Source organism: Micrasema longulum, unplaced genomic scaffold (assembly GCF_059751315.1).
Source record: "Micrasema longulum isolate JH-2025_06_02 unplaced genomic scaffold, ASM5975131v1 h1tg000072l, whole genome shotgun sequence".
Lineage (NCBI taxonomy): Eukaryota > Metazoa > Arthropoda > Insecta > Trichoptera > Brachycentridae > Micrasema > Micrasema longulum.
Window position 1 is genome coordinate 252730 of NW_028277279.1, and position 123215 is coordinate 375944.

Consider the following 123215-nt stretch of genomic DNA (forward strand, 5'->3'; position numbering starts at 1 on the left):
AATGTTTTAAATGTTTTACTTGTTTTACTGTTTATATTATGATACATCGCCTCTGTTACTCCAAAAAATTTTATAATTAACTGTTTATTCATTTGTAATTTTCTGCATACCTATGCTATAATTTTTTGCTTAATTTCCCTATTTTATTTCTTCATTTTCTGCTGATTTTATGTATCTATATTTTCTTTACTTGTCTACTTCACTTAGTATTATTTATTATTATAATTATTTATCATCAAAGCATACATTGTTTTATTTATTTAGTTATACTTTTACATTGTTTGTGTTCTTTTTTTCATACAGAATAATGCCCCCTTACTGAGGTGTCCCGTGCCAAGGGAAACATTTTACAAAATGTGAAACGTGCCTAAGATTAGCTATTTAACATAATAATAACAATAAAAAAACGTAATTAATTCAATTAACCTAATTATAATTAACATAATAAACAATAAAAAAAACAAAAATATTCATAAAAAACATAACCAATTTATCCAGACCAATTTTAAAAAAATCATTAACAGTGCATACATTTTACCTATTTGGCTTGATCCACTCATCGATCCGTGCGCAACCCACCTCCACTATCCATTTCTTAATATCAGATCATCTGAACAATTTTTAAAATGTCACAGCCACATCGACTGACGTAATTAACCTCTATGAATGCATGAAGAGATGTCTGAATGGATGAAGAATGAAAAGAGTTTGTATGAATTTAAAAAGAGATGTTATGTTTACTGCAGGACTATGTAAATAGATATGTTATTAATATAAGTGTAAATATTATTTTATATACTTATAGGGAAATATCACATACTTTGAATACCAATAAAAATATATGAAATGGATAAAGAATAATTAATTGTATTTTCAAAATCAATATGGATATTGCGGAGAAATGTTTTCATACATAAATGTAAAAAAGAAATTTAATGAAAATGCGTTGCTAGAAAAACGCGACGTGTTTGGTATTGGTTGTTGTGACGTCAAGATTTGTGAAAATGTTCTGAACAAATTTCAATGACCAGACAAATAAACACGAATCGTAACGTATTAGGGGCGTGGTCAATAGAACGACCGTTTTTGCGGGAATTCAAAATTACAAATAAAAAATATTTTTTATGCCACCAATAATTGGCAAAAAAAAATATTTTTTACAGGAAAGTATTTCATAGATCTTAGTTACTTTTTAAGTGTTTTAAAAATGTGATACTTCCCTTTTCTAATGTAAACTAACTTATGAAATAAGTAGATAATGATTAATTAATTTATTTTATTAGCTAAACAAACAGTATGTACACAAATATTGCCAATTTCTTTGTATATTAGTGTAAGAAACCCATGCACACACCAAAAAAATTGTTTACACTTAATACAATAATTCAAATTATGCTCAATATAATAAATGTTAAAGAAACGAAATGAAAAAATATGTATTTTATAATAAAGTTTAATATCTGCTTCTTTCAAAATTTCTATAATTTTTACCTAAATTTACATACATTGTCACAAAAAATATCAGTCTCGTTAAATATATTGTTATATTGGTCGCATATTCTAGGTATTGTAGATTGTTTTAAATAGTTTGTTGACGCGTTTTCTGTGTAAAACAGAAGTTTTGTCGTGTCGGTCTTAATGGCACACGGAATGGAAGTCTTTCAAGTAGGTTAGGAGAATCAATTTTATTATTTATTAATTTGGATAAAAATAGCTGGTGTAACATTATTCTTCGATTTTTAAGAGAGTTTATTCCATGGTACTGGATACTAATAGTAACTCAATAACGCAATATATAATAAAATTCAACGATATTATTCCCTTCACAATTCGACGTATTTTAAATATTTTTCTGGCTTATTTTTTCAACGCCCAACCCTGGATTAATTAATTTTCCGAGTGGTAACCCCCGAGAGTAAAGGGGCGGAGTCGCGGCGCATGTTTTGGCGGGAAATATCCGCGTGGGCTCTCCGTTTCCCGCGCGTTCCCACGCACTACGAGTACCCCCACCACATGTGTAGACCATTGCTTAAAGGACTTGCCCGCTGAACAATAATGCATTGTGGTAAATTAATCAGTGCACTCTGAAAGTATTTTATTAACCTGATGCGCCATCGCCATTCCTCTCTGGGGGATTCCCAACAGAATAAGAAATGATGATTATATTTATATTTCAACAGCGATGGATAATATTTTTGACAATGTAATGTGTAAGAAAAGGCATTAACTGGGCCAATGACTTGTCATTGGTTGTTGTATATGAAAAAATAAAATATAATTATTTATTATTTTATAAACATAAACGGCAAATCTGCTTTTTACAAACATTTATAATATTAACATATTTGGCTTAATATTTTTTTTTTTAAACATGAATTTTCTTATACCCAAGATTTATAAAAAAAAATAATCTAAAAATTATAAAAGATTTATATTTTAAAAATTGACCTAAAAATTATACAGCGTATTCAGTAGAAAGTTTAAATAAAAAAACATTCTACAGTAAAACAACAAATTATTACTATCAACAAATTACAACAGGGATGGAGAATACATTAAAGAAGGGAGTATGGAAGTCTAGGCATATACAAGGCTTATGACCTGTAATTGGCTGGTTTAAGTGGCCTTTTTACACACTGTGTAAAATTCACCATTTTGGCTACGTTATTTCTTAAATTTTTCCATTTGTTGATTTTAGTGAAGTTAAAGAGCTGAAACCTTTGTTGTTGTAAATGATTCATCTGACTGAATTATTCCACATACGAGGCAACGCAACAGTGTGTAAAGTGGCCACTTAAACCAGCTAATGACAGGTCATAAGCCCTGTAACTGCCTAGACTTGTTCCCTTCTTTAATGTTTTCTCCATCCCTGTTGTAATTTGTTAATCTAAATGACTCTCGAGGGGGTAAAATCCAGTATTTTGTCTACAAACGTTTGGAAAAACTCAAACATTTTTATTACTGTTATTATTATTACGTAGAAAACGCAGTTACGTCATCAAGCGAAAGCGATACGGTTGGCTGGGCCATGTACTGCGGATGCCTCCTAAGAGCCTTAACCACGCTTGCCTACTTTACAAGGCATCAGGTTCTCGACGTCCTGGACGTCCACTGCTGACTGTTTATCGGCAGTTTATGTCAGAACTTCGGGACGAGAACCTGGCTTGGCAAAGGAGTTGGTAGCCGATAGAGATGCATGTAGGCTCTTTGTAGATACTATTTGCTCTAACTAGAGAGCGGACATGGAATGATGATGATGATTATTATATATTTCAGATCAGCTCATTTGCCAACTATGCAAGAGATCTTGGGTTCGATTCCCGACATGGTTGATGAAATGTTTATTTAAAAAGGGTTTTTTTTCATAGTCCCTGGGACTGGCACGAGAAGCGTAAGACTGATCATCTTACCTTTTTGTAATAAAAAAAAACCAAGATGCGATGCGATGCGATTAGTGTACCAATGCAATGCCCTATGCACTATTAATTGCGGAAAGGGAATGATGATAATGAATTCATAATAATTCATGTCCAGTCATGATTATCTTTAGTACCCGCGACTTTGGCATTATTTGTACATGTCCAGCCGATCTCAATCTGGGGTGGTATTCTAGGTAGAGATTTTTTTTTAAATATATGTAAGTAAAAAAACGTAGTACTTTACATAATTGGTACACATATTATTTATATGTTTATGTATTTCATTGCTTTATATTTGTTTTATTATATGTTATACTATATTATTCATGTTTAAGTAACATGTATTCTTGGCAAATATATATACTTCATATTTGTATAATAACGATTTTTAATTTCTTACATTTGATTAGTTAGGCATTTATAATTAAGTAGTTTTAGTTTTTCTTTTTCATGTTATTGTTTTATTAGTATAGGACTACTTATGCTCTAAAGATAGAAAATTTCCATCTTAGAACAGGCTGTGCCATGTTAGATGGAGACTATCATAAACAGAGAACACTCCGTTTTCATTTTACATTAATTGGTTTGTATAGATTCCCTGTTATTAAATATGTTTACTTTTTTTGCAATAAATTTATAAATAAAAATAAATTAAACAAATTAAAAAAATAAAAATATTCTGAATCTTCTCACAGGGGTTCATTTGCGGATTTTATTTTTTTGCATGTGACTACACATCGCTTCATAAATGGTCACACTGAAGGTTTAATATCAAATTACGTAAAAACTGTATAAAAAACGAATACAGTTTGGTCAATTCAACCTCATTAAGTATTTTGGGTAAAGCTCAAGGTCGCATTAATGTTTTAAATGTAAATCATCATGTTTGGTTTCAATTGTTTGTAAATTTTTTTCACAATTTAACATTTTATCATCAGTGTAGCCATATATGAAGCAAAAATGCAAAACAAGCCACAAATTAACCACTCTCTACGTGTGGTTTTTAAGGTGAAGAAATGGACTCTTTCGATTGATATTTGCCGTAATATAAAATTTTCGCATTTTTACTAATTCCACATTGACAATAAACGACTCTTGGCTTTGGGTAAATGTTTGAACTAGACAACAATCATTTTGTTGAGCGCAGCGTACAAAATTTCAATAATATTTTGAAATGTTTAGGTACTATGAAAAATTAATGGAAGAGGCAGAACCATTAAACCAAATTCGTAAGCCGCTTAAGTAGGAATTTAAATGGAAAGATTACAACCATTCTTCCATTCCTTACTTGTAATATTCCTACATCAAAGATATCTAAAGAGATATGTCGCATAATACCCAAAAATATCATACGGATGTTTTGTGAATGCTCTTGTATAGAATTCTATTGGAAAGGGGAATCCCCACACGGTGACCTTCCTCGGGGAGTGGGTAAATACGTATTCATATGAGGGTGAAATATTATTCGAAGAATAATCCAAATATTTTTCGTTATAAAAAAATGTAGCTAAGAGCTGAATTGTAAAACAGTCAAACTTTGCTCTACGAGTTTATTCCTTATTTTATGTTGTTAAGTTTCACAAGTGGGGGAGCAGATTATAATACCGTGCAGCGGCCAATTCCGTACAGCAGTTTTAAGTTCGAGGAAACCAAGTTACATATTTATTTACTTATCAATATACACGGCACGTAGTGTGTAGAAATAAACTTTTCAAATAATATACAGTAGACATATTATAACACAATGGGTTCATTCAGTGAACACGCTAACATATTGTGTAAAAAATAAATCATTAAAAGGCGTATAAAATTTTTAAAGAAGGATTTTTTTTTTGTTTTAATATTTTTTTTTTAAAATAAGGACAGGTAGGTTTATCATTAATCATAGATACATTGAACAAAAAAATATATTACAAAATATAATAATACTAAGTTGAAAAAATGATTTTTTTAAAAGTTAAAAATAAGAATCCGAAAAACATATAATATATATTTATAAAAACATACAAAAACTCGAAGAAAAGGTAAAGAGACAGCGAATATATATTTTCAAATATATTAATCGTCGTACATAACTATAGCTCGACAAATGTAAGTTACCGTTCACCATTTTCGAAATAATTGAAAAGAGTTGATATATATAAACTATACCTACTTTATGTAAACTATAAATATCAGCTACATCAAAATAGTTTTTGCCAAGTACATGGAGTCGATTTGGAATAACACTATACGAATATACCGTTCGCGAGTTGTTGCAACTAAACAGAGGTACTCAACGAGTCATTCGTCCAGGTACCTTGAAGTTAATGAGTGCTAATAGATTTGAGCAGTCCCATTTAAAGTTGACAATCCTTAATAAATTCAATAAATTTATCATTATTCTTCTCTCAGTTGGTTTTAACATGTTTAAGGAATTTAATAGGAAGTCAAAGTAAATAAATTAATAATTACACATGCATGTATCTGTCATATTCGTTCGTTTAGTACTTGCTGTAACAACATTTTAACATCAGAAAACAAGCTGTAAGTACATATCTTTACAAAATTCGGTAGTGAGGATATCGAAATTAATTTTGTAAGCATATTTAGCAAAATATTCAAAGGCGTGGTCGTTCTTGGTTTTGTCACTATAAACTGTATCTCTGTAATCAATTCATAAGTGTATTTTGATAAATAAAAATGTTATGGACGATGTAACACTTAGTTGCGTATGTTTTTGTAACTATAGAACGTTGAAGTTTTTGGTTGATTCAGTAAACAGTATGGTATGAACCGCCATATATATTACACCAAGCTAACGCCACTTGACCTCAATGCTCTTTTTGTCAAAGTTTTCCTCAGAATTGCCAATGTGGAGAAAAAACATAAAGTTAAGATAAGATAATGTGAGTAATATGCTAAGAATTTGGTAAGAACAAAAAATTATGGCAAAGATGTATCATGCGGAAAGTGGACATATGCTTCTGAGACCTTTTGCGAATAATTATTTGTGTAAATTTTCCGAATTGATGTACCTATATTAAAACTAAAATATAGGTTTGAATGATAAATTCATTTTATCGTTTGTAAAAACACGTTTTTAGTACTTTTGTTGATTGTTTGAAGAATACAAAAAAATAGACGAACAATGTAAGGAATTACACGCAAATTTCGGGTAATTCCTTACATCCTACTTTTTCAAATTCTCATTTTTTTTGGGTTCTGTGGAAGTCGCATATATAAAAGCTTTGAACATATAAAGCCTAACTAAATTACCGGTAAATTGGTGCATAAAAGTTAGCCTTGTAAAAAATATATTCCAATAAAATGATGTTTAAAGTTAGATGTACGGCATTACCTTCTACTCCCCTAATGTATAAAACATTGGTTTAAGAATCTCAACTTGTCAAGTTTCGACATTGATTTTATCAATTAAAAGGAGTGTCGGAAGGCCAAAAAAAAAGATGAATCGACGACATTGAGCAGATAGCTGGTAGTGCCTAGGCATCTAAATGCGGAGGGGTCATGACAGAGACGAGTGGAAGGACTTAGAAGAGGCCTTTATCCAGCAGTTGAGAGATAAAAGCATTTTATTTTTCATATATACAAAATAATGCAAGCAAGCAATTTTTTTTAATTTGAGTAAAATGGCTTAAATGTCTGCAGAGCCAATTCTACCATATGAACATGAACATGAACGTGAACGTGAACGTTAACTTGAACGTGAACATGAACGTGAACATGAACGTGAACATGAACGTGAACATGAACGTGAACATGAACGTGAACATGAACGTGAACATGAACATGAACATGAACATGAACATGAACATGAACATGAACATGAACATGAACATGAACATGAACATGAACATGAACATGAACATGAACATGAACGTGAACATGAACGTGGACATGAACATGAACATGAACATGAACATGAACATGAACATGAACATGAACATGAACATGAACATAAACAGTTTATATTTGCAGCACTTATGGTGGTCTTAGCATATCCCGCTATCGTTCGAACAACGGTGAATGGATCCACCCTGCAGTGGCTTTGAGAATTGCGTTATTGGAGCTTTTCAGGCGTTCCCATAGGCTCCAGGCTCTTTGGCGAAGTAGGGCAGCGATGATGTTTACCCGTCTAGTTTTAAATGTAAAATGAGAACGTTCAGTGTTAATAGAATATTAAACTAAGCCAAATATTTTATTAATATTATTTTATTTGTTTTTATTTTATTTTTGTAAGATATTATCAGCGCTCAAGTTCTCTTCCGCTTCTTCCCGGTCAGCTCTGCCGATTGATCCGCTGACGTACCGTAATCCGGAAATCTTTTACAACTATCTTATCATTGGTTGATTCATATGAACTAGTGATGTCGTTCAAAGTAGTTCGTTTTTATTAAAATATTTTTAAATTTTTTTCGTACATTTTCAAGAAACTAAATTGTTATATTTTTCAGTTTTGAAAGAGCCCTTCGGTCGTATATATGTAAAAATCAAACAAACATTTTGCGTTTTGTTATTTCCTTAAATTATAAAGTTAAAATATGTAACATGGTAGGAAGTAGGAAGCACTCGAGTAAGTAGCGCCAGTTTTTATATGGAGACTAAATCTCTTCACATTACATGTTCGGGATTTCTCTTCATACAAATACCTAAATCCGGAACATACAGCCGACAGAAATGACGCACAAAGCAAAAAAAATACTGTTTCAATTTCCAATAGTTTTTTTCCAAAAAAATACATATAGAAGACAATAGAAGAAGACACATTTGTGAATCAATTTTTCTCATTTTTTTGCACCACAACAGGCCAGGAGGCCCAATTACAGTGGCGAATTACAGCACAGAAATTCGTTCATTTCATTAAAAAAAAAATAGAAACATTACTATTTATTTTGTCTTTATGTATTTGAAACAAACAATTCTTTACATATAACAATTTTTTTTCTAAAACCTTAATTTTTTTTAAATAATTGAACAGTGGGAAAAGTAGACGGATTTTTAAAATTGCTTTTATAATTTATTTTTGTATTTTTTCGAATTTTTTTTGAAAGCATCACCCCATCCGATTATTCCGTACTGTAGTATGGATTGGGGTAGTGCAAAGTAAATTGATTTTAATTTTTTGATGGTCAATATATAAATTTACATCTAAACAAATAAATAAACCACCGTCTCTAAATGGATTTTGGGCACAGTCTTTTAAAAGTTGAAAAAATTAAATACACCGGGTTGCATCCGTGCTCTTCGTTTTATCGTTCGTTGAATCTGTAGGCAGTCGGCTGCCGAGCGATGGAAAAATCCAGCAATCCCCTGATAGTTATTTGATATGATTTATTCATACGGAGACAAAATACTTGTATTATGTTCCCGGGTATTTGATGGAGGATGTGAAAAGTAATCGTACGGAGAAAGGGTGCTTTGGAAGTATGTAAGCGCCACGTACACAAATATTGGCCACGTTTTACACTAAGCATAGCATCATGTCATACGGACGCCGCACTAACACATTCGGAAAAATGCCTGTAATGCTGAACGTTTATAATTGATATTAATTGCTGATGTACAGGTCAAGCGCGTGCGGTAAATATTACCAGTGGGATGCTGACAACAAATAATCATGTTCTTTCTTTTAATAGGTATGATAATTGATATAGGTAGACATCTAATTAAAATCAATATTGCAAAAATCACTTTTGTAAAGTGCGCTTGAGGTACTACATTACGAATATGGTGCATAATAAGTTTACCGTATTAATAATAATTGATTTTTGGTCTTCTATAAATAAACGAAGCACAGCGACAGGCGGTGAAGCTGTAAACATTAGGACAGTACCAAAAACTTGAGATGTACTTAGCCCTCTCAGTACCAGAGCAAAAAACAAAAAAATTTTGCTCTTATAAATTCTATAATTTTTTAAAATATTTTTTTAAACTTGCATATTTTAAAAAAAAACATGTACTTCAAAAATGACAATTGGAGCTCAGGGGGTGTAAAAAAAGATACAGAGTACAAACAAACAAACAAACCATCACGCCGTTTCCCCGTAAGGGTAGGCAGAGAGGATAGTACACCACAACACTCTATCTTTGCATACAGATCTCGCTTCCTCTACATTCATACATCTTCTCATGCACGCGCGCCGATTATTCCGACTTTTGACATGTCCATCTTCAAGTATTTGTTGGATTTGGTCGTGCCATGTCTTTTTCGGTCTTCCTCTATTTCTGCATCCATCAACATTCGCATAGTAAATATTCTTAGCCGTTCTTTCGCTGTCCATTCGTTCTTCACGGCCAAACCAGCGCAGAGCTCCTTTCTTGATGTTGTCGATAATGCTTGTCCTCAGCCTTACAGAATGTACGGATCTCAACATTTGTGCATCTATCGTACATAGTTTTACCACACATTCGCCTGAGAGATCGCATTTCGACATCATTCAGCCTATTTTCATCCCTGTTTTTCCAAGTCCATACTTCGCTCCCATACATCAGGGACGGGACCAGGACTCCGTTGCGAACTGTGAATTTTGCCTCTTGTGACAAACATTTATTTTCCAAGGTCGATTTAAGTTAAGGCATATATTACAGTTTAATAATTTTTATTTAAAAAAATGTAAAAAAACGTACAACATAATATTTTTTTTTTTATATTTAATTTTCTTCATCATCATCATTCCCTTCCCGCACCTAATAGTGCATAGCCCACTGGCCCACCTATCGCAGGGTATCTTGATCACTTTTGTTACATAAAGGTAAGATGATCGGCCATACGCTTCAGGTACCAATCCAGGTACTATGAAATATGGCTAGTCAATTAACAAATAAAAAAACCACTGAACTTACTCATTCAGTATGTATGTAAATATATATTAATTAAGTAAATTGATCTGTGAGAATATATATATATATATATATATAGTTGGATAATTTATAAAGCGCCATTTTTGTGAAAATCACCTCAAGGGCGCTGTACAGTTAATAAATATCCCAGTACGTCTTGCAGCTACAGAGCGCATGGACGGTTGGGATTCTAGTTCCTCGTTTTCAATTACGATCAATAAAAAATTATAACAGATAGGAGCTAGATTACAGGACGTCTTGCAGCTACAGAGCGCATAGACAGTTAGAAATTTAGCCCCCATTTACAAATTTTAAAAATTGACAAAAATTTAAAAAAATTTAGTGTATTAAATAATAATAATAATATGAATAATAAAAAGGAATAAGATTACAACACGTCTTGCAGCTACTAAGCGTATAGACGATTAGAATTCTAGACCCCGTTTACAAAATTTAGGTATTTTAAAGTTGATATATGAAAGCTAGATAATCAATCATCGTGCAGCTACAAAACGCATGGATGAGAGGAATTCCAGCAAAGTTAAAACAATATCAATAAATTTGTAAAAAATAGAGCATAGTAGTAAAAAGGTTAAGTGTTCCTGCCAAGAAGTAACCAATAAAAAACTAAATAAATCAAACACTGTTTCAACTCCATGGTTAACAAAGGGAGATAGATGTCCGAAGAGAAGCTTTTGTAGACAGTAGGTAGATACCGTCACCATGTGGCCCACTGGTTGCTTGATAATTTCTGGAAACGCATGTGTGTAGTTATTGGGGGATTATGCCTATTGTTCCAACGACTTGGTGTCCATTTTGGTCCGTATTATTTCATTTTATGAGACGCAACATTCCTGTTCAAATTCACTTTTTTACATGAATATTACACAAACGCGTGTATGAGCGGTTTGATTTATCATTTTGTATATTATTAGAAGGCAGATATTTGAAATATTATGTATTTATCAATAAATGTCAGTTCACTTTTAGTGAGAAGTATTATTAGTAAATTAATACCATACATTAAATAAAAGAATGTTTAAATCAAAAAGTAGTATAAATTATTGGAGCCAGGATAATATAAAAATCTAGTCCATAGGCTCCTATCAAAGGCAGTTTCCTAGTATGTGTTCGAGTGCAGTACATTCCTTGATTTCATTATTCCCTTTCCGCACCTAATGGTGCATACAGAAGGTAAGATGATCAGTCTTACGCTCCAGGTACCAATCCAGGTACTATGAAATAGCTTAGTCTTTTTTTTTTTTTTTTTATTTTTTTTTTTATTTTGTTTATTAAGAAAAACAACAGCAATACAAAGAAATATACACAACATAATAAAAAAAACATAAAATAAAGCCAAATCAGTTTTCCACATAAATACAATTATAAAAATCCAGTTCAGTTAAATATAATTTATAGAAGTGCATGTGTGCGAGTTTTTTTTTGTGTGTGAGGATGCGTGTGTAAAAAAGTGGAGTGTCTAAAAACATATTTTTAAATAAACATTTCATTTTAACCCTGTCGGAAATCGAACCCAAACCTCTTGCATGGTAGGCAAACGCGCTGACCACTACACCACGAGGCTGATGAACACTCAACAACTGGACAACATCATTATACTTACGGAGGATTTTTTACTTTAATGAAATGAACAGAAGAAATCAAAAGAATGAAATAAGTCAAAAATTATATTTAAAATTTATTCCAACAGAGAGGGAAATTTTTTGAGAAGGAGATATGGAAGTCTAGGCATTTACAGGGCTTATGATCCGTCATTGGCTGGTTTAAGTGGCCACTTTACACACTGTGTAACATTCACCATTCTGCCCATGTTTGAACATCCACATTTCCTCAAATCTTCCATCTGTTGACTTTTTTGACAGATCATAAGCCCTGTAAATGCCTAGACTTCCATATCCCCTTCTCAAAAATTTTCCCTTTCTGTTGGAATAAATTTAAATATGAACAACTCCCTAGGCAGGAAATCCAGCCAGTCTGCAAGCATTTGGACATAATCAAACATTGTTGAATTACTAGCTGGTAAAAGAAGAAGTATAAAAATTGGAAAATTGTTTTCAGGCGTTGCCTAGTCGGTGATTTGGTTCAGCCGGATGAATCTCACCCACGTGATAAAGGTTTCAGCTCTTTTACTTCACAAAAGTCAACAGATAGAAGATTTGAGGAAATGTGGATGTTCAAACATGGGCAGAATGGTTAATGTCACACAGTGTGTAAAGTGGCCACTTAAACCAGCCAATGACAGGTCATAAGCCCTGTAAATGCCTAGACTTCCATATCCCCTTCTCAAAAATTTTCCCTTTCTGTTGGAATAAATTTAAATATGAACAACTCCCTAGGGAGGAAATCCAGCCAGTCTGTAAGCATTTGGACATAATCAAACATTGTCAAAAATTATATTCTTTTTTTTTTATGAAACAATCACTGATACATTTTTTTGTTATTCGTATTTTAGATTGAAAATATTTACTAATATTTTTTTTTAAAAACGCATTATTGTAAGACGTCACTCCCCATTATTTACAGAAGAATTGTTTTTTCTTTAAAGTAATGGGAAACGTTAATATAAATATATATAAATACTTGTATCGCATTGTAATAGTACGTATATTTTTTCTGAATAAAAAGACTTAAAAAAATCGTAATAATAAAATACGTTACTAAACAGTTAATAATATATAATAGAAAAAAAAGACGAGTAAAACTTTTATCCACAAATTTAGAATATCCAGTGACCGGTTTCATCGCTTTCGCGACATCTTCGAGACTGGTATCTAGATTAAGAAATTAAATTATTTTTGTCTTAATTTAATTTACTTTCATATAGTGTTGAATTATTTATTACCTCCGTTTTGTATAAATATATTGATTTTTTTAATGATAATACCAGTCTCAAAGATGTCGCGAAAGCGATGAAACCGGTGACTGGATATTCCAAATTTGTGGATTAAAGTATCACTCGTCCGTATTTTATTTCTATAATAAATTACAATGAACTTCCATCAAGAATTTTAACTTGCGTTTTTCGGTTTTGTGAATAATATTAATTATAATAAAGCAAATATAATTTTAATAAGAGAAGCCCAAAACATAAGTACTGTGCAGGCATTGAGCCGATATTTTTTCTCAGTTCGAATTCCGTACAACATAATACATGAACATCTGTATTAAAATTTGCTCGCTTCTGATTGGCAGGCCCGCTGTCACTGTGTCTGCGCACCAGGCGACCGCAATCCGCTTATTGTGCGGCGACACATTAAAATCGCATAAATAATGCAAGAAGGGAATCCCACCCTTGCCGTTCTCAATCCTCCCACTAAGGGATGGGGGTAGGATGGCCCATAAAGCCTAAACGTTTCCCCAGACTTCATATTGGTACGCGCTTTACCCTCGATGGGTTTTGCAAAGTGATTTACAGTGCCTGCTTAAAAGAAGTACACTGTAATTTGTATTTTTTTTAATACTTTATAAGCAAAAATATAGGCTGTGTACATTTACGTAAGTATTAAAAGGATTTCTCTGTCGTAGGTACAAAAAACCTTTTTTTCTCAAAAACCGAGTTACAGGCGTCGCGTCGTGGCTTAGTCGGTTAAACGGCCTACTGTAAAATTGATGTCGCGAGTTCTATATACGGTCTTATCCAATTACCACAGTTACATGAAGAAACATATATACATGACAGGTCATAAGCCCTGTGGATGCCTAGATTTCTATATTCCCTTCTGTAAAATGTTCTTCATATCTGTTGTAATATGTTAATATAAACAGCTCCCTAGGGAGTTGAATCCAGTCCTTGTAAAAAGAAGTATTACAATTGAAAAATATTTTCAGGCGTTGTTTAGTATGTAGGTGAAATAATTCAATCAAATGAATCTCACCTGCAACAATAAAGGTTTCAGCTCTTTGATTTCACAAACGTCAACAGATAGAAGAGCCGAAGGAATTTAGATTCTTTTAGAGAATTTAGATTGTTCAAATATAGGCAAAATGGTAAATCAACAATATTTTGAGTTTGTCCAAATTATTGTAGACAAGGACTGGATTCAACTCCCTGGGGAGCTGTTTATATTAACATATTACAACAGAGATGAAGAACATTTAAGAGAAGGTAATATAGAAGTCTAGGCATCTACAGGGCTTATGACCTGTCAATGGCTGGTTTAAGTGGCCACTTTACACACTGTGTAACATTCGCCATTCTGCCCATATTTAAACATCTATATTCCTTCAATTCTTTCATCTGTTGATGTTTGTGAAGTTAAAGAACTGAAACCTTTATTTATGCGCAGAATGGGCATGAATTTATGGGCAGAATGGTGAATGTTATACAGTGTGCAAAGTGACCACTTAAACCAGCCATTGACAGGTTATAAGCCCGGTATATGCCTAGACTTATAAGGTACCTTCTCTTAAATGTTCTTCATCTCTGTTGTAATATGTTAATAAAATGGTGAATGTTACACAGCGTGTAAACTGGCCCCTTGAACCAGCCAATGACAGATCATAAGCTCTGAGGATGCCTAGAATTCTATATTACCTTCTGTAAAGTGTTCTTCATGTCTGTTGTAATATGTTAATATATACACGAAACTTAACAAAGAGAACATAAAACTATTTAGCAAAGACAAACAAGGGCAATAAAATAATGGTATATAATATATTTATAAACACGATAAACATATAAGACTTCGAGCTTAAACATGCCAATCCATCTTCATCCCACATTATTTTAGTGGCGAAGAGATCTACGAAAAGCCGGAAGATCTATCCCAAAGAATTCCAAGTCGTCTGATGAATTGACTAATCTATACATTCTGGACATTGGGGCATAAAAGCAAAAGTTGCTCTTAGAAAATTTAATAAATCACCGATTTTGACTTCTGGTGCCATGGTTGGGAACATGAAAAGAAATTAATTGCAGCAGAGATGGGACATCACTTATAGCAGCAAGTATTTTGGATATGCATATAATGCATAATAAAATCTTTTTAGTAAATTGGGTTGTACTTGTATTTAAAAATATGAATGAACTTTTCCCTCTTTCCAATTGTTCCGAGAAGCTAAACTTTTAGACCTAAGACAAATATATTGTTTTCAATGTTTAAAATATATTTAAGAACCAAAATTTATTTGCAAGTAATTCAAATAGATCAAGTCAAAGAAGGAATCGTGTGTTAGAAATACCACATTGTAAAACGAGGCTCGCACAGAGTTATGCATATTTTATAGGCCCAAAAATTATTTTTTTACTGATAATATTTCATTGATTACAAACATTCAAAATTTTCCTTCTTTTAAAAAACATGCACTATCCTGGATTCAAACTAAAGATATGAACTCTTTTTTTCTATGATTTATTTTGTTGCCCTTTTAGGAAGGAATATTTTTGTGTTTTTTTTAAATATTTTTTATTTCCTTTTTTAATTACTGTAAAAAAAATGCCACATATTATTTTACATTTTCTTTCTTATGTTACACAAAAATTAGAACTGTCCATTATTTATTATAGGAACAAAAATTCATTAACATTTTCTTGTATACCCACGAACAGGCCATGCCTTTGTAGGGTTTTTTGTTTACTATTAATGTGTATTTCATTGCTATGTAATTATGCTTTATTTTTTTAATACTCTGTTTTATCACTTATGTTTATTGTAAAAAAACAAAAAAAAAATTAAAAAAACCATATATTTGTTCTGTTAGAGAATCTTTGTTTATGCAAATGTCCTTTCTTGAAAGTACCCAATTGAACAGGTTTGATAACCGGTTTCTGAGACGCGTATTGACCCTTTTTGCATACTGAATTCAAGGTTCTTGTGCAGGCTTTGCAAATAAATTAAAAGGTTTCTCGTTGACCTCCAAAGAAGTCATTTGTAGAATCTTCGGTAAGAACGAGAAGTATTATCAGCTTTGTAAACTTACACTTTTGAATGACAAAAAAAAAAATTAGTAATACTGCCTCAGGGCATACATTATAATTAGGCCGTTTTGATAATGTGGTACAGCGTAAATAAATTTCCATACCTGTCTTCTTTTCTCTCACCAAATTCAATCCTGTCCCTTTCGCACCTACATACATGAAGTTTTTATTTTTTTATTTAAATCTTAAAGTAGGGCACACATATCATACATATTGTTATGTGTGTTCTAATAATAACATTACAAATATATTTAATTTATAAATTGTTTATCACATATGTCTTGACCATTATTTTAAATTTTGATATGTTTTTTTCTTCATAAATATTTTTTTCCATTTCGTAATACTTTTTAATTGCTTTAAATAAAATTGAATTTTGTGACTTTGCCTTTTTCCTAAATGGAAGTCTAATTTTGTTCTTTTCTCTAGTATTGTGATCGTGTTCATGCTGGTCCCGATCAATTTTTTTCCAAAATTCTGTTTTTTTATTAGAGTTTATAATTTTATGAACAAATATCATTGTATTGTAAAATATTCTTTGTTTATATGTTAATAATTTCATTTCATTTACCATCGACTTTACCCTCGTATATCTGTTTTTTTTCAAAATGATTCTAAATGCTTTATTTTGTAATACAGTTAGTTTATCTATGTTTTCTTTGTTTGATAAAAATAAAATGCTACTACAGTAGTTAATGTGTGGTTCAATAATTGCTTTGTAAATAGTTTTGCAGGAGTCCTTATCAATAAATCTTCTGATCCTTCCCAAAATTGATATTTTTTTGCAATCTTATTTATTACCATCTTAGCGTTTTGATGAAATGTAAGTTTTGAATCCAACATTACACCTAAATAGGAAACCAAATTGAACAGTTGTTACCAAATGTTATTAAATATTTGTATATTACACTTACCAACTTTTCTAAGTCTACCGGTTTCAAGACGTACCCATCTCTTCGTCAGAACACCAATTCAACCAATAGCAATATTAATAAATTATAAAGAAAACAAAGTATTAAAATATATTTTGTCCCGATAAAATTTTCATTAATAGTTTGTCATCGAGTGCTCAGACATTAGTTATAAGTAATAATCAAATGAAAAGAGTACAGACATACATTGAACACTCTTGGAGCCAAAAAAGAGGAATTTCTGCGAGAGAAAGTCATACGTATTTTTTATATTAAATAATTCAAATTACAGGAAAATCTCGTACGAGCATTCTGCTGGGATCTCCTCTTGTAACCGCATGATCAGAAATGTATCAATGGTTCTTTTTTTTAAATTGTCAAATGTCCAGTACCGTCATAAATGTAAACAATGTTTTAGATGGGCAGACTTACCAACACTTAAATAATACATTCTGTTTATTAAAGTTTTTAGCCTAAAACTGTTAATTTTTTAAAATATTTAATTATGTACCTACCGGCTTTCATGTAATATTTTATTTTTAATAATGTATATCTTTAAAGCATAATGTAAAGTAATACTTTTAATAAACAATTTATTAAACATACATTTTAACTTTTGTAGTGAAACACTGGAATTGTAATTTTATACCTGTCATGCAAAAACACTCTAGGCGTACAAAATAAATAAAAATTGAAATTAATAAATAAATAAAAAAATTCGTCTATGGAACTGTCAAAATGGACGGATTTTATTAAATCAGCTTCTTAAATTGTTAAAACGTTCATCGCTTATACGGAAATGTAGATATTTTTTTATTATTTGAAGTGAAAACCAAATGTGCTATTTCTGTATATTATTCAAATCCCTTTGTTCTTGTGACTGCCTCTGTATCATTGTCTTTTTTTTAGTAGCCTTTTCAAAAGCATACAAAAATTCCGTTTATTTTCTACGAAAGTTATGAGTGACACGTACGTGAGCCTGAAAACTATATACCTCTATGTCGTGTCGACACTTGGTAATATTTTAGAAACTATGTTAAATTGTTTTAATATAGATCCACAATGCCCCGAGGAATCAAACCCTGGACCTTAAGCATAGTAGGCGAACACGCCAACCATCATACTACGCGGCTAACTTTACTCCATCCGATTTCCTTTTTTCCGGGATTTTATCTGAGAGTAGCTATCGATTCTAAAACATTCTTCCAGGATTCTGGTTCTTTAACATTTTTTTATTTTATTATTTATTTTATTTAGTTCTATGATTAACATAGTCTAATATATATTTACAACACAATATTTATATCTATACTTATTCTAACATTATTTATCACTATTATACACTTAATATCCTAATTTATAATATGCACTGTTTCATATGTACATTTTTATTAATTATATTCACTATTTACACTGTATATTACCTAATATTTTTCACATATGTACTTTTTACATTTCATTTTAAATATATTTACATTTATTTCATTTTTTATGCTTTCTGGCATTTCCTCAAATAATTGTATTCCCTTGTATATAAGGCAGTTCTGGGACATTGCTTTTGATTTCTTTTCCAGTTTTATATTTTTAGATCTTCTTGTTGCATAGTTATGAAAGAACTCATTATTTTTCAGTTTATTTTGAAAATATCTCGGAACTATTCCTTTAATAATTTTGTTTATTTCATTAGCAACATTGAATTTGATTCTTTGATCAATTGTCATGATATCTAGAAGTTGAATCATTTTCTTGACTTTTGTTCGTCTCCCACATCTTAATATTATCCTCATTGCTTTGTTTTGTATTATTTGGAGTCTCTTTAGATTAAAATTCATTCAAAGCACTGTAGTCCTTATCCGCCAGGACACAGAAAAGTTTAGTTTAGTTTTATATATTTTCTATATTTGTATATTGAAATATTTTATAATTCAATTACATTCAACTATTCAACAATAAGCCCTAGGAAAAAAATAATAGGGGGAAATTTTTTTTTATCCGATTTAGAGGGAGTATTATTCTAGATCTAATAAATACGTTCCAGGGACTATTACGCCAAATATGAATGCGATAAATTCCTAAGAAGATAAGTATGTGTAATCGCATTACGTTCTTCATTATTCGGAAATATCGAAGATCAATATAATTTTCCACTCGATTTCATCCCCTCCCTTCGCCATTCCTCCTCCACCCCCCACTACTGCCCCAAAGATATTACAACCCGGATGAAGACATCGCTTGGGGATTAAAATACGATTTATTTCAGCTAACAAATATTTTTATGCGTGATTTAAAATTTTCCCTTCTTAAAGAGACATTTTGCTCGAACATTTATTCGTTTTAATTTCATGTTATTGGAAATTGGATATAAAAATGGTTTCTTACGCGCAGTAAAAATTAGACCATTTTATTCTACGGCGAAGTTTCTCGAAAACGATTACTCATTATTAATTTCATTCCATTTATTCATGCTATAGTTGTCATTTATATTTTTTAACGTGAAAGTAAGATAATCCGTCATATGCTTTAGGTGCCCGTCCTGAGACTGTGAAATATTATTGTGTAAAATCTAATTTTAAAATCAATATTTCATGTCAACTGTCGACCACGTCGGAAAATTAACCTTAGATCACTTGCAAAAATCTAATTTTTTTTTTTCTGATCTCTTAGATATTATGTCATTGTTAAAATGCAATAAACTTTAAATATATTTAAAACTAGCGGACCCGTCAGACGTTGTCCTGCCCGAACGTTGGCCAGCTATTAGCTTGGAAAAATACTTTTCATTGATAAGTAGGTACCTAGGTACTTGTTTGTGATTAAAGTCCAAACCTAAAATTAGTGTATATTCAAATATTGAATTTAAGTAGGTACCTAGGTACTTGTTCATGGTTGAATTCCAAAACAAAAAACAAATATCTTTTCCAATATGGCTTTCTTTTTGCAAACGTCGAATTCCGGTCTTCTCACCAACAGAGGAGTGTACTTAACAGAGATAATGTAGAACTATAACTAGTTGCAGAAATACGATTTTGAAAAATGCATTGAATTTGATATTATTTTAGTATTACCAAAAATAAGTAAAAAGAAGCAAATGGGTATAAATTATAAGGAAATTAAGGAAAAAGTCTGATTGAGATCCACAAAAAACAAATGCTGTTTGTAAACATTTAAAAACAAACTTTTTTTATACACACAAAACCGACATCTTTCCATTTTTTTGTAAATGCATTCTCCTCCAATGCAACTCTGGTAGATCGATGAATGAAAAATTTATGTTTTTTAATTTGGTAATGTATCCAAAATAAAACAAGTTTATTGGATTATAATTCTACTTTATTTTTTATAAAATATACAAGTGGTATATTGTGACGCGTTTCATCTTGTTAGGACATTTTCAAACAAACTAACTTAAATATTTACAAAGTTTCCTTATATACTAAAAATAATATCCACAAACATAAAATAGCAATTATTTTTAGTATATAAGGAAACTTTGTAAATATTTAAGTTAGTTTGTTTGAAAATGTCCTAACAAGACGAAACGCGTCACAATATACCCTTTGTATATTTTATAAAAAATAAAGTAGAATTATAATCCAATAAACTTGTTTTATTTTGGATACATTACCAAATTAAATACGGAATTCTACCAATTGTCTGCATACACAATAAATATGAAACATTTATGCTTCATTACTTCTTTTTTACTTATTAGATTGAAGATTTAAATATCTACAAACACGCACAGCGCAAAGATCTATATTTCTCTGAAAACCGCACGTAAATCGGTTAAGTCGTCTGAGTAGTTGAGTGACATCACACGTACAGAGGAGCTATATATATAAATAGCATATTTCGAATATAGTGCAAGGGTGAAAGAGTCATTTTATTTAGTAGATTGGCTGTACGTGCAAAGCGTTTTATTGTTTTTATTATTTAGGTATTTTTAAAATTTCCGTTTAACATTTTCAATCCTTTCAATGTATATTACGTATAATGGGCTCCACACAACAGATGCAAACTCTTTACTTCAAGTAATTGCATACAAAAGTGTTGTATAGAGTCTACAAAGTACTTGTTTTTTTAAATGGTTTGGAAATTCTTAAAATGAAGCACAGCATTTGGTAAGCTTTTTCAACGATAGAATTTATGTGAGACCCAAACAGCAATCTACTATCAAAAATAACTCTTAAAATAAAATAGTTCTACCCGTTTCCTCCTCATATTTGTCATTTTTTCCCAATAAGTATTTTAATACAGTTTTCCCCACGAAGGGATAATATTGTAGAGCGTATAGTGGCCGATGGGACGCAACTCTCGGGAGATTCCAATTTTCCCGTAATGGAAAAATGCCGGCAACTTCGAGACGCAATTCCCGGCTACTCTGACAAGTCGTACCTTCGAGGGCTTCACAAAATGGAGGACGAAGCATTTCAGAAACCTCCTGAAACCCATTTTACTGAAGTATTAGCGTCACATTTCACAACAGTAAAATGTGGCCGACCGTTCCGCTAAAATAGCAAAACCTTTTAATTTTAGCATCAATATTTTGTCTATGTCCAAATATTTGCTACTGGCACGGCTGGATTTCACTTCCTAGGCAGTTTTTAAGATTGAAATTTGTTGCAACAGAGAGGGAAAACATTTTTGAGAAGGGAATATGGAAGTCTAAGCATGTACCTGTCGTTGGTGGGTTAACTGGTCACCTGACACACTGTACAGTTATCTCCCCTATAACGTCGAGATAGATACCACGTTATCGGGGGGAACGTAATAGGGGGGACTTGACTTGCGCGGGATGACGTAATCTTTCTGGAACTTGCGAGCAGGGTAGTTCAACATGAAAGTTTAACATTTTTTTTTTGTAAATAAGTATTATCTACATTGAGAGATAATGCGTATGACATCTACCGCGCGAACGTTAGACCGGGTCCGGATGCCTTAGTGTAATGTATAAAGTAAAAAGTATGTATTTGCCTTACGTACTTGATAGTAAGTAAGGGTGACCACACCCCAAAACTGTCATAGTGCAGCACTAGGGTCATAATTTTCTTCGTAAAAAATATGCAATATTTTATATCACAGTTTACGACCACTTTAAGAAGTGGATACTTAGTTGGTGCTAGTTAGCATTAATAATAATAGTGATGGAGATGAAATATTTGTCAAAAAATGGCACTTACTGTTAATAAATTATAGAACACATGTTTACATGTCAAGTTTTAATAAAAAAAAGTGTGCATCGATTTACTTAATCATAATTTATTCCAAGTAGAACATATTTACTTGGTGTATCATGTTAATATCCCTGGGGCAGAGCAGCAATGTGCCAATGAGTCATCAATGTTAGTTCCACTGAACGTGTCTATCAAGGTCAAGGGACACAAACCTACTACGTTATACGGGGGACCACCGTTATAGGAAAAACATCTGCTAACGTTATAGGAAAAATCCTTATACGAGTGTACGTTATAGGGGGTTTACTAACATCCACATTTTCCATCTGTTGATTTTTGTGGAGCAGAAACCTTTATTGATGTGAGTGAGATTCATCTGGCCGATTTATTTATTTCGCTACGCCTGAAAATACTTTTCAATTATTATACTTCTTATTATACTATTTTGTTAAATCGGCATCAGTTAGTTGGCCACTCAAACCAAGAAATGACGGAACATGACCCCTGTATCAAATAAAAATATGTATGTTCAAACATAGGCAAAACCAAATAATTCCAAATAAAACCCAAAAGGCAACTTTTTAGACCCCTTTCATTTCTATTTTAATATGCATATCTCTGTGTTAGCCTCGTTTTACAATGTGGTATTTCTCTAAGATTTCTTCCTAGACTCGATCTATTTGAATTACTAGTAAATAAATTTTATGTCAGAAATATGTTTGTATTTTAAATGAAAATAATGAAGATTTTTTTGTTAAATCATGAATTTAGTCAATTGATATCAAAAAGACCGATGACAGGAAACAACCAAAATGATAAAGTGTATTTTACAATGTACAAAATACATTTGATTTGCCAATCGATCAGAACGTGCATATGACGTTCCATATTATTATCTTATCCGAGACCAGACAGCCACAATAACAAAATGACCACTGAGATAATAAAAATACAAAACCATATCCGGTCTCGGAGGCCATTTTCTATTCATCTTTCGTTTTACATTATAGGTGACTTTTGAAAAATCAGAAGTACGAGTACATCCCTTTGTGACGTATTTTATTCACGATCTTTTCAATTTAATATCCGGTCATTTAATGCAAGTCTCGTGATGCTTGGTTTTATGTAGTTGTCATAAAACTTGCCTTAATTTATGTATGAGTAGAATAAATATTTTTTTCTCGTATGTTGTAAGGACTTTAAATTTATTAAAGTCATTAAAATTTCAAATTAAATTTGGTTAGTGACATTTACTTTATTTAATACTTAATAGGCCTGGGCATAGTGGTAAAATAAGGATGGGAATTACTTTATCGTCATCATCATAATCTCGAAAGCCCTGGGTGGGCTTTAGCTGAGTCCAGGAGTCTCCTCCACTCTTGCCGGTCTGCTGCCCTTCCTCTCCAGTTCCTCACTGCCAACGTTGTCGTGTCTGCACTGATGCAGTCCATCCATCGCATCTTAGGCCTTCCTTGTCTTCATCGTCCTTGTGTCACAGATAGAGTTAGGCGTAACTTTATACCAGGTTTATAAGTAAGACTCATTCTCTATAAACTAAATTAATACTTTGTACACATCAAAAAAATGTTTTTTTTTTCTTGTTCCGGTTATTTATTGCTTTTTTTAAATTTATTTTTTTATTTATTTTTTTGTTTTTTTACAATAAGCACAAGTGATAAAACATAGTATTCAAAAAATAAGGCATAATTATATAACAATCAAATACGTATTAATAGTAAACAAAAAAATCCTACTAAGTCATGGCCTGCTCGTGGGTATACAAGAAAATGTTAATGAATTTTTTCTCCTATAATAAATAATGGACAGTTATAATTTTTGAGTAATATGTTGAGAGATATTTTTTTATGAGAAAGAAAATGTAAAATTTCTTTAAAAAATTATATGGCATTTTTTTAATACTCGTAGTAATTAAAAAAGGAAATAAAAAATATTTTTAAAAAAAACACAAACACACTTTGTTTAAAATATTACAACAGAGATGAAGAACATTTAAGAGAAGGTAATATGGAAGTCTAGGCATCTACAGGGCTTATGACCTGTCAATGGCTGGTTTAAGTGGCCACTTTACACACTGTGTAACATTCACCATTCTGCCTATATTTGAATATCCATATTTCTTCAATTCTTTCATCTGTTGATGTTTGTGAAGTTAAAGAGCTGAAACCTTTATTTATGCGGGTGAGATTCATCTAATTGAATTATTTCACCTGCATACTAGGCAACGCCTGAAAATATTATTTTTTCAATTTCTATACTTCTTCATGGACCAGGTAATTTATCAACAATATTTTGAGTTTGTCTAAATTTTTGTAGACAAGGACTGGATTCAACTCCCTGGGGAGCTGTTTATATTAAAATATTACAACAGAGATGAAGAACATTTAAGAGAGTAAATCTTAGTAAACACTTTGTTTACTAAGATTTTTTCCAGTATCCATTTATAAAAATTTAGATTCCGTTCCTATGTTTGTGGCCGCAAATCTCGGAAAGTAATAAATGGATTGACTCAATTTTTTTACAAAACATTGCATTTTAGCAGGAAAGTGCTTCTATATACTTTTTGTTTGGAAGGTATAACGGAAACAGAACATTCTGTGCGTTTTAAATTGACTCATAATTTGTAAAAATTAACAAGTACCTACTGAATGACAGTTCTACACAGTGCCATTTTATCAATTTTAGTCAAACTTACAATTTTCTTTCCTTATACAAAAATCGGTAAATGTATAGTTGCTAGACTATTTTTATTTACTCCTCTAATAATTAATATCAGACAAAGCCACAGCAAAGCCTGACCAGGTTTAGCACCGGGCATATCTTCCCACAATGACCCAATTTTTTTATTAGTTCCTCGGCCATATTGTGCGCACGTTTTCTCGCAGTTAAACCTCTCAGCTCTCACTATTTTATTAATAAATGCATACCTACGTTGAACAGGCGCCGTGGCGCAGTTGGTTAGACGGCGCCGTGGTGCAGTTGGTTAGAAGGACAAAGTGTGAAACTGGCGTCGCGGGTTCGATTCCCGTCAGTTGCAAGAAAAAAATTAAAGAAAGATTTTTTTTCTCAATTGGTCTGGGTGTTGTGGTATATTTTTCATTACCTACTTCCAAATCCTCTATTCCACCTGTTGACAAGCCTCAAAATAGAGGATAAGCGAGTTATTCTTTTTTTTTTTAAACATAACAAATTCTAGTAAAGACAAAGAAATACAAAAAATATTTGCAAGAGAAACATAACATTACATATAAAAAAATATATAAACAAAACGAAGAAAAAAAATCAGTGTAAAAATATCTCATGCATTATTCGTAAACGCACCCCCAGAAGCCGTACGAATGCATGTCAGAATTCACCCATTAATAGGGCAATTCTATAGCTTGCTGAATACGGCTTCTGCAGGTAATATGAATCTATTTTTCTGTACATATCGGCATTTTAGCAGCTATCTGCTTTCTATTCAATAACTTTTTACTTATATAAAGACTGTAAAGTCGGCATTACGTGATGGCTTAAACAACCCGAAAAGTAATGCAGACTACAATAAGGGTCTATGAAATAATTTCTACTAAAAAAAAAGTTGTATTTATTCGTAGCATAAAAATATTTTTTAATAGTATTATTTTTAATTCCCGCGAAAATGGCACATTGGATTGGCTACGCCCTTAATACGTCACGATTCAGTTAAATTTTGAACTTTGTTCGTGACAGTATAAAATTAAATGGAACATCGTCACGAATATTGACGTCACAACTGTCAAGGACAAACATACTGCGTTTATGCAAAGACATATTTTTTAACAATTGAATTTTAAAAAATATGTATGGAAACATTTTTCCACAATATTCATATTGGTTTTGAAAACACAATAATTTTTCTTAATCCATTTCAGATGTTTTTATCGGTATTTGTACTATGTGATATTTCCCTGTTGTCAAATAAATTAAATAAATAATCACCTTTTGTATTTTTATATAAATAATGATAATATTTAGTCATTATTTACAATCTCTTTAATCCGATAATCTGACATGAACTTGTAGGTAATTCATAAATAAATTATTATAGTACAATACATCGTTATTTTAATCTCATCTGAAATAATTTCCCAGTAGAATGTCAGACATTTTCTATAGAGGTTTATTATTTCCTTTTGGCCTGCGATAATCTCCGGACCATCATTCGTTCCCCGTCCTCCTTTCCTCTGTCATCACCTCAAAAGGCTTTTCCTCTATCCCAACAAAGGAATCGACAGCATAACAAAAGCTAGCCACATCGCTTATTTTATCCGCGCCACATCTGAAACGTCCTACCTCCTGAAAGTACTCGAATAAAAAATAAACCTTCCGCCCTGGCAACACACGGGCCACCATTTTGTTCAACTTCCGGCGTTTTAGTTTTGAAACGCTTCGTTCTTCGTTCGATTTATATTCTTATAGGATTTGCCGGACTTAAATAGTTCGACCTGTGTCAGATAATCAGTCAACGCATCGCCATGTTGGCTTTGTTGCTGGAAATATCTGGAATTATAGATGGGGGGATTACGGTGGGTCTTATGTCTGCGTCTGTGTCAATATTTTATTAGGTAAATAATTATTTTATCCCCGTTAAAGCTAATTCTCCCCATACACTTACCAAAGTATGTAATTATGTCAGTAAATGTTGTCACCTACCTTGAATGAGATGTGGAATTATTAATTATGGATTATCGTGGACTTTTCACGTGTTCTGAATACCTTTACACAATACTTTACTTTATTTTTTATTACAACTTCTGTAGATCCCGATTTTGTTAAGATACATAAGCAAATACGAACTTTAAAATGTATCCTTTATTAGCCCTTTAAAATTTTGACGCCATGTAAGGCTCAGATTCGCAAAGGGATATTGTGATAAGAAAAATGTTTATTTAATTTCACAATACCCATTAAATTAAAAGTTTATTATTCTTTATTAGGTATGTGTCCGGGCGGATCAAAAATCTGTTTTTTTTTTCTCTTGAAGCTTTGTTTTGTAATATGGTATTTTTTTTACCTCGTGGTGTAATAGTCAGCGCGTTTGCCTACCATGCAAGAGGTCTCGGGTTCGATTCCCGACACGCTTAATATGAAATATTCATTTGAAGGGTGTTTTTACACTAGAATATCTCATAGTCCCTGGACTGGTACTTGAAGCGTAATACTAATCATCTTACCTTCATGTAACAAAAATAATCAAGATACTCTGCCATTGGTATACCAATGCAGAGCCCTATGCACCATTAGGTGCGGAAAGGTAATGAAGATGATAAATTTGTTTCAAATTTGTCGTGGTTTGGTTCCTTCGGTTCTTCCCAAAATTGAAAATGTTTTTTTCGTTAAAATATTCCAATGTACATTTACCATATAGTATGGAAAATTTTATGTTTAATGATATTTAGATATAAGCAAAGTTAGTATTAGGACATTTAAATACGAGACTTATCCAGAAAGTATAAATAATCCAGCATAATAATCCCCCAGTGAGGTCACATTATTTTTATTATTAATTATAGTTTGTAAGCGAAAAATATGAATAAATAAATAAATAAAGTAAATAAATAAATCAATTTTAGTATTTAAAAAGAATACAGTACATTATTTATATTTATATATATATATTACTTATTTTTTCACGTAGTTGATTTCCTGTTCTATGCAGGTTGTAATTCGTGGCACAAGCTTTTTGATGCCCTCCTCAAAGAACTCTCCCGCCATCTCCTTCGTCCTCTTTCTTTACCTCCTCATAGGTTAGAATTTTTTCCCATCCACGTGAGTCTTCAGAAAGATGAAAAGATGAAAATCTGAAGGCGCTAAGTCAGGGGAGTATGCAGAGTGGTTCAAAATGTCCAAACGAGTTCAAACGCGCCTTGGTGGCGTTAGCCGTGTGCGGGCGGGCGTTGTCGTGCAACAAACACACTCCATTTGTCAACATTCCCCTCCGTTTGTTTTGAATCGCTCTTTTGAGTTTTTGTATGATCTCACAGTATTGTGCCGCAGTAATCGTCTCCCCAAATCAATCAAAATTATCTCTTTTTGGTCCCAAAACACGGATGCCATGATTTTTTTGACGAAATTGAGGTTTTGAATTTTTTGGCCGATGGAAACTAGTATGCCACCACTGTGATGACTGTTTATTTGTCTCATGGGTGTAATGAGCCACCCACGTATCAGTCACAATGGAGCTCAGAAAATCCTCACTTTCCAATGCAAATTTCCTTCCGTGAGAAGGAACCTTATGACAGCGCGCACCTTGGCGGGATTTTTTATTGACATCTTTCACAGAAACGAACACAACAAGGCAATGGTACTAACGAGGGTCACCGGTGCTCTTTGTGTTCAGGAGACCCCCCCCTACCAATCAGTCTTGCCAACTTTTGGAAAATAAATCTCACTGCACGAGAGCCAAACAGTACTCTTATTATATCAGGTTGTGGTCCCGTGGCTAGTGTCTCGGACTCACGGACCAAAGGTCTGTCGTTCGAATCCCACGCTACCCCAACTTGATTCCATTTTCTAATAGTGAGTTATTTACAACTCGTTGAGAATGGCCTTCAAAATTAAATATTTGGGTAAATCATAAGAACGCAAATATTTATTTTAAAATAAAAAAATAAAATTAAAAAATTCTGGATATGCCTCGTGTTATAATATTTGTACTATTTTTAGACCAAAAAAAAACGTTTGCGCAAAAAAAAGTCTGAAATAGAACCAGAGTTTTGGAAAAGTGTTTTCGACTAGATGGCTGCTCTCAGGTTAAAACTCTGAAAAACAAATCGAATGGGATAAGTCTGCCAAGTATTGTAGTGGTTGGCGCCTTCGCCTATCAATATTGAGGTGCTAACTTCGATTCCTGGAGGGTCGACATGAAATATTTGTTTATAAGGTGGTATTGTTTCATTGTCCTGGCACCTGGGGTGCTATTTCAAATCTTCTCTTCCCCCTAGAGAGTGATTAGTTTGGGGATTTAAATTTTTTCATACGTTTACACTTTGCTTTATATCTGGCCACACTGATGATTAAACGTCAAATAAATATGAACACGTGAAATCAAACATGACGATTTTTATTTATAACATTATTGCGACCTTAAGCATTACTCAAAACATTTTATTTTACAAAATATATATGCAGTTCATTTATTGGACCATAAATAACTTACGGAGACAAATAGTTTGTACCTAATTAAACGCCGCCCTCCGAAATTCCCCCTATATTGATACACTGAAGCAGGAATGTTTGGAATTTCCCGGGATGGCGGGACTCTATTAGTTCGACGGCCACTTTATTGCGGAATGTTCCACATTAGCTCATATTACCCTGGGTGTTCCAATTGGTCGGTTCATGCCACAAATTGCTTCATTATTAACCGTGTGAACGCTTCACGCTACCCGATATTTTTTTGGCAAATACCTATCTGTTTACAGGGCGACCAATCAATACATAGACGCACCCTAAGCCCTCAAAAATGATGACACTTAACTGGTGCCACAACGCTTAGTGATGCCCAACGCGTTTTTAGTCGTTCTTCGACTGCCAGCCAGGTGTGACGTTTAGAATTGAAACCAAAATACCTGTCATGAAAGCGTGTAAAAACCTCTCGGATAAACTAAAAGATTATCAAACTATTATTACAAAGGTAAATATGTAAGGATCTGTGCGAGGGTGTGTGTATGTGGGTATCGTGTAAATCAAATTTTAAAATAAAAATAACTGCACATATAAATAGTGTGACGAGAGATTTTTTTGAAAAATATATTTAAATCAAAAAACGTAGTAATTTATTATTTATATAGGTACACATATTATTTATATTTTTATGTATTTCATTGCTTTATATTTGTTTTATTATATATTATACATAATTATTTATGTTTTAAGTAACCTGTATTCTTGGCACATATATATAAATTTTATATTTGTATAATAACGGTTTTTAATTTCTTACATTTGATTAGCTAGGCATTTATAATTAAGTAGTTTTAGTTTTTCTTTTTTATGTTATTGTTTTATTAGTATAGGACTACTTATACTCTAAAGATAGAAAATCTCAAATAAAAATATTATTTTTGGTAAATGTCAAAATACGCCTAGCGGCGCAGTTACGAAGCTTTTTTTCTTTACAGGGATGCACTGATAGGAATACATTAAAAAAATATAATTTATGTGACTTATTACGTGAAATACTATTTTTGTTTCCCCAAAATCAGGTGAAAAGAAATAAGTGCGTCGATATTATAAGTAATTTAATCAACGAATCTTATTGGAATCCTCCAAAAAAGAATGTTGATTGTAAATATTAAAATACAAACTTTTTTACTTTCCAAAAATGGGTATCATTAAATTTTTGGTTATGCAAGTATATATATACCATGCTCGTTAATGCATGCTCGTTAAATGAAATCCTGGGGTGGTATTCTGAATCTTCTCTACCTCCTAGAGCAGCGTTTCTTAATCTTGGGTCGCGGCAAATCCCAAAAAAGTGACAAAATATAGAATTTTAAAATATTTTTAATATCGAATATTTTTAATTTTGATCAATAGGTAAATCGATGTTACATCACTAATTTTATCTCATTAGGTACTAGCATAAAATATAGAGCATAATATTGTAATACTGGTTTGTGTGATTTCAATAAAGTCGTAAAGAAAAAAAAAGTTTTTCAATTCAAATTTAATAACAAATTACAACAGGGATGGAGAATACCTTATATAAGGGAATATGGAAGTCTAGGCATTTACAAGGCTTATGACCTGTCATTGGCTGGTTTAAGTAGCCACTTTACACACTGTGTAACATTCACCATTTTGCCTATGTTTGAACATCCATATTTCTTGAATTCTTCCATTTGTTGATTTTAGTAAAGTTTTTACTTCTCTTAGTTTTTACAGCTCTTTTGAGCTGAAACCTTTATTATTGTGAAGAAATTCATCTGACTGAATTATTTCACATACTAGGCAACGCCTGAAAATATTTTTTTAATTTTTAAACTTCTTCTTGGACCAGTTGGTTTCATTACAATATTTGAGTTTGTCCAAATGTTCGTAGACAAAAGGCTGGATTTCATCCCCTCGGGAGTCATCAAGATTAACAAATTACAGCAGGGATGGAGGATACCTTAAATAAGGGAATATGGAAGTCTAAGCATTTGCAGGGCTTATGACTTGTCATTGGCTGGTTTAAGTGGCCACCTAGCCCTGTAAATGCCTAGACTTCCATATTCCCTTCCCTTATTTAAGGTATTCTCCATCCCTGTTCTAATTTGTTAATCTTAATGACTCCCCAGGGGGTGAAGTCCAGCCTTTTGTCTACGAACATTTGGACAAACTCAAATATTGTTCTAATTTATTGACTTTTTACAATCTATAATTACTTCAATGATTTTAGTGTCGCTGGAAAATAAGATAAAACATTCAGGGTCGCGGACTTCAAATTTATTTGCATTTAGGGTCGCCAGTCAAAAAAGTTAAGAACCGCTGTCCTAGAGAGTGATTAATTTACGAATTTTTATTTTTTGCATGCGTTTACACTTTGATTCATATCTGGCCTCACTGGTGGTACGTCAAATAAATATTTACACGTGAAATCAAACATGATGATTTTCATTTAAAACATTATTGCGACCTTAACTATTACGCAAAATACTTAATTAGGTTGAATTGACCAAACCGTATTCGTTTTTTTTAACAGTTTTATACAACATTTGACGTGTAGCCATTATATGAAGGAAAGCGTCGTTGTATTAAAAAAAATCCCCAAATTAACCACTCTCTAGGACCTAGGTGGTAAAGAAGATTCAGATTACACTACTGGCATAAAAAACTCAGTAACAATGGGAACGTTTTCACGTCAATACTTTAAAAAATATTTTACACTGTAGGGCGCGTCTTTCTATTAATTATTATTATTTATTTATTATTTATTATTTGTAAATTTATTGCAAAAAAAATAAACATACTTAATAACAGGTAATCTATATAAAACCAATTAATGTAAAATGAAAACGGGGTGTTCTCTGTTTATGATAATCTCCATCTAACATGGCACCGCCTGTTCTAAGATGGAGATTATTTATCTTTAGAGCGTAAGTAGTCCTATACTAATAAAACAATAACATAAAAAAGAAAAACTAAAACTACTTTATTATAAATGCCTATCTAATCAAATGTAAGAAATTAAAAATCATTATTATACAAATATAAAGTATATATGTGTGCCAAGAATACATGTTACTTAAACATAAATAATAAAGTATAATATATAATAAAACAAATATAAAGCAATAAAATACATAACAATATAAATAATATGTGTACCAATTATATAAAGTACTACGTTTATTGATTTACATATATTTTTCAAAAAATCTCTCGCTACACGATTTATATGTGCAGTTATTTTTATTTTAAAATTTGTTTTACATTTTGAGTCTTTTATATTTGGCAATAAATCATTTAATATTTGAAAATCATGTATAATTGATCGAAGATGTCAGATGTTCATACTAAGCCAATAGTTGACATTATTTTTCCTCTACCCCGTTTTCTATGCCATTTTCGATAGTTTCCCCGGCATAAGTTCTGACAAAAGTATTGTCATCTATAATCTTGTACTTGTAGTTTCTATATATGTAGAGATTAACTTTCGTCTGCATTGTGCTCATTCGGATGTCGCAAAAAACCTTTGGTACAGGCTTCACACCTGACTCCTGTGCCATGGATAGGAAATATGAAGCCTAAAACAAAAAAAAGGGAAACAGTTAACAATTTATGCTTTAATAATTTATTTATTTATTTTACAGAAACAAACAGTCGACAGTGATATCATAACATAAAAAAACGGTTTAAAGACAGACCAGCGAAGTTTCTAAATAAAAATCATACATGAGGGTACTATTTGCAAACCCGGCAAAATCCATATTTCTTTATTTTGGGCAAATCACAAAAAACTAAACTTAACCCCGACTTTTTTTAAACTTATTTTTTTTATTAAAATCAGTAAATAGTTTATACGTAAATAGTGACGACATAAGCATGATTATGTCAAGAAACAGTGGTGAAATAATAAATTTAATTTTTTTAATTCCAACTTTACAATACTCAAGAAGAGGTTGCCATGTTTGCAACAAATCCGATAATTACAAATAAAGCCGTATTTTTAACTGACAATGTTATAAGTCTTTTTATTTTGAATAAGTTTCAATTAATGTATCACTTTTTTTAGATTTAGGGTTTTGCCGGGTTTGCAAGTAGTACCATCACATATTAAATTGTGGTAAAACAAAACGGTGTATTTGTATGAGAGTAAGTGTAGAGGTGTGTTTGTGTGTATTTGTGTGGGAGTAAGTGTGCAGGTGTGTGTAAGCGTGAGCTTCTTTAAATAGCAAGTGGGAGCGTATCGCATGCAGAAAGAATGAGTTTAATTTATTTTTAAAATAAATAAGGGGCAGGTTAAATATATCAATAGATGAAAAAAATCATTGTATTATAGTTTGAGAAAGAACGATAGAGGAAAGAGTGTTGTGCATAGTTAGTGCTACCGACTGGCAGATGGAATAAATACTTATTTATTGTCCCACAAAATGGGACATTAAGGTGATTTTAAACGAAAATATGAAACTAATTTTTCGTAGATGGCGCTTTTATAATTGTTTATTCAAAAATTTAATTTTTACGTTTATTTTCAATGGAAATTTCACAAAACTTGGTTTGCAAAAACTTTACACTATAATGATTAAAACAATTACCATAACAATATCATTTCGGTCCTTTTCACAAAATGGTGTACAAAACAAATAATAAGATAAGTTTTTTTTCAGATATTTTTTTTATGGGAGCTGCGTAATTTTTGACCTTGCTTAAGATATATGAGGTTTATATTTCAGCAAGTGGATTTTTCTGCAATTATATTACTTAAAATTAAGCTAATAATGTTGAGAACGGGAAGGTTATTCTAGAGTGGAATCCAATCAGGAACTTCTCAGCATTTGAAACCACTGAAAACTCTTCAGGAGAAGCCGGCCTGTTGACAGTCCCGAGTCTACAGTCCGATCAATGGAAAAAAAAGCGATCAGAAATTGTTTTTAAAGCAAGCAATGGTTGGTTTGATCGGTTTTGATAACAATCAAACTTGCATTGCTTTAAAATAAAATTAAAATCAGCTGAAAAATATCTGAAAGAGTTCCGTGAAAAATACCCCGTTGATCGCGAAATTTTGCTAATCGCGGCCATGTCCAGAACGCATCCCCCGCGATCAAAGGGAGTTACCGGTACTGGGCATTATAATCTCAACAGTTGTACATTAAGTTAGGAGCATTAACAAGTTTTTAAAGTGGACGAATTAGACATGTCACAGTGTAATTTTTCCTTTCAATTTCATGAGCGTTGTAGCAGCACGACGTGTTGTTATCTAGCTCTTATCTTTTACCAAATTATATCGTAATTGTTAACGAAGAACTATAATGACAACCACACATGCGCTCAGTAGCTACAAGACGTTTTGAGATACTTATTGTACAGTGGCCTTGATTATATTTTCTGTCCCAAGGACCACGAGTTCTTTTGCTTTGGCCACCCGGGATCCATAAATCACCCCCATGTCAAGAAACAATAACTCCGACGCTTCTCAATTTGTAAAGTCAGTGTCTGTCAACCCGCGTGATCTTCGATAGTGAATTTCAGTCATTTTCTTTTGCCTGTACGGTGTCTTATGTATGAACTGAATTTATAATTATATTTAAAATACAACTAAATGTGTAATAGGTTTAATTTTTAAAATGATTTAATATGAAATACCGTTAAAGACTTAAGACTACCGTTTAGTATTCATTTTAGAGCTCGCATTTAATTTTTTTTTTATTATAATCGAAAGTGTCAATAGAATGGAAGTTTGAATTATAGGTACTATCTAGCGATGCGTACAAGTGGAGAGTTCTGTACATAGTTTGTATGAACAGATGGTACATGAAATAAGCAGTTTGATGTGTGACGAGTACGGTAGCCAGGAGTGTAAAGGGCTAATTTTGAACAGAGTTAGGCTATCTAGACGTACCGTGAATCTTTCTTGAAAAACTCCCCGTCAATCTCAGTAAATTATATGCATTATAAGAAGGTATGTATAAAATTTATACCAGTTTACCTTGTCTCTAGTATTATGTCAATTTTAATTTTAAAAGATTTATGATAATGTACCATTTGTATCAACCGCCTTTGGTAAAAAGCAATACAATGTAATTTCTCCAAAAATATTTAATGATTTATTGCCAAATATAAAATACTCAAAATATAGAACAAATTTTAAAATAAAAATAACTGCACGTATAAATAGTGTAGCGAGAGATTTTTTTGAAAAATATATGTAAATCAATAAACGTAGTACTTTATATAATTGGTACACATATTATTTATATTTTTAATAATAAAACAAATATAAAGCAATGAAATGTTTAAGTAACATGTATTCTTGGCACATATATATACTTTATATTTGTATAATAACTGTTTTTAATTTATTACATTTGATTAGCTAGGCATTTATAAATAAGTGGTTTTAGTTTTTCTTTTTTATGTTATTGTTTTATTAGTATAGGACTACTTATGATCTAAAGATAGAAAATCTCCATTTTGGAACAGGCTGTGCCATGTTAGATGGAGACTATATTAAACAGAGAACACTCCGTTTTCATTTTACATTAATTGGTTTATATAGATTCCCAGTTATTAAGTATGTATATTATTTTTTTGCAATAAATAAATAAAAATGTCTCTTTTAAGAATTTGAAATTGAACACACAAATACGATATTTTTAAAGATTATTATTTTGAAATTATAAAATTTGTATATACCTCGTGTTCCGCTAGCAAATGGGTGTCTTGTTTTTTCCTTCCTATTCTTTTTCTATCTTCATAAGCTTTTGTGACGGCATCCATCATTCCATCCTTGGAGGGTAATTTAAAATCTCCTTTAATAACAGCAACCGTGTATCTGGCCTGAAACCATGTCAAAATGCATACAAATCATTTCCAAAATCAAAAGAATATTTTAATAAGTGTAATCTCAAGAGATCTGCGTTATGTGCAAACAATTTATTCATACATACGCAAGTCCAAACTCCATAGGAAAAATACCTTTTTTTAGTTAAGACAAAACAGAAACAAATACAACGATTTGGAAAATAATAAAATTATAAATTACAACATATTAATATTTTTTTAAAAAAACTAAAAAAAAAGTATTTGATTAACATGAAATAACCGCTTCGCTAATTTAAATCAGTGCAATATCATTAAGGTTTTATCTTTTACAGCTTAATACACTTTACCAAAATATTTCAAATGTGTCTCTCAACAAGGTCATATAAGTTTTAAGCAAAAGAGCATCTTCTCTTTCGAACTAGAGATGGGCGTTTTGGTTATTTAAAAGGAGTAGCAGTTACAGTTATCGTTTCACAAATAAATCTGTTTCGTGAATCGGTTTCTAAATAACAGTTAAGAGAAGAGTGATAAAATCTGATTAAAGCAACAGTTTCAAACAAAGAAATTAAACTGTTACTTTTTACGAAAAACTAGTCACATGATATGTTAATCTAACTGTTTTAAAATAGTATGGGCATAACCCATGGACACTCTTCCTCCCAGGATCGCACTTTTTGCTTCGCTGCTCGAGGAGCCGCGGTCGTAAGCATAGAATGAATATTTTCTTCTTGAATATTTTCTTCTTGGGGAAGGTAGCTTCAGGGTGTGCCACGGTTGGTTTTGCTCGAGCCGTTTAAACTGTTAAATTAAAAAACAGTTTAATTTATGGATGAATACCCTGGTTTTTTTTTATTAAAGTAACAGTTTAATTTTTTTGCGAAACGGTTTCAGCTGTTTCAGAAGAATAACAGATTAATTTGTTTTTACCACCTGTATTTTATTAATAATTATGTTCTAAATGAAAATCATTATGTTTGATTTCACGTGTTCACATTTATTTGACGTCTTATCATTAGTGTTGCCAGGTATGAAGAAAAGTGTAAACGCATGCAAACAATTAAAATCCCCTAATTAATTAATCTCAGGGGGTAGAGAAGTTTCAGAATATCACCCCAGATAAGAAGTCGAAAGAGTAGCTAAGCTTAAATGGTAATTTGCGGGACATATTTATATGATTTATTATTCTTATTAAAAATAATGAAATCGATAATTGACAGCCCTGCTCTGCTTGAACTAATTCAAATTCGAATACCTAGTAGGTGCACTAGAAGTGAGGAATTATTTTTTTGCAACAATTCGCGAACCAACTTTGAAATGTACTCTCCTATACCCAGTACCCAGGATACATAGGTATGGAAATGAATTAGAACAAATATTCGATATCTTCAATACATGAATTAAAACTAAATATATTATTAAATTTAACTTTGTTTCCTAGAATACGTAATTTTTTATTACTTTATTTAACATGTTAGACATAATTTTAAATTTTACATTGGTGGATTCATTGCCAAATGGCAACTTCTTCCAACCAACTGATGATGATGATTTCACTAAATAGAGGTATTATTATTTAGTAATTTAACTTTTTTTATTTTTGTTTTATTGCTCAAAAAACTTTTATTTTTTAAGTACTAATGTTGTATTATTTTTTTTTATTATTATTATCTAGTTATTCTCAACTTTACTGTGTTATATTTATATTTAGTACGTAAGATTTTCTCATGGTTATTGCTATCTTTATTTAGAAATGTTATTTTATTTTATTTATTTTTATTTTATTTTTATTTTTCTTTCTGTTGACGCCCATGGGGCTTTTACATTATACATACTATATAATAAGAAAAAGTTACACATTAAACATAATTAACATTTTTTCAAATATAAAAATTTTTAAAAAAAAATATTATTAAAATTTAAAAATAAAGTTACATAGTTAACATATTACACTATTAAGACATAATACATACATTATATTATGTTTATAATATAAGGCATAACAGGATTCAAATAAAACATAATTATATTTATTTATTTTTTTTTTACACCGGTAAACTAAACTTTAAAGTGAAGTTATTTAAAATGTTGAAAACTGAAAAGGGTTTTATAAACTAAAAATATAAAACATAACACGGGCCAACTTTTAAGCATACATAAATACGATCGAGGATTTATTAACTAGACTCAGTCGCGTCGGTCGCCTGTAGTACTTTGGTCTTGAATATGCTCAATGAGTAACGAAATATATCAACATCGCCATATTCATTATGTTTCTTTTTAACTTTTTGTATTATATGTTTACTAAATTGTTTAGTTTTAAAGATTCTATTATTTCATACTATGTACTACATGATTATTGTGCACTGCTGTGATTATTTCTGTAAATTATTATTTTTTAGTAAAAAGTTTTTTGACCGTTGATGTACAAATAAATAAATAAATATTGCCAGATTAAAAGACCAAAATGGACTAAAAGGGTAGTTGAGTTGAGACCTCCTTAAGACAAAAAAGGTCAAGGAAGACCCCCACATGATGGTCAGATGATATAAAGAGAATTGCTGGTGACTGGATACTGAAAGCGCAAGACAGGGACGTATGAAGAAGTATAGGCGAGGCTTATGTTCAGCAGTGGGCAAAAATGGCTGGGTAAATGGCTAGTGTATCCAGAGCAAAATACGGGAAGAAAAGTCAGACCACTTTCCTTTTCATCATCAGCATTCCCTTTCCGCTATATCTCGATCAATTTTGTTACATGAAGGTATAAGGTGATCAGTCTTACGCTTCAGGTACCAGTCGGGGGACTATGAAATATTTTAGTGTGAAAATACCTTTTTGAATAAATATTTCATATCAACCATGTCGGGAATCGAACCCGAGACCTCTTGCATGGTAAGCAAACGCGCTGACCATTGCACCACGAGGCCGACGCGTTTCCTCTTACGTATGCAGGTTTACTCCATAAAGTCTACTGGAGGTTAGGTGAAGAGATACAATGCAAAAAAATCATCATTTCAATCATCATTCAAATTTCGACAGGCGCCGTGGCGCAGTTGGTTAGACGGCTATCTGTGAAACTGGGGTCGCTGGTTCGATTCCCGCAAGTTGCAAGAAAAAAATCCAAGAAAGATTTTTTTCTCAATTGGTCTGGGTTTTGTGGTGTATTTTTCATTACCTCCATCCATACCCCTTCTATCCCACCTGCTAACAAGCCTTAAAATAGAGGCTTAGCGGGTTATTCCTTTAAAAAAAATATATATAAATATATATATAACTTACTGTCGGCGTCGTATGATTCGAAAGTATTGTTAGGTATAAAAGTAACAAGTTCATATAATTAACATATTACAACAGAGATGAAGAACATTTAAGAGAAGGTAATATAGAAGTCTAGGCATCTACAGGGCTTATGACCTGTCAATGGCTGATTTAAGTGGCCACTTTATACACTGTGTAACATTCACCATTCTGTCCATATTTGAACATCTATATTCCTTCAATTCTTTCATCTGTCGATGTTTGTGAAGTTATGAGCTGAAACCTTTATTTATGCGGGTGAGATTCATCTAATTGAATTATTTCACCTACATACTAGGCAACGCCTGAAAATGTTATTTTTTTCAATTTTTTTAATTCTTCGTGGACCAAGTGGATTTATCAACAATATTTTGAGTTTGTCCAATTTTTTGTATACAAGGACTGTTTATATTAACATATTACAACAGAGATGAAGAACATTTAAGGGAAGGTTCATGTAACTTTTATAAAGATTGCCTGTAACAACATCAATAAAAAATAAAAAACAAATATGATTTGAAACGCAATAACATTTGTATCGCTTTACCTATTTCATTTTTAAGTTTACGCATTCATAGTTTATCCTGAATTGGACCTAAAACTGCATGTTAAAGAATTGAATAATAAAGAAATAGTTGGGGCCTTTCTTGTAAAACCAACATTAAAAAAATTCAATCTTTACAAACCTGGGCTCTTAAATTTATAAACAGATCACCTAGCATTGATAAGGAAGAGGTACCCAAACTTTTTAAAAAGCAAGGGTGCCTGTCTGTAAATGGTATTCTATGGCTCAATTTTGTTACTAGATACCGATTTGATAGTAACTACCAAAAAGGGCATTTACATTCACATAATACAAGGCTAGCACAACGTGAACGCTTGTCAGGTTTGTAAACAAGTATGGCCAAAGAACACTTCATTATATAATTACAAACATTTTTAATAAGATTCTTAAGATGATTTTAAAAGAAAATGTTGACAAAGCTTTTAAGAAAAAATAATTAAATGGTTAATGTGTAACAAAGCTTTTTTTATTGATTATCATTTAATGTCATCTATTTTAATTTTTATAAATAAATTTTGTGTAAAAATTAGGTATGTTCTTAATAATGTTTATATTAATTTTTGAATTTATAAAATTTCTTAAACGTTTCTCTTTGTAAAGGAAAAATAAGAAACCTGCTGACAAGCCGGTTTCGCGGTTTAGTGGGTTTCATTATTTTTCCTTTTATATTTTCGATTTCATGTTTTTACCTTCTTTAATAAAAATATTTTTTTTTAAAAAAGCTTTAAATGGCTCCCCTGCACAATCAGGTAATACCTGTTTACCCGAATGCCACAGAATTATTTGCTTCAATATTTATTTTTTACCTGCATGTCCATCAGTGGAACTGCACAGCACAGTTGGGGTACTCCGATAAAGAACATTGTAGGGTGTGCAACATTAACAACATGTCGATAAAGAAAGTCGATATGAGTCCTGTGCACAACTAGACCGCAGGAATTGTCCAGGAAAGGACAATAGTAGGCGTACCCTGGAAGATAAAATGTTTATTTATTTTAGCTGTTTATATTCATTCGACTTTAAACACCCCTATTTTATTTTATTTTATATTATTTTATTTTATTTTATTTTATTTTATTTTATTTTATTTTATTTTATTTTATTTTATTTTATTTTATTTTATTTTATTTTATTTTATTTTATTTTATTTTATTTTATTTTATTTTATTTTATTTTATTTTATTTTATTTTATTTTATTTTATTTTATTTTATTTTATTTTATTTTATTTTATTTTATTTTATTTTATTTTATTTTATTTTGTTTTATTTTGTTTTATTTTGTTTTATTTTATTTTATTTTATTTTATTTTATTTTATTTTATTTTATTTTATTTTATTTTATTTTATTTTATTTTATTTTATTTTATTTTATTTTATTTTATTTTATTTTATTTTATTTTATTTTATTTTATTTTATTTTATTTTATTTTATTTTATTTTATTTTATTTTATTTTATTTTATTTTATTTTATTTTATTTTATTTTATTTTATTTTATTTTATTTTATTTTATTTTATTTTATTTTATTTTATTTTATTTTATTTTATTTTATTTTATTTTATTTTATTTTATTTTATTTTATTTTATTTTATTTTATTTTATTTTATTTTATTTTATTTTATTTTATTAGGGAAATCAACAGTTCTACATACATATTTTTAGTAAACAAACAGATATAGTGTATAAACTCAGAACTAATAACAGATTTCCACATAGTATACAAAGTTAGTAAAGAAAATATATTACATATCAAATAAATACATACAATGTATAAATATCAAAATGTTATTTTCATGTACTCAATAATCAAAGATTTTTAAAATAATAATTTTAAGAACATTAAGTTACTGTAAATTGGGCGGGATAAGGACAAAAATGCTTGAAGAGAGGATAAGGAGGGGAGGGGAGATGTACATATTTATTATTATAATAGACATTATATATATTAGTAGACACTAAGTTACATAATACATTTTTAGTGTAAATTTTTAATCTGACAAAGTGATGTTTGTGTAATCTATATTTTTAAATTTTGTATTGTACATTGAAAAAGTCCTACGAAAAAAAGCATTTTTAACATACGATGTTTTACTTATTGGTACATGAAACAGGTGGTACCGTCTACCGTCTACAAATCCTGGCTGGCACATGTATTGTTATTAAACCAAGCAGCTCTGTACAGTCAACCATTCCTGTCATAATTTTGTAAAGCAGTAGTTGGTCCGCACACACTCTGCGGTATTGTAGAGAAATGATTCCATGGAAGGTGGAGGCAGTGAGAGTAGGTACATAAGAAATACCTATGATTTGTTTTAAAAAATAATGAGACTACAGTTATGTATTAATATGTTGTAGTGAGTGTAATCCAGTGATACCATTTTTAGTGAAAAAGTAATACTTAAATTTTGATAAACATAATTCAAAACTATTCAAATTCATCACATATTTATTGTCCAAATTGCGAATATGAAGCCTAATATAACCTAGCCTAGCGCAATCCACGCAACAATAATTCTACGTTTGAGCGCCGGTAACAACATTAAAATTGTAGTACTACTCGAACATCAATCTTAACAAATATTTTATCAAGCGATCTGTGCCAGCGTCTCACGACCGCCAGCTTCACCAGTCAGGTTCCAGCACACGTCAAGCCTCATCATCATCAGGTTAGTGGAGTTGCGCAACTTTCCTTCCCCAACAATACAGGCCACTCTAAATTTTCCTCTTCCTAGGACGAGGTATTCTTCACACCTCGTCCAATCCTCAACAATACTGATATCAATAAGCTTTGAAATATCTAAACTATTTGAGATACTGATGTAATAACTTATATTTACATATAAGTTATTAATTTAAAAAATACTAAGAAAAATACTTAGAAATAAATAGGATAAAAAATAATAGCGATAGAATTTTAATAAATCAACAGATAGAATTTAAAAACTCACCCTTATTAGCCCCCTTAGTTAGACCCTGTACATTGTAATAAAACAATAAATATATTTTAGATAATAGAATATTTTCTTAAAGTACACCGCCGCCAACACATGTTTCAATAATTTGTCTCACTCTGTTCCATTGCAATATTGCGTATTGTATCTTTTTCAACTTATTTTTAAATGTACCTACACTTAAGATAATATTTAGTTTTATATAAATTACCCTTACACTGTATAATATTCACCAGTCTGAAGATGCCCATTAGAGGGTGAAAGCGCTAATTGGTCAAAATAAATAAGTGGAAGTGTACCAAGTATTTTTTTAAATTAATAACTTAACGTAATTACATCATTACAATAGAATTCCATCAAGAATTGGCAATAAATAATTTAAATGAAATATTTGAGATACATTTAAAAAACAAATCGTACACCTCTTATTTATACACTATTTGCGACTCGGATATAAAGAAAACTCTTTTGGCATCCCATTATTTTATAGGCCCCAGAGGACATTATTAAAATGTATTAACATGAGTAAAATGAGAGAGTGTCTACTCGATATATGTGAATAGTTGCTTTTGTGTAAAAAATTTAATTTTTCATAATTTTTCTTGTATTTAAAAAAATATCATTATTTTTTTTTTTTTACATACATGTATATTCTGACCTTTCCGGCTGTTAATTATATATGTTAATTGTTTGTATAAATGTAGATAGTATTATATAAGTTAGTATTAATACAGGGTGTTCTTTAAACCCTCTCACATCCGAAACCACGATGATCAGTATGAGCAAGAAGACATATTGGCACATTAAAATAAATTTTGAGAACGACTAAAGTCTTAAAAAATACAATATAGAAAAAAACAAATGGTTGCTTACTTCTGCATGGGAGAAACGGGGATGGGGAGGGGGGAGTCTGATACACCGTCAACCGCACGGCCGCGCTCCCCTCGCTTCTCCCCTGCAGAAGTAAGCGACCATTTGTTTTTTTTAAATATTTTATTTTTAAAAAGTTTTTCGTTTTAAATATGCGTCTTCTTGCTCATACTGATCATCGTGGTTTCGGATGTGTCAGGGTTTAAAAAACACCCTGTATAATCTTCACCAACAAGCTACAGCAAGTGGCTTGGTGGATCTTAGTTTTAGTAAAAATATGAAAATTGATATGTTAAAACTGTAAAAATGTATAAATATATTAATATTTATTTTTTTTGTAAAAAAAACACTGCAACATTTCACGGTGCCTAGACTGCTTTCTGAAGCATAAGACTGATCACCTTACTGTAACGCATAGTCGAGACATAGTGTATGTACTTTTCCAATACAGTACCCTTTACACCATTTAGTGCGGATCAGGGCTTGACGATGATGATACGAGCAATATTTTTTTAAAAGCAGTTCACAATACCTGTGCAGTATAAGACCTCGTCAATGTCTTCCAAGGTATCGTCCGAGAATATGACCGAAGTGGCCGTCAGCTCTTTGATGTCGGGTCTCTGCTCAAAGTGTTTAGGATATGGAGACGGGAACTTGGGACTATGATGCGCCATGTACAGCTTCTTGCAGCATCTGGCCACGTCGATGGAGATATCCTGCGCTGATGGACCAGCACCGACTATCAGGACAGTCTTGTCTTTATAGTACTCCGGCTTCCTGTAGTCGTGGCTATGCACTTGCCCTCCTGGAATGATTATTGTATCATAATTATTGGCTAATTCCTAACTAGGATGATGCCAGGTTTCGAATATGTTGATGCCAGGTTCTCGTCTTGTAAAATATTCTTCTGGGAATATAATGGATTTATGGATGTTTTTGAAACAATCGAAATAACGTGAAAAGGTTTTTTTTTTGCACCACAACAGGCCAGGAGACCCAATTACAGTGGTGAATTATATCACGGAACTCCCAGGCTTGAGAAAAATCACATTTGATTTATATTTTTTTGTGTTCTCACCGGGAATCGAGCCCGGAACCTTCCATGCGTGAGTCAAGCGTCTTGACCACTACACCACGGAGGCCGCCGGTTTATATTGGAGTTGCTTTATTATTTAAGTTGCTTATAGTATACAAGGTTTATATTTCAAAAAGTGGATTTTTCTGCAATTAAATATCTTAAAATTTATCTAAGCTATTGGGATCACGAGGGATATATTAATGTGGGCTAATCAGGAACTTCTAAGCATTTGCTGACGTGAAGAGGAAACCACTTAAAACTCTTCAAAAGAAGCCGGCCTGTTGGCAGTTGGCAGTATTGTTGGCAGTAAACGTGAAAAGGTTGATCTGTATGAACTGTAACAGAATGGTCAATGGAGGGGTAGTGACGGCTCTGGTTTCTCTGATCGAACTTGTTTCTTTGGGTTTACAAACAAGCTAATGAACTAACATACCCTATCATCATCAGAGTGAGGAAAATTAGATTAAGGATTAAATACAAATTTACTACATTTAATTAGTTGCACATAGTTGCACATAGTTGCATAGTGCATTGAAAGCATTAAACAAATTATTCTAAATAACATGAATATTTTAACGAAAAAAAAATCATAGTAATTAACTGAAAAGTTTCGATAAATCATAATGATTTTATTAGTACGCTAGTGAAAATATTATTAATCAATCGGATATTAATTAATACTTTTTTTTTCTGTCGTCTATATTATAATTATCGTATTCAACGGAGGCTCTGCTGTACACAATAAATGGTGACACGTATTCAAAAAGTCCATTTTTGTATGATTTCTTTCAGTTTTTACTTTCATTTGTTTACACCGCGGCTTACTTACTGCTGCCTCATTTGAAGATGTAAGACCGAGGATAGTAACATAAAACTTTGAAGTCAAAAAGATCAAGAGTTGTTAAGGTCTTTGATCAAGACGTTTTGACCTTTTTTAATGATTAGTCATTTTATTCATCTATGTACACCATTTTGAATAAACCAATCATACCATTGTTTTTTTCTGAAAACATTTAAAATTAGATGATACTAGTGAATGAATTATAAGTTGTGCCCTTTTTTGCAAATTAATGGCAGTTTGCTGATAGCGCGTGTGAAAAACTAATGTCTTATTTATATTTTATAGTCATGAAACGAATGGATTTATTTGTGAAGTTAGGATAAATTAAATAAAAAGTTACAAATTGTCATTTTTCCTATTAAAGGCACCTTAATATTTTTAATAATTGACTCAAAAATAACCATTTTAGACTAGTGCTATTATATCGATCAAAGCTGGTTTCTGAACGCTATCGCTAGCGCAGGGAACGCTTTGTTAGCGCGCATTAAGTACGTAAATACGCGCTAAAAAAAGCGCTCTCTAGGCCCGCGATAGCATTCGGAATAGCTCAAGTGTGATATTCCAAACGTTTTCGTATAAAAGGCTTTTATCTCGCGTATTTAGATACAAAATGTGTTTTCTACGGCCGCGAGAGTGGTTCAAAATAGCACGGCAGGGGTTAACCCCAAATTAACCACTCTCTAAGAGGTAGAGAAGATTCAAGAAACCACCCCAGGGGTGCTATTCTAAACCGCTCTTGCGGCACGAGAAAACAGTTTTTCTCTTTTATTTTTTTATTTATTGTGAATATCAACAGTAATACATGTAATAAAAATATAACAAAACAACATTATATTGGAATGAGGGTGGACATGTGTGTAAATATTATTGCACAAGTGTCAAAAATATAAATATATATAAAATATTAAGAGTTTCAGATAAAATAAAATAAAATAAAATAAAATAAAATAAAATAAAATAAAATAAAATAAAATAAAATAAAATAAAATAAAATAAAATAAAATAAAATAAAATAAAATAAAATAAAATAAAATAAAATAAAATAAAATAAAATAAAATAAAATAAAATAAAATAAAATAAAATAAAATAAAATAAAATAAAATAAAATAAAATAAAATAAAATAAAATAAAATAAAATAAAATAAAATAAAATAAAATAAAATAAAATAAAATAAAATAAAATAAAATAAAATAAAATAAAATAAAATAAAATAAAATAAAATAAAATAAAATAAAATAAAATAAAATAAAATAAAATAAAATAAAATTAAATTAAATTAAATTAAATTAAATTAAATATGACCTTATTATTGAAACTTAGTATAAGACAAAAAAGTATGTTTTAATACGCGCATTTTAAATGTTATTTTTTTACAATCAAATTAATCAATTCTCGTGTATTTTGTATGTAAATACGCGAGATAATACGGCCGCGAGAGCGTTTGGAAAACCAGCCCAGCGGTCTGATTCTGAGTCCGTGCTATCGCAAGTTAACGCTGAAATTAACACGGCCGCGCTTTACTTCGAACGTAAATTCAAATCCGTATTATGTTAACACGGGCTTTCGTTAAATTATCGCGAACTTGGAATTAAACTGCAGGGGTCGTATTCTGAACCCAAAAACAAAGCGATCCTTTCGAGCGCAATTCCGTTCAGAATACCAGCCCAGGTGCGATATAGTTATTTATCAAAACATTAATAAACTGTTACCTCTAAAGATATTTTGCCCCTTGTATTCTGGGACAAATGCCCGGTTGTAGTGTCCATTACAAACATACACATAGTCGAACTTCTGTGCTAAGGTCCTTCCTCCCCTCAAGTCTCGATACCCCACCTCCCAACCCTCGTCTATCACCTTCACTGACGTCACTAAGTGGCGATACTGCAAGCAAACACAATAATTACTATCTTAATATTGTTAATATGACTTTAATCATAGAAAATAATGAAATAAATATATTAAAAGAAACATTGTTTTTCTTTTCCACGAAGTTTTTTAATTAATGAGGAAGTTCAGTGCAACGGGAAATACGTATACAAAAATAATTATACAAAAAGGTTTTCTTATGCGAGGTTAAAATTACAGCATTTAATTGTATGGCGAAGTTTCTCAAAAAGTACGCAAAACTTAATAAAAATGATTTGTATTAAAAAGAACCACTTTGACCAACGTCACAAGTTCTTCAAAATCGACCAATGGCAGACTATAGTGTTACATTTTCGGTAACCGAGAAGCCAACCCATGAATCAGGAAAACTTATTGAAAAAAACTTGAGACGTCACAGGTGGAGTAATTTCAAAATCATATACCTTTAAAAAATCACAGCGCTGATACCTAATACGGTACATAAAAAAACTTCATAGTTTGATAGTCTATTGTTAAATAAAAAACATTTAAAAAATACTGAACTTATCTTATGATGACATTGTCACACTAACTTGACTAAAACTAAGTTCTCCAAGAATTAGTTCTCTCTAAGAATCAGTTCACATTGGTATCAGCTACTAATAACACGTGTCCTATCAGCACATCGCTTTTATATTTTTGTGCAACTACTAATATCGTAAAGGTGGGAATAGCATGTTAGCGTAAATAGTATTGCAGATTAATGAGGATACAAAAATTGATAAAATCAAAATAGAGAAAGTTGTCAGACATGGGGACACAATATCTCCAAAGCTCTTTACACTAGCCTTGAAGGGTGTATTTAAAACCTTCAATTGTAAAAACAAGGGTGTAAAGATCGATGGCATGTACTTGAGTCACTCCAGATTTGCAGATTCGCAGATTCGCAGATTCGCAGATTACATAGTAGTCATAAGTAAAGACATGGATGAACTAAGCGAAATGATTATGGAACGGCATAAGGCTTCAAAAAGGATTGGTTTGGAAATTAGTATTCATAAAACAAAGATTATTAGTCCAACAAAGAGAGACATTTTCGTTAACAATAATAAAATCAATGTGGTTGATGAATACATATATTTAGAACACACAGTCAAACTTGGTAAAGATAACCGGACAGCGGAGTTGCTAAGAAGAATATGGCTAAGTTGGGCTGCTTTCGGCAAACTAAAATATATTTTTGAAAATAGTCCCAGTATGCTTAAAAAAACAAGTCTATGAATCATGTTTATTGCCGGTGACGATATTCGGACTAGAAACCATGTCTGTAACACAGAAAAGTAGCCAGAAATTAAAATGCACGCAACGATCTATGGAAAGACAAATGCCCGCTTTATGTCTAAGAGAAAGAATAAGAAACGAATAAATAAGGCGCCGAACCGGATTCGTGGATATCATGAACCGTGCAGCAAAATTAAAATGGCAGTGGGTAAGGCATTTGGCGAGGCAAAACGATGGCAGGTGGTCACCCAGAATAATAAAGTGGAGACCATGGGCAAACAAAAGAAGTTTTGGAAGGTCACAGAAAAGGGGCATTGCCTCGATAGCCGGTAAAACAAGGATTATGAAAGCGGGTTATGGGAAGGAATGGAGACGTTTGGAAAAGGTCTTTATCTAGCAGTCAAGAAAATAGGGCTGAAGAAGAAGAGGAAAAAAAGTAAATAGTATCCTGACGAAGATACGGGTACGTTTCAAAACCGATAGACATTATTAAGTCGCCAAGAAGTTAATTTAAATGTTAGACCACAAAATTAATACTTTAAATATTAATAATAAAACCAAGTTCTTTAGTTCTTTATAATAAGGTAGAAAATAGCCTTAATTATGAGCTTCTTCGCCAGTTGGAAATAACAGAAAAAACTATGTTGATATTTGATGTGTATTTATTACAAGCTAAAAATAATACATGATAATGTGGCACTGAACCGAACTGAATTATGTTACTACGTCCTGTAGTTCTTTTATAGGTCGTGTACTTTTTTCTTGCCGTCTCTATTACGGGGATGAAATTAATTTACTCCAGGGGTGCTATTCTGAATCTCTGTGTGTAAATAAAATAAATAAAAGAGACAAACCTTCACATGTTTCGCCAGGTCGAAGTGTTTCGCATAGTCATGAAGATAGGTTAAATACTCTTCATCGCTCATAAATGTTCTATAGGACTCAGGAATGGGAAAGTCAGAAAACGCCATTATTTCTTTAGGAAGATTAGTCCTGAAATTATGAATAATAAATCAATTTTACAGACAGACAGAGATTGAATAGTGTCTTTTTTCGACGGGTAAATGTGTGTTCTTGGATATTTTGGTCAAATCGACGTAACAACATGAACAGAAATAGTGGAGAAATTAGTTGTGTGGGCAGGGATAGAAAAATCTCGATCCTGTTGGGGTCCAACGAGATGCACTGACTTGGTGACAACGGTGACTGGCGTACATAAATATCTCCAGAAAACCAGTAAAAGCGGGTGGAGGAGGATCCTGGCGACCTTCTTACCTCAATAAAAATATAAAACAAGAAATCTGAAATAAAATTTACTTTAACATTCTGAAAACCATAGTACTCATTATGTTTTCTCTCGGCCTTGCCTAGAATTCTTAGGTCTGCCAACAAATATCTAAATTATGACAACAATTTGTGTTGTTTAATGAGATCACTGAATCAAATTTAACTGTCACCATTTCATTTATTTATTTTTTATTTACATTGAGAACATAACAAAATATCGACCACCAATCAGTTGAAAAAAAATTAACACTTAAAAAAATTATCCCTTCTCCTCGTTCTCTCTCATTCTTTCATTCCCACCAGTCCAATTTCGTTACCTCACTTCCTTAATGTAACATATTGTTTTGATTCCGATCAATTCAAAACACTAAGCGGAGTACCTCAGGGCTCAATCCAGGACCAATTTTATTTTCTTATTTATTAATGATATAACAAGCACGGCGTTGAATTTCTCATGTTGTCTGATGACATCAAGATATTTATAATCATTTTTACTATGTATAATTGTTATGTTTTTCAAACAAACCTAAATAAATTGTTTGAATGGTGTTGTAACAACTTATTGCACTTAAATATTGGCAAATGTAAATCCATAACTTTTTGCAAGAAAAAAATATCATATCTTATTTGAGTAGGTATATTATAAATTAACATGTTTTACAAAGAGTATCTGAAATCAAGGATCTAGATATTAAATTTGATCAAATACAGTCATTTTCACACAATTTTAATAAGGTTGTGAATAGAGCAATGAAATCAGTAGGATATATTTTAAGAACGGTCAAATATTTTAAATCAATATTATCTTTCAAGACTTTGTATGTTTTACTTGTAAAAATCCTACTTGATGACAATTCAAGTATCTGGTGCCTATTTAATGGAGTTTATTCATTAAACTTTGAGAGTGCAGAGGAAGTTTTTACGCTTTCTTAATTATAAGCTGTCTATTCTTTTTTAATTTTTAAGCTATGACTTATTAATAAATACAGTTGATTTGGAATGTTTATCCAGAAGAAGGAAATTGAGGGATTTAATGTTTCTCTTGGAGATAGTAAATGATATGTTGGACTCTCCTGACTTGCTTAATATGATTCAATTCCGAATGCCTGTTATGACTACTAGACATAATGTGCCATTTTAATTTCAAATTTCTGCCACAAATTATGCTGTCAATTCACCTACTCCAAGATTGCATAGTCTAGGGAACCAGATCAGTTGTATTAACATTTTTCACACTAGCCAAATCAAGTTTAAACTTGCTATTAAAAATGTACAAATACGTATTACTAGATTTTTCCATTTTTTTTCAAGTATTTTAAATGGGTTTATTATTATTATTTTAATTTTTGTGAACCCCTGAGGTGTTAGAAAAAGGTTTGTATAATATAAAGACATTGCAATAGTACTGATTTACCAAGGCTGATATTTTTTATGACAATGTATGTAAATTTAGGTCAAAAATCCCATTTATTTTCCTTTACATTTGTTAAATTTAACATAATTTAAATTATTGTATTAAGTGTAAACATTTTTTTTGGTGTGTGCATGAGTTTCTTACACTAATATACAAAGAAATTGGCAATATATGTGTACATACTGTTTATTTACCTAATAAAATAAATAAATAAATAGAAACAACAATAAATTAAATTTACAACATAAAAGAGGAATCAACAATATTTTGAGTTTGTCTACACAAGGACTGGATTCAAATCCCTGGAAAGCTGTTAATATTAACATATTACAACAGAGATTAAGAACATTTTAGAGATGGTAATAATGAAGTCTAGGCTGATAAGTCCAGGACTGATGACCTATCATTGGCTGGTTTAAGTTGCCACTTTACACTGTGTAACATTCACTATTCTGCCCATTATTAAACATCTAAATTACTTCATTTTTTTCATATGTTGATGTTTGTGAAGTTAAAGAGCTGAAATCTTTATTTATGCGGGTGAGATTCATATAATTGAATTATTTCACCTACATTCTAGGCAACGCCTGAACATATTTTTTTTACGATTTCTTTACTTCTTCATGGACCAGGTGGATTTGTCAACAATATTTAGAGTTTTCTTTTAGATTTAGATAATTTTTTATTTTATGTTTGAGAATATATTTTGACTTACTGTGGTGTTTTTTGAGAAAACCTGAAATGGGCCAAATGTTGTTTGTTATGTTGTTTATATTTATTGTTATAAATGTAGCTGTTGGTTATCCGAATAAGAAAAAAAACCACTTTGAAAAATAAGAAACAAATATATTATTATATTCTTCTCTCATTCCATATTAAATTCCACTATATATATACTTAACAGTTTAAAGAACTTCCCAGACGTTTCCTGAATTTTTTTAGTGTGTGAGTGTGCATGAGTGTCCTACATAAGTGTAAGATTTACAAAAAAAAATACAATATTTGTGTGCATACTCTTTGTTTACCCAATAAAATTTTAAAAAATAAAAACGTATCAACAAATTAAAAATTTATGATTTTGGCTATTTCGAATTTACTGCGTTATCTTTATTTTTATTTACCGAAATATGTTAAGGATAATGTGACGCATAGTATTACAATGTAGTAAAATATATTAGAATATTTTTTTTAATGTGTAATATGTAAAAATATATTTATTTGGTGTGATTTTATAGTTTTGTGATAGAACACTTATGTTTTATGTATATCATAATATGTTAATTTTTATAAAAGGTTTTTGTGCCGTGTGCATTAATAAAATAAATATTGAGTTAAATTAAAATTAAATTATAAAAAAATAAAATTAAAATAAAAACATAAACATAAAGTTAAAAAAAAAAAAATATGGTTTTGCTTTATTCTTTTAAGTTTCTTTTCTCTGTTACTACTACTACTACCATCACGCCATTTCCCCGTAAGGGTAGGCAGAGAGAATGGACCGCCACACAACTCTATCCTGGCATACATTCCTAGCTTCTTCCAAATTCATACATCTTATCATACATGCCCTTCGGTTCTGTCTGTTTATCTGATCATGCCACGTCTTCCCTGGTCGTCCTCGTATCATGTTGCCGTTCATTTTCGCCAAATACACTTGTTTTACCATTCTTTCGTCGTCCATTCGTTCTACGTGACCAAACCATCTCAGAGATCCTTTCTTCTTGACTCAGATTTACACTCTCGCCTGATTTAACATTGATTTCCCACACATTCGTCTATGAGATTGCATTTTAACCGCGTTCACTCGGCTTTCCTCCTTCCTCAGCCAGTTCCATGTTTCACTTCCATACATAAGTGTTGGGACTAAAACTCCGTTGTGCACAGCCAGTTTAGCTTTTCTCTGTTCTCACTACAAATCACCACAAATAATGGTCTAAGTTCAAATGACTGAGGAAAGAAAATGAATTTACCTGAGATTTTTGTACATGCTTGTCATCGAAGGAAGTTCGAATTCTCCGTCTCCAGTACCGTCCTTGTAGTTCCAAGTTCCACCAATGTTATCTGTGACTTCGAACACTATTATCGTGGCTTCTGGGAACTCCTTCTTCAAGAAGTGGGTGGAAACCATCCCGGCAACTCCGGATCCAATTATGGCAACCCTCATTCTGGCTTTGGCTGAAAAACCACATTTAAATTACTTATTTATTTTGATAAAAACGTGGGTGGATTCATTAATTATACTCATAGAACTCATTATGAGACACGTTACAATAACAAAAAATGGCAAATGACACAAAACATTTGTTTCATAAATAGTTACAAATTAATATTACGCATATTCAGTTGGAATGAACCGCTGAGGACAGGAATTAATTAAGAAGGAGATTAACAGATTACAACAGAGATGAAGAACTTTTTAGAGAAATAAATATAGAAGTACAGGCATCTACAGGGCTTATGATCTGTCATTGGCTAGTTTAAGTGGCCACTTTACACGCGGTGTAACATTTACCATTCTGCCCATATTTGAACATCTATATTCCTTTAATTCTTCCATCTGTTGATGTTTGTGAAATTAAAAAGCTGAAACCTTTATTTATGTGGGTAAGCTTCATGTGATTGAATTATTTTACCATCATACTAGGCAACGCCAGAAATTTTTGTTTTTCAATTTCTATACTTCTTTATGGACCAGGTGAATTTATCAGTCCAGTCCAGAGTTTAATCCAGTCCTTGTCTATAAAAATTTGGACAAACTCAAAATATTGTGTAAGAATGGTATGACGTATATTTCACGTCACGCGTCGTTCAAATATTCTTTTCATTTGTCCTATCCTAATTTTCTTCTGACAAATTTGATTTCTCTTTTGAAATACTGTTTGTTATTACTGTTATTACTCTAGAATAGAGGTTGGATGAAGCTTCAACATGTGTTATCTGTTCAAAAAATCAAGTTAAATATCTTCCATCGAGAGAAACCCACAAAACTATCAGACCACATCCTGACACATATTACTAATCAATTATCACCATGACGAATATTTGCGTAATAAGATCTGATAATTGCTAACTATGTAAACATATTGTCGAAATGAGCAAATTATCCGTATTTGAAAATACCACAGGACTACAAATAGATACAATTAATTAGTCACTAGTTTGTTTCAACAAACAGTAATTATTACTTAATACAAATAATATTTTTGTGCTCAAAACCTTAAAAAATATAATTAATGTTCGTTATCAGTATTGTAGTTGTTAGCACGTGTACATACTATTTAGAAGGTACCGTGTTTATCAAATCCCGATATGATTTAATAAATGTCGCTGTGCAAAAATCAACAACAACAACAACAAACTATCACGCCGTTTCCCCGTAGGATTGGGCAGAGAGGATAGAACGCCATAACACTCTATCTTGGCATACAGACCTCGCTTCCTCTACATTCATACATCTTCTCATGCACGCACGCCGATTATTCCTACTTTTGACATGTCCATCTTCAAGTATTTGATGGACTTGATCGTGCCATGTCTTTCTCGGTCTTCCTCGTTTTCTGCATCCATCAACATTTGCATCGTAGATCCCTTTATTCGTTCTTTCGCTGTCCATTCGCTCTACATGTCCAAACCAACGCAGCACCCCTTTCTTAATTCTGTCAATAATGCATGTCTCAGCCTTACACACTTCACGGATCTCGACATTTGTGCACCTATCATACATCGTTTTACCACACATTTGCCTGAGGGATCGCATTTCGACAGCATCCAACCTACTTTCATCATTATTTTTCCAATTCCATACTTCGCTCCCATGCATTAGAGTTGGAACTAGAACTCCGTTGTGAACTGCTAGTTTAGCCTCCTGCGATAAACATTTGTTTGCCAAAGTAGATTTTAGTGCACCGTTCACCCTGTTCCCGGCACTCACCCTCCTTTCAATATCTTTATCGGCCTTTCCGTCCCTAGTAAATATACTTCCCAGGTACACAAATTCTTCTACCTGATTCAGAATATTTCCGTTCACGCTGATCTCACATTTAGTTATATTTTCATCCCTTTCAAAAACCATCACTTTCTATTTATTAACATTCATAAGCAAATCGCTTTTCTTGCATACCTCGTAGACTTTTGTTACCAAGAATTGAAGGTCTTCTTTGCTGCTAGCAAAATCATAGAAGTTTAATTTATGTAGGTACTACATACTAATAAAATTTCAGGTATTCTGAATTACCCATGACCAGGTGTAAATCAAACTTGAAAAGAAAAATGACCGCACATATAAATAGTGTAGCGAATATTTTTTTAAAAAATATATCTAGATTAAGAAACGATTACTTTATATAATTGAACTCGTTATGTAGAAAGCAGCCAGTCTACAATTTTAAAAAAATGAGATATTAATGTTGTCGGGTGCAGTAAGGTCAATTCTATGTTCTTCCCAAAACAGCAAGACCACTTTTATTTTTTTTTAAAAACTGTATTAATCAACTTCTGAAAATGGTGTAGATCACAAAAACGGCATTTCTTAATTTGCAGAAAACACCCACTGCACTACAAAAATTTGACGGTACTTAAAAAATCATTAAAACTGGTCAAATACATATTTAATTAGATTCTTGTTAGTAATATTTAAAAAAAACTATTGTTTTCATTAGTTAAAGTCAGAAACATTACATTTTGTGTGTAAATTTGATTATTCATCTTTCCACAAAGGTGGTATTATCTCAGTTTCACTTTTCTATGGCTGGCTGCTTGCTGCATCTCTCTCTCTCTCTCTCTCTCTCTCTGATGGCGCTACAGCCCATATCGAGCTTTGGCCTCCTTTGGCTTTCTGCATAGCTCCATTTAATTGATACACATATTATTTATATTCTTATGTATGAAATTACTTTATAATAGTTTTTTATTGTACTCCTTACTATATTATTGTGTTTAAGTAACATTGTGTATTCTTAGCACATATATATACTTTATATTAATTTATATAATAATGATTATTTAGTTCTTACAATTGATTAGCTATGCATTTATAATTAAGTAGTTTTAGTTTTTTTCTGTTATTGTTATTTTAGTATAGAACTACTTATACTTCAAAATATGAAGAATCTCCATCTTAGAACAGGCTGAGCCATGTTAGATGGAGACTATCCTAATCAGAGGACGCTCCGTATTCATTTTGTCATTCCCTACTTTTATATAGATTCACAGGTATTAAATTAATATGTACTTATTTAGGCAATAAATTTATAAATAAAAAATAAAAAATATCCACCAAACCAAATTTATTATGCAGATTAGTACTTAGGTACTGATAGGGTTGGATGGAAGGGGTGAGCCAGGGTGGGTTTCCTATTTATAGGTAATATTTGTCATCATTATATCCTTATTCGAACCAAGTGATACATACGGCCCTGCATTGGATGTTTTAAGGTGATTAGTCGTACGGTTCAAGTGACAGTCCAAGGACAGTGAAATATTACACGTTAAAAACACATTTAAAACAATTATCTCATGTCTACCTTTATCAAATCAAATCACCTTTCAAACTAATATTTTACGTCTACCCTGGCAGGACTCGAACCCGGGACCTCAAGCATGGTAGGCGAAACTGCCAGCCAATAAACGGAGCAGACATATCACCACTTAATATCCGCTTCGGGATTTTTACCCGAGAGTATCCATAGAGTCGAGAACATTCGTCCAAGACGCTGGTTATATTCCACATGCAGAACTGTATTCTTTGTCCGCCTGGACACTAGGAAAACATTCTTTGACAATTTCGTACCCACAAGGGCCCGTATTACAATGAAAATTTAAAAGAGTTTTTGTTATATCAGAGTTATACTTAGTACAAGTCCTAATGATTAGGTAATATAACCTTACAATCCTGGTAGTATTTTGAGTATGTCGAAATATTTGTAGACAAGACTAGTCCCGCCTTTTCTAGAAACAAATTACCTTCTCCGCAACGTTTTCCCTCTTTTTTGCAATAAATCAATGCCAGAAGTTAACTCTTAACGTGGTAATTTATTTTCTGTTGTGTAAGTAAAATTAAGTTTTCCGTTTGAAAAATTCAATATGCATACAAAAATTAATTTAAAACACGCTCCATTAAAGGTTACCGACAAGATACATTAAAAAATGACAGAGCTATCTTCAATTGTCTATAAAGTAAACTCAAATTTTCAGTGCAAAAATGTGAATTCATGGAAGAAAATTTAAAATATCGTCTTCCAAAACCTGTACATAATCTAATTTTCTGTATATATATTTTAAAGAGCTTGTTGATATACACCTGGTCCATGAAGAAGTACAGAAATGGAAACAAATAAAACTTTCAGGCGTTGAGTAGTACGTAGGTGAAATGATTCAATTAGATGAATCCTACCCGCATAAATTAACGTTTCAGCTCTTTAACTTCAACAAACATCAACAGATGAAAGAACTGAAGGAATATATATGTTTACATATGGGCAGAATGGTGAACGCTACACAGTGTGTAAAGTGGCCACATAAACCAGCCAATGACAGGTCATAAGTCCTGTAGATGCCTAGACTTCTATATCACCTTCTCTAAAATGTTCTTCATCTTTGTTGCCATATGTTAATAATTTGTTAATTATATTATTTTTCTTGCTAAAAAATGACATTATTTTCACTGTAAAAGTGACTTAGCGAGTTTAAGAGGTAAACAAATTACAGCAGGGATGGAGAATACCTTAAATAGGGAAATATGGAAGTCTAGGCATTTACAGGGCTATTTATCAATATTCTCTGTCCTCACAATTTATATAAACCGAAACACAAAAGTAATAATGTATACGAACATATTTTATTTGGACAATAATGAGGAACAAAAATGTTTTCTTGCGCGCGGTAAAAATTAAAGCATTTTTAATTGTACTGCAAAGTTTCTTGAAAATGTACGAAAAAAATAATAAAAACTATTTTAATAAAAACGCACTGCTTTGATTGACGTCACTGGTTCATATGAACCAAACAATGATGTGAAGGATATCCGGTTAGCTTACCGTAAACGGGCCAATGGGAAGAACTAACAGTGAACAACCTCTGACGTCACAAGCGGAGTTATTTCAGATTACAAAACTTTAAAAATCATAGCGCTGATAATACGATATGTAAAAAAAAAAAATTTTTTTGGCTTAGTTTAATAGTCTATTAACAAATAAAAAAATAAAAAAAGACACTGAGCTTCCTCATTGATATCAAACTTTCGATTGTATTCATTTCAAAGTATATTTTCAAATCTAGCAATAGCTTGTCGGGTTCAGCTCGTTTTAAGAATAAAAGTAGAATTTAATCCAAACAAATTTTTGTATTTTGGATACCTTACCAATTATTAAAACAGATTTTTTTCAACTCACTGACTCTTTCACAATAAATATTTTAACGGCTCGTTGTACTACGGGCCCTGGATATATTTCGATAGTATAATACACTAAGCACTTACTATTATTTGACAATTCGCAACACGAGTTAGACGCACGAATTAGACGAACGAAGACTGGATTAACTAGTAAATGGATATAAAGTTTTATAGATACATTTGAGGATAATGTCTGAGTTAAAAAGTCTGACCACGTGACGTTAGCGCGGTTCTCAACATGTTGATAAGTGACACCGAAGAACTGAAAATAAAAATTTACCCATGAATCGCTTTTCACTTCGTAAGTCTTCTAGAACATCAATAGAAATCAACATATTACATTTAAGAGAAGGGAAAGGGGATGTCAAAGCATTTTTTACACGTCTTCGCGAGTCAGCTTCGCTTCCAACTACAAACGATCGACCATCCCGCCTCTCATGCGCTAGGTTCAGGCCAGACAAAACTTTAGTGACAAATACTTTTATTTGTCATTGCCTGTAGCTCAATCACAAATAACTATCGACATGCTTTAGGGATCATGTTAGGAGTGTTAGGATTGTTAGGATTTTGCCAGTAGCGTCTTGATAATTTGATGTTCCTCTATGATTTGGTATAGATTCCAGTGTATAGAAGCGATTATGCACAGCTTACCATTATATTTGACTAACCATAATAATGTTTTATTGTAACTTTATTTACAGAAAAACAAATATAAAATTAATTTATTTTAAATCATTTCCACCGTTTGTATTTCCATCCTAATATAAATATAAATTTTAACAAAGCGCGCCCAGCGCCAGCGGTGAGCCAAGAAACTAGCCGATTATTCCAGCTTATTTTTTCATAGAAATAAGCATACTATATTTTGAATGTATCAACCCCAGTGCGGGTTTTTTCTCCTAGATTAAACTTGCGGATTACACAAATTATTTGAAGATTCTTGATTTGGAAAACAGTATTTCAAATCTATATTTCAACTGTCTAAAAAAGTGCATTTTATCGACATCAAGTGACTTTTATTAGTACTTTTTCGCTGCTGGTAAACCACATGAAAACACGGGACCGGGACACAACGCGTGGTTATTATAATCACGTGTTTACACGGCGCCGGGATACAAAGCACAGAAAAAGGAGTGAGGCCCTGTATCTGTGCGAACATTGCGATGCGCAATGTGGCTCTCCATAAAGGCCAATGTTGGCAAAACCATCATACAAAAATGACTTATTTAATTATTTCAAATAAATCTGAGAAGTTTCAATTGATGTAACCCAGTATTTTCATAATTATAACACTTTTGAGAAACCCTTTAAAAGTATGAAATTTTACAAAAATGGGCCGGGCACAGGGAAAATTCTATGTGTATTTGGCCGGTACTCAAGGTGTTGAAGGAATCGTATTTTTTAATTTTAAAAAGATTCGCCTCTTTCTCCTTAAAGCGTTTACATAATATTGATGTGATGTTGGGGAGCGCTAGGTTATTATAATCTACTATTTACATATGTACATAAATGAGCTGCAATAACAAGTAGGTAATGGGACATAAATATCAGAATTTCACACACGTTGTTGCGTGCGTTAGTCGTTTGTTAGTCAACAGGTACTGGAATTCCCCTTATTGGCTAATATCAAAAACAAATCTTGTTGAATCTAAGAAACGCCGACGCCGCGCGCCGCGCCGTTACGACTATAATATCGTCATAATCGTATAACAACGACGTATGTGGTTTTCTTCAACTTTAAATGAGACCGGTTTTAATATTTTTTGACACTTTACGTCACAACTTAATTAGTACAAAAGCATGTCCTTCGATACTTGGCTTGGTAAAATACATTTTTTTTTCAAATCTGGAATAAAAATCCCTTATAAAACAGCAATATTTTGATTATGTCCAAATTTTTGTAGACAAGGACTGGATTCAACTCCCTGGAGAGCTGTTGCATATTACAACAAATTTAAAGATCATTTTGGAGAAGGTAATATGTCTAGACTTCTATATTACTTCTATTAATAATAAAGTAGACTCTTTTAACCTACTCTCCAAAATTAATCTTAATGTCCTCTTTCGCGTGACAAGAAATAAGTATTTATTTCATCTGCCAGTCTGTAGCACTAACTATGCACAACATTCTTTCCTCTATCGTTCTTGCTCTAACTATAATGTTTTTTTTCATCTATTGATATATTTAAGACTTATTATTTCTGGCTGCGATACGATCCCACTTACTATTTTATGATGCACCCTCCTGAACACTTACTCTCACACTAATACACATAAACACATATCTATACTTACAAATACACATAAACCCATCCTTTTGTTGTAACACAATTTAATAGTGTGTATGATTTTTATTTAGAAACTTTGCTGGTCTGTCTTTAAACTGTATTTTTTTAATGTTATTATATCACTGTCGACTGTTTGTTTCTTTAAAATAAATAAATAAATTACCCTCTCTAAAATATTCTTCATCTCTGTTGTAATATGTTAATATTGGCAGCTCCCCGCGGAGTTTTTTCTTTATTTTATTATTTATTTTAATTTTTTTTTGTTTTTTTACAACATACATAAGAAGTAAAACAGAGTGTTAAAAAAATAAAGGATAATTACATAGCAATGAAATACATATTAACAGTAAAAATATTAAACAAAAAAATACGAGAAATGTTTATGAATTTTTTGCTCCTATAATAAATAGACAGGTATAATATTTTTGTGTAATATAAGAAAGAGAAAAGAAAATATTCTGTAAAAGATTATAAGGCACTATTTTATTTCATAGTAATTTTTAAAAAAAACATTTTTTTTTTTTTTTAAAAACACAAAAATATTCTTATTATTAAAGGGCAACAAAACATATCATAGAAAAAAATAGTTAATATCTTTAGTTTGAATCCAGAATTGTGCGTGTTTTTTAAAAGAAGGAAAATTTTGAAAGTTTGGGATTTTTCATTAATCGGGTACGTTTATCTACGCATTTAAAGTGACAAATATTTTGTTTCACTTTAATTACGATTTACTTAAAATTTCAATCGTATCGAGGTTGGCACTTTTTTTCTTAAAAGCCTATTAAAAATATGAGAGAGACACAAGTAAATTTTGAAGTCGAATCAAATTCTAACATAACTATTAGTTTTAGAAACAGGTGGCTAGATACAAAAAATAATGTTGCTAGATTCTGCCCTATTAACATATAATAGTATCTAGGCGTAAGAAAGTTGCCACCCGTAAAAAAAAATAGTTGTTATATTTTTTCCATCTGTTTTACTATCTTCCGGAGTGTACGTATCGAGACGTTAAAGGAGCCGGTTTTGTAATCGCTCGGTAGATAAAGACAGACGATCGTTAAGCATAACGTCTTGGTAATTGTCAAAAGTTGTATAAAAATCATGTTCAGGCTAGCATTTTTTGCTTGAATTCTGACTCTCAATCGCTTTGAAGTGAGTACTTTTTATCACAGATTTTTTTTATTAAAATTTAAAATCTGAATGAGAACTATTTTCTATGTTTTAAAATTCATTGGCTTGTTTCGATCATATGATGTCGAGATGACAAGTAGGTTGAGCATACCGAGGTAGATACAGATAGTACAAAAGTTAAGTCTACCGTCTCGATATATACATATGATGATAGCGTTCATTATTGAGGCCCAGAAGTACTTAAACTGCGAACTAAGTAACCCATGCCTTTCGGGGAGGCATTTACGAGAGAGTGACAGAAAAACGATGTTCAAATACCTATTTATCAAAGTTGTCTGGTTCTGAATATCCTCTTAATGAGTCAAAATACATTATAACATACGTAAATGCATGTTAACATCGTATATCGTACCCTAACATTAGTGTATGTCGTGGGTCGGCAACCTTTTGTTGCAAGAAGGCCAAATATGTTATGTGGGGATAGGTAACCTTATGCTGTAGCATTCGTATTGTATGAGAGTGCGAAATATGGTTTTGATTGCGTTAGAATGAGATGGATATATGGTGAACGAACGAACTTGCGAAACGAAATTGTGACAGAATAAGCCTGCAGTGCGGGCCGCACTTGGGCCATATGTTATAACAGTATTCCTAGAATCAGAGGCGGTTCCTTAGTATGTGCATAAGTGCAGTGCTTTTTCAAGTAAAAATACCAGTAAATAAATTAGTAATTGAATAAATATGTTATAGGTACAAAGAAACAAGGATTCGTTCGGGGGCTTAGGGTCATAAGGGCGAAACTATAAAAAATGCTGTTTTGTGTTAAGTACTAATCTGATATACAAACAAAATATCCTGTTAGTGACAAAAAGATGAAACTCATCCGATAAGTAGTTACCTAGATAAATTTGTGTGAAACTACAAATAAAGCGTTTTGTTTAAAGTCAGAAGAATAAAACGCCTTTTACATCATTTTGTTAATTTACTAATGTAAGCGCAATTTAGGGTCATATAGACGAAAGCGTAGTTTCATATTTTTGTCTCTAAAACATTTTATGCTCTATTAACTGTATTTTTTATTTTCTTTATTTGTTACCCTTAAAAGACAGTATTATTTTTTGAAAACTGTTTTATCATTTATCTCAAAACTGTGTTTTTGTAGTTTCGCCCTTATGACCCTTAACCCCCGCGTTGCAACATTATACTCATAAATATCATAATATTCAATACTAGCACCAAAAGATCTAGCGAGATCGACTCTAGCGGACGATTTTCTCATCTTGTCTACGCTTGCGCAATCTTCCCCGTGCATATTCTGTTTTGCACAATCCTTTCCCCTGAATTAGTATGAAATATACCATATATCCTAAAGTCGCGATTTGAGCGAGATAGACAACGCTTCATACCAATGAATCGTACGTTAGAAGGAGAAGATAATATGCATACTACGGGCATTGCCAACGCATGTGCAGATTTTAAATTTGAAGTTCGTTTGTAACGTTACTTTGAACATGCGTAATGACATGATAAATATATTATGTACGAATTTAGTTGATTTAGTTATCTATAACGTGAGTATAATGTTAGGCGAATTAAGCGTTCCAGGTTCCGATGCGCGGGCTGTCATACTATTACTCGTGCATCACGTCAGACCTATCCTATTGTAATTTTATTATTGAATTTAATATACAAGTTGACAAAATGTAAAGAAATGCACTGCCAATGTTTTCTGTCAGGAGCCGTCAGAGCCTAGAATATTTGTGTACGAGTACTTTTGTTTTAAAAATAAAATTTTCGTTATATATTTATTCGACATTTAATGTAGTTAATAAAATCAATGAGATTTTTGTAATAGCATCTGATTTGGCCCTTTATACATAAGCTTGCATTTTATAAAGTAGAGACGCGTAGTGTTGCGTTTAATGTGAATCTGATCGACAAAAACAACGTTTGCTTTTTCGGTAATTCAGAATTAAAAAAGTTTTCTCGCAAATGTATCTACTATAAAACATTCTAATTTATTAGCTAAGCAAACCTTTTTATCTCCTTGTAGTTTTAAGAAGGTAAACTCCCATAAAAAACTAAGTATCCATTCATCCATCGATAACCATTGCGGAGAGGTTTTCGAAAAGCCCAATTTCACATGTGATCTTTTTGGAATCACTAAAACGTTTCTTCTTCCACTCCTCGACTATGCGGATGTATGTTATCCAGATGCTAATTCTGAATTACTTGATAAGTTAGAACGATTGCAAAATATTTGTATACGTTATATATTTGATCTTCGCAAATTTGACCACATAACCGACTATCGCACGCAACTACCTGGCTCAGTATCAGGCACAGAAGAAACATTCACATTCTATCACTTCTCCACAATATTTTAAATAATCCCACTTCGCCTGTTTATCTGAGAGAGCTCTTCCAACCTCTTTCACAACACGGACTATCTCTTCGTTCTAGTAACGAGAGAACCCTTTTAATACCCTGTCATCGCTCTAATTTTCTTGCCTCCTCTTTCACAGTAGTAGCCGCTCGATTGTGGAATAATCTACCCACTAATGTTAGAGACACCCTTCTTCTTTCCTCCCCATCCCCTCTCCACTCTTCGTAGTATGGTGTTATTTTTTTTTATATATTTTTATTTTGTTAATCTTAGTTTTTAATTTTTGTATAAAATTGTAAGATTCAATATGTCCATGTATTTGTAATTTTCTCAAACTGAACGGTTTGGGTAGGTAGGAAGAAATTGCTTTAAGGCAATATGCTCGCCCTTATATGTATATATTCTTTACCTTTAACTTCCTTCAAAAGTGAAATTTCCGAAAAAATCAAGTTATGATGTTGCGCCTTGAATCTGCAGCCTTTATTATGCAGGTTATGTGCAGTTCTGTATGTAGGGATAATAAATATACACTGTATGGTCAGCTATAGTTGTATTATATATTATAATGTGCAACTGTGTGACCAATATTCAAAAGTAGATATATTTTGAATATTATGTATTACATTTACATTTCTGGTAATGTTATAAGTTTTGTATGATTAGTTATTTTATGTTATGTATAATTTTTATGTGACAACATTAACAATTACAATATTATGTGGAAGCCTTTAATTGGACTTTATGGTATGTATTTATGGTATAATTGTATCTTATAAATTTATAAATGTCTGTTGGCTTTCCTATGAAATAAAATAAAATAAAATAAAGTGTGAAATAAATGAACGTTTTCTAATTCAGTTTTGTTGTCATAATGCATTATTCATTCAGTATTTTGCTAAACAAAATTCACTCCAGATTCTTATATTGCTGGTTTGCGATTCGGAAAATGGTTTCTTTAGTAGATACGTATGCAACTTCGTTGCGTATGATATCGAAAATCTTGCGGGCCGCACCAAGACGCCTCGAGGGCCACTGGTTGCCGACCGCTGGTGTATGCTATCAAGGATGATGATTTTTGTAAATTTCAATAATAACTGCATATTAAATTTAATCGGTCCTCGAATGGGATTCCCAGAGACGTTTTTATAAAGATGGATGTAATATCACGATGACTACTTCAAAACGTGAACTTTAAATACGCACGTGTGTTTTATAGACAAAACATAATTGAAGGACTAAAAAATTATTTTGTATTGTACCTTAGAATTATAAATATTGTACTGTACTTCTTGCCTGTAAGGTAAGGGAGAATCGTCCAAATAAGCGATTATGCACAGCTTACCATTCTTTTTTACTTTCGATAATAATGTTTAGTAGAAACGATTATGGGAAATTAAATAAAATAATTTAACATAAAATAAATAAAACAACATTGTTTTTAACCACTAATTTTTTTTTTTTTTTCTCCACCGACCGGTTTCAAAGCAAACAAGCTTCTTCTTCAAGGTTTACGTAACTAATGAATTGATTCCTATTTCATTTTTATCATGTTCACTAAATACTACATGGGACCCAATAAATTAAGTCGTTTTTTCCTTACACGGGTGGTAATTTGATATCAATATTTTCGAAGTTAGACAGAAGAGGACTAAAATATATATTTTTTATTTGGTTATTAATTATTGTTTTCTTATTATGAATCGCTTTTTTAATTTCTAAGATTTCTAAGTTGTCTAATTTTAATATTTTATTTTCAACATGAAGTACTTTTAGTCCAGTGTCTTTATTAAAGTTATGATTATTTTCTATCAGATGATTTGCGAATTCAGAAAAATTATTATTATTTAAGCATCGTAAGTGTTCTTTTACTCTAATATTCAAGTTTCTTTTAGTTTTTCCAATGTAGATTGAATCGCAATCATCACAATTTAATTGGTATATCCAAGATTTATTATATTTATGAACTTTGTTTTTGTGATGTTTTAACAATGTTCCCATATTATTAGTTGTGTAGAAAGCCGGTTTTATGTTTGATGGTAGGGAATTAGATAATTTTTTTGAAAAAATGTCATTTATAAAAAGAATCCGCCTCCATTGTTTAGGTGGGTTTGCTTTATTTACTGTGAGGGTCGAATATAAATATTTATTTATAAGTTTACGTTTTTGTTGTTGATTTAATATTTTATCAATTAAGTACTCATTATATCCATTATTATTAGCAATCTGTTTTGTTGTATTAAGTTCTTTTTAAAAATTAGTATCATCTAGTAGAACGTTAATTAACCTATGTATCATTGAATGGAATGCGGAATGTTAATGGGCAATTGGATGATTTGAAGAAGTTAGTGCTTCAAATATAAACTTTATAAAATAATTTATGTTTATTATAAATCAGCAACGCCGTTTATACTTACCTACAAAAAATATATATATAAAAGGCGCCCAGCCCGTTCTCAGTTAACGTTGAAACTTGTCTATTACTATAGCTTATTTCTCCATACAAAAAAGTACACCATATTTTACATCTTTAACTAGGTCGCGGTTTTGTAATACTTAAACAAGCTTGCATATTAAAAATATTATTTGAAGATTCTCTATTTGGAAACTAGTATTTCAAACATTATTTCCGAATGACTATTTTTCTTTGATGTGATACAATTCTCATATCATGTTTCACATAGGACATGTGGCGTTCGAAGTGGCCGTTTTTGGTATAATTAATTTTAAATGATTCGGTCAGTGCTCAATGTTGACATTTAAATTATAATGGAAATATGTATCTGCTGAAAGTCATTGTGGTATTTTTCAATACACTTTTATACAAGTTTTGTATTAAAATAGTGTAGAATCAAAGCTACGTATATCGCGAAGGTAATAATAATTGTTGTTTCATTTGATTTTCACAGAACGATAGAAAAAAATAGCCATTTATAATTATATTATTTTTGATAAATTTTATTAAATATTTTTACATAACCACTTACCGACTTTTCTATGTCTACCGATTTCAAGACGTACCCGTCTCTTCGTCAGGACACCAATCAAACCAACATGTAAAACCCACTATACACCTTCAGCATAGTTGTTGCACAAACATATAAAACCAACACGACATGCATTTTAATAAGCACATGCACTGATTAGGACAAACATGCACTAAGAAACGGGTACGTCTCGAAACCGGTAGTCATAGAAAAGTCGGTAAGTGGTTATATACAAATATTTAATAACATTTATTAAAATGTTTGACCACAAAGCGTTGAAGAATAATAATATATATTATTTTTGTCTATATTATGGACTTTTATTTATGTAAAAATTAATTAGCATTTTCTGTAGATTACCTATAAAAAAAATCACCGCTCGTCACTGCTGTCAGTTATCCCCAACTTTGACAATCACTCTGGCGAAGGTCTCTCTGTCCTGTTCTGCCCGGAAAATCTGCTCCACAGTCCTGAAGCTAGTCCAGTCTCGTATGTTACGCAGCCAGGACATCTGTCTTCTTCCAGCCCCTCGGTGACCCTCAATCTTGCCCTTCAAAATTAAATGAAGCAAGTGGTACTTTTCTCCTCGCTATGCCCCAGATACGAAATTTTACGAACTTTTATGGCGGTTAAGTTCTCTTTCGTTCTCGGTCGACTTATGACTTCGGAGTTCGATATCAGATCTGTCCAAGACTTCTGCGACGTAACCATAACTCAATATGGAAATATCACATACTACGAATACCGATAAAAGCATACGAAATGGATTTAGAAAAATCAATTGTGTTTTCAAAATCAATATGGATATTGTGGAAGAATGTTCTCATACATAAAATGTCTACTTTGCGCTTTTTCAATCGGTGGCTGTTTATAGCATAATTGGCTGGGGAGGTTGCTCGACAGTTGTCATGAACCCCCTAATCAAGACGCAAAAAATTATTCTTAGAGTTATGTTTCGGTGCCCTCCGACCTACCTATCTGAACCATTATTTCAATTGTTAAAAGTTCTTGATATTCGTCAAATCTATATCAAGAATGTATTGACAGTTTTCTGGTCAGGCGACTACGGAAGGAGGTCCCAACAGAATGCCCGTACAAGGCTTTCGCGTAACCTAAACTACTTAATACCGAGAACGCGTACGATGTTTGCTCGGAGACACTTTTCATATATAGCTCCAAGAGTGTTCAACGTCTTGGATGAACATATTAAGTTCTCCAAAACAACGTCCATATTTAAGATGAAGATCCATAACTGGATTGTATCGAGGGGTAGAGACCACTGTATGAGATTGCTTCGGGAATAAATGCATAACATCGCTGCTGTTTTCATTATTATCCATATACGTATATCGTATATGTGTATGTCATCACTGTCATACGTATTATTATATAACTTTTGATTCCATTTTCGACATGTATTATAAATTTTTATTATTTTTATTTTTCTATTATTATTTTGTATATTTTGTATATTGTTTTGATTATTTTGCATATTTTTTTTGATTACCTGTATATTGTTTTAATATGTCAATAAATATTTTTGATTTATATATCGAAGAGTCCCGACTTAACACGGAATTTTCTAACAAGTCGGGACATAAAAAACATATAATTGTGTCTATGTAAAATTGTGTATTTTGTGCATTAAATAAATAAGTAAATAAATAAAAAAAATATTATTTCACCTACATACTAGGCAACGCCTGAAAATATTATTTTTTTCAATTTCTATACTTCTTCATGGACCAGGTAATTTATCAGGGGAGCTGAATCCAGTCCTTGTCTACAAAAAATTGGACAAACTCAAAATATTGTTAAGCAATAACAATTTATAAAATGATTAACATACCGGAGTGATAAATCTGCAAACAATAATTACAGTGAGTTACCTGTAGCGTGACATACTAAATTATTCCGGAATAATCCCGAATCTACCATTGTATACGGGATTCGTTCGTGATTCGTGACTGATATGTGACCTCTAGATTTAAATTCAATATATTTCAATCAGAACCGCAGAGTTCAATAACTCTTGGAGATTGAAGATCAAACTCGACAGCAAAATGGTACAGACATTCAAAGGAATTTACTCATAACAGGTAATTAGGAATATCCCAGACGCAGGTATTTTTTTTACAATGATATAGGGTATTCAAAAATGTATGGCCAGCATAGAAATTAATCGTAAAAAAATAATATGTATATTCTATTCTTCTTCTTCTGCATCTTTAAAGAGATCCTAAGATATGTATTACAGAAAACTAGTTGTTCTCCTGAGATGATGAGGTCATAGAGGCGAATCGTCCAAATAAGCGATTATGTACAGCTTACCATTATATTTTACTTTTGATAATAATGTTTTAAAGTAACTTTTTTTATGGAAAAAAATGTGTTTTTTAATAAATCACCACCGCCGTTTATATATTCAAACAAAAAATATCTAGAAAGTGCGCCCAGCAGCCATACCGTTCTCAGTGAACGATGAAACTAGCCGATTACCTCAGCTTATTCCTCCATACAAAAAAGTACACTATATTTTACATACCTATTTAACGCAGTCCCGGTTTATTAGTACTAAAACAAGCTTGCAGCTTAGAAATATTATTTGGTGATTCTGCATTTGGAAATTAGTATTTCGAACATTATTTCCGAAAGACTATTTTTCTTTGATATGACACCGTTGACATATTATTATGTATCACAGAGGACATGTGGCGTTTAAAGTGGACGTTTTTGGCATTATTCATTATACAAAGAACCGGTCAGTGCTCAGTGTTGACATTTCAATCATAATAGAAATACACATATCTACATACTAAAGTGACATACCTTCATTGTTGAAGATAAATTCTCCCTAGCGATTACAAAGATACACAAGCGATCCCCCACCTGCAAGTTACATTGGTATGTACCGACAGGTCAAGTACCGCACGGTACTATACATACCTACTCATTAAAAGTGACGAAATTTTGTTCCACCGAGCAGTTTTTGCTTTTATTACAATTTTTTTGAATCGTTTTCTTAAAAGCCTTTTTGAAATAAGAGAGAAATAAGTTAAAGAAGTTTGAAGTCGAGTTACATTCTGACATAACTAACAGTTTTGAATCCGACCGGCTAGATAAGTTCTAACCTGGCAACTGATGCTGCCCTGGACTTCTAATTATGATGGGAAGATAAAGACGTCATACCTTCACCTTGACGGTATAGTTGAAGATTTATTCCCTCTAGCGATTATAAAGATATACTACCGATCCCCCACCTTCAAGTTTTGGGTAGGTACATCGATATGAAACAAGGGGAAGCGTACGTCACGGTACACATATCTACACTCTAAAATGACATAGCTTCAGTATGACGTCATAGTTTAAGATAAAAGTCTCCCGACCGACTATAATGGTACACTACCGATACCCCCCCCCACCATCAAGTTTTGATGTAAGTACATCGGTTTATACCGACGGGTCTAGAACCCCTCGATACGTTTATCTACGCGTTAAAAGTGTCAAAAATGTTGTTCCACCGAGCAACTTTTCCTTTAATTATGATTTATTAAAATTTTTAATCGTTTTGAGGTTGGCACTTTTTTTCTTAAAAGCCTATTAAAAATATGAGAGAGAAGTAAGTCAATTTTGAAGTCGAATTAGATTTCGACATAACTGTCACTTTAATAAAACGAACGCCTAGATATGAAAATAATGTCGCTAGATTCTATCCTATTAACAAATAATAGTATCTAGGCGTTAGAAAGTTTCCACTCTAAAAAAATTCTTTAGTTATTTTATTTTTTCCATGTGTTTTACTATCTTTCCGAGTGTATGTATCGAGACGTTAAAGGAGTCGGCTTTGTAGTTGATCAGTAGATACATACAGTCTCGGTGATTTCCAAAAGTCATACAAAATTCATGTTCAAGCGAGCATTTTTGCTTGAATTGGGATTTATTGGAGTTTATAATCGCTTTGAAGGGAGCACTTTTTATTACAGTAGCCCATTTAAACTATAAATGACTAAACTATTTTAAATGTTAATGACGTAAGGAACGCGGACTAATTGTTTGCGGTCATTCCATTGGCTTGTTTCGATCATATAATGTCGATATGACAAGTAGGTAGAACATACCGAGGTAAGATACAGATAGTACAGAAGTTAAGCATACCGTCTCGATATATACAGATGAAGATAGCGTTCATAATCGAGGCACTGTTAACATTTTTTAAGCCTGCCCTTATCACAAAGTCTGGTTAAGGCGCTGCCTTTCTCAAAATCGTTTTCCCTCTCTGTTGCAATAAATTTAGATCTACTTTTCTAAAATCACTAAAAACAGTAATCTGAGTTATCCAAAATTTTCGCTCACCGTATATTTTAGAATAACTTCAATAAAGATGAGGTATCCCACAGAACGTGCTTTGGTTGTCACATAATGTGAACACACTAGATTAGAGATGAATCGTACCTAATATGTACCTACATACTATATTTATATATTATATCATTCTTATGACACGTAGATTTCACAAGTAAATAAAAATGCAAGGTTATTTTAAAATTCTGTTTATTCTGTAGAAAAGATAATACGTACTATATACAATTGTACATATTTAACTTTGGCCCTAATAAATCATAAAACACGAATGAGACGTTTTTAAAGACAAAAATTTTAGAGCGTTCCTCACAATTTTACAGTGATTGGTTTCCTCAGAAAGGTTAAGAGGAAACGCTGTCTGACTTTGCTTCATACAAACGTATTCCATTATTTTCTCCCTGGATTATAGCACTAGAACCATATAATTATAACATACAAGAAGTCGTGTAGAATCAAGTTTGCATACATCGCACTGTGTCCAAAAATGCCAAAACTTCTATTTAATCTTCACATTCGTTTGAAAATACCCTAACAAGGCGAAACAATTGTCACAGAATTTTTGTTTTTATATTTTAAAAATAAGATAAAGTTTTCGGTTGACTCAAAACAGTGTTTGATTTTTATATTAATCGTATATGTATTTTATGTTGAAATTCCAAATATTTTTTTTCTAATTTCAATTAATATTTTAACGGTAATTTATTTTGATATACAAGTCCCAACTCCATGGGACCAAAGTCCTACGTTGAGTTGGGGGGAATAATTAATGAAAACAAACTTATCCCAACAAATATCATACAAAATCAGAAACATAATAAAAAATTAAATGACACGTGGATATGAAAATAATTCATATAAAAATTTGATTTACATTAAAAATAATGAGAAAAAAGAAAGTCAAACATTTGGAAAATCATCAGAGTTTCCTACTCAAATCCCTTCCGCTGAGGAAAATGCAATCCTTAACTCATCTCTTTAAAATCGTTTTTACCCTTAAGAGCTTAATACGCTCTTCCAAAATATTAAACACTCTCGGTGCGATAAATGAGAGGTGCCTCTTAGTAAAAGTCATACAAGTTTTGGGTGTGCCTCGTACGAACATTTTGCTGAGATCTCTCCTTATTGTTTGAACAAAAGTGTGTCAGCGCTTCTTTTAAGTAGAGTTGTGTACCATCCAGTACCTCCATGCATTGGAACAACTTTACTGTTCTGACGGGTATGTCGGAGGGCGCCAGAATATGATTCTTAGTAATAATTTCTGTGAAACTATAAAAGTCTTTAAAATGAATGCGGCACAACCCCCCCAGCCAATTATTCCACAGGTTGCAGCGAATTGAAACAGAGCAAAGTACACGCTTCTGAGAACGCCAATATCCAGAATGTCTCTATTAAATAAGTACATATACAATAGAACTCCAATTATCCGAACTCTGACTATCGGAATCGCTTTCAGAATCCTCAAGCTCAAGAAAAGGAAAGTGAAGAGACAGGAGAATCGTTTGAGGAATTCAGAAACATTACTACTACTACTACTACCATCACTCCATTTCCCAGTAGGTGTAGGCAGAGAGAATGGACAGCCACACACGTCTATCTTGGCATATATTCCTAACTTCTTTCACATTCATACATCTTGTCGTACATGCCCTTCGGTTCTGTCTGCTTTTGACATGACCAGACTTAAGATTTTGGTCTTGATTAAGATTAAGATTGAGTTTGGATTTTGATCATGCCACGTCTTCCTTGGTCATCCTCGTCTCACGTTACCGTTCATTTTCGTCATATATACTTATTTTACCATTATTTTGTCGTCCGTTCGTTCTACGTGACCAAACCATCTCAGACACCCTTTCTTAATCTTATCAATTAAACTCGACTCAGACTTACACTCTCGCCTGATTGCATCATTCGTAACCCTATCATACATTGATTTCCCACACATTCGTCTAAGAGATCGCATTTCAACCGCGTTTACTTGGCTTTCATCCCTCCTCTGCCAGTTACAAGTTTCATTTTCAGGCATAAATGTTGGGACTAAAACTCCGTTGTGCACTGCCAGTTTAGCTTCGATTGACATATTTTTATAAGCAATTACTGTGCTTAGTGCTCCGTTCATTTCGTTGCCCGCATTCACTGTCCTTTCAACATCTTTTAATTCATTCTTTCAATTCATCTTTCAATTTCAAACATTATTTTGAAAATTGCTGGATGTTCAAAATTTAGTGCTAAAAATACAGGAGAGTGGATGGTGTGTGATTCGTCACACCCTGGGTTTCAAATTCTAAATGATGATGAACTTGATTGAAAGTGTGAGAGAAGAAAGTGTCGAGGAGGAAGATGACATTAATGTCGAAGTTGTCGAAGCAGACACGGGACCATCAGCTGGTGAAATATTTGCCGGCCTTAAAACTGCGTTGAAGTGGATGGAGCATCAGCCCGAGTGTGACCACATGCAACTTCTCATTGTCAAGCGGGTGCGCGACTTAGCTACCCAAAAAACGGATGATGGCAGTCAAACAGCTTACTTTGACCGAGATTTTATTTTATTTTTTTATTTTATTTTATTTAGAAAACATACAGTCATACAAAATCAGTATTAAAAACAACAATTTTTTAACATAAAAAGACCAATTAAGTTTTCATAAATTAAAAAGATATGAACATTAAATGTGACAAAAAATATAAAAAAAATAAGAATTTTAAGTGAAAAAAAGATAATTGTTGACATTTGCGTTTTCCATGGAGGTAATAAATTAAAATAAATAAAAATACCGAATGTACACTCCGAGCCATCCACGCACACACATGAACGCACATATAAAACATACACAAACATATACATTACATGCGGCACATATGCATAGCATAAACCACTCAAGATGTACATTCAGCAACTATCCCAAATAATCGACCCCATGAAGAAATTTTCTGTACAAATGCAACGTGCAGTTAAAAATGTCTACATCAATACTGAGTCCGTTATAATTTCTACAGGTGCGTCTAATGAATGAATTCGAGGTATAATTGTTTTTACAAGTTGGTACATAAAAAAGGGAATTTAATCTAGTATAGCGAAGAGGACAACGGAAACCAATATTTTGTAAAAGATACGGCGAATCAACTATGTTATTGAGAATTTTGAAAAGAAAAATTAAATCATATCTAAGGCGCCTTTTTTGTAGTGATTCTATATTAAAATTGATCAAAGATGCGCTGTAATCATTTTCAATGTTACCAAAACGATATTCCAGGCTCCGCAGCAAGCAATGATTTTCATTTACAGTACGGTTTGCACATACTGTACTAATGTACAGCACTTGTAACTACGTTTAACATGTAAAAGTGTTGCATTTTCATTTGATTAATCAAAAACTCTTTTTCTTAAAAAATAGTTTTTTTCCCTATTTTTAACATATAGTAATAAATTAAAATAGACCCTTTTTTGTGAAAAATCCATTTTTGACTATCCAAAAGGGGTCCGGTCCAATTGATTCGAATAATTGCAGTTTTACTGTACATCAAAGCTCCTTTCCAATTATTTTTATGAAGATTCTTTTATTATAAATAAGTTAAAATTATTACTTAACAGCTTTTAAATAATGCCAACTTAATTGTAAAAAATCTTATTTAATCTATGGTATTTTTGAAAAATGTCAAAAAAACTACATTTTCGTTATTCTGCATTTCGTTCCCAATTTAAATTTGCGGTCGAGTTCACAACATGCTTTGTGTTGCCATAATAATTTATCATATTTTACAGTACAAGGGTAGGTACTACCAAGTAGTACTGCCGTGTGTGGTCACCTTGTTAAATTTACACTTGGCCGCATACATAACTAACTTAACCACCGGAAAGCCCTTTTGCGAAACAAAGACAATTTTCTGGACGGACAAAATATAGGTACCCAGGTACGAGTAGTAGGTAAATTTAATGTAGGTACTAGACAGATATTCATTTTTATTTCTTTGTTATTTCATAATTCACAAACAATTCAATTATTTGCATTTACAGAGACACAAGTACCAACTCCATGTGTTAAGTTGGGAATAATATACATAAAGAAAGAAAATCAGCTTTACGATCTATGTACCAGTCCAGGGGTATTATTTTGAATCTTCTCATGAGATAGAAAAGATTGCTAGTGTATATAACGTGGGGATTTTCATTTTCAACATGCGACTACACTAAGCTTTATATATGGCCACACTGATTATTAAACGTCAAATTACGTAACATAAATACGAACACGTGAAACCAAACATGATGGTTTTTATTTAAAACATTATTGCGACCTTAAGCATTATCCAAAACACTAAATTAGATTGAATTGACAAAACCGTATATGTTTCCATTTTATAATGTCGAATCTATAGAATTACGAAGAGTCCAGAAACCTACATCAAACAGAAGGCGACTTAACTATTCTTAAAGTAGTAGTTTGCGTTTTGACCATTGATTTATTAATACACTTAGATCTGGCTTGCAGAGCAAATTATTTAGAAAAAGTAATGACACGAAGATAATTCCGCACCGTTAATTCTTAGCAATGCACCTACGCGGTTCAACCTATCAGAGCCCTTTGACTATCGGCAAGTATCCGCCCATTGACAGGACTGGCACTCAACAAGAAATATATTTTATATTCGAAATAAAATTAAAAATATTTTTTTGCAAATTATATAGGTACATAATTATGTACTTATTTGAAAATAAGAATAAAAAACTGTTTTGAATTATAATATTTCAATACAAAAACGAACATGTGACATAAAAGAACGATAAAACAAAAGTCAACGTATTTTCAATAAGTACACTGTAACAGAATTAGTCAAGATCGATATAAAAGTGTAAAAAAGGATATCATTACATTAATTTTTACAACAACAACAAATGTAAGAAATATTTTTTTGATAATATCTATATGAATTTTAAAACACTAAGACAAATTATTTACAAGACAAATTAAAATAAACCTTGTTAATTTAACAACACGAATTAATAATTTAACTTTTAAAAGTTTTTAAAAAAATACTAGTACATTGTAGCAAGACAAGTAAAATAGCAATATTGTGTTAAACTTATAACAAGATTTTTTTTAAATTAAACACTAACACATTATGTACAAGACAAGTAAAAACAATATGAAGTTTTAATTATAACACGAATTTGAAAAAAAAAACTTTAAAAAAAAATTAAGTTTATTTTACTTATGAAACGAATTTAAAAAAAACATAATACATTATTTATAAGACAGGTAAATGGAATTTCATATTATAAATAAAAAAAACACCAAAACATTAAAGACAAGTAAAAGCAATATTTGGTTTTACTAATAACACAAGTACAAAAAATTAAATACTAGAATAGGTTGAGTTTTTCGACTGGCATTTCTTGGTTGAACTGCATTTTAAAATACATACGTATATATTTTTACTATCATAATTTAAACACTAGAACATTATTTGCAAGACAAGTAAAAGCAATATTATGTTTTACTTATAATACAATTTTAAACTAATTAAACGTTAATATATTATAACGTGCAAGACGAGTAAAAGAAATATAATGTCTAAAATCTGGATTTAGTGGCATGTAATAATATGACACGAATTTTAAGTCAAGAAAAAAACCGTTTACCGGACACCAATTTGGTTCTTTCCTAAGAACCCTAAATATTTCCACCCAATTAAAGCGAAATTTACTGGATATCTAGGGATGCTGAAATAAATTAAAATTCAAACAATCAAACCAAACTTGCAGATATAATAGTGTGGTAGCTTGAAAGTGTTTTTAAAAAAAAGAAAATGATAAAATTTCAACAAATAAACTAATACCCGTATGCAGAGACAAAACTTAAGGTGAGGAAAGTACATTCTAATTTCAAATGCAGAGAATAACCCGAAGGTGAAGACAATAGAATGTACTCTCCTCACCTTAAGGTTTGTCTCTGCATACGGATATAAATTCAATAACGAATCTATCAGAATCAAATGTAATTATTGTAATATACATCAGAAGGTAATTTTCTATAATAGGTTGGGGCTGATTCCATAAAAAGTTCAAACTAAATTACCAAATAAACCGTAAATTTTGTAAAATAATAAGTATGTGGTGTTCGTCGCATATATTTATCGCAATATAGTTACATATTTGCAAAAAGTAGTAATAGGTACAAAAAACTTTATACAATCCCAAAGATGAGTTTACTTTTGTTCTGCGAAAATGACGACATTTTTGAAAATTACCTTCTGATTAGTGTCAAAAAATCAATAAAATAACTTTACATGTCTATTATGTTAATTTTAAAACACATTAGGATATTTAAAAAAAAACTAAATCGAAAAAAAAATAGCGCAGCCCTGTTACCGAACATTACTGTAGGTTCCAGATGTGCCATAAAATTCGCGCACACCGCAAAAGGAATAGACTATATATAGGGTTACAGAAACAGTATACAATTCTAACCCGTTCCTTGCTTACTTTTGCGATGCATCTAAAATACATTTTTTCTTGTGGACGCACCGTTTGCAATTAATTAGAGAGAAAACTTTCTTTGAATATTAATTATTTTAGACTATGTAAACAAATATAAATAAAAACTAACATGCTAAAAGTTACACCATCTTTATTGTTAATTTTATCAGTACGGTTTTTATACGGTTTCACGACACAGGTAGGCATTTTGGATTGTTTCTGAACGCCGGACTCGGGCGGCGGTTAAAGAAGTACTGAACACGCTTATGGCGGAGTTGGGTGTTTTGGCGGAGTTGAAGTGTCATTAATTTTTTGGGTTCAGTTCAAATCTAAGTGTATTAATAAATCAATGGTTTTGACCAATTAGTTTCATTGTAGACTTCACTCAGTACGCAACTCCTGATTTGAATTTAACTATGCCGCGTTGTGTCGTTTTAAAGTGTAGAAATACTGCTGGGATCTTAAAGAAACAGGATGGGATCACATTTCGTGTGTAAGTAGCAATAAATTATTTTTCCATCTGTCAGATTGTCAAAGAAAACAAAATGGACATTTTCTAATTGTTGCCAGGGTAGTCAATTTTTTTACGCCACTTTGCTCATCTAATAAGAGAACTAATGAAAATTTGAGCTCTCGGATTAAAAAACACCGTGGTGGACATTTGACTGACATTATCTTAGAACATCAAATTTTATTTATCATAACATAAAGATATCCGTTTTATATAAAATAAAGTTTGTTTTATTTTTTAGGTTGAAAGTTCATTAATTAAATTACTCTTATTAAATGACCCTTTACTTTTCTAGTCTGTTGTTCAATCATTCATCATGTCAGTCATGTTTCCGCGTGTACAATAAAATTTTAGAGAAATTAACAAATTGTTTTTTTTTTTTTAATATAATTATCTTACATTTGTGTTATGATTATATTTTTTGTATTACAAGGCCAAAGTTAAATAAAATTAAGGTCTTGGGGGGAGAGGTAGTGCCAGATATTCAAAGATCTGGCGCTACCCTCCCCCCTCCAGGATGCCAGAGATCCCCCAGGGGGTCGCGACCCAAGGTTTGAAAAACACTGTTTTGTAAACAACAACACAACATGATGTTAGTCATTTAATATTGACTTTATCATAAAAATAATGTGGTTTATTTAGCAACGTTATCAAACCACGCGAATTTTGGGTCAATCAAGATAACTTCTGTTGATTATCTTATTTTGAAAAAATATTTTTTGTGGTTTTGTTTTTGATTTTTTGAGAAAGGTCATGGCCCTAATTACCCACATATTTACAAAAGCTCGAACAATAAAAAATATATACGTAATAAAGTTCAATGGCCAAGTACATTTTACCTTGTAAAAGGTCAGCCTGTTTTGGATTTTGGAAGTATTGTAAGTACCTAGGGTCTTATTAAAAATCCAAGTTCTCTAATTTACCAAGCTGTGCGAGCGTCAAGACGACCATTTTTATGTTACTTTTTAATATTTTTGCTCAACAACTTTTTAGTCGTGCGTTTTACAAAAAATATTTGAAGAAACTTTTTGTAAAATACAAAATTTCCTACAATTTAATTGTAAAACATATTATTTCTCTAAACATTACATGATACTTACTAAAAATTTAAGGCATAGAATTAAGAATAGTCCAGAAACCGCATACGCGCATTAAACAGAAGGCGACTGAACTACTCTATAAGGAGCTTAAATAGCACAGCTCTGAAACTACACTAGCACAGCTCTGGCATAGCTCTGGAACAGTATGCTGCCACAGCTATGATACAGCACTGAAACAGCACTGACTTAGTGTTGATGCAGATCTGAATTAGCATAGATTTGGTACGACGCTCGCAGTTGAACACAAAAAGTGTTATAATTTTCCTAAGAAAAGAATTTGAAGCATCCTATCATTTTAGCAATAGCGTAAAATTGCAATTAATCGTAGAATTAGCATTTGGCGTGCTATCAATTATTTTTGTGTGATACGTAAATGAAATGAAAATAGCAGTAATACGATATATGTAACATAGGTACCTTTTTAGAATATTTTATATGGGTGGATTATTACAAAATTAATGTGGATTTGCTTACTGTAATCCGTTGTTCTCTAAAATAATACGTCTGTTTTATGAAACGAAGATTCTAAATGTAATTTTAAACTGGACACATTACAAAATCAAATCACCAACTTTCACAGTATTGAGTTCCGTTTATCTGGTTTATCATAACAATCATTTGAAGTTCGTTCAGAAACGTTTGTCATTAACAATCATTTACTAAAAAAAAACTAATATTTTTGGCCAGAATTTCGAAACGGTGAAACGCTAAAAAATAATGAGAACTCAGATTATTTTACATATTTAATATATTTTCGGCCTTGTGGTGGAGTGGCCAGCGCGCTTGCCTTCCATTCAAGAGGTCTCGGGTTCGATTCCTGACATGGTTGACATAAAATATTTATTTAAAAAGGTGTTTTCATACTAAAATATTTCATAGTCCCTATACTGGCACCTGAAGCGTAATATCGATCGTCATATATTTATTCAATTCAATTCTATTTTTTAATTTATATATGTGTTGCATTACGAAATGAAATATCTCAATTCATACACATAAAAAATATATATATAAAAAATAACACATAGGTATACATAATATCCAAAGAAAAATACATTTGAAAAATTAAGAGAATCTTGAAACGAAAAACCCTCAAAGACGTGAAAAATACCAATGTCCAAAGTAATATTGCTCAACATAGAGATAGCCCTTCCAACAGGCATAACCATTGGCAGGCTGGTTCTGGAATATAAAACATTTTATGCTGATGCGGTCTAAGGTAATTATCCGGAACACAAAAGCTAATGCTCCGCATAATTTTAAGGTTGATAATAATACCACACAACAATCGAATATTCATGTAATAAAATTATCAATTTACGCTGCGATTGGTGTACCAATACAGTGCCCTCTGCAACAGTGGGTGCGGAAAGGGAATGATAATAATGATATATTATGAGAACTATAAATGCATTACACACAAAATGTAATATTCATATTTTATGGTTTATTCAGGTTTATGTTGGAAATGATCGTAAAATAAAATCGATGGGTTTAATACGTCACCCTTTTGATCGAATCCCGTCGGGCGTAGTTTTTGAACGCAATTTAACCTACAGTGAACATGATCTATGGTGAACAGCTGTCAAATTAAATGTCAACGTGTTGTCACTTTTTTTGACTTTGTAGTTGATAAAATAACGATACTAATACAAAAATTGTTGCAAATCAAAGCATATACTGGTTTCTTCGGGCCGTTGAAATGGAAGCAAAAGAGCAACGGAGAACCATAAAAGTATTTATTAAATATTTTGGGATATCTTGTGAAGGTGATCATTCGTTTATTTTAATTTTGGTCAACAGATTCCACCGGTAATTGATGACATAGATGACGAGTTGCGAGATTTGCTGCTCAATCCTGAAAAGCTCTCAATACATAAATGGGAAGGCTCACAAAATATCTGGGCAAGAGATGTCGACTTATCAAGTGTATTTTACTGCCCGAGTGTTCCTGTCCATGCAGCGTTACAGGTAGGTTATGTTCCCTTTATAAGATCTCTGTTCGTTCTTCTCACCTAATGTTGCATAGGGCACACGAAGGTAAGATCACTCTATGCTTCAAATGCCAGTCCAGTCCATTTACTATTATGCTCAATGTTTAGTTTTTAAAATTTATTGATAATTTTAAGTTGATAGAATTTTATTCGTCCATGCACTTTGTCAATGTGCACTACAAGACTTGCTGTAATCTAACTTCTTTTTTCATAAATTTGTTTTTTATTTGGTTTTTTAAAATATCACCTAAACTCTAAATATATATGTTTGGATAATTTGTATAGCGCCATTTTTGTGAAAATCACCTCAAGGGCGCTGTACAATAAATATCCCAGCACGTCTTGCAGCTACAGAGCGCATGGACAGTAAGAAATCTAGCCCCTATTTACATTTTTTTATTTATTTGACAGTGAAGTTTGGAGTGATATTTTAAAAAACAAAATAAATAGCAAATTTATAAAAATAGAAGTTAGATAACAACAAGTCTTGCAGCTACTGAGTGCATGGACGATTGAAATTCTAGACACCATTTAATAAATTTAGATATTTGATAGTTGATAACATTCACCATTTTGCCTTTGTTTGAAGATCCACATTCCCTCAACTCTTCCATCTGTTGACTTTTGTGAAGTAAAAGAGCTGAAACCTTTATCATGCGGGTGAGATTCATCCGACTGAACTGTACTTGTAATTGAATGTAGTTGTAATTGTAATTGAACTCCTCCTGTAAATGCCTAGACTCCCATATTCCCTTCTCAAAAATGTTTTCCCTCTCTGTTGCAGCAAATTTAAATTTATCCACCTGTTTCATTATTTGACTTTTTAATTATGTTTATACATTTAATATTTCCAGCCCGTCAGAAACACGAATGGGCAGATAATAGATTGGAAAGAGGTGATCAACTACCAGAGTAACAGGAGAGAAGATCTGAGCATGAAAAGACCGCCTCTTCCTCCCCAGCAATCTACACAAGGGATGCCTAATCAGCTCCCCTTTTTACCTGCCGGATATGAAATAGAACAAGAAGGGAACATAACCTTACATGACACACCGAATTCTTTACTGGAAGAAGACGATGTTCCTAGCATGTTTATGGGAGAACGTATGTCATTAAATAAGTGTCTCTTTTTACATGGCAACGTCATAATATCATTGTGATATCAAAAGTAATATCATTGTGGTACTAAAAACGTGTATTTTGATAGGGAAATATCTCATACTACAATTACCGATAAAAATATATGAAATAGATTTAGAATAATTTATTGTATTTTTATAATCAATATGGATATTGTAGAGAAATGTTTTCATACATAAATGTAAAAAAGAAATTCAATAAAAATATCGTGGTTATACAAGTAAACGTGACCATTTGTAAAAATGACAAAATTGAGATTATTGACACCGCATTAGCATAATGCTTGACTGGTAAAAATTCCAAGTCGATCCGACACTCTAAAAAAATTTAATTTGTAAAATATGTGACCATTTGATAGAAGCTCACAGATTTTTGACAAGTAAAACTGACCAACACACATAGTCACTTTTATTAGTAAATTGAAGATCCAAAGAATTGACCAAGTAATAGTTAGTTAATTTTGCTTGTAGGTGATGTCACCAATGAAGAGTTAGTAGTCAGTAGTTAGTAAATTAGTCTACGTTTTGTATTTGACAGATACATTTTTTTTTATAAAATGTTAATTAATAAAATTTATTCTTTAGATTATTACATAACACTTCTTAATTATTTGTTCTTTTTCATTTATTTTGTATTTCTGTGTTTATTTAAGCTTCATAAATATAAAAAAATGAATTATTGAAAAAAAAAATCCCAAAAACATAATTTAAAGTAATAAAATAAAAATAAAATACTATCTCCCTCAATGAACGAAACAAAAATGATTATCTGCCAAATTTCATGACAAATTTTACAAGTAAAATTGACTAAGTTTTTCAATTATTTTTTTTATAGAAGTTATCATGTTTTCTTATTAACTTTATTGAACTCTAAAAAAACACTAAAATGGCTCCGCTGAACATTATTGATTTTGTCACTTGGTCAATTTCTCTTGTATGCCCACGATATGTTAGTAGAAAAACGCGACATGTTTGGCCATGGTTGTTGTGATGTCAAGATTCATGAAATTGTTGGAATTGGAATGACTGTTTTTGCGGGAATTCAAAATTACAAATTTAGAAGTATTTTTCACGCCACTAATAATTAACAAAAAAAATTTTTTTTTACTAGACCTTTATTACTTTAAAAATATAAAAAACGTGATATTCCCCTATTGCAAAAAAAGTTGTAAAAAAAAAAAAAAAATGTGAAATCCCCTGTTTGTAAAGCAGTGAATAATGTCAATATATTCACTGCTTTACAAACTTTTAAAAACGTGGGGTACCAGAGAGGATTGAATGAGGGAGATATTTTTTTTAAACCCGACTCTGGGGAGAGAGACCGTCGCGGCCGGCTACCGTTGCCGTTCATTTTTATTAAATCATTGTCGGTAATTTTTTTTTTTTTTTTTTTTGTTCCTTCATTCTTTCGAGGTGCGATTTTCATCCGATAATAAAAATATAAAAAATAAAAAAAGTAGAAAAATATGTTTCGGCTCGATAAAGGGACGGATCTCCTTTCTCTTCCTTGATTGCAAAATCGTTTTATAGCCAACCTCAAAACGATTACCTTTATCACGTGGCGTCGATGGCCCAAGACGTTTTTAAAATATTCGTTTTACCACTGTAACAAACGAGAAAATTATGCCGCATCCATCAACATTCGCGAGAGAAGATTTTTGAGGGAGAGTACGGAAGAAAGTATAATCGCGTCCCTTGCTCGTAAGTGGTAAAACGAATATTTAAAAACGTCTTGGGCCATCGACGCCACGTGATAAAGGTAATCGTTTTGAGGTTGGCTATAAAACGATTTTGCAATCAAGGAAGAGAAAGGAGATCCGTCCCTTTATCGAGCCGAAACATATTTTACTACTTTTTTTATTTTTTAGATTTTTATTATCAAAAAAAAAAAAAAAAAAATTGTATCTATCTTTCCTCTATGCGCACAGGTGGGTAGAACGTTTAATAATCAGTGTGGCCACATAATCGCAAGAGTATGTTTTGCGTGCAAATGCCCCTTCAAAAAAACAATGGTGGATATCAAAGAAAAATAGTCCTAAATAAATAAACAAAATACATCCAATTTTCTGTTGGGCTGAAGATCGGAAGCATCGGCGAGGTCTCAGATTCTAGTTTTGTTTTTTTATACATGCGGGTCGTTTCGGTGGATCCTTTCCCGATCTATATTAAGTGTGGCACTCACCCTGACCTATTGAGAAGTAGATGACACCATTATGAGATAGCTTGTGTTTGCTTCGTGGTGCTTGTTTGAAATGCCTAGTAAAATTGAAAATCTTTTCGCTTGTGAGATGAGGTCTGTAATTCGTTTTCCTTAATGCGAAAAACAGTAAACCAATCCACAATCATCGACAGATCTGTAAGGTGTACGGGGAACATGGGATAAGTGATTCAATGGTAAGGAGATGGGTGAGATAGTTCAATGAAGGTCGTGATAATCTGCACGACACGTTTTATGAAGAGGGAATACAAAAGCTTGTGCTCGCGCTAAAACAAATGATTACAAAATCATGTGAGTTATGTAGAAAAATAGTTTAAGGTCTAATGATGTTTTCACAATAATTTTCTTTTCTGAATATCTACTTGTTTTCTTCAACCTGTCAAACGGGACGTACTTTCTGGATATACTTCATATATTATATTCTATTTACTATGTAAATAATGGCGTTTATAAACGTATTGACCGACGAATGTCACATCACAGTGATACTAAAAATGTGTCTTTGATCACAAGTATCACATCGTGGTACTAAAAGATTTACACAGTCTTTAAGATGTAGCTGGGTTATTGTGCCTTTTGTCGTTCACACTTCTTCTTCAAGTTTTTGAATGCATTGCACCATTCATTATCGGGGTTGGTGCAATTTTTGTGGGTATTTGAGTAACTAATAATAATATGTAGCTTATTTGTCTGAAATCTGTATTGTCACAGTCAAGGCTTTTACTAATTTGTTCTGTTCTTATATGCGGACTTCCATATTAAATTCTTAAAACAATTCACTTTTAAGTTATGGATATTGTAATTTGGGTGTGCACATAAATCTAAATTTTTCTTTATTTTATTTTCAGATCTATTATGCGTTCCTTCAGCCTATGAAAGTGACCACTATGGTGGACTATTTTTTGCTGAAGATGGTGTTACACTAGTCGGTGATGAGACGAAAGTCGAAGACGAGAGTGATACCATCTGTTTAAGCGTCGCCAATCATGATGCAGAGGATATAGACTTTAAGGAAATCATCAAAAAAGACAATCATCTAAAAGGTATTTCGTATTATAATAAAATGGTTTAACCTCTGACAAATAATATAATGCCCAGATTTGTGGAAGGACAATTCATGTATTTTGCATCCCGATAATGCACCATCACACAAAGCGGTTATTGTGCAAAAGTTTTTTTTTTGCCAAAAACTTGACTAATTTTATAGACCATGACCAAACTAACCTGATATGGCCCCGTCTGACTTTTTCCTGTTCCATAAGCTATAATTACCGCTTCAAAAAAGGCGTTTTGAGTCTATTGAGGCCATCAAAAAACACTGAAAGCCATACCTCAGTCCGTCCAGGTCAAACACTGTCATTGTTATATTGTACTGTAATGCAGCCTACTTTAAAGGCTGCTTAATAAATTTTAATTTACATGTGTTTTTAAATACTTTGTTTAATGATTCTAAATACTTTTTACCGAGAATAATTTTCTTCTTCTTTGCCTGATGTTAGTGATCAATTCTAAAATGGCTTCTTGCGCTGCCCGAAACAACTCCTCCACACACCTCGTTCCGGTCCAATCTCTTATATTGCGCAGCCATGACCACGTTGTCCCTTAATCTTGCCCATTAATATAAGTTGGAGGATTTTATACTTGTCTCCACGTGGGATGTGACCCAGATAGGAAATCTTGGACATTTATTCATTTCAACGATTCCCCATTGCAATTAGCTCTCTACATTGCTGACCAAATCCATATAAAACTCAGAAATATGTTAAGGAGTGTTAAATTTAGAGCCTGTTTTATGTGTCGTAGGAAAAAATACAAATTTTAATTGTTTACTAGGTTTGTGGTCAGACACGGATGTGCAAAACACAAATGATGAAAAGGGTAAATTACCATCTAAATCGAAAATTTCAAGTGAGGATGAAACCCTGTTAGAAGAATGTATAATTCAACCCATCAAAACTATCCCCGATTTGCCCGTACTGAATATTTCTTCAAAGGGCTTTAAGATACAAATGCCCTCTACAGAATGGGCAGAAATGTTGGATGTTTCCAAACCAGTCGAAGACTTTGAGAAGAAAATTCCAAATATGGCACATCACTTTCCATTTGAGTTAGATACCTTCCAAAAGCAGGTAATCTTTTCAATTATTTATATGAAATATGGATGCCGACTTCGTTTAGTGTTTAATCTTTTAACCTGCTTTTAAAATGAATATAAAGTTTACTCTTAAAAGTTAAAAACTTTAAGAATCAACCAAAAATAGTATTTTAGCTTATCAGTTTTAGCTGCATGCTTGGAAAACATCTCAAAAGCGGATATTTGAAATGGCGTAAGGGCCAAAGTGTAAATTATTCAGGAAAGGGAAAATAATAAATAATGTTTTTTTCATATGTAAAAACCATTATTTTTACTTAAATAATATTTGTATGACAAAAATTGGTATTTATATAATACTAACAAAAATTTTAAATGTGATTTTTTCCACCTTCTGAACAATTTACAATTAGTCTCTTACAGATGATGGATTGATATATATCGATATCTTACATTATAGGTTATTGATAAATGAATATGCAGTACATTATAATATCTAGAGTAAACAAACTGTTATTATTATTATGGTACTCTATCAAGAATTGTCGAGAAAATGTGTAAATTAATCTTAATGTGTTTTGAAGAAATTTGTATTTAAATTCATGTCTCATTTTCCAGGCCATTCTAAAACTCGAAGAACAGGGTCATGTATTTGTAGCAGCCCACACGTCGGCTGGTAAAACTGTTGTTGCCGAATATGCCATCGCTCTCTCCAAAAAGCACTTCACCCGGTAAATACACTTGCCTTATATCCGGAGCATTATCAGGAAATAAAAAATTAAGGAGATTTTATAATAACAAATAAAAAAGGGCGCTGGCTGTCGGCCGCTCTGGCGCCATTCCAAAGCCGATTCAACTATCCGGATTTTTGCATATCCGAATATTGTCCAGCACTCATTAATCCAGATAATTGGAGTTTTACTGTATCCATACATATCCATCTTAATAACAATAAAAGAGAGATTGATACTTTTTGAAAGCAGCTGACTTCATTTAATATTTCAATAATCAGACATTTAAATACACACAACGGGCTATAATTTTTAAATGGTATCCTCATAAAAAAACTGAATATGAATTTTACTTATTAAAAAATATTTTGATTCTTTTTACAATAAAATGACTTTAATTTCATTGCAAAATTTTACACTTTTATTCCAAATTTTCTTATAAATTATCACAAAAAAAAATATCATTGTGTATTCTGAATATGTACCCTGTGTTGCATATGATGCTGAATCGGTACTCCAATTATATTGTATATTGATAATTTGATGCATGAAGGCAAGATTATCAGTCTTACGCTTAAGATCCAGCCCCGGAACTGTGAAATAATACAGTGAAAATCGTCTTTCCGAATAATTATTTCAGATATCTTGCTGGGAACCGAACTTATGACTTCGGCATGGCCAATGGCTCACTAGTAACACTACGAGGTGGAAAAATCTCCACCCGGTTTTCCTTTTCTGCCCGAATACTGGAAAAGTATCTCTGGGATGACTTAAATCATGCACAAAGTGATATGCACCATAATAGATTGCCCAAAATTACTGTGCCTGATAAACTTTTGTGTACTCACAAGGACCATCAGACTCCGACACAGTACAATAGGACAAACCTCCCCTTGTGAGCATTCACAGAACAGCTAATAATTATGCGGAGCGTTGGACTTGCTCCACACCACTCCCGCTGCTATCAAATTAGCTTTCCTTTCCATTGAATGGCCATCCCTTCAATTCTCCTCTTTTTGATTTAGCTTTCCTTTCCATTGAATGGCCATCCCCTCAATTCTCCTCTTTTTGATTTAGCTTTCCTTTCCATTGAATGGCCATCCCCTCAATTCCCCTCTTTTTGATTTTTATTCATCTTTACTTATTTCCCTTTTCTTTTTCGTTTTATAATAACAATTTAGTGAAATAATTATGATTCTATTTTATGTCAATTGAACGTAGTTATGCAGAAAGCAGCCCGTCCCCAATTTTGAATCGGGTGCAGCAAGGTCAATTCTAAGTTCTGCTAAAAACACCCAGGCCGCTTTCATAGAAAAAACTGTAATAAAAACCTTTTGAAAATAGTGCCGATCACAAAAACGGCATTTCTCAATTTGCAAAAAACACCCTCTGCACTAGAAAAATCTTACGGTACTTTAAAAATTATTAAAACTGGTAAATACGTAATTAGATTCCTGTTTATAATATTATTAAAAAACTTATGTATTCATTGTTTATCATTTGTCAAAGTCAACAACATTCCAACTGTTGTGTAGATTTGATTATTCACTATTTTTACAAATATGCTATTATCTCAGTTTCACTTTTCTATGGCTGGCTGCTTTCTGTATAACTACGTTCAATTGCTATAGTACTTTATGTGCTTCTTTACTAAATATTGTAAGAGCCCTCTGGGTGTTTATAAATCAATATTCCATGCGCAAGTAATTTGCAATTTAGAAATACAACAAAAAATCAAAAACACTGGAGTAAATATCAAAATATTAATTATGTCACTAAATAACTGTTTTTGGAATGCAGTACATAATCATCAATGAGGAAATATGAAACAAATCTTGATTATTATCTTATGCCACTTAAATGTGAATTGTTATTTTTAGAACTGTTTACACGTCACCTATTAAGGCCTTGTCCAATCAAAAATACCGGGACTTTTCTCGGACATTTGGAGACGTCGGTTTATTAACGGGAGACTTGCAGATCAACACAACGGCCAGTTGTCTCGTCATGACAACGGAAATTCTGCGTTCCATGTTGTATCGAGGGTCCGATGTAGTTCGAGATTTAGAATATGTCATTTTTGATGAAGTTCATTACATCAATAATGCAGAGGTTTGTAATTTTCATTTCAACTCCAATGAAAAAGATTAATAACCCAAAATAGTCTGATTTTGAGTTAAGTATAAAAAAACTTTCATCTGCTTAATTAAATTAATTCTACCTTTAAGAATTTCAACATTTATTTGAACGCGGCCATTCTCAAACAGTGTCATTATTTTAACTACTTTCTTTGTGACAATCGAGATTTAAAAACAAATCTAATTACCTATATCTATGTAGTTTTTTTTCTTATTTTCATGTATTTTGTTTCCTGCCATAAGTTTAATAAATATATGACATTGGCATTGTTTCGATCCTTTAGGTACCACAAGTGAGATATTTCACGCATGGAACAGTGTAACACGAACATTTGTATATAATTATCTAGAGTATGTTTTACCCTCAGAGTAATAATGTGCCAAGCTATAGAGGAACCCAAACGTAGGAAAACCATTCTATGACTATTGGACTAGTTAGCTACAGTTCGCAGCAAAACAATGAGCCGTACTCAGGTTGAGAATTGCCAAATGGATATTAATTTTCATTGTAAATACTTTTAAATATCTACCTGTGTATTTATTATTGCAGGGTTATTCAAATTTATTTTGATATAATGTTGATATAAGGAAAGTTTTAAGGCAACATAATACACATGTCGGGACAATAAATGCCAAAAATCAATGTAAATCATAGGAAAATATTCTAAATCACTTACCTGTGAAAACTGACTCCTTTAACACCTTTGAGGCTCCTACTGTTGTAACCAAACATACCGCAATTCACCATTGTCGATTTTTATTTATTATTACGTAAATATCCAAGTTATTTACTAACAAAGCCAAGCACAGCGACAAAAGCATACGATAGAACCATTACACGTATGTTGTCAAACATAACAAAATGGCCGCCAATTTGTTGCTAACCAACATCGTTTGCATTCTATGAAACATGGTGATAGGGCTTCTCTATAGCTTCTCTATAGCCTTATTTTACCGCTAATTTAACACACTGCCTAAAATGAGTAGAAACCATTCCAATTTTGATTCCGCTTGATATCTTCTAAGAGAATATATGTCTTTGCTAAACGCATTCCAAAATTTGTTGAATTAGTCTTCCATTTAAATAGTTAAAGGGTGAAAAAACATGATTTCAAAATGTGTTTTTTAAATTTTGTTAGCTCTGAATTATTATAAAAATAAAACATTGTTATTAGTGTTATACAATTTTAATATTTTACAAGAACACTGCTAAAGTTTCGGGAGAGCACTCCTCCCATCGACGGGTGATATAAAACTAATATAGTACATGCAGAATATTGTCCACAGTGTCATCATAGAATCTATACAAAAAAACAAACAAATCAGTGATGGAAACTAAAGCCGAATGGTTATTCCGTTTATCTAAGATATTATCATGTAAACGGATAGTTGTCTGAAGTACAGATACGGAAACATGATCAATGAGGGAAAGAATGTTAATTGGAATTTAGTTATTAAAATGTAGCACATAAGTAGATGTTACAATAATTAAAACTAAGATTTGGTATGTGGAAAGACATCCACTTGACTAAGAAGGTGTTAATAGACGCAGATCCATGCCTATGGGGGTGGCAAGTGAATTGAGGAAGGTCCAGTATCACATTGCAAAGGGAACATTGTCAATAAAGGCGAAGGGTGATTAAATATGTGATTATTAATTTAATTGTTTTGAGACTTAAAATTTTTGTGAATTTCTATTGAAATCTATATGAAATGAGAATCGTATAACATTAATAACAAAGTTTTATTTTTATAGTCATTTATAATGAAGTGAATGCCAATTCATTAGCTCTGTTAGAAATTATGTCTTTTTACTTGATAGATGTGTATAGTTTTTGGATTTATCAAAGAAAAAGAAAATAATCAATTCATTTCTTTTCACAGAGAGGTTATGTATGGGAAGAAGTATTAATCCTGCTACCTCCCCACGTGAGTATAGTGATGCTGAGTGCCACTGTCCCTAATACCCTGGAGTTTGCGGATTGGGTCGGTAAAACCAAAAGAAGGAAGGTTTATGTCGTTTCCACACTGAAGAGACCAGTCCCTCTATGCCACTACCTGTACACAGGTGAAAATTAATTCCTTTATAACAATTTAATATATGCACAACCGAGTATCAACCCTTTTGTATGGGAGCGAAGCGTGGAATTGAAAAAACAAGGATGAAAGTACGTTGAATGCTGTCAAAATGCAATCTTTCAGGCGAACGTGTCGTAAAACTATGTACGATAGGCGCACAAATGTCAAGATCTGTGCTTTATATACGGCTGAGACGAGCATTATCAACAAAATCGAGAAAGGAGTGCTGTGTTGGTTTGGACATTTAGGGTAAATTAACAGCGAAAGAATGACTGAAATATTTACCATGTGATTGTTGATGGATGCACAAAACGAAGAAGACCGAGTTCAACAAATACTTGAATGTGGACATGTTAAATAAGTGCGTAGATTTTCACGGTCACTGTTGTCAAAATGTATATTTTTTTCGGGTGATCAGTTTCAGCTACCATTGCAGGAGGCATCTACAAAGTACGAAGAAGATTAATGAAAAAGATGTTACAAAAGGTACTGCGTATGTACCATATGTACGGAATGTTACTGACAGTATAGCCAAAGTGTTCAAGAAACACTTTAACAACATTTGGGACTGGGAAAAATAAAGGACCATTTATTGAACCCGAAAGACAAGATCCCCCTGTAAACTAAAACAGTTTATAAACTGAGCTGCCAAAGATGTGATAAAGTGTACATTGGACAAGCAGGGCGCGCAGGAAAGAAAATAATTAATCAACATAAAAGAGTGTGTAAACTTGGGCACCCCAAAAAATCTGCAATAGCGGACGCAGGACATCTTTTCTCCTTCGGACCAAAGATTTTGCATAAACCTAGAAATGTCAATGCACGAATAATAAAAGAGGCAATTGAAATACCCAAACTCCAACATTAAACTCAACATAGTTCCCTACAAACTACAAACTACAAAAATGACACAGAATATTCCTACTGCCAACTGCGACATGGTACAAATTACTGATACATGAACACTTGTTTTGTTCTACAGAGCACACAGTTTACCCTGAAGATGGCTCCTGCAATGATAGCCAAATTGTCGGAACTAATCCAACCTACACAGGATCACCCGAAAACGATACATATTGAACATGTCAAAAGTCGGAATAATCGTTGTGTGTGCGTGACAAGATGTATGAATATGCAGGAAGCGAGGGCTGTATGCGAAAACAGATTAATGTGGCATTATATCCTCTCTGCCTGTATATCTTTTAATCGGTCAACTGTCAAAATCGATATTTTTAGCAGGTTATAAATCATATCTAGTGTTACGATTCAAATTTATAACATGTAACATTAATTGTAATAACTTAATCCATTGCATTATTTTCTATTTCAGGTTCGAGTGGGAGCTCACAAGATGAAAGGTTCTTGATCCTAAACCAAGATGGAGTATTTCAAATGAAGGGATTTGAAAGTGCACTGCAAGCTAAAAAAGACCGAGCTAGCAAAAAAGAATTCGGACCAAAAAGTAACTAACCATACACATATTTATCATCATAACTAACGGCCTTAGCCAATTTGTGCAAAATTAAAGTTAACTCATACCTAAAGGAGGTGGGTCCGCTTAGACCCATTGTAAATGATCGGTTATGTGAGAATATTTTTATACATGATTTTTCTTAACTAAATCACGTAAAATTGTACACAAAACTTTACCACACGTCTTTTCATGATTCACAGCATATTTTTATAAAAAAATAATATTATAAAACCCACGAAAATGACTAAAAGGGGACCTTAATGGGTCTAATTTGACCCAACACCGCCAGGCACGTATTTGTTTGAGCCAGTGGGCTTTAAGAGCTAAATACAAAGTTATATAATAGAAAGAAAACATAGTTAATTGTTATCTCAATAATAGTAATCAGTAAAAAAGAATAAAAGATGTATAATTGTTGTAAAACAGTAAAGTATAGAAGAAAAGTAGTAAATAAGAGATTCATTTTAAGTTTGTCAATCTTACATAGGCACACATTATTAGGCACACAAATTCATTGACATATTATACCCAACATGTATTTAGATGTTCTTCGACAGCCAACCGGGCGTGACGTTTTGAATATAAATCAAAATGCCTGCTTGTGTCATAAAACGTGTAAAGATCTTTCAGATAAACATTGAAAAAAGGATTGTCTAACTTTTCGTTGGTAAATATTTGTCAACGAGTGATTAACAAAGCTTAAAACAATTAATATTCAAATATACATATTATTTTTTGTAAACGTCAAAATATACCTAGCAGCGCAATTGTGAAGCTCTTCTTAGCTACGGTGGTAGACTGATTAAAATACGTTTTTAAAATATAATAATCGTGAGTTAATAAAATTTTTTAATTCTCCGAAATCCAGTGAAAAGAAATAAACGAGTCAAAATTAGAAGGAATTTTAGGAAAGAACCTGATGGGGATCCACTAAAAACAAATGTTGTTTGTAAACATTCAAATCCAATCTTTTTTGGAATACTAAAAAATAACAACCTTCCAATTTTTAGCATATTCTCATGGAATGCAACCCTGATGATGGATGAATAAAACATTTACGCTCCTAACTTTTTTTCTACTTATAAAATTGAAGATATTAAAAACTATAAAAATGCCCAGCCCAATGTTCATCATTTCGTAGTAGTTATTTAGTCTATCTAGGACACTCATACGAATATTGCCTTTTATATATATAGATATAAATACTAATTGACTGTCCGAACTTACATTACGATTCATTTGAATATCCCACCTGGATGGACGAGACCCTTTTTTGAAAATTTTTTTTTAAAAAGAAATACTTGCGTTCTTATAATTTACACAAATATTTCATTTTGAGGGCCATTTTCAACGAGGTGTAAATAACTCACTATTAGAAAATGGGAATGAAGTTGGGGTGGAGTTGGATTCGAACCACGGACCTTTGATCCGTGAGTCCGCGACACTTTACTTAAGAATCGAGACTTTTCTTCACAAAAGCCAACAGATGGAAGAGTTGAGGAAGCGTGGATGTTTAAACATGAGCAGAATGGTGAATGTTACATAGTGTGTAGAGTGACCACTTAAAGTTATTGACAGGTCATAAGCCCTGTAAATGCATAGACTTCCATATTCCCTTCTCAAAAATGTTTTCCTTCTCTGTTGCAACAAATTTAGAACTAAGGGGGGTAACCACAATTTTTTTTTTTTTTAAAACCCGTTACAAATTACGAACGTCACCCATGAATTTATAAATTTCGAAGAAGCCAACTTTTCTCCGAATTATTCTATGATAAAAATATCTCCAAACTGTTTTGCTTACTCAAGTATTTTTACAGATTCGAGAAATACCCTCAATCCCAATCAAGAAAAAACTATGTGGGTGGCTTTTATCAATCATCTTCAGAAAAAAAACCTGCTTCCAGTGGTTGCTTTTGTTCTTTCCAGAAACAGGTAAAGAAATTGCTTTTTAAAAAAAAGTCGCTTTTGGTAATAAATCCGCCGAAGTGCATTTATTTTGTATGAGAAGTTTACAGTCGTAATCATCCCATGTCGGTCCACTGCGGGACATAGACCTCCCCCTGTCTCCCCCACTCCTCCCGGTCCCGTGCCGACCTCATCCACTGTCTACCGGCAAATACGACCATCTCATTGGTGGCGCCCTTGGGGCCTCGTATTCCTCAGTCTCCACTCGAGAACACGCTCTGTCAGCAGACACTCGAGCAACATCATTTTCGTCTTTTCCCCCGTGACTGAGGGTGGCGGCTGCACTCGATCATTCTTTTTCGTTCTGCCTCCGGGTAGTCCTGTTCCGGGCAGAGTGAAGAGTGTCAGTCACTGAAAACCCCAGCGTGGATTTAATTAAGTAGAATCATTATATCGTATATTGTATTATAATCATATTATATTGGATCGAAGTATTACCAAATATCGGGGAGGGTGGGGCATGATGGGGCCTTTAAGGTAATACGTCAATAAAACGCGTTTTTTTTTAAATCCTTCAAAAAAAGTTTATTTTTATAAACTTTGATCTTTAATCTAACAAACGTGTTACAAAAAAACTAAAAATAAGATTAAAAAACTAGTGAAATAAATCAATTAAAAACAGTCGTAATTATCCCGTCTTGCCCCACTGGTGGGGAAAGATGGGGTACCGCCTACTGCGGTTCGCAACTAGGACAGACAAGGATGGTGTCTTGGTTTTTTTCGTCTACTCCAGCGCATGAACAGTGTGCCCAGCTCTGGCACATTTGACACGCTATCCAGCCTTTATTTGACTCAACGTATGACCCTCTACAAAACAGGCACTCTGTATCATCTTCATCATTTATGGAAGAAGAGTTACGTCTTGATCGTTTCGATGGCTACTTCATTTTCATTAAAAACTGTATGTTCAGGACCCAAAAGAACCTTCACCTTATCTATCCTGTTATTATTTTGCCTGGCCAACATAACTTTTCGCTCCAAAGTAGTTTGAGGAATTGAATAAAATCTTGCAGCTAGTTTATATCCTTTTCTCCCTTCTAAAATGTCTTCTTTATCTCGATTCATGCATTCCTTTGACCGACTCCCCCTCTTGATCTTTCAAACGTAGTTTCCGACTATGTTCTGCTTACACAAAGAAAATAAAAACTGTTACTACATTGTGTTCAAGCAATGAGGTAAGATGGGGTACCGCTACCCTGTCTTGCCCCTTTTACTATGCTTGTTAACAACACTTATTGTTTACGAAATACAATTTCTCTGGAAATAATTGATGAACTTACTATAAATTACAATACTCTGAGCTTGTAAAGCGACCATCAGCTAGTTAAAATCACGGTTTGCTTCCTTTAATGCCACAAGCAGCAAAACTCGATAAAATAACATAAAATTTTCGAAAAACACGTTTAGTATCGCTGCGTATCGGAGCGTGCACACATGCCCGCTGCAATTGCATCATTGGTGGGGGGTCTAAGGAGAGCATCAAATGGCGTAATGCGCTCGGAGCTTCTCGGCAGATTTCGGCTTTTACCGCAGAGCCCCATCTTGCCCCACTACCCCATCATGCCCCACCTTCCCCTACGTAGGTTCATACTGTCAAAACTCGTATTTTCTCCATATTCGTCTCCTCATTATGTTACCCATATAAACAGTGTGGAGAATGTATATCTTATTAACTTTTTTATGACCTTCATACCTGCCCTTATCAGTACCGGTAAAAGCAGGAATGAAGGTCATAAAAACGTAAATGAAATATTACAACCAGAGTTATCTATTTTTAAAAAAAAGATTACCATTCTATAAAAAAAAGTTTCAACTAAAATATTTCAATAAATATATTTTTTTTAAAGTATTACCGAAGGCATAATTTTACGTAGAAATAAAGGAAAATGTCGCAAAAATGTATGTGATTTAAATGCTTGTATTTCTTTTCAAAAACAAAAAATTTAAATTTTGCTTCGGCCGCTTTCATGTTCAACTTATTATCTTTAAATTATTACAAAAATATTAGTTCAATACTTAGTCTTAATTGAGATCCCAGATACCTAAGTTCAGTCTAAATTTGAAATGGCGCAATCTGCCGGTCTAAAAGTAATTATATTTTAGTTACATAGAACTTTTAAGTATATTTTTCAATAAAAATACCTTTAAAAATTATTGTTTTTATCTAACTTATGTTTTTTTATTTCATTATATTGCTGGATTTAAAAAATATTCATTTTAAAATGGCAAAATCGTATGATTTCCTCATTTTGCGTGCGTTTTACCAGACTACAGCCGGAGTTTGGAATGGAGCTTCTAAATGAGACCAAACTTAGAAATCTCCACCAAAAAAATAAAATTATTTATCGATGCCAAAATAAACTATTCATGAAAACCTACCTACTTAGATAATAGTGTAATTCAAAACCGTCTCAGCAATCAAAGATTTCAATTATACTACTTGACACCGCAAACTTAGCATTCTCCATTGAGTAAGTGAAGCATAGTTAGAAATCTCACAATTATTTTTCCAAAGTTTTTCTCGAATTTCTCAATAACACTCCTTCAATGGAGATTCCTAAGTTTGCTTCTAATACCCTCAAATGTAGAATTTCATTTAGCAAATACCACCCGAGCGAGACCTCTCTTTCTTACTACTTCACCAGTATGATTATTCCTTTTGACAGTGATTTTGTGACCCGAGAATGTATCGGGGGCGAATCGTTCAAGTAAGCGATTATGCGCAGCTTACCATTATATTTTACTGTCTATAATAATATTTTATAATAACTATGTTTATAGAAATTAAAAAAATATATTGTTAGATATTTATTATAAACCACCACCACCGTTTACATCTTCCTGCAAAAAAAATCTATAAAGTGCGCTCAGCGCCCAGCCTGTTTTCTAACTAGCCGATAACCTCAGGTTATTTCTCTATACAAAAAACTGCACTTTATTTTACATCTTTAACCGAGTCGCGTTTTTTCAGTACTAAAACAAGTTTGCAGATTACAAATATTATTTGAAGATTCTCTTTTCCGCAGAAATAATTTTCTTTGATAGGATACAGTTGACATATAATGTATCACATACAACATGTGGCGTTCGAAGTGGCCATTTTTGATATTATTCATTTTCAAAGGATTCGACCAGTGCTTGCAAGTGTTTTATTAAAATAGTGCAGAATGAAGCTTCATTTATCGCTAAGTTAATAAGTTAATAACATGTGTTGTTTGAGTTAAATTTCACAGAACCACAGAGAAAATAGCTATTCATAATATTGTATTACGTACATATTATGTACTTGCATGCAGGTACAAATTAACAAATATTTTTTTGTAGATTACTTATTTAAAAAATCACCGCTCACCACTGGAATGTATAGTGGTCAACCTTGTCCACAGGTAGTATTCTGCCATTGGTATTTGTAATTGTTTTTGTTTCGTTGATGTTTACAATGAGTAAATAATTTTATTTCAGGTGTGACAACACTGCCGAAGCCCTCAAATCAGTGGACTTAACTACAGCCCGAGAAAAGGGTCGTATCCATTCCTTTATACAAATGTGCCTTAAAAGGTTAAAAGAACCCGATAGAATGCTTCCTCAGGTTAGTAACTTAACGCAAATCCTCAACAATAAGAAGTAATTGAATTAATTATTTAATTACTGTTAACAATATTTTGAGTTTGTCCAAATTTTTGTAGACAAGGACTGGATTCAACTCCCTGGGGAGCTGTTCATATTAACATATTACAACAGAGATGAAGAACATTTAAGAGAAGGTAATATAGAAGTCTAGGCATCTACAGGGCTTATGACCAGGATTCCAGGTTCTTCATCTCTGTTGTGATATGTTAATATAAACAGCTCCCCAGGGAGTTAAATCCAGTCCTTGTCTACAAAAATTTGGACAAACTCGAAATATTGTTGATTAATCCACCTGGTCCATGAAGATGTATAGAAATTTAAAAAAAAAACATTTTCAGGCGTTGCCTAGTATGTAGGTGAAATAATTCAATTAGATGAATCTCTCCCGCATAAATAAAGGTTTCAGCTCTTTAACTTTACTAAAATCAACGAATGGAAGAATTTAAGAAATTTTGATGTTCAAACATAGGCAAAATGGTGAATATTACACAGTGTGTAAAGTGGCCACTTAAACCAGCCGGTGACAGGTCATAAGCCCTGTAAATGCCTAGACTTCCATATTCCCTTCTTTAAGGTATTCTCCATCCCTGTCGTAATTTGTTAATGTACATATTATCTATTTAATTCAATTTCACCTAGGAAACATTTCAACATACATAGTATTTTTTATATTCACAGGAATTAATTAAGGTCTTAAGGCTGGAATTTTGTTTGTATTATTTAGTATTTTATTTATCATTGTTTCAAAATATATTAAGTAATTACCCGCCTGGCTAGGTAAGCATCGAGGCAGTTATTTGGGTTTTGATTTTAGTAAAATTGAATACACATAACTGCACATATTTTATACAAAATTGTAATTTTTTAACTCTGTATTATAAATTAATTTTAATTTTAATTTTTAAGATCCGGAGAATGTCAACTCTACTATCTTGTGGAATAGGAGTTCACCACAGTGGAATTCTGCCGATCCTCAAAGAAATTGTCGAAATGCTGTTCCAAACGGGATTGGTAAGCTTATTAACATTACAAACGCATCGCAAACCAATCATAGGGTCACAAGATACTTGACACACAGACAACTCGAACAAATACAAACGTATACCACTTTTGGTCAATAGGCGGGTCCACACATACTGAGCAGCCGAAAAACGCGAGGCAAGCGCGCGGCCGAGCCACCGAGTGTCGGCTTTTTGGTTTACTCAAAGGCGCCTCAGCCGTTTGCCGCATGCACTCTGGGCGCACGCGTATTTTTTTGTGCCTCACTCGAGCAAAATTATTTGATTCCCCAACTTGATTCCCATTTTCTAATAGTGAGTTATTTACAACTCGTTGTAAATTACCCCAAAAAATCGGAATTTGGGTTAATAATAAGAACGCAAATGTTTCTTTTTTATATGAATTTTAAAAAAATGGATTTTGTCAACCAATTTTTATTTCTCTGCTCCATTGGCAATGCTTTTTTTTAATTGAATTTTTTTCAGTATATGTTTTGAGTATATTTTCCGTGTAAGAGGTCTCGTGTTCGATTCCTGAAATATGTATTTAAAAGGGTGTTTTTACACTAAAAATATTTCTAGTCCCTGGACTGGTACTTGAAACGTGAAACTCATCATCTTACCTTCATGTAACAAAAATGATCCAGATACACTGCAAATCCAGTTCCCTATGCACCATTAGGTGCGAAAAGGAAATGATGATGATCTTTGTCCATATTATACTCCTTAATTGTATTGTAATTCTTCATTCAGTTTCATTATAGAGTGACAGAAGAATTTTATTATTTCAGGTTAAAATTCTTTTTGCCACGGAAACTTTTGCGATGGGGGTAAACATGCCGGCAAGAACAGTCGTTTTTGATTCGGTATCCAAATTCGACGGGTTAGAAATGAGAGTATTACTGCCGGCTGAGTACATTCAGATGGCTGGTCGTGCGGGTAGGAGAGGTGAGTTACGTCAAATAAACACTATTATTATTCCATGTTCTCGCTCCCCAGTTAGAGAGGTCAGTAATGCACAACCAGGACGTTGATCATTGTTACGGACGTCAAACGGAAAGCGGCCCTTGTAGGGACCGCCCCTGCGCTATATTAAAATGTTTAGACTTAGGGATCTCGGTATGTGTTAGAAATGAGCTGCCCCTCCAATAAAGACTAGTATTTGTCACTTTCGGGGGTGGCCTTTTCCATACCGAGACATTTAGAATAGGCATTTAGTTACAAATTAGTTTTAAGTATATTTTTGAATGTGCATCGTTTCGCGCTGCGTTGCCGCCGCAAGAATGCCGTGAGAACTGGAGGGGGTAGTGCCTATATACGTGGAGGGAGGGAGACGGATGGAGCGGGCGTGCGGCCTTCTCTATCGCTCTCTCTCTCTCCGCGCGGCATACGACGGCTAGACCCGCTCGGCGGGGTGAATGGTGGGGCACGTAGCGCGAACGGTATATAACGTGTACAAATGAAAATAAATGACACTTCTTCTCTGACGTTTGGCTTTTACTCATCTCTACTCGCTTCTCCCCGACCCGGCTTTCTACTCGATTCTTCTTCACTTCGCTTGACACCTTCGCTTCACCCTGGACTTGGATTTTGGACTTCTCTCCCTACGGATTCCTGACCACGGCGAACCGGCAACTTCAACCTGAAATAAGAGGCCCTTCTGAGGACATCTCCGGCCCTGACGAGTTAGACAAGATCGCCTAGCCTCCGCTGCCTTACAACCAGTGGATCGGGACGTGTGCGTTAGTGACTGCAGCGGAACCACAACACGACGCCGGTAGCGCGTTAGCTACATTGTTGGTCCTTCGAGCCGGATCTGCTGTCGTCACACGAGTGATCATCTACCTGATGCCTGCTTCTCTTCGGTCTGGAAGAAACGCCGCCATGCAGGAAGGACGCGCCGAATCCGACTCCGGTTCATCGACTTCGGCCCAGACGACAACGGAATCTACCACCCACTCAAGAGAGATGCGAGCCATGCAGCAGCGACTGATGCAGGACATGACGGCCGGGATGGTTGAGATGTTCAAGGAAATGAGATCTCAGCTCCCGCTCATGTTGGCCGCTACTACAACCCCAGAGAAGACCACGACGCCCGCCGGAGCGAGCGCCGCGGCGGCGGCGCCTACCTGTGCACACCTTGGGTCGTTGGAAACGACCCAACCCGGGCCTGCGTACTTGGAGGAAGCCGCTGAGCCACGACCGAACGTAGCAAGCCCTGCGGACCACGCTACATTGGACCCGACGACACTCGGCTCCATGGATTCGGAGACGAGACGACTCACCGGCGAGTGGGTTGACAACCAGAACAGTGCTTCATACCCCACAGTTGACAGGATGGCCGCAGCATTCGTGAGGGCACTGAAGGACGGTGATTCGACTGGAGTGACGTCGCAGCCACGAAGTGATGACCCAAGGATGACGTCATTCATCGCGAGGCAGACTGGTGCGAGAGACCTGCCGCAGTTCTCCGGGGATCCGCTAGAGTGGCGGATTTTTAAATCGCAGTTCAACCAGTCTACGGAGATGTGTGCATTATCCAATGCAGAAAACATCATACGGCTGCAGAGATCACTCACAGGACGGGCCAGACAGACTGTATCGGCCCTACTCGTGGACCCGGGCAGGGTTCCCGAGATCATGAAGATGTTGGAATCCGCGTTCGGACACCCTGAGCTCGTCGTGGAGACGGTCTTGGAACGGGTGCGGAGGATTCCTAAGCTGCCAGACAACGCGTCCGCGGAAGCCGTGACGGATTACGCCGTCGCAGTGAGGAACGTCGTCGCGACCGTCGAAGGATTCGACGGTGAACACCTTTCTTCGCCGAAGCTTCTCTGGGAAATGGTAGGGAAGCTTCCCTACACGCACCGATGGATGTGGATTACGTCGCGCATCGGGACGAAGAGAAAAGCGAAGTTAAGTGAATTAGCCGACTGGCTAAAGGACGTGACGGGCGTGATACCTAACGCCGGGTGCCTCGATATCAACACAGGCCCCGTCAGGGCTGAAAGGAATCGCGCCTCTAAAGGACACGTGCTGCTGAACGTACACAGTGAAAGTGAAAAATGCGCAAAGTGCAACGGAACACACAAGCTCGACGTGTGCCGCGAATATTCGGGGCTTGGCGTGAAAGACAAGTGGGCATTTGTGCGCGATTTAAGACTGTGTTTCCTGTGCTTGGGGAAACGCTGCCGAACGTCGAAATGTCGGGCAACAAGGTGCAACATAGACGAGTGCGGAGGAAGGCACCATCGCACACTACATACGCCGCGCGCCCAGTCGACGGATGAGAATGTGTTACACGTATCGCGGAAGGAGGGCTCGGTCGCCCTTAAAGTGTTACCTGTGACTCTCAATGGACCGAAAGGTCGAGTAAATACATACGCGTTACTAGACGAAGGTTCAACTATCACACTCCTGGAAGAAGAGGTCGCCGACGCGATCGGAGCGCGCGGTCCACAGGCCGGTATACAAGTTACGGGTATAGCCGGAATCGCCGCGAGTGATGCGTCATCGCGACGCGTAAAAGTGATAATAAAAGGCGACGCCGGCGCTTATGAAGCGATCGCCTACACAGTTAAGACACTCAACTTGCCGACACAAAAAGTTAAAAGTTGCGACAACTCGGCGCGGGAAGTGACAGTGAGACCTAAGATGCTTATAGGCCTCGATAACGCCGAGTTAATAGTGCCGCACGGCCGGGCGGAGTTTCGAAGTGACGGCGTCATCATAAGTGATACGCCGCTTGGCCGCGTCGCGTTTGGCCGACACGTGAGTCATAACGATAATAACGCGAGTGCACCTACGGGTGAAAAATATAACGAAGATAAGTCAGTTTCTAATGGCATAGTGAAAACGGTCCTAGTGAGTGCTAAAGGACCGTCGCGTGATGACGCGCTAAGTGAATTAGTGAAATTTAACTTCAAAGTGGATTCGATCGGAATCACGACCGCGCCGCGGATATGTGCCGCAGAAAAAAGAGCGCTGGATATAATGCATAACTCCACAAAGCAGCTTCCCACAGGCCGGTGGGAAACGGGCCTGCTATGGAGTTCAGACAACGCATCGCTCCCCTACAACCGAGAAGCGGCAGAAAAACGCCTCTACTCGTTGGAAAGAAAATTAAAAAAGAACCCGGTACTTGAAGTTGCGTACCGGGCTAAAATCAGCGAGTATGAGGAAAAGGGATACGCCGTTGAGTTATCCAGGGAAGAAGAGGCACGGGAAAGCCGCATGAAAATTAAAAGAACTATATTCTGGACGGACTCGAGCACGGTTCTATCCTGGATACGCACGGACCCGTTGAAGTATTCAACGTTCGTAGCGAACCGACTCGGGGAGATCGATGAAATCGCCGGAATAAACGGTTGGCGCTGGGTACCGACAAAACAAAACCCGGCGGACATCGGAACGCGAGATACACAGCCACTCGATCTGTCTTCGAACGGCATGTGGTTCCGGGGCCCAGATTTCCTCTCCCGGCCGGAGAGTGAATGGCCTCAGGAAAAAGGGACAATCTCGCCTCCTGAAGACGCGCTGGAGATAAGACCACCGCGTCACTTTGTGGGCCATTGCCACACGACGACAGGACTCCCGGACGTATCCCGCTTTTCATCGTGGGTACGACTTATACGGACGACGGCCTGGGTTATGAGGTTCGTCGGACGTTGCCGCCGTCCCAGACAACGTGACGAGCCCGAGAAGCCGGGAGGTGACTTCGAACTCCGGGCCGAAGAATTGAATAAAGCCGAAGAAATATGGGTGCGCCTGTCACAGAGGCGTGCCTTCGGCAAAGAAATAGAATGCCTACAACGGGGAGAGGCCCTACCGCCCGGAGGACGGCTACGCGCTGTCACGCCGTTTATTGATGGAAGCGGCATACTGCGTATGGGAACCAGACTACAAAGGATAGATGACCAGAACGTGAATGCCCCGCCAATACTGGACGGTGGGGATGAATATTGCAGACTGATGATAAGTTACCAGCACGCAGCATCAGGACATCCAGGGACGGAGCGTACGATAAGCGATATCAGGTCGGGCTACTTTGTCGTGCGCCTCCGTACGACGCTGCGAGGGATCATCAGGAGCTGCCGGGCGTGCCGCATGCTGAGATGCATTCCGAAGCCGCCACTGATGGGACAGCTGCCGGCGGCCAGGCTGGCTAGCGGGGAGCGGCCGTTCACTCACTGCGGCCTCGATTTCTTCGGACCGATGACCGTGACACTGGGACGGCGCACTGAGAAAAGGTACGGTGCGCTCTTCACGTGCATGACAACGCGGGCGGTGCATATGGAGTTGGCATACTCCCTATCCGCGGACTCGGCTATAATGGCTCTAAGAAGGATGGCCGCTAGGCGTGGTCACCCCGCGGTATTGTACACAGACAACGGTACAAATTTCCACGGGGCCGATCGCGAGATGAACGCGGCCATAAAGGAGCTAAGCCGAGATGAGAAAATGCTCGGTGAACTAAGCGCCAGAAGGGTGGAGTGGAAGTTCATTCCCGCCTCCTCACCACACATGGGAGGCGCCTGGGAGCGCCTAGTAAGATCAGTGAAGGTAGCGCTAAGCGCTACTATAAAAGCGCGTTCCCCACGGGAAGAGACACTGATAACGGCGCTAGCTGAGGCGGAATACAGCGTCAACAGCCGCCCGCTAACACATGTGTCTGTGGACCCGAAAGATGAGGAGCCGTTGACTCCTAACCACTTCTTGCTGGGATCAGCTGGCGGTTTACAGCCTTTGGTCCATTATAGTAAGGCGGAGGAGGCCACTTGCCTTAGGAAACAGTGGCGAGTGGCCCAACAGATGGCGGACATCTTCTGGCGACGGTGGGTGCGAGAATATCTGCCCACGCTGGCGCAGAGACCGAAATGGAGGGACCCGGCAACGCCCATACAAGAGGGAGACCTGGTATTAATAGCGGACCCAAAGCTGCCACGCAACACATGGCCCCGAGGACGAGTCACGAGGGCCAGCCCGGCAGCCGATGGACAAGTCCGCGTGGTGCAGGTCAAGACGGCGACCGGGACCTACACGAGACCAGCAGTCAAGGTGGCGGTCTTCGCCGAAGGGGGCCACTAGCAGCCGAAGGACGTCCGGATGCTTCAGCGCAGCGGAGACTGCACCGGGGGAGTGTTACGGACGTCAAACGGAAAGCGGCCCTTGTAGGGACCGCCCCTGCGCTATATTAAAATGTTTAGACTTAGGGATCTCGGTATGTGTTAGAAATGAGCTGCCCCTCCAATAAAGACTAGTATTTGTCACTTTCGGGGGTGGCCTTTTCCATACCGAGACATTTAGAATAGGCATTTAGTTACAAATTAGTTTTAAGTATATTTTTGAATGTGCATCGTTTCGCGCTGCGTTGCCGCCGCAAGAATGCCGTGAGAACTGGAGGGGGTAGTGCCTATATACGTGGAGGGAGGGAGACGGATGGAGCGGGCGTGCGGCCTTCTCTATCGCTCTCTCTCTCTCCGCGCGGCATACGACGGCTAGACCCGCTCGGCGGGGTGAATGGTGGGGCACGTAGCGCGAACGGTATATAACGTGTACAAATGAAAATAAATGACACTTCTTCTCTGACGTTTGGCTTTTACTCATCTCTACTCGCTTCTCCCCGACCCGGCTTTCTACTCGATTCTTCTTCACTTCGCTTGACACCTTCGCTTCACCCTGGACTTGGATTTTGGACTTCTCTCCCTACGGATTCCTGACCACGGCGAACCGGCAACTTCAACCTGAAATAAGAGGCCCTTCTGAGGACATCTCCGGCCCTGACGAGTTAGACAAGATCGCCTAGCCTCCGCTGCCTTACAACCAGTGGATCGGGACGTGTGCGTTAGTGACTGCAGCGGAACCACAACACGACGCCGGTAGCGCGTTAGCTACAATCATCTAATACCTTGTAAGGAGCATATTCAGTAGCGGTTGGTAGAGAGAATGGAACACCATGTGCGTCTATCCTGACATGCATTCCTCACTTTTTGCACATTCATATGTACGAGGTGTGTTAAGAAAATAACGAGAATTTTCATTTATTGAAAAAAATATTTATTTATTCGTCTACATAAATGTTGTCGCCTTCAAAATAGTCCCATTAGATATTATACACTTGTGCTAGCGCTTCTTCCAATCCTCGAAACACTTCTTAAACTCAATCTTTGGGATAGCCTGTAGCTTTTTCAGCGATGCGCTTTTAATGTCATTTATGCTTATAAAACGACGGCCCTTTAAGATTCTATTTATTTTTGGAAATAGGAAAATGTCACACGGAGCCATGTCTGGTGAATATGGAGGTTGGGGCATCGTTACAGTATTGTTTTTGGCCAAAAGTTCACAAACTAGCAATGAAGTGTAAGCAGGTGCATTATCATAGTGTAAAAGCCATGAATTGTTTTATTTATTTATTTATTTCTTAAGTTAGCTTATATTAAAACTAATATAAACTATTATGTACATTTACATCATCTATATATATTTACATTTCCTTAAGCTCGGGTTTCCTAGGACAGCGGTGCCCGTATTTTAACGGCCGTAGTGAACATTTATGCGGTTGACAGCCGTCGTAACGGTGACTAGAGAGTGGTTTCCTATAAAAATGGTGTTGATAACACCGTTAAAAAATAAAACCACTCTCTAGTCACCACTACGAAGGCTGTCCACCGCATCACCGTTCACTACGGCCGTTAAGATACGGGCACCGCTGTCCTAGGAAACCCTAGCTTTACAGTAACTTATACATTTATTTTTAAATTCTTTCAGACACTTTTCATTCTTCATACATTCAGGCATCTCATCATACATTTTTAAACCCTTATACATCAAACAGTTTTGCCACAAATCCAGGCGTTTTTTTGGATTGCTTCACGTAAACAGCGTTGAACTTGTAGGTAGTACTCCTTATTGACCGTTTGACCTCGTGGTAAGAATTCATGATGCACTGTGCCATTAAAATCGAAGAACACAGTGAGCATCACCTTCACGTTCGACCGCACTTGTCGAGCCTTTTTCGGTCTTGACGATCCAGAATTCCTCCACTGGGACGATTGAGCCTTAGTTTCGACGTCATATCCGTAAACCCATGTTTTGTCACCTGTTATAACACGTTTCAGTAATTCTGCATCATCGTTGACTTCATTTAGTGACACCTGAGCAACTTACGCTGTTTTTGTTAATAATTCAACAATTTTGGAACAAATTTTTCTGCCACAGGTTTCATACCCAAAACATTTGAAAAAATTTCATAGCATGAGCCAATCGATATGACAACATCATCAGTGACTTCTCTGATTGTGATTCGGCGATCGTTCATAACCATTTCATTAACTTTTTCCATGTTTTCATCCGTTGTTGATGTGCTGGGGCGTCCAGGCCGTTCGTCATCTTCAACTTCTTCACAGCCATCTTGGAAACGCTTATACCACTCTTAAACTCTTGTTTTACTCATAGCAGACTCACCGTAGGCCTTTAATAATATTTCACACACTTTGTTACAATTTTTTTTCATTTTTTATATAAATCGATTTTGGTACAAATTCTTTGATCCTTTTTTTGACAAACAAAACACTGACGAGCTCATAAAAACACGTCTAACCTTAGCGGCTGCCACGGATAAAGTAAACAATGGATACCGCTGAAAATTTTAGCATAGTTCATTGTATACCAACATAATTTAAAAAAATATAATCGGACTCTCCAAACCTGCGAAATTAAAAACTTTCCATTATTTTCTGAACACACCTCGTACATATCCTAATCAATCTTCTGAAAAGTGAACTGAAAATGTTAACCCAATACGCTGTGCCACTAATACATATTATGAAGTATGATAAAGTAGAACTCCCTATTTACAGACATTTTACAGAACCTGAATATCTTAGATTCTGATATAAAGGTGTCATTTGATAGAAATGAAGTCACAAGCCTAACTATCAGATTCAATTCTTAAAAAATATCTCCATTTCTGTGTATCTTTGTATCTTTACTTGTATCTATATAATATGTTTTGTATCTTTGCTTTCTACTGTATTCATTTTATTAGGTCTCGATGACACTGGAGCTGTTATAATATTGTGTAAGAAAGAGGTTCCCGACTCTCTAACACTGAAGTCTATGATGCTAGGAAAGCCTATGAAGTTGTCCAGCCAATTTAGAGTTACATATTCCACAATGCTTAGTTTGCTAAGGTTAGTTTTTATTCTTGTTTATGTTTTTAATGCTGTGCACACAGAGCCATGGTTTTAGATAAAGATAATGCACTTTTTAAATGTATTTCGTACAAAAGTACACAAACTTATATGTGCGGAGCAACTACTGAAAGCTAGGTAACGCAGACCATTTGTTTTTTCTCAATGCAGGACAAATTTGGTCTGTTGAACAGCCTACCGAAAGATTTGGATCTTTTCCATGCTTGGATTACCTACCAGTTTTAGATTCTTCCTCTCTAACTATGTATCACAATGAGTGTTAGTGACTTATTCGTCTTTGTTTACTATTGTTTCTATGGACTGCATAATCCCTAATAATATATTGTGCTCTTTTTTTAAAACGTGTTTTTTTTAAATACCTAATCATATATGTACATTGTAATTGGTAGTTGTGCTGTATTGTACATTTAAAAGAAATATATTAATAGACCAAAAGCACTATGTTGAGTTAGAATATAACATAATGGTAAGTGGATGCACAATGCACACTTATTATTTGAAAATACTAAATTATAACATATAGTGGTGAGCACTGAAATCCTTCTAGACTAAAAATATCAGTGTTTTTGTAATAGTATTGATAGCTTTTCACTTCAAATTATCAACAACATCGTTTAAAAATGATCTACGAGAAGAGCGCCTATTTAATAATCAAAAAATATATTTTTTTTAATTTTTGAGTTAATTTATAGATTTTCGATGTTTTCACACAAAATTGAAAAATGTTCCCATAGTTTAAAAAACCACAGATTTATAAAAAAATATATATAAATACATCGGTACATAACACTAACAATTATCAAAAACCAACTAATCAATACGTTTTAGCATGGATTTCATCAAATTTTAGATATAATCTTGGGAAAAATTTTCATACCACACTTTTACAGTTGTGTTTTTAAGGTTTTCCTTTGACGAAGGCTTCAGTTCATTTATTTCAATGGTCATTTTGTGCCACAGGTTTTCGGTGGCGTTTAGGTCAGGACTATTTCCGGGCCGATCCAGTGTTGGGCATGACTTTTCTTATATTCTTTGACAAACTTTTGAAAAAAAAAACCCTTTCTTCGGCGTATAGTGTGAACACCCACTTCAGAACCACCAGCATTTATAAACTCTGTCCTTATATCCACGGCACTTTTGAATCGATTCTGCAAACATATTCGCTTCAGTAGTTGATCTTCAGCATGTGTTTGTTTTAAAATGTTATTATTTTGTAAAACGCTCAATAGCTTAAATTTTGCCATAATTCACAAGAATATTAATACAAGATGTCAACACGTTGAAAACTGGTCTCATTATTTGAGGTATATACCTATTCAGGTAGAAAAAAAATAAAGGGTAGGGGCAATGAAGAAGTTCAGTGTCTTTTTTATTTTTTTTTATTTGTTAATAGACTATTAAATTAAGCCAAAAAATTTATTTTTTTTGCATATCGTATTGTCAGCACTATGATTTTTTAAAGTTTTGTATTTCTGAAATAAAGCGCGCGTGACGTCAGAGGTTGTTCACTGTCAGTTCTTCCCACTGGCCCGTTTACGGTAAGCTAACCGGATATCCTTCACAGCCGTCACATCATCGGTTGGTTCATATGAACCAGTGACGACAATCAAAGTAGTGCGTTTTTATTATTTTTTTCGTACATTTTTAAGAAACTTTGCCGTGCGATTTAATGCTCTAATTTTTACCGCGCGCAAGAAAACATTTTTTGTATCCAATTTCTCGTAGGGCTGAAGTTCCTCATTACTCCTTATAACTAATTTATACCTGCACTAGCCCCTTTCTAATGGGTGGAAAGATTTCAGTGCTCGCTACTGTAAATATCAATTTCATGTCACCATTTGAACAGGCAGCACTTTGTGTGCACCATCTTTTAATTTTTATGAGCCCGTTTTTTCCGTGCACCATTCACACAGCCACATTACAATAATCACAATAGGTGCCAATTTGTGTGTTCCATGCTAAGCCAAGAACTCAAGCCTACGTCAAACTTGTGCTTTTACATTTTGTAATTCCTTTGGTAGGATATTAACTCTTCGCTTGACTCATTTTTATTTCTGCAGAGCAACGAGCGTCTCGGTGGAAAGTGTAATGCAGAGATCCTTTAGAGAGTTCGATCACCAATGTAAAGCTGATAAATGCAAGAAGGAACTGGGCGAGTTGGAGAAAATTGTAGAAAAGTACGCCGAGGAGCCTCTTCCTCCTCACTTGGCCGCCTTAGCCGAGTTCCACGACGTGGCAGTGGACTATCTGCAGGAAATGGCCGACCTGATGCCAATCTTGATTGATCAACCTAAGAAATTTGTTCTCCCCGGTAGAGTCCTCGTTGTCAGTGTAGATAAATATGTAAACCAACTGGCTGTGTGCTTAAATTTCCAAGGTAATTAAAACCATCTATTTACTGTTATTTTGTTTTACATTTCTGAAAAAATCTGCAAGATTTTCCATTAGGAGCCGACAACCACTACATAACAAGGCATACTTATCTCCACTCGATTTCCTTATTCAGGAATTTTACCTGAGAGCAGCCATTGAGTCAAAAACATTCATCTGAGGTTCTGTTTCTATTTAACACACAGAACTGTATTTTTCATCCGCCTGGAGAAAGAGGAAAGAGTTGTAATAATATGTTAAATTATTGATGTTTGAAATTATAATTTTGCAATAAATTTTAGTTTTTAAAAATCTACATCAAATTTCATTATTCTATCTAAAAACTTCTGCTTTTTTATTTTACAGTTAATATTTATTTGAAACTGTAATATAAATTTAATCTAATAGAGAATATTATATGAAATTAGTTATTAAAGCAGAAATTATCTCTAAATAGAAAAATTTTACCATTGATGATTTTCGAATTCAAATTAATTTATTTTACCAAAATAACATTACGAATAAAACAAAATATTTAAGCCGTCATATTGGGACAACATTATTATTATTCTGGATAACTTACGCCATTTTTGTAATTTTATACCTCAAGGGCGCTTAACAAAGTGATTATATAAAGAAATAAATTTAATTTTAACTTTTGGAATTTCTAAATTAAGCAAAACGATTCACTTTGTTATCACATGCTACGGATTTATTCAAATGATTTAGAGAACAAGTGGGTTTTAAGTTTTTTCCAAAACATCACTTCACTCCCACAGCCTCGCACCTCTGCTGGGAGAGCATTCCATGCCGTAGGGCCTGCGACATATCAGACCAGGATCCCTTGAGCAGTGGTTCGACATTATTAAGGTATAATACTCGCCAATAACAAGAGTATAAGATGTCAATCTTCAAAGTGATAACGTTCAGCTGCCTGACTGCTATTCCGATCAGCATAACCAGAGGCAGGTTGGTTCTGGAAGCCGGGAGGTAAAACAGTTAGTGCTGACGCTGTCGGAGATAACATTGTTTTATTATTATGCCATTAAATCCTTTGTTTCCTTTGAGGTCTTGTAATGTGACTGTGACTATCTAATTCTGTTTTTTTTATTGCCACAGGTCCGCGATTAACACCTTACAGAGTCCTCATTCTGGATACGATTAATGCCGATACTGAAGATGAAACTCCTTCCATAGATAGACCAGACATCTGGTATGCCATGTGTGGCCTAGCGAGGGGTCCAGACACATTCGGGTCAGACAAAACAACCCTCAAACATCTTGTCAAGTGCATCGGATCCAAGAACATTGTCGGAGTAACAATGATTCACTTTAATTTGGATTGGTCCCGTGTTGTGTCGGATTACGACAATAGACAAATTCCAAGATTCAAGTGTGATCCACCGGGAGAAACCTGCAAGCAAGCCATAATCAAATTATCTCATCTCTCGTTTGAAGTCTTCAATAAAACAAAGCCGATTGAATTTGTGAATTTACGCCACGAATTAAAAATCAATAATGGAGAAATTTTAAATTCAATTGGAAGAGTTGACATAGCTAAGGTGAATAAATGGTCTCATTTTCGTAACATAAAACATTTGTTGAATATTCCGACTTAAAACTAATAAACGGATGTTTATATTGAGATTAGTTCATCTAAAACATTTTGCATAAAAAAAATTAAACTGTCTCAAACAATGGTAAATGATTTGGTTGTTTGTCAAGAGGCATTTCTCTATAATCTATAGTATAGTCTCTTTCTAGTATGGTCTTCGTCATACAAAAAAGAGAGGCACTGAACTAGAGGTAAGGTAGCATTTTTGTCAAAAAATTTATCTTTAGCTATTATAGTTCAGTGTCTCTTTTTTGTATGACGACGACCATGCTAGAAAGAGGCGGATTTTCCTGACCAATGAAATACCCTGTGATAAACGACAAAATCATTTTTTATCTTAGATATAGATTCACTTTTTTAAATATAATTTGGAATTTAGAAATTATTAGAAGCTGAATAAATGACGCATATTTGGGTCTTTTCACATTCTTTTTTTTTTGTGACGTCGGATAAATTTTCTACATTTGTTTAAAATATGCGTATTTTAAATTTTGTACATAGCTAGCCATATTTTTATTATATTATCGTCGCTGCGATTTTTTAATTACTCCGCGCGCTACGTCACTATTTCCCCTTCGTGAGTTGTCCTGATTGGTGGGTTGGCTACCCGGAAACCGGAAATCTATCACAACACTATCATTGATTGATTTAGAAGAATTTGTTACGTCGTTTAAAGTAGTGAATTTGTTTTTCATACATTTTAGAAAAAACTTCACAACACAAAAACATTTTTTTTTATTCAATTTCCTATAGTACTGAATTCTTTTATTGATACAATATATTATATTTTTGTGCTTTATCCTCTTTATTTTTCAGAAAAGATTACTAGATCTGCTTCCGAATACCAATGTTGCCAACTTTGAAAGTCAATTTGCAATTGTATTTGAGAGAAAGCAAATTGAACGAAAGTACAGAACATTAAAACTGCTTGTTTCTTATGAAACAATGGCACTTTATCCTGATTACCAAAGAAGATTAGAAGTTCTTAAAGAATTAAAGTTAGTAGTGTATTTATTATTTAATCAGCTGTTTTGAAAACATTAATAATTTCATACAAAGCACCTATCTATTTTTTTATTTTTTACATAGGATTCATTGAATCTCTTGTAAACATCAATGAGTTAAAACTATATAATGCAATTCCTTGTAAATTCAATCAGCAACTAATATTAGTGTTAACGTAAATTGTGTCCGTTTTTTTCCAAATTAAAAAACCAGCACCCAAATTAAAATAAAATGGTTTAGGTTATACCTCATTCGAAAGGAAATTTTTCGCTCCAAAATATGTGTGATTGCTTTTATGTTACATATATTTTTTTATTTATTACAAACCTTCAAAATGGCATGTCAAATAGACGAAAGTGAACATTCTTGACACATCGTTTTGTTCACATTCAGCTGAGGGAATAAAGCTGCTCGCTTTATTTGCATAGTGTACTGTGAAGATTCTATAAATTATTTACTGATTTGTGGTAAAATAATGAAGGAGAATAAATCATTCACATTTTTTTTTTCGTTGTGTCCTCTTCATTTGGAAAAAAGCTGACACAACTTATTTTAACACCGAACACATTACAAAATATGTATTTCAAAGTATATTTTACACGAAAAAAATTAACAGTACAATTTGACTGTGAAAAATGGTAAAATAAAAATACCCAGTATTAGGTAAAAGTGAAAGGAAGCTATACTCTCTGAACTTTCTCTGCGTGAACTGCTGATGAACAGTCAGCAGCGGACATTCAGGACGTCGAGAACCTGATGCCTTGTAAAGTAGGCAAACCTGGTTAAGGCAGGAGGTATCCGCAGTATATGGCCGAGCCAACTGTATCGCCTCCGCTTGATGACAGTTATCACTGGAGTTTGCTGCATCCATTCTCTTATTACTTCATTCCTTACAAAGTCAAACCACCACACACCCCAGATTCTTCCAATTCAACTGACTATTTTGATGTTTTGTGCCCTAGTGAGGTGCCACGATTCTTATCCATAGAGGAAAATAGGTGATACGTAGGCGTTATATAGGCAGGATTTGGTTTTCACTGAGTAAATATTCTATCTCCAGACAGCCTTCGTACTGTTGAATCTGGCGCCTGCTATTCCTAGTCACACTCCCAGCTCTTTTTGAAAGCTGCCATTTTCTGTTATGTATACTTCCAGGTATTTGAAACTTCGACCCTTTCGATGATTTGGTTTGACAGAGTCAGGGGATATTGGGCGTCAAGTCACAAAGTATTACACAGTACATGGGATTTTGCAGTATTGATTTTTAAACCCATGTGTGCGGAACACCTATTTGGTCTATCTACAGTGACTTGAAGACCTCCGACAGTTATAACTGCATCAGTGGCATACTTAAGGTCGCAGAGTTTTCGGGAGGAGGAGATGGATATTCCTCGATCTAGCGGAATCGGCTTCCTAAGGACGAAGTCTATAACGATTATAAAAAGCAATGGTGCAAGGACGCTACATTGACAAACTCCGGTGGTGACCTCAAACCAATCTGCGACAACATTGTCGATTCTGAATCAGCTTTCGCTACTTGAGTAAAGAGCTTTGTTAAGTTCTACTAGTTTTATAGGCACCCCATATGCTTCTAGTATTTTCCAGATAATAGATCTGTGCGGACTAACGCTTTTTTGTAATCTACGAAGCACACAGCCAAGAAACTATTTAGTCGTTTGTTCTCCTGTAGAAAGCAGTGACCCGCGCATGACCCACCAGTAAGGAAACCCGCCTGGTTCTCTTTAAATACTCGCATAAAGGGTCCTCGAACTCTTTGCAGTAATATATATGCAAGTACTTTCCCCGGTTCACTAAGTAGCATGATGCCACGATAATTGATAGATAACCCTTTTTGTGTATCAGTCACACTCGTGCTCCGTACCGATTCTGTTTTATATTATTCAACATGTAACAAATACACATCAAAGCACAGCTTTGTTTTCTTGTCGTCTCCAACTGTCTTTTCACCACGAGAACAATGATAGGCACCTTTTAATAATCTGATTGTTTTTATATTCCAGTTATGTTGATGATCAAAACAGGGTGGCCATGAAGGGCAGAGTGGCTTGTGAAATGAAAACTAATGAACTTATCATAACCGAGTTAGTGTTTAGAAATATTCTTACTGATCTGGAACCTGCCAAAATTGCCGCTCTTCTAAGTTGCCTAGTTTTTCAAGCGCGGACGCAATCGGAAACTCCGATCGAAAAATCGCTTTTGAAAAGTATAGAGGCCATCAAAGCAGTAGATACCGAACTTTCTAATGTTGAAAAAAAATATAATGTAAGTCTTTTTTTGTTTTATTTATCAATTTAATTCATTACATTGAGGACAATTCTTAACACAATTTCTATTGAGATTGGTTTTTCAGCTGTTTTAAATTTAAGGCTGTAGTCCAGTAAAACGCACGAAAAATTAAGAAATCATATGATTTCGCCATTTTCAAACTAATGTTTTTTTTTAAACTGCGCAGCAATAAAAAAATAAAAAAAACATAAATTATATAAAAACAATAATTTCTATTAAAAAATATACTTTAAAGTTTTATATAACTAAAAAATCTTATATATTTTAACACCATCATGTCTAAACACATCTGTCATGTCACCAATTCTTCAATGTAAGATTAAATATTTTTTAATTAAGCTAAGGGCATGTTTAGACATGGTGTTTGCATCTCTATAAATCTGCATGTGATTTATGTATTTTTGGAAATACTATATACACCTATATACTACTGTGATGGTGAAGGTGGATGTATTAGCATGTTGGTGTAGTGAAAATCATGACGATGAGACGGTACGTCTGTTGTAACAACACTTAAACTCATTAAAATATCATTATATCAACCCATTAGTTAACCCAAAACACTTTGTTAATAATGATCCTTAAGACAAAATAACTTAACATAATTTACTTTCATATAATTTTGAATCCTCTATTGTTACCTCTGTTTTGTATAGAATTTGAATTGAATTTTAACATTGAATTCCTCAATAAAGATACCAGTCTCGAAGATGTCGCGAAAGCGATGAAACCGGTCACTTGATATTCCAAATTGGTGGATTAAAGTATCACTCGTCTTTTATTTCTATAATAAATTACAATGAACTTCCATCAAGAATTTTCACTTACAAACTTAAATGTTTTAAATAAATGTTTGTTTTTAGGTTGGGGTTGAAGATCCAGCGTGTCTTGCGGAAAGGTTAAACTTCGGCCTTGTTCAAGTTGTGTATGAATGGGCTATGGGGAAACCTTTCGCCGATATCATTGACCTCACAGATGTACAAGAAGGTACCATTGTTAGAAATATTCAGCAGCTCCACGAGGTATATTCCATTTTTTCATTCTCATTTTAAACTTATTTTTTATCATTTTTGTCGTATTCTAAACCCGACAAGAGATCTGGACTTTGTCGGTTCTTTTAAATGAAAAAACTTGGATTTGAACAATTTTAATCGTGTTTTCAGGCGTTGCCTAGTAGGTGAAATAATTCAGCCAGATGAATCTCACCCCCATCAATGAAAGTTTCAGCTCTTTTACTTCGCAAAACAGATAGAAGAGTTGAGAAAATGGGGATGTTTAAACTTAGTCTGAATGGTGAATATTACACAATATGTAAAGTAGCCACTTTAACTAGAGATGATAAAAAAAATGTAACTGCTGTTTTAAAACAGTTACCCTTCCGAAACACTTAAAACAGTTAAAAAAAAATAATCAAATTTAAAAAAAAAACAAAAACTAAATCACTAAATGCAGAAGTAAATAAAAAAATACATTTCACTTAGCCCGAAACATTCAACGCCCTGCGGCACTCCATACCGCGCTTTGCCTTAACTTCAAATCTTTATCCATAATACCTACCTACTCGTATTGATACGCATATACGCATGAAATTTCCCCGGCCCATCTTCACTCCACCCCTCACCCGCGCAGTCCTACGACCTTGTGCATCCTTATTCTGTGTCTTAAAATTTGACATTTTTAACAGCAAGAAGTCGTTACCTTTATACAAATAACACCAAAAACTGAAGGTGTTTCCATACGGAGAAGCAAATTAAACTGAAACAGTGTCATAACCAGACCTTTAAGACATTTCAAAAGAACGGGAAAACTTCACCATTTTAAGTAAATGGTGGGCCTGCGCCATTTAAAACCAACTGTGTTTCAAAGAAACCTGTTAAAGTATATTACAAGGGTGTTAATTTTTACGTTTTTGACGCATCCGTCCCAACTACATACAACATTATCGGAATTCACATACAGTTATGAGGCACTTAAGTACACAATTTCTTTAAAACGCCGACTCTGGCATTTGTAAAAAGGAATGCTAAATTTACTAAGTGGCTCAATTTTAGTGTAAGCTCGCATAAACAATGTCAGTAAAAAAGCGCGCCTTATATGTGCATCAAATAATTAGAGCTGACAATTTCTCGTATATATTAATAATTTAACATGGGTAATTTATTAGAAATGTTAAATTAATAATTCAGTACATATAATACGCATATAATCCGAATGAAAACATAATTATAGGTATAAATGAAAATAAATTTTGTGAATTCAAAGGTCTCTATTTGCATTCAATGAAAGTTTTTAGCTAAAAAACATTAACGTTATTCCATAAAATAAGGTTCGTATATAATAAAATACATTAAATAATAATAAAAAAATGTTTTTTAAAAGTATTAATTTTTTGTTTCTTAATTATCAAAAATTGAGCAACAGAAAAAACTTTACTGTTATTTTTTAAACGTCTTCACGAAATAGCTTAATTTGTGAAACGGTAACTGTTATTCCCATTTTTATTAAAAAAACTAAATACCCATCTCTAACTTAAACAAGAGTGTTCAACGTCCTGGATGAACATTTTAAGTTCTTCAAAACTAATGCTATTTTCAGGAAAAGTGCGCAAGTTTAGATTTTGTCTAAGCATAGATTTATCTACTATCAAGTGTGTTTTCCAGATGTTCATTAAAATTTATAATTATGTAATAATTTTTTAATAACATGCATGCTTCCACTTTCCATCATGTTGTATCCCAACTCAGCACAGGGCTCTTGGCCTCATAGAGTTAGGGATACGTTCTTATTTTTTTGTAATATTTATTTATCTATTTATTGATATATACGCCCAATGGGCATTTTTAAGGACACAATGGTATATACATAGTATACTTGGTGGGAGAGGAAGCGGAAAAGAGGTGTTTATAATTGAATTTGATTCAGTGATCGTATGAAAGAAGACAACTTGTTATCAAAAAAATCAAGACTGGTATGTTTGTTGGCAGACCTAAGAAGTCTGGGCATAGGGGAATGAAAACCATAGTTAGTTCTATAGTTATTGATATGAAAAAGTAAATTTTGTCCAAGGTTTCTAGTTGGGATATTAAATTTGTTTGAGCTCAGTAGTTCAGGCGTATCAAAGAGTGAGTTAAGAATTTTAAATAGAACTAGAAAGTCGGATTGAATAATATGGTTGGAAGTTATATGTATCTTTAATAAAGAAATTAAAACCAGCCAATAACAGATCCGAAGCCCTGTTAATGCCCAGACTTCCATATTCCCTTCTCAAAAATATTCTCCCTCTCTGTTAATGTCAATAAATTTAGGAAACAACTTCAGCTTATTCCAAAATAATTTTCCAGGTTCTAATGAATGTGAGAGACGCTGCCAAAATAATAGGAGATCCAATGCTACACGCCAAGATGGAAGAAGTTTCTCTTGTCATAAAACGAGACATTGTATTCTTTGCTAGTCTTTATACACAAGATGGTGTGGAAAGTGTCTAACATTCAATTATAAATCTAAACGCAAGTTTCATAAATTAACTCATCAAACTTGCGATTTTACATCCAAAATTGTCATTTTTAAGTTGGTGTGAAGTGTTGAGAAGTGCTCCTAAGTATTTTGTATCCACATAATTAACGGTATAATTCTTAATAACTGTAATTTTTTTCTCAATTTCAATATTCAATAGTGGCTCAGTGATCATTATACCATTGTTATTTCTTAAAACCTTCCAAACTAGTTGGCACAAGTGAATGAACATTAACTTCTATACCTTAATACGGTGATAAACCACGGAAGTCACATTGAACGAAATGTTCAGAAAACGAGATTTTGTGATTGTGCGTTTTTGAAAACATAATTTTTAAACCAAATGAAATAATTTCAATCTACAAAGAACTTTCAATGTAAAATAATAATTGTTTTTATAATAATAGTACAAATCAAAATTCAGATGTTTTTCGCATTAAAACAAAGTAGACTTCAGATTTTTATTTCAACTAAAAAAGCATTTTTATGACGAACTTTGGTGTTTTATTCACCTATAAAATGGCTTATTGCGATAGTTTCTGCATTCTTAAGCCGCAAAAAGTAGACTCCCGTGTTTTATCCTCTAAGGTACAGAATTATGCCTTTGTTTTTGCGAATGAATGCTAGTTTACTGATGTAACTGCTCTCCTGTAAAATATTGTTGGATTTGTGTCACTTATATAATTAAAACAATAAATACTCTGAAATAAAACATTACTGTCTTATTATTTAAATTAGGGTTCTCCAAAATACAGCCCACAAGCACCACCAATGCACATATCCGGCCCACCACAGTCTATTTTGATATTTTTAAATTTACAGTAATAATCAGATTTATGACAAATTAAGAAACACAATAACTGACACATAACAAAATTGAACATTGAAATTCATCCTAAAATTTTAGAGTAAGTGACATAATACATAGGTAATATACATATGTATGTTTTTTTCAGTTATTGAAAATGTTTTTTACACCTAGATTGACAGTACCATTGCATAAAAAAACAGGATACAATGATAGGAAGAAAAAATCCAACAAGGCACAGTATTTGAACATTTACACTTACAAAATAATATATATTCATATATATAGGCAAGGTCTACATTTAAGTCACACGGAAGGAATGCTGTAATATGTTGTGACGGTGCCCAGTTGAATTTTTATAAAAATTGACAGTCGACATTCATGAATATAATGTGACATGACTATAGCTGTTGTACATTTAAATGGATTCTAAGATTGTTTAGGTTCAGTTAATTCATTGTATTATATATCATTAATGCCAATCTGTAGCGGCTCTCATAAGCCCGTTGATTTGTTCAATTTTTTTCTTTTAAACTAGGTAACTTCAAAATCAACATTTTTGAGTTGACCAATGAAAACACATTTTTATATCTTCCTCCATGAATGCAGCAAATAGCCGGCGCCGTGGCGCAGTTGGTTTGACGGCCAACTGTGAAATTGGCGTCGCGGGTTTGATTCCCACCAGTTGCAAGTAAAAATCCTCAAAGATTTTTTCTCAATTGGTCTGAATGTTGTGGTATATTATTCGTAAATTCCTTCCATATCCTTTTTTTCCTACCTGCTGACAATCCTCTACAATAGAGGCTTAGTGGGTTATTCCTTTTAAAAAATAAAAATCAAAAGTACATTAAAGTAAAGTATTATTAAAGAGCATCACTGCACAAAATGTATTTGTCTACAAACATTTGGACAAACTCAAATATTGTGTTTTTTTTTTTTTATTTATTGGGGATATCAACAGTAATACGTGTAACAAAAATACAACAAATAAAATATACAGAGAATAAAACCAATGACAGATATCCACAGAAATACATTAAATACACATACAATACATACTAGTGTGTTTGTGTGAGTGTAAGTGAGTGAGAGGGTGGGTGTTATATTGGAATGAGGGTGGACATGTATGTAAATATTGCACAAGTGTCAAGTGTCTAAAATATAAATATATTTAAAATATTAAGAATTAGAAATAAAATATAATAAAATAAAATAAGATAAAATAAGACTTCATTATTGAAACTAAGTATATGACAAAAAAGTATGTTTTAAGACGAGCATTTTAAATGTTATTTTTTTACAATCAAATGGATCAATAAGGGGAAAGTTCAAATTATGTTCACTAACAAAACGTATAAGTGGAGAGTTCTGGGCATAGTTCGTACGAACTGATGGCAGATGAAATAGAGAGCTCGACGTGTGACGGGTACGGTAGCCGGGGACATTTAATGATAACTCTGACAAAAGAGCCGGACTATCAAGGCGTCCACTAAGTATGTCATGAAGCACCCCCATGTCCAACAGTAGACGGCGATCTTCTAAAGTAAGCAAGTGGTGTTTTTTGCAGGAAGACATATAA

The 123215-nt window shown here is 33.5% G+C and overlaps 2 protein-coding genes across 6 annotated transcripts; one reads left to right on the plus strand and one right to left on the minus strand.

Moving 5' to 3' along the window:
- Positions 1-32750: 32750 nt before the first annotated feature.
- On the minus strand, positions 32751-80968 carry LOC148284972 (senecionine N-oxygenase-like). 5 transcript variants are annotated; one of them, XM_088231977.1, is made up of 8 exons: positions 80823-80968; positions 53692-53896; positions 49875-50013; positions 47604-47775; positions 44506-44778; positions 40958-41121; positions 36164-36307; positions 32751-33054 (listed from the first exon to the last, which is right to left on the minus strand). In XM_088231977.1, exons 2-8 carry the CDS (start codon positions 53883-53885, stop codon positions 32842-32844), a joined length of 1299 nt encoding a protein of 432 aa, XP_088088103.1. In that variant the 5' UTR covers positions 53886-53896; positions 80823-80968; the 3' UTR covers positions 32751-32841. The 5 variants fall into 5 exon arrangements, with proteins under 5 accessions (XP_088088103.1, XP_088088140.1, XP_088088121.1 ...); XM_088232014.1 differs by lacking the exon at positions 80823-80968 and adding an exon at positions 72254-72322; XM_088231995.1 differs by lacking the exon at positions 80823-80968 and adding an exon at positions 59196-59285.
- Positions 80969-81887: 919 nt separating this feature from the next.
- tst (superkiller complex helicase subunit twister) lies at positions 81888-121540 on the plus strand. Its single transcript, XM_088232026.1, has 20 exons — positions 81888-82083; positions 82152-82319; positions 83197-83446; positions 86548-86742; positions 87533-87828; positions 88410-88522; positions 90403-90634; positions 92545-92728; positions 94070-94201; positions 96031-96145; positions 99641-99767; positions 100715-100819; positions 101598-101754; positions 109853-109997; positions 112079-112395; positions 113508-113950; positions 114820-115001; positions 117030-117291; positions 118179-118337; positions 120657-121540. Exons 1-20 carry the CDS (start codon positions 82051-82053, stop codon positions 120798-120800), a joined length of 3759 nt encoding a protein of 1252 aa, XP_088088152.1. The 5' UTR covers positions 81888-82050; the 3' UTR covers positions 120801-121540.
- Positions 121541-123215: the final 1675 nt, after the last annotated feature.

Excerpts from the sequence above, each read along its gene's own strand:
- LOC148284972 (XM_088231977.1), bottom strand. The coding sequence starts at position 53,885 with ATGAGGGTTGCCATAATTGGATCCGGAGTTGCCGGGATGGTTTCCACC. Across the intron at positions 50,014-53,691 it reads AGCATGTACAAAAATCTCAG|GACTAATCTTCCTAAAGAAA; the intron begins GTAAATTCATTT and ends TCATAATTTCAG. Across the intron at positions 41,122-44,505 it reads CGAGGTCTTATACTGCACAG|GGTACGCCTACTATTGTCCT; the intron begins GTATTGTGAACT and ends TTTATCTTCCAG.
- tst (XM_088232026.1), top strand. The coding sequence starts at position 82,051 with ATGGAAGCAAAAGAGCAACGGAGAACCATAAAA. Across the intron at positions 94,202-96,030 it reads AAAAGAATTCGGACCAAAAA|ATTCGAGAAATACCCTCAAT; the intron begins GTAACTAACCAT and ends GTATTTTTACAG. Across the intron at positions 112,396-113,507 it reads TGTGTGCTTAAATTTCCAAG|GTCCGCGATTAACACCTTAC; the intron begins GTAATTAAAACC and ends TTATTGCCACAG.